Source organism: Gobius niger, assembly GCF_951799975.1.
Source record: "Gobius niger genome assembly, chromosome: 9".
NCBI classification, from domain to species: domain Eukaryota; kingdom Metazoa; phylum Chordata; class Actinopteri; order Gobiiformes; family Gobiidae; genus Gobius; species Gobius niger.
This window is the reverse complement of record NC_136860.1, coordinates 6,558,959-6,679,772: the sequence shown is the minus strand read 5'-3', so window position 1 is coordinate 6,679,772 and position 120,814 is coordinate 6,558,959. Positions and strand designations below refer to the sequence as shown.

General features: G+C 43.3%; 5 protein-coding genes across 7 annotated transcripts; 2 read left to right on the top strand and 3 right to left on the bottom strand.

Annotated features, from left to right (window-relative positions):
• Positions 1 to 5,092: 5,092 nt before the first annotated feature.
• On the bottom strand, positions 5,093 to 28,835 carry LOC306967534 (putative ribonuclease ZC3H12C). Its single transcript, XM_079562618.1, has 7 exons — positions 28,740 to 28,835; positions 13,087 to 13,282; positions 11,057 to 11,490; positions 9,749 to 9,888; positions 9,415 to 9,649; positions 9,118 to 9,224; positions 5,093 to 7,012 (listed from the first exon to the last, which is right to left on the bottom strand). Exons 2-7 carry the CDS (start codon positions 13,216 to 13,218, stop codon positions 5,217 to 5,219), a joined length of 2,844 nt encoding a protein of 947 aa, XP_079418744.1. The 5' UTR covers positions 13,219 to 13,282; positions 28,740 to 28,835; the 3' UTR covers positions 5,093 to 5,216.
• A 16,952-nt stretch (positions 28,836 to 45,787) lies between these two features.
• LOC306967752 (radixin-like) lies at positions 45,788 to 69,011 on the bottom strand. The gene is made up of 14 exons (XM_079562926.1): positions 68,946 to 69,011; positions 63,115 to 63,198; positions 60,685 to 60,780; positions 58,177 to 58,299; positions 55,745 to 55,896; positions 55,314 to 55,397; positions 55,099 to 55,245; positions 54,878 to 54,974; positions 53,743 to 53,906; positions 52,976 to 53,106; positions 50,822 to 50,982; positions 49,145 to 49,237; positions 48,321 to 48,482; positions 45,788 to 45,997 (listed from the first exon to the last, which is right to left on the bottom strand). The coding sequence occupies exons 1-14, from the start codon at positions 68,955 to 68,957 to the stop codon at positions 45,833 to 45,835; spliced, it is 1,671 nt and encodes a 556-aa protein (XP_079419052.1). The 5' UTR covers positions 68,958 to 69,011; the 3' UTR covers positions 45,788 to 45,832.
• A 4,841-nt stretch (positions 69,012 to 73,852) lies between these two features.
• ccdc135 (coiled-coil domain containing 135) lies at positions 73,853 to 95,319 on the top strand (the record flags this gene model as incomplete). Its single annotated transcript, XM_079563754.1, has 19 exons — positions 73,853 to 73,888; positions 74,060 to 74,213; positions 74,937 to 75,062; positions 75,418 to 75,612; positions 77,487 to 77,606; positions 79,573 to 79,698; positions 80,985 to 81,206; positions 82,652 to 82,771; positions 83,176 to 83,245; positions 84,796 to 84,924; positions 85,518 to 85,640; positions 87,791 to 88,059; positions 89,311 to 89,526; positions 89,598 to 89,708; positions 90,919 to 91,026; positions 91,492 to 91,746; positions 92,624 to 92,686; positions 93,351 to 93,445; positions 95,229 to 95,319. The coding sequence occupies exons 1-19, from the start codon at positions 73,866 to 73,868 to the stop codon at positions 95,317 to 95,319; spliced, it is 2,616 nt and encodes an 871-aa protein (XP_079419880.1). The 5' UTR covers positions 73,853 to 73,865.
• A 1,148-nt stretch (positions 95,320 to 96,467) lies between these two features.
• Positions 96,468 to 106,819, bottom strand: LOC306967758 (uncharacterized protein). 3 transcript variants are annotated; one of them, XM_079562934.1, is made up of 8 exons: positions 106,433 to 106,819; positions 106,185 to 106,229; positions 102,072 to 102,168; positions 100,815 to 101,749; positions 100,553 to 100,757; positions 99,601 to 99,661; positions 99,332 to 99,456; positions 96,468 to 96,683 (listed from the first exon to the last, which is right to left on the bottom strand). In XM_079562934.1, exons 2-8 carry the CDS (start codon positions 106,224 to 106,226, stop codon positions 96,667 to 96,669), a joined length of 1,482 nt encoding a protein of 493 aa, XP_079419060.1. In that variant the 5' UTR covers positions 106,227 to 106,229; positions 106,433 to 106,819; the 3' UTR covers positions 96,468 to 96,666. The 3 variants fall into 3 exon arrangements, with proteins under 3 accessions (XP_079419060.1, XP_079419061.1, XP_079419059.1); XM_079562935.1 differs by having other exon boundaries at positions 100,553 to 100,715; XM_079562933.1 differs by having other exon boundaries at positions 100,553 to 101,749; positions 106,433 to 106,816.
• A 744-nt stretch (positions 106,820 to 107,563) lies between these two features.
• On the top strand, positions 107,564 to 120,475 carry wdr4 (WD repeat domain 4). The gene is made up of 11 exons (XM_079563259.1): positions 107,564 to 107,688; positions 109,436 to 109,498; positions 111,748 to 111,894; positions 112,238 to 112,394; positions 113,101 to 113,213; positions 113,295 to 113,355; positions 113,444 to 113,542; positions 113,602 to 113,666; positions 116,033 to 116,225; positions 120,043 to 120,112; positions 120,193 to 120,475. The coding sequence occupies exons 1-11, from the start codon at positions 107,606 to 107,608 to the stop codon at positions 120,381 to 120,383; spliced, it is 1,242 nt and encodes a 413-aa protein (XP_079419385.1). The 5' UTR covers positions 107,564 to 107,605; the 3' UTR covers positions 120,384 to 120,475.
• Positions 120,476 to 120,814: the final 339 nt, after the last annotated feature.

Sequence of the window (120,814 nt, the reverse complement as noted above, 5' to 3'; positions counted from 1 at the left end):
CTTGAATCATTCCTCTTTACAAAACTGCTGCAGTTCAGTGAGATTCAGGGGGTGTACTTACTTATTGCACGCTATCCTGTGAATGTTTACATGTTATGGCCCAAAAAAATATGATAAATGTAAATGTTTGGGTGGTTTTAGTTTAACCTCTTAACTCCCGCCCGAACCGAAAGGATCTTTTTCCTCACGTCATCAGATTTTTTTTCCATCATTTTTTTTTTTGGGTAGTTAACTCATTTTTGTAACTTTTTTGTCATTTTTTTGTCACATTTTTGTCATTTTTTCGTAAATTTTTTGTAATTTTTTGGTCAAATTTTTATCATATTTTTTTTGTAACTTTTGTCACATTTTTGTCATTTTTTCGTCAATTTTTTATCAAATTGTTGTGACATTTTTGCTACTTTTTCATCAGTTTTTCGTCACTTTTTTGTCAATGTTTTCTCACTTTTTTGTCACATTTCCATCATTGTTTTCGTCTCAGTCTTGTTGCTATTTTCACAGCTTTTTTCCAGAAGCTTTTGGACTGGGGTGAAGCCAAACTGGAGAAAATGTGCTCGGTTCAGGTGGGAGTTAAGGGGTTAAGCAGACACTGTTTAATCATTCTTCCATTTTGATGAAGATCAGACCACATTTAGTGAACAATTTAGGCAGAAATGTAAGAAATTCCAAAGCGTTCACATACTTTTTCCTCCCGCTGTATATGGACAAATGCATGAGAATTCCCCACCTTGGAGAGGGAGCATGAACACGTTCTCCGTTATACCCGGGGATCCATCTGTCTGAGGTACTGAGTTCATCTTGGGATTAATGTGAGGCTAATGAGTTTGGAAAATTTTCGCAATGGTAAAGATAAACACAAAAGACAATTTATTTAGCATTTTTGTAAATATATAGTTTAATATATGGAAAACGCCCCCTCCTTGAAATGGATTCGATTTGACCTGCATGCACCCATGAAGGGGAGGTTTTCAGTAAAAGCAGAAAAAAAAGTAATCCCAAACAAGATGCTTCTTATTTTTTCCCAAGTTTATTAATAAAAATGTGCAGCTTTTTTGCTTTCGTTTTCATTTGGAACATGTGGGCATCGGAGGACACAATAAACAGACACTAATAATCCAAACGTCCAATTTATAAACATCTGCTTCTCGAACATTTGGCACTTGGCAGAAAAATGCCCATATTTTTATTCCGTTTGGTCGCAAATTAAAGCAAATACGATACAATTAGAATATACCCGGCTCGTTATGCAAATCTGAACACTAGCAAAAGCAGGTTTGGTCATTGAAACAGTTCAAGCTTTTTAAAACGTCATACAGCGATCATTGCGTGGCTCATAGAAAAATACATTTAGTCCAAAAATACACTCTTGGCAAGTATGTGGGTATGTATGTGTTGTATTCACGATGGAGGGCAGGGGCCTTCGAACACGATGGAAAATTTAGTTCACACTAAATTCATCTTTACATACAGAAAAGATTGACTGGATTTAGTTTGAATCCTGTGTTATGTAAATGTTTTCCCTGATCATTATTTGACGGCGATTGGATTCACAAACCTGACACTTTATTCTTCTGGCTGAAAGTCCTTTCGACTGACCGACGTCACACGCGTTTTTCAATCTTGTCTCCACTTTTGGACGCCTTCATGAGGAAATAATTAGACCGTAGTTTATATGAGCTGGAGGAGAGGACTTAGAACTTTGGGACAGTTTTTGTGTCACGTGGATTGGCCCAGGAATCACAGAGAAATTAGCGATAAACCAAGACTAGAAATCTGGATAAAGACGGTTGCCATAGTTACACCATAACATTTACAGCTGCCCCGCCTCAATTTTAAACCATAGAGTTCATGATTTATATTGTAAAGCATCATGGGATTTGAAGCAATAATACACTAATGGGGATTTTAAAAGGTAAAATACTGCAGTTATTGTTCACATTGGACCCACCAAAATGAGTTGGATGTATTAACCAGTAGTGGCAACAGCTAATGGAGCTGTTCCATGGCCTTTTCCCTTTGTATAGAGTTCGGGAATGTGACGTCATATCGCTAAGCATTATGGGATTAGCAGCAATCGTAAACTAATGGAGATTTTAGAAGTTAAACTACTGGAGTTATTGTTCACATTAAAACACTTGGACACCAGAGTGAGTTAGATGGATTTACCAGCACTAACTCAGCAGCTAACGGAGCTGTTCCACAGCTATTTTCTCCACTTTATAAACTGTTTTTAGCTAATGTTAGTCAATGGAAATGTATGCTAACAGCTGCAAAGATGGCCGATCTCCATGGTAACTGTAGACTTTCCCGAACTCTATTCCCTTATTAGCTTATGTTAGTTAGTCTATGGAAAATGTATGCTAACAGCCACAAACATGGCGGCTCTCCAGTGGATTTTCTCGAACTCTATACGTACATGTATCTAATGGGGGTGGGGGTGGGGTTGGGCGAGGAGGGGGGAGCGTGCGTTAGTGACTTTTGGAGAAGAAAAAGCGTGCTGTGTTTCACTATTTCTGATGTCAGGAGATCCAGAGAATGACAGATAGCAACGGTTGCAATGAGGTATGATTGGACAATAGCTGTTTTGGGGCGGGGTTTTTTGCTAAAAGTCAACGATGTGATGTCAAAACCAGAAAAAACACTGATGAATTTAGGAAGCATTGATGAAATCCTCTGTAATCAAAATGAACAAAGTCTGAAATTGCAGTTGAGAGGCCCACTCCCAAGTACGGTCAGAGGTCCACTTCTAGTCTGCCCTCCAAAGGCGCATTACTGACCATGAACACAACCGATAAGCCACCTGAGAAAATGCACTGTATATATAGGCACGTGTACAAATGCAAAATTCATCACAATTTCAAATAAGTGGACTAGTTAACAAAAGTTTCTCCTAAAAAAAGGAATGTACCAGACATGACTAATTTCAAACATACAAAATAAACGTCACATTAAACATTCTCATAAAAAATTACTTCATACATATGTTATTAAGATACAATTTGTATCAACGTGGACAAAAATATCATGTGGGCACTACAGCCGCACAAATCACCAGAACCAAAGGACTCCAGCTCCTCAATACCAGCGAAGGGGAGACACTGCAGGCAAAACAAAAAGAAAATTCTCTAACTTTGAGGTTTTGGGTCTTATAAGCGTAAATGTTATAAACTCGCATTACATTTTCCCCCTATATTCGTGTCAGTAAGATACGGGAAAAGTTTCACATTTATATTTCCAATGGTTATTTTTCTATTCACCTGCAGTGTATCACCTTAAATGGCTTCAAGTGCCTTATGTTTAAATATGAAGTTATAATTTAGAATTTTGCCAGAAAAAGTCTTTCACATGTGCTACGAAAGAGCATTAAACACACATTTAGAACCACATTCACATAAGTTACATTTCTCACCGTCTATAAAAACATTTTTCAGAAGTCATATACCCCTTGTGCCTGAAATACTTTGAAATAACACCGGCCCTAAGGCGCAACACTGTGGCACACCAAAACGTGCGCTCTTGTGTTGGCAGTCTATGCAACAATCCACAATAATCGTAACCAAAACAAAAACCCTGTCTCGCTCACAACATGCATTCACTTCATAATAAAAATAAATTATTAAATAATATAAAAATAATCCTTTATCTGGATTGGTAGTTTAATACCTCATTGAACGCTATTCATTTTTGTATCGGACCAACAGTGGTGGCACTGCCTGATTGAGTATTTAAAAACAAAACAAAAGAGAAACAAAAAGTGCAAAAACAGAAAATTAATACTACACATGAAATACACATGAAATAACTTAAAGAATAAATAAGTCAAACATTTCATACCTGAAAACCACCCTAAGCACATATAGGTCTCTTCATTTAAGAGATACTTTCAATATATCTTTATATTTTCCTGATACGAAGTGCTCAAGCAGGCAACATTAGGCATACAATTACTACAGCCGTCTCCCTTTTACAAAATATCTTTAGTACATCAGTTTTGGAACGCCACACTTCCCTTTCATTTGTGCTTGTCATTTACATTGAGGGCTGGGCACCTTTCAGTTTTTTGGGAGGTAGGCCCTCCAGTACTGGAACAGAACCTGGTGTGAACTACCATTTTTGGTACCTAATGCTGCTTTATTCATCATCTAGATTGAATAAAGCATGTTATGAATAACAGTTCATAAAAAAAACTATAACCAACAATAACCAAATGGCTTATTTAATAAAGTTTCCAAAAATGTATAGTTTTGATCATCTCAACAAAAATCCAGTGAAATGACACTAGCTTTTCTAAGTTCAGTACCTTGTTTTCATTTCTGCTTAATTCATATGGGGAACTAGCCAAATCTCTCTAAAAAAGTGAATATCTAAAAGTTACAAGGTAGTCGGCGAGCACTGACTGATGATCACCAGTGACATACAAATACTTCACCAGAGGGGAGGTGTTTTTGTCCTGAAGCTGAGGGCGAACGTTAAAGTGATGCATAATAGATCTTAACATTTTTAGACCACAATATACTTTTTTTAATGAAATTTTAGGAGAACAAAGTCAAAAATCTAAGAATTTTATGAGAATAAGTGTATTATTTTGAGATTAAAATGTTAACATTATAAGAAACAAAGTAATAAAGCTAATGTAATAAGAATACATTCGAAGCATTACTGGGAATTAATATGTATTAATATTATTATGTTAATATGTGTTCAAATCATTTTAGCTGCCTTTATAAATTATTTAGCTAGGGTTTATGTACTACAAAATTCTAAGCCTTAGACAAATTAAAACTGGTTTACAACAAATTTGACGTCTACGTTTTGTGAGCTGATTTAAGACCAATTTGATGTGCCGATAATCACATTGGTTTTGCCAAATCAGGTAAGGGGTATTGTCTTTATAATGTTTTCCGTCCTGGTGCCCGTTTTTTTGTAACCCAGTGATATCATTATGAGCCTACGTCTATCTCACTGGATGAGAAGTCGCGACCCTGCTCTCCTCCTGGACCAGGTATTCTGACGGTGCTGCGTCCCAAAGAGTGGAGAGACATTCAGCTTGCACTCACTGATCGCACCACACGCCTTCCTTAACGGACCCTGGAGTATCCTCTGGTGAAGTATTTACATTCAACCTAACGCATGTTATTAGTGATCATCCACCAGCTGCTTATCGCCCCGCCTGGTACCCAGCCCAGTCACTACAGAGGTAGAGCAAACTGCCTTTCTCATGCAAGACACTGTGATTTGGCCAACAAGATGGCAGCAGCGAGCTCCTGAGCGTCCATCATGTGGGGGTTTCTGGCCATGACGAGCCGCACCAAATCCGGAGGGAAGATCCCGCACAGGTTAAAAAACAACTTCTCCCTCAATTCTCGATACTGGCCCAAAGCCGGGGCCTCTGGGCGCTTTGGAGGACCCTTCGGTGAGGACATTCCACCCCACGGCGAACTCCACGTCTCTTCTCGCGCGTCTCGCTCCTTCGCGAAAAGATGATACGGCTTGTAAGACTGTTGGCCGTGGAAATTCCAGCTGGCTTGCGGCTGCTCGCACCGTGCACTGTTCGACAATGCCGAGTTGTAGGTGTTACGGTCCTGCGCGACCACCTTCTCCCAGGGTTGCTGCATCCTGCCATAGCCCTGGTGGGAGCTCACCAGATGGGGGTGCGGTGAGGACATTGGAGACGTCTTTGGTGGAAGGTTGTGGTAGTCCCCTGAAAAGCCTTTTGGCGAGAGGTAAGGATTAGGCATGAAGGTGTGTTGAGTAGATGGAGGGCCTGAAAAGACGTGGCTACTTTCAAAGTCGTCATGATACCCTGGTGGACTTGGCTTTTGGAGTTTCGGACGGCTAAAATGCGTAAAGTTGGTTGCGTGACAATCAAGGGAAGGCGGGAGGTCTTCAAAGCACTGGAAACCTTGTTGCCCTGTCAACCCCACTGGGAAAGCCTGAGGAGCACGTTGGGCAAGTTCCATACCATTCGTGAAAGCCATGGCAGCGGAGGTAGATTCTCCCAAAGCACACCTCACTTGTTGGCTTCGTTGTTTCGGCAAGCCTTGGGGACTTCGCCGGCTGGAGGCGGGACTAGTCGTAGGATCGAGGAGATTTGGCAGAGAAGTCAGTGAAGAGGGAATTTCTTCAAACCGGTTGAATGAAAAGCTGTGTTTGGCGATAGACAGGAGAGACCTGTGGGACTCAACAGAAGACTGGTCTATGAAGCTATTGCCGTACTCAAGTTTAGGCAAGTCCTGAGATCTTCCCTGAGGGCTGACACCGCATGCTCGGAAGGAGGTAGATTCATCAAAAGTAACGTTTGCTTCCGAGCTGTATTGTTTTGGTATATCTTGAGAAAACACTTGCGGACTGTGCTGTTTAAATCCATGTCTAGCTGTGTAAGCGCCATGACAAGGATAGCGCCTGTGCAAAGGAGGAGCTCTCGGGCCACTATCCAGAGTCAGATCTGGAGAGAAGATGTTTGAGCTACCTTCACTGCTGTAGTCTGAGAGGAGGGACTCAGTTTTGAGGTCGGGGACAGTGGGGAATCGTTCTGGGCTTTGTGGAAACTCTAGGCTTAGTCCGGAGTACGCCTTGACCATAGAGCTGTAGCCTGCCTCGGGAGATTCACATTTGGGATCCCTCACGGCTTTCAAAACGTCACTGCTGATGCTGAGACTTCCAGGAGAAGGAGGAGCGTTATACCCCAGGAAACTACTGCAGCCACTGCTACTGCTGCTGCTGCTGCTGCTGCCTCTACGTGACTGGATGTTCCTCCTGTCCTCACACAGGTCTGTGAGCGAGCCTCGCAGGCTGGAGCTGGACTGCTTCTTTGGGGTGCTCCGCCAGTGCTCTGCACTCTCCTCCTCTCCGAGACTCTGACTGGGTCCGATCAGGGCGTCTTCCATGTGGCTTCTGGAGACGGAGGAGATTTTGGCGCTGGCCCGGAGCTCGTCGGCTACAGAGCGCTGCGGCTGGCTGCCCCTCTCTGGGTGGTAGAACTTACACTTATGGCCATATGTGCACTTCTTGCCTGAGGACACAATCAACAGCAGATTAGATTTTCAAATCTTGAAATACTTTTGTAAAGTAAGGCTTATTTGTCTCTACACTGCGTTCCAAATTATTATGCAAATGACATTTTTCTAAGATTTTCTAAATTGTCAACTCAAATGAGAGTCAGCATAATTTTCAAGTCTTTAACTGATAGAGGGTCATTTAAATGTGGTGGAAAAAATTTCCTAGTGATAACAGTATTTTTTTCAAAAATAAATATAGTAAAAACCTCAAAATCTACTGTTCCAAATTATTATGCAACTCATCGTTTCAATACATTTTAAATCTTGTAATTAACTGAAAATGGTCATTTGTTGTATTTGTAGCATTAGGAGGTCATATTTACTGAAATCAAAAGCTATTTCAATCAAAAACATATTAACAGGTCAAGTTATATTTTACCATAGGAGCCCTTGTGTGATAGCAGCTTCAAAATTCTTAAATCCATTAAAATTGTAAGTTTTTGGACAGTTTCTGCTTGGATTTGTTTGCAGGATGTCAGAATAACCTCCCAGAGCTGCTGTTTGGAGGAAAACTGCCTCCCACCCTAATAGAAGTTTTTTTTGCTGAGGCTCCAAATGTTCTCAACAGGGTTTAGGTCAGGGAAAGAGGGGGTCCACATCATGAGTTTCTCTCCTTTTTTGCCCATAGCAGCCAGTGATGCAGAGGTATTCTTTGCAGGATGACATGGTGCATTGTCATGCATGAAGAGGATTTTGTTAGGGAAAGCACGGCTCTTCTTTTTGTAGCATAGAAGACAGCTGTCAGTCAGAAACTCCACATATTTTTCAAAGGTCATTTTCACACCTTCAGGGAGCCTAAAAGGGCCTAATGGGGCCGACCAGCTCTCTCACCATGATTCTGGCCCAAAACATGACTCCGCCACCTCCTTACTGACGTCACAGCCTTGTTGGGACATTGTGGTCATTCACCAACTATCCACTACTCCATTGATTTGACCATCCAGGGTTACACGGCACTTATCAGTGAACAAGACTGTTTGAAAATGAGTCTTCATGTATTTCTCAGCCACTGCAGCCGTTTCTGTTCATCAGCATTCAATTAACCGTTTAGGGGAGGCCCGGATCGAAGGTTTATGCACAACTGCAGCCTCTGGAGGGTCCTACACCTTGATGTTCGGGAGACTCCAGAGGCACCAGCAGCTTCAAATACCTGTATGCTGCTTTGTGGCATCTGTTCTCCTAATCTGATGTGTTTGTCTGGCAGAAACCGTCCATATTGTGCCTGTATCGGCACAAACCGGAGTGTGCTCTGAATCATCCACAAATCTCTTATCAGTATGATGATTACACTTAATCTTTCATGAAATATCGAAGGTTTTCATGCCTAGACCAAGGCATTCAACTATTTCACGCTTTTAATCAGCAGAAAGTCCCTTTTTCTTTCCCATATTGCTTAAAAATGATGATCTGCATAATAAAGTGGAACACCCTTTTTCAGTAGTTTTTCCCTTAACTGGGCTTAACCTGAAAACTAATTATCCCAGGTCTCTGAGATTCATGTCAGTGATTCATACAGCCCCAAGACACGATACCATCCATGAGTTTCATTATTATTGTTTTTTTTTTTACCTTTTTGACACAAAAATCCAATTTGCATAATAATTTGGAACGCAGTGTATACAGAGATTGATGAGGTAACAGCAGCACTTTTTACACAAGGCATTTTGATTCACTCTCTTGTGATGTTAAAGTGTACTTTATTGTCTCCGTGAGGAAGGTTGACCTCATCTGACCTATCCTTTAATGGCACACACATGCTCAGGAGCATCTAGCTGTAGGTTTTTGTCTACTGTATTGTGAATGTTTTGGGTTGAGAGAGAACCCAGGTCCTTCTTGCTCTCACAGACTGCGTGGTCCCTGATTTTTTTGTGTGACCATGTCTGTGAAAGGCACTATATAAATAAAAGGTATATAAATAAAGATCTTCTTTTTCTTCTTCTTCTATTATTGCAACAACAAATGTCATCAACAGAGTTCTAATGTTGTGGATAATGTTTGATTAGCGACATAAAAGATTTCATATTTCCTGGAAATGCATGTCTGAGTGTTCATGTGTTACCATAAGGACATGGCTGCCTCCTGTGCTCTGGAATCACAGGCCTTTTCCTGAGGAAGTTGTCCAGACTGGGTCCATGGCGTCCAAGAGGGTCATCTGGAGGCATGAACCTGCACACAGCACTCACATTAGGGCTTTGGCTCACCCCAAACCTACAGCGTGGTTACAGGCAGAGTGTGATGAGATTTGAATAAAAAGACTAGATCTGCTGTGTTGTTGAACCTACTGGCTGACACTAAATTCAAATGAAAAGTAATCAGCCTGATGGGACCGCTGTGCCTGGACGGGGGTGGCTCTTACTTGTCGTTGACGAAGGAGTACATGAGGAGGCGCTGGTCGATGAACCTCTTCCACTCGGGCTTCTCGTTGGCCAGGTCGCGGTAGTTGTCGTTGGAGACGATGATGCCGTCCGACTCGAAGGCCAGCTTGACGATGAAGCGGTCGTCGTAGCAGACCACGCGCCGGCCCTGTACACGGCGGGACGGGGTGAACACCAGGATCTTCTGCTTCTCCAGGCGACGCAGGGTCTCTTGTTCTGTCAGAGCAGACGAGGAAACAACTCAAATCTCTCTTCTGAAATCATCTCACTTGTTTGTCTAAGTTCTGGTTTAAAGTTCTGATCATTGAATGTTACCGGTTATGAGTGCGTCGGGCCGGGACTGCTCTTTCCTCCAGGCAGGCACAAAAACTGTGATGTCACGATGACCACGCTCCAGGAACCAATCAACAGCCAGCTGGATGCCCTGGCACGAGAACACTTCCTTGTTTCCATGACTGAAAAAACAAAACAAATGGAGGCGGTTACGTAGGCTCTGGTTTGACTAAAGGTGAGTTATTTGGTTGGGTGTATCTTGCAGTTTAAAAAAATTGGCTTCGATTTAAATGTCCTTTTTACTGAGGACAACATTAAGTTTATCAGAAATACACACATACACAGAATCCATCAGTCCAGTGTGGTACATTGTATTAGCTCATCGTGCTAAAGCCTCACTGATGATTAGAGAAGCTACAAAACTGTACTTTCTTTAAGGTGTTTGAGCATCTGGAGCATCTGGAGCATCCGCATTTGTGAGTTAAATTAAACTCTCAAAAGGAACTTTCTTCTGAAACGGCACAGTTTATTCTTGGTTCTGTCAGTCTACTCCGGAGGAAACTGAAGCTACATTCCCATGTGGGGAGTGAATGAAGAACAAATCTCCAACACTGTGTGAAGCACTTTGGAGCGGCCTGTGTCATGTGAAAAGAGATAGAAATAAAACTTCCATTCCATTCCAAATACATATAACAAACTTGGCAGAAGATGGTAATTTTCCATGCAATATTTCTTTGACAGATCATGTGTTCCTTTGGATTGGTTAATCCGCCTGACGGACGTCATTTTGAGCTGAGAGCGTTTGGATTTGGATAAACACATGAAGGACCAGGAGAGGAAAAAGAGAAGAGGCGTGTAGAGGTAGAGCATGCAGATCAGACACTGCTTCAAAACATACGGCATACTGCTAAAACTGCTAAATACTGTCTCGTTCACACACCGCTTCTTAAAGATCATGTTAAAATTGAGAGAATCCAAATAATAAGCTCCAATTTGCATTTGTACTAGTGTAATATGAGCCTTGACATTGATGAGCAGATGATTCAGGGGTCCTCCTTTTATGCACACGATTGAACACATTTCTGTTGCAAAATTTGTATTCCATGACTGTTCAGATCATGTTGAGTTTAGCTCCATTTATCCTGCAATCTCAGTTTTCCTAAAAGAAACATATGCAGCGTAGGGTGTATAAATGTCTTTAGGAGGAGAGAAATGCTGTGGAGCGAACCCACTGTCTCAGAGTACCTGTCTTTGTAAAGGACGGACTGGCCCGGCTAACTCTCGCCTGTGATCATGAACCAAAGGTCGAGGTCAGTGAATGAACTCTACGCACTGAAGACCAAGCCTCACCTCATGGCCACGTTACTGCCGTCCACCACCACGGGCCGCAGGTTGTCCTTGTCCTCTGTCCACTGGTCGGGACACAGGGGGCGGCATGGCTCCAGGGAGGAGAGGGGCACGGGGGCCGGAGCCGCTGACAAAGACCCCCCTCCGTCCTGGACCTGGGGGTCGGGCCTGGTCCCGAACTTCACCAGCTCTCCCAGGATGTCGTTGGTGAGAGCCTCCGGCCCGAGCTTCCTGAGCACCAGCAGCACCTGGTCCTCCGTGTAGCCCAGTTTGAGCGCGAAGTCCACCTTAGAGCGCTGGTCATTAGGGGGGTCAGGGGACTGGCGGGCCGAGGGAGAGGCCACCGGGTCGTTCCCGGTGTCAGAGAGGTCCTCACAGAAGGCACTGCCGCTGGATGAGGGGTCAGATATGCTGCACCGGACCACAACAACTGGATCCTGGAAGAAAACACCAACAGGTCAGGCTTCAAAACCATGCCATCCCTCAGTCCAGGTGCGTTCCAAATCATTCAGTGGACGTAGACCTCAATGCTCGAGCCGTTTTTCAAAATGCAGAGTTTCAAAAACTTCGGGGTGCGATTTACGGACACCACTGTTCTTCCTCTCTCTATTTTTTAGGATTAGCAAAGTCTTAGCACATACTGCTAAGTTTTTGCGTGCATGCATAGAGTTTTTTTTCTCCAGCAGGCACTTAAACTAGCATGCATATGTGCAGACTGCAGGCTGAAACAACACAATTCCGATTTTCTTTGGCCCCCATGCGTCCTGTATCTGATCTTTTGCAATGCGACATCAGTCTGAAGGGCCAGGTGGCCTTTATCTGACCTCCATGTCATCGATGCAACAGGAGCGGGAGGAAAAGAATACGTGCACTTGTTTTGAATGAAGTCAGCGTGTGTGAAGCCGCTCACTTCTCTCTCCACGGCTGAAATCCACAAGTCAGATCTTTTCTGTTCACATCCTCAAACAGCAGCGCCATGCCTTCTACTGCACATGAGTGACACATTCGAGCCGCATCCCATTCAGACAGAGATCACAGGCATTTGAGAGTAATAAATTTTTTTTTTTTTTTTTTTCTTTTTTTTCAAAAATTGTAATTGAGCATTAAGCCCTGCAGTCTGAACCCAGTTTATTAACAGTACAATCCCAGCAAAGTTTTTAGGGTTACTAGTCCTACAGAAGATCAGTGCCCGTTTCTGACAGGAGGGGGCGTGGCATCACGATGGGGCTCTACATCGCAATCCAATATGTACCACGATACAATACGTCTGTGATACAATATATTCCAATGCAAGAAATATTACATTTATAATTTTTCATCATCACAAACTGCAATAACAAAGCGCAAGTTGTGTTTCCAAAATGTATAAATCCAATATATTTCGGTCTGATATTGACCAAAATATTTGGAAAAGCGCAAATGACAGAAGCATTATATTAAAAAAAAAACTAAATACATTAAAATAAAACTGCCTGGTCAGTGCAATTTGAATAAAGCGGATTATGACACTACATGGTTCAGTTATTTAGACTTTTTAGAGTTCCAGACAATGTCTCATCGTTCAAGTCCAACTCTCTAAATATTTAGAGTTTTACAGACTTTTCTTTGTGTATTTTATATACAGTATTTACAATATACAAATACAGAACCATATGTTCATTATGGACATTATTCGTGTCCAAGTCTTATTTTCATTCTTCTACAAGTTTGTAGCTTTAATGTGTTTCTTGAATGTCAGGTGACTTCTTTCTAAAGTTTATTCTATAAACTAAGTCCTGTCACTGTGCCGGTTTAGAGTTAAAAGTCTGTCTCTTTTGTTTAAACCAATCAGCACCAAATCTGGAGTGAACAAAACTCAAAGTCAAAAACATCTGTGTATTTGTTTTCTATAAATGATTTGAGTATTAAAGATATTGTGATACATGGTTTCCCATACGATACACATACAACAACAGTAGAAAGTATATTGCAGAACAACATTTAGTCCCAGCCCGAGTAAAAAGCTGCAGGAGTAAGGAGGAGATGGGACTGACCTCCGCAGCCCCTGCACTGGCCCCTGCGCTGGCCCCGGCTGCCCGCTCTGCTCCGGGCACGTGCAGGTACTCCAGCCCCAGCTCCAAACCCAGGATGTGGCCGGTCCCATCCTCCTGGTCTTTCAGGCCCATCAGCCCCCTCACTCATCCAGGCTCCAACCACCACTCACACCTGGGCCCCGGAGGTGCTGCTGCGCTGGGGCCGACTCGCCGAGGGAGGGGGACACTGTGGACAGAGAGGGAAATCTTTACCAACACTAGTGTAGATGTTTTTTTTTTTTAAATCATTTTGGATTTTTTCTGATCAATGCCAAAATCTACTGAACTCTGTGTTTTTCTGTTTCCTACACGACAAAAATTGACAAACAGCAAAACATTTTCAGTAAAAGTAGAAATTAATGACTTTTAACAACTTTTCAGGAAACGTTGAAGGTAGGTCCTGTTGAGAACCACTGCTTTAGTCGACACCAGCATCGATCCGGGTCGTTTCAAATGGGTGAATGCATTTGTACGAGCATTAGTCAGATACAGATGTAATCCTTAAAAAAAAGCCAACAAAGAAGTCGCCTATTTTATGTCATGTGTTTATGTCAGTCTTCACAGCATTGTAAAACGTAGTAGAGTCAGGCAGAAGGACGTGAGCGCCCTCTAGAGGAAGCAAGTGATCATTCAAGCAGCTAATCTACTAGCCGCTATTTGCTAACATTAATGAGCGTTTTGAGTCCAGAGAATCATTCATTAGGACCAATGCTGTAATTTAGCGATTACAGAGGGGGTATTATGCTTTTTTCAATCACATAGCACCAGTCTATATCACACTACAATGATGACCAAACCTTCTGTTGGTCTGTAAATGCAGTAAATTAGAATAACTGCCTTGTATAAAATTGCTCTCTCAAAATGGCTGAAGCGAATGTCTTGAAATAGGCCTCTGTCTTTTTAAGAACCTCTGACCCTTTCCGACACGCCCCCTCCACACGCTGGGAGGACTCAGGCAAACCTACCCCCTAAAATGGCCGCCATCAGAGTTTTTACAGATTACTCAAAAATACGTGAATGTGCCAAGGCAACACTTCAGGCATGTTTTTAATGAGGGAGTGACATAATAACATGATGTAAAGCTTGAAAAAGTCGATTTTGCATATTACCCCCCCTTTAAAGAAGTCACAAAATGTATGATAAACGGCCACCAGGTGGAGCCGTTTCCCCAATTATTGACCCGGAGTAGCCCCCATGAACTAGTTATAGCTCCCAATCGTCTGCTGACAGTGAACTGCGTCTGTGGTCAGACTGGACATTTTCCTGTGGTTCTGACACTGAATGAAAAATTCTTTAAGATTTATTTTTGCAACATTTTTTTTCCTTTAAATGTACCAAAAAACATAGCGACCCATACAACCGCCTTTTCCCCATCTCATGCGTTTATGTGGTTGTGAGCGAGCGGTCGGCGGCCTGTCGCAGTTGAAGTCTCGTTTCCGTCTGCGCCGGAGTTGCTGGGGCAGCAGATGTTGAGATTTGTCCCAATTGTGGATCATACTGTGGCAGTGTTAGCTTAGCGCGCGGCCGTTTCTTTTGTCGAGGTGGATTACTGGACACAAAGGGCCAGTGTGTGACGCCCCTTTAAAACAATACTCATCAGCCATTAGTAAATGACACTAATGAATGGGCTGTCATTGAGGCCACAGCTTAGGTCTGGTGTTGTATTGTTGTACATTGGGCCCCAAGTTACATTTGGGGCCAACTTGAGTTATCTTGAGTTATCTTTTCGACATGTAAATTCACTGCCAATCATTCGCAATCTTCCACAATAAGTGATAATTATTCTCAAAAGATTGTTCAGAGCCAAATGTGTAATAAGCTCGGGATGGTCTGCAGTTTTTGAGCTGCGGTGAGAACTATGTGGACAAATACTGCCTTTTGATGGAGTTTATGGAATTACTCAGAAGTGTCAAGGCAAACACTAGAGGAAAGAAGCAGCTAAAAGACGAACTATGAAGGTAAGCTAAGTGCTAATGTTGTGCAGGTAAAATTGTGATAACACCGGCAAAATCACTTTTTCGCGGTATGATGTGTATTTGTGTATGTTTTTAGTGGGGGCGGCCCTCCGTCCTCCAGCCAATCAGAGGCCAGCAGTCAGTTCACATCATGTTAGTTCACATCATGTTAGTATCAGTTCAGCGCTTTGGCCCAGGTTTGAGCTCGGCCCCAAACCTTGTAACCGTCTGACGAGTTGAGACACTCAACTACACGGGGACTGCCAGTGGAAAAGGCTTATAAATAAATTCACTTAAATGGTGCATTATGGAACTTTTTATGTGCACAAAAATTACAACTTTTTAGTTTATTAGTTTATTTGAGCAGTTAAAATTCTCCTCAAAAGGAGTGGGCTGAAGCGAAAGCTCATAAGCGCCCACCCACGATAACTTTTTAAGGCCTTTTAGTGACCCAGCAGTATGGGTGGTTACTGGTTAGCTCGGTGCTTTTACTGTCATCACTCTATGACGTTCCAGGTTGTTTTCAAAGTTTCTGGTAGGTTTTCACTGCTAACTCTCTCCTTGGTTACGCATACGTTCCATTGATTCTGGATCATTGTAGAGGCTACTGCGATGGGAAGTAAGGGCACCAAGCGAACCACTTGCCTGCCCAGCCAGACACTCCTCCATCCTGTTCAAAAGAAGAACCATCTGGGCAGCTGCTGGCAGCCAATCATTTCCCAATTTTACCCATGTCGGTCCAATCCCGCAACGAGAGGCGGAAGTTCAGCACATCAAGAGCGCAGTGACTGATTTGGAAAATATGAAATCCCTAAAACCGGAGCAAGAAACAGCGTTGGAAACGTTCCTCGTGAAAAAGAACCTTTTTGAAAAGGCTTCCTGCCGCTTACTCCTGCCACATATCCAGCGTTGATCCCATCTGTCAATCACGCTCACTGGGAAATCTCTGAGCTCACGCTCACTCCCAGACTACATGTAGTTGAAAATCTTTGAAAAAGCAGGTAGTTTGGCAGGCCAGGCAAGCAAACCACCCATACAGCCGTCGAGTCACAAAAAGATAAATTATGTACAAATATCAAGTTGTTGTTTTTTTTTTGTATAAAAAGTTCCATAATGCACCTTTAAGGTGTCGTTTTTGAGGATCTCTACATTACTTCAGTCGTCTTTTGTTGAAAATCCTTACACTATAAACTCCAAAGTAAAAAGTCAAAGTTGGCCACATATTGCATGCCCACTTCAGAACAGCAGGTGGCGCTGTGTAGATGTACTTTCAACGTCAAAGAATCAAGAAGATTTGTCCCTGCTCTGTTGCCGTACAGGACAGTGGTCAACTTGGGCACGATTTCATGTTTTTTAAGCCGCAAGGTGATTACATACACTTCAAGTCATTTGTGCTTTTCACTTACAAAAGCTGCATTATGGAACACCTTTGTAGCAACTGATCCTGGAGCGTCGTAGAGGCGTCTGTGATGGAAAGTAAAGTATCTAAAATGAAAAGTGCAAATGACGAAGTGTTGCATGTTCAAAATGCTGTGGGATACGGTCTCTGTAACGTGTGAATTGTGTTCTCAGTCCAATCTCCTTTTTATTTCTTTTTCTGTTACAATTTAGTTCATTCATTCAACCCCACTGGCACTGGTGCAAGGATGGGTCCAGGAGGACACATTTCCTGACAGGCAGGGGTGGGTCAAGCAGGTTACTATTGAATAAATGTAGAAGAAGTTTAAAGTACACACCCAAATCACCGATCAAAAAAGTTTCAAAAGCACTTAGATGAATACTGATTTGAGTGTAAAAGTCTGTTTTATATTTTAGTTTTGATGCAATGGACAAACACAATACGCTTGAAAATTCTGAAGAAAAGAAGGAAAATAAAGACAATTCCGAACTAAAATGTTCATATTCATTTGTTCAGATTTACTCACAGTGGAAAGAGTAAAGTAAAAGCACTTTTACTTCCAAATAACAGCAATCGAGAAGTGAAAGTAAAACATTCTGTGTGATGAATGTAACTAAGTACAAAACAGTTATACATGAATGTACTCAGCACCAGCCTCTGCCTGAGCAGACAAATGGATGGACAGACCATCTTCAACTCTGCCATAAACATCCTCTAATGCCTGGCTGTGGATGCCACAGGAGTAAGTCTGCCCTAACAAAAGGCCCCAGAGGAGGAGGAGGGCGGGGGCACGTCTGTGTGTGTGTGTGTGTGGTGCTTTGAAGGGGGTGTCCCGGGGGGGTCAGGGGTCAGGGGGGGTAGAAGTGTGTCTGGCGTGCTGCCCCCAACAATGCAGCTGCCTCCCAATCTGTCCCACACTGACGGGGCTATTGTTCCGCCGCGGAGCAGCCGTGCAGACCGGAGGCCCCCTGGGAGACCCCTCCACCACCACCTCACACCCTGGGACACCCCCTCACACCACCCAGACTGAGGGAGAGTCAGCACAAATGACACAGCCGTCTGAAGTCAGCAGCAGTTGTCAGATGGCGAAGTGTTGCCCTTGTGAAGCCAGTATTCTGCTCATAATGAAGCTGCTCGGGGGGTTATTCACGTGACGTCACCACATTCTCAAGAGAATATTGTTTCACATTGGGGTGTCGGGCAGCTAAGAATTCTCCGGTAATAACTAGGGTACCTGAGATTTGATTAATGCTTGATGGTTAATATCCTGGTTATGCTGCGTTCGTGTGCACTGTGGAGCTCCAGATGTGATGTCATTGTCCCCAGCTGTTTGTGTCCATGAGCTTGTTATGTGGGAAAGTGGGGATTTTGACGTCATCAAATAAAAACTGTCTTTTATCACTGATCAGTGCTTCAGCGTATTTAAATGTATGGTGTAAAACTGTAGTCGTTGATGTGGGGCATTTCACTTTTGTTACTCTGAGGATGACGACAGCTCACACTAAAGTCAAAAAAGCAGCAGTGTTTAACTAAAAAGCTCAGATTAGACGATAAAGGAACAAATGAGCTGATTTCCTCAGTTGTTTTCCTCCATTGAGCGAGCATTCATGTGTGTTTCGTTTCGGGACCACATGAACACAGCATTATCCACGAGAAACGAGTTCTCTTTCGGAACATAAAACAAAGGCTCAAGGATTTGTTCATAAGGTGTTCAAAAAAGGTGACGATATTAAAAATCGAGCTTCATATGAGTATTGAAGACTTAAAGCCGAAATATATGACAAGTCTTAGAACACAAACACTTTTAAGGCTCACTTATACTTCATAATTAAAGCAGTACTAAGTAACTCTTCCCCTAGAGGCCATGAGCGCAACTGCAGGTGTAGTAGCAAGTTATGATTTTTTAACTTATTAATTGTCTTGGAGAGTAAATACTACGCTGACAGGAAAGGCGAAGGGAGAGAGGGTTACTGTGCATCCAATTATACAATGGAAATATTTTTTTTCACTCAAACTTTGCTGTAAATACTGTTTAAAGTGACGTTAGCCCGCAGTTAGCTTTGCCCGTTAGTATGTTAGCTTCTTCTTCGTGATTTCATTAATAGAATAGAACAAAATTCTTGTGTCTTATGGAGTATGAATGAAACAAAACTATAACATAAAAAAAAAAATCATTTGTGTTTGGAGAAGAATATAATATCCTACCCACGGTCTATCTTGCAAAAAGTGACATTTTTTAAATAAATAGGAGAGGCCGATACGCAAAATGACAAAAATGACAGAACCCACAGTAAAAGGAACATAGGCCTTATAGAGTATATGCAGCTCCACTATGACCATTACAAAACATGTACATCATCACCACACATCCATAGAAAATATAATACACATTATACAAGTTGGATGCAGTATACATGGGAAATAATAAATATCCCAAACAGGTGAATGTACTCAGACAGCAACGCATCATACCAGGGGGCGTGGCCTTGTCATGGTGGAAGAAAACCTCTCAATGCAATCACCATTTTAGCCATTTTATGTCCAAAAACTACAAGCATATTTATCACACCTCAATAAAGTCGAGCCAAAATCTGGTCCATGTGAATGTTTTTTCACAGCAAATGCAAAAAAACGGCACTCGTTGCTAGCATTGTTAGCATTGTTAGTTTTTTGCATTGCTAGCATTGTTAGCATTGTTAGTTTTTTGCATTGCTAGCATTGTTAGCATTGTTAGTTTTTGAAGTATTTCTGGGTTGTTGAACCACATTGCCCCTTTCCATGTCTCTGTATCATAATTCAGCATTAGGTAAAGTCATGGTGGGGGCAATTCCAAAGATGCCGCCGTGGCAGCACGCTAGCACAGTGGTTAGCACTTGTGCTTCACAGCTAGAAGGTCGGGTTTGATTCCCACACCTTTCTGTGTGGAGTTTGCATGTTCTCCCCGTGTCTGTGTAGGTTTCCCCTACCACTAAAAACATGTGCAATAGGTCAATCCTCCAGCCAAGTGATTCTGACCATCAGCCTGGCGGGCGTGGCACTGCTCCTTACGGGTCGCCCCAGTGGCATCGAAGGATGGGTCAAATGCGGAGGATAAGTTTCGTTGTGCAGTTGCCGCATAATGACAAATGAAGCACCTTAACTTCTCACCACCCGCCTGAACCAAATGCATTCTGTCCTCTTCTTTTGTAACACCTCATTTGAAAGCTAAGACCCACAAAACTGATCTTCTTCCTCGCGTTGTTGCTGTGTTGTGTAACCATTTTTATGTTTGTTTGTTTTTTTGGTCACATTTTTGTTGAGTTTTTGTAATTTTTTTTGTTGAGTTTTTGTCACATTTTTGTTGAATTTCTGTCATTTTTTTGTTGCGTTTACATCTTTGTTTTCTTCTAATTTTTTGTGGCTGTTTTGGTGCTTTTTTCCCCCAAGTAGCTTTTTGATTAGGGTAAAGCCAAACTGGAGAAAATGGGATCCGCTCAGGTGGGAGTTAAGAGGTTCAGGGCAAAAATCCAGGAGGGGCACCCGCGACACCAGAGAACCAGAGCGCACTCACTTCATGGTTAACGTCATAGAAGCCACTGCGGGAGCCACCCGGTCAGTGCAACGTGTAGTATTTTACGTTCACTGATCCTCAGTTTCAATTATCCCATCGTGTCAAAATTTAAAAATTTGCAATCTTTACTTTGGTCATTCTCAAAAATCATCATAGGAACAGGGTTACAGCCTAGCTTTGAACCGAGCTCTGGAGTTTGGATGAGACAATGGGAGATTCTTGTGCGTTAAATAAAACATTTATTACTGTCTGACATAAATGTCTGTGTTCATGAATCAGCTGCATGTATTCATTTTTATTATAAGAAAATCAAATCAAATTGAAAGATCGATCAGGAAAAAAAATCGTGTTGTTGTTTTTTTTCCATATCGTCCAGTCCTAGGTTCTTGTGTTTGTAAGACGACGGTCACTTAAGACGCGCCAAACTAATGCTTTCCACACATTTTTTTTTTATAACAGTTGTGCAACGTGCGACAGCAGGAGCAGAGGGTGGGAATTGAAGAGGCGTGAAAATCAGGAAGGGAAACCACTGAATATTTGGTTTCAGCTCCGCTTTTGATCAATATTGCATTTTCTAACCAACATAGTAAAATAGTGATAAAGAAGTGTTTGAAGAAAAAGCAACACACGCTCTTTGTGGGAAAGATAAAGTTGGTAACGTAAAGCGATAATGGATTTTTATCATATTTCCAAATACTGTGAATTTTAAAGTGCCTTTTCTTAATTATTAATTTACAAAAATAACTAACATGCACAATCAACTGGGCTTCATCCTTCAAGAGGTCAGGAAGATGTCCTGCCGCAGGTTCCAAGAGGCTTCAGCGATAGTTGACTGGACGTTGGTACCGCAGTCTTCAGCCCTATCTGCAGACCGACTCCAATCAGCCTTGGGTCTATCTATATTCTGTCTTCAGCCCTATCTGCAGATCAGCCCTGGGTCTATCTATATTCTGTCTTCAGCCCTATCTGCAGACGGACCCCCATCAGCCCCGGGTCTATCTATAGTCTGTCGTCAGCCCTATCTGCAGACGGACTCCCATCAGCCCCGGGTCTATTTATATTCTGTCTTCAGCCCTATCTGCAGACGGACTCCCATCAGCCCCGGGTCTATCTATATTCTGTCTTCAGCCCTATCTGCAGACGGACTCCCATCAGCCCTGGGTCTATCTATAGTCTGTCATCAGCCCTATCTTAAGACAGACTCCCATCAGCCCCGGGTCTATCTATAGTCTGTCGTCAGCCCTATCTGCAGACGGACCCCCATCAGCCCTGGGTCTATCTATAGTCTGTCATCAGCCCTATCTTAAGACAGACTCCCATCAGCCCTGGGTCTATCTATAGTCTGTCGTCAGCCCTAAGACAGACTCCCATCAGCCCTGGGTCTATCTATAGTCTGTCGTCAGCCCTAAGACAGACTCCCATCAGCCCTGGGTCTATCTATAGTCTGTCGGCAGCCCTAAGACAGACTCCCATCAGCCCTGGGTCTATCTATAGTCTGTCTTCAGCCCTATCTTAAGACAGACTCCCATCAGCCCTGGGTCTATCTATAGTCTGTCTGTCCCTGGGAGTGGATCTCTCCTCCCTGTGGTTCTCCCCGAGGTTTCCCTTTTCTCCCACTGGGTTTTTGAATTTTTCCTTATAGAGCTAAACAAAATAACTTGATTTCTTTGAGACTCTCTGCCCTTCGTCCCTCTGCTTCCACCTGCAGTCGCAAACTGTGTCCACTCCATCCTTTTAAACGACTCTGACCTCCAAACGCTTTTGTAAACGTCAACTGCAAATCTAATCACAGCCACAATGCCTATCACAGAGTTGCCTATCAATTATGCATTCTCCCCACAATGAATGCAGCCCGAAAAAAACAAGTCAAACTTTTGAGTCAGCCGATGTCATAATCTTCCAAGAAATGCTAAATGTAAATGTCTGGATTAAAGATGAGCGGACGGTGAGACAGTCTTGTGCCGCCGACCGTTTGGTGGAATCTCCCTCAGCCCCGCGGTCGCTGGGGAAGTTGCTTTTCGTCTCTCAGGGAAGTGCCACTACAAACGGGGAAGAGAAATCACATGACCCAAAGCCGCACTGACATTTCACCATTTCACACCGCTGACGTATCGATAAAGCGAAGTCAGCAAATAAGACACAAACGCTCTCCTCCTGGGCGAAACTGGTCAAAGAGCGCGTGATTTACTCAAGAACTTAACACTTCTTACTCTATAGGCTCCAAATTAAAACATATACAATTAGCTATGGTTTTGTCCCATTTGAGGCGAGATAGGTGAATAGGAAAACTTTTTTAAATTCAGAGATATCAACTTATGCTGTAGATTACTGGCGTAAATGAGGAAAAAATGTATTGCAAGTTTGAAGTATGAAAATGCCCCAAATTTCCTTTTCGCCGACGAAACCTGAATTATGTATCGAGCCAGGTTCAAATTTATGGTTTAATTTTGACTTATTAGTTCAAAAACTTTTTTTCAGAGGGGATTTTGGATCTTTAAAAAAAAAAAAGGAACACAATATGAAATTAATCAAAAATAATGCTGCCGTGTTTTTTTTAAAATGTGAAACTCATTAATCTGGCTAGGCATTAGATATTGAAAAATGATGAAGACAAGACTGGAAAGATTGGAGCCTGTAGGAGTTACTGATGTCCAGTCAATACCACTGACTCATGACACGGGAGAAGGTTTGTCCCAGCCGTGTTGCCGTCCAAGTGCTTCAAACTTATCGTTCATAACTGTTGTTCAAACTGACTTGAACTTACGGTATTTTCGACAGCAAATACTTTCACAATGCTGTATATTGACAAATTGCCGTTATCGCAATCTGAACAAGCTCACAATCAACAAGTTTCAAGTTGGGTTTGTGATTTGGGCGTTTTCACACACTAGTAAGGTCGACCTAGAGAGGTTCTCCACCCGAGAGCAGTTTCAGTCTATTAGGCAGCACTCCACATAAGATGGGCTTAGATTTGGAAATACATTACATCTACATCTCAGGAAGGATCACTGCAGACGCGGCTTGAAATGGCAGTTATTTCAAATAGCGTAGCATAGTTTAAACTACACGGTTAACCGGTTTGAACCGGCTAATGAGGCTCAGTGGTCTGTTGTTGTTGTCTGTTTTAGTTTTCGCCATCCCTAGCTCCAACATGTGTGAAAACACTCTCAGTTTCAGCTTTGTTTTGGTACCGATGTGGTATTTTTCTGTATTGTTTTGACAAAAATGTATGTTTGTTATCTTTTTTTATTAATTTTTACGACCAGGCTCTCCCGATTACCCAGCATGCCACTAGGGCTGCTACAATAAATATCGACTTATCTTAGCATTATCCCCCTAGGTTTTCTTTGTAAAACTTTTTTAACTGAAGCAAATTGGGTTGTATTATACTTCACGTTCCTTGCTGCTCGTGTGGTATTTTAGGATACGATTATGCACTTTTAGAATGACGGTATTTTCATGCTTTAGAGTTGACAGTATCCAGTACTGTCAATGAGATCATTTATCGTAATATTTCCTGCCTCAATCAAACTCCAAAAAGCCTACATGCCACTGTGTCACAACACTCTAATCTACGTTAGTGAAGAATGTTCATGATCTTTAGCAGAAGCAAAATCTATCGTGTGCGGCGTCAAGACCAGTTTCCGTCGGCCCACATGACTTGGCATCGCAATGGCAGGTGTTTCTGTTTGACCAATTCACCTGAAGTAGATATAAAGCAGTGTTTGCACTTCTGGGTAGCAAGGCAGGGATGGGCCGGGTTAGTGCCTGGCAGGGAGACGGCCAATGCTTTGACCTACTTGCCTTCAAAATACATTTTGTAAAGGATTTTATTCAGTCGGAGTACTGTGTTCTGATTTATTGGACCAAATCTAGACTAAATTCAGATAAGTTGTCAAACTCTCTCTCTTCTATACTCTTCTAAACTCACTGCTGGGTCAGAGCAAAAATTGTACTATTCACTTTTGCCCACACATTTGTCAACAGTCACCAGTGTAGGCAAATACTGGGTGTAAGGTGGGTGAAGTGTCTTGCCCAAGGACACAACAACAGTAACAACAACAGCATCAGCATGAGGCTGCTCCTCATATAGGGTTTCAGCTGTTCATCTGCAAAGGCCCCAAGCCCTTCGGATACGAATATAAAGACTTTATTGTCCACCAAGGTGGAAATGTGTCTTTGGTTTCAACTTTAAGACATAAAAACACATCGACGTCCAGAACATCGTCAGGTGGCACCACATTTCTAAGTCATAACTTAACTTAAAGAACAGCTTCTCTTACACCAATAAAGAGTTTGCCACTTTCACTGCTCTCGGCACAAAACTGTTATAAATGTTATAAATGTTTTTCTTTGCAGATATGACTCTGTGTCTCTGTCCAGCTCATTGTTTAGCATCATCATATTTATGATGCGTACTGCCCAAGCACTCCTCATATAGACGACCCTCTGTGGCTTTTTCCCAATGATCTTTGAGCTCATGTTCACGATCCTCTGGAGTTTGTTCTGATTCTTCATGCTAAGGTAACCATACCACATCAGCATGTTAAAGGGGAGGATACTGCACAAGGCTCTTATACACTGTTTCAAGAAAACACTGGCACTCTCCAAAATGATTCAGTTTGTGAAGCAGATACAGACGTTCTTAAAAATAAAGTATATGTGTATGTATGTTGATGTGCCGAGATGTTTGAAGCTGTCAACCGTTTCGACCTTTTGACCATGAATCTGTACAGGTGTCAGTGCCTCATTGTCATTATGCACAATAAGCTGCCTTGTTTTAAAGGAATAGGCCACCGTTTTTACATACTGAGATATGTTCTTACCTTATCTTTGACGAGTTCTTTAGGACCTGTCTGGTCTTCCCCCGTGCCTTCTATCACATAAACACAGCGCAGACGGCGTTAGCATTTAGCCTCTCCCTCTCTCCTCTATAGCTCCAAAACAGGTCAAGATAGAAGCTACCAAGCTCTTCCACGTTTTCCCTATTTAAATATGGTTTAGAGCTTGGTAGCTTCTATCTTGACCAGTTTTGGAGCTATAGAGGAGAGAGGGAGAGGCTAAATGCTAACGCCGTCTGCGCTGTGTTTACGTGATTGAAGGCACGGGTGAAGATCAGACAGGTCCTAAAGAACTCGTCAAAGCTAAGGTAAGAACATATCTCAGTATGTAAAAACGGTGGCCTATTCCTTTAAGAGCGTTTATCTGTAATAAGCTGCCCACACTACACTGTTGTAACATGGACAAGTAATTTAAATACTGACTCTCCATCACAGTGTTCCCTTTCTGTATTAAAGCACCAGCGCCATATCATTAGCGTATTTAAATAGTTATAAAGACTCATGTTCAATTTGAAAAGCATTTGTGTAAATAGAAAAAAGCAAAGGAGATAAAAGTGTGCCTTGAGGTGCACCTGTATTTAGCACAGTTTCTTCTGAGATGTCAGAACCAAGCATAACTCTTGGCTACGTATGCCTCCATTAACACCGAGGTCCACAAGTCTGGGCAGTAAAATATGTGCCTGAATAGAACTGAAGGCTGACGTAGAATCCACAAAGAGAATTGTTCCTTTGGCTTAGTGATCAGAGGCGTGGAGATGTTTGGCTAAGGTGTTGAATAGAGTGATAGCTGCATCCTCTGTTCTTCTCTGACTTTTATACACAAACTGTAAGTTGTCCAAACAGTTTGATACTGAGGACATTGTGTTTACTTACAGTTCTCTCCGTGGTTTCACACAAGATGGAAGTGACGCTATAGGGTGAAAACCAGTCAATTCAGATGCTCCAGGTTTTTTAGGGATGGGCACAATATTTGAGCGTTTCCATGACTTAGGACAGGTGTGTGTTTTGAGAAGAAGATAAAGAAGCAGGGGGAAAAAAAACTTAAATTGATGCACACGGCTTTTCAAGAGTCTCCCTGTAAGGCCATGAGGCCCGGGGGCTTTACAAGCTGAACTAGGAGCCACTTCCTGCTCAGTAAGTACAATAGAATCATATTCTGAAATCAAACTGCAAACATCATCACACGCTTTACTGATCGATCTTATCATACCTACAGTAAAATACATTCAAATCATTAACCATTGTAGGAGAAGCACAGTACGTTTGCTCTTTGTCTCCGTGCCCATTATCTGGTTTAAGCCCTCCCATGCACACCTGATGTTTCCTGAACCAAAATCCCCTCCCCACTTTCTGTCCGGATTCTACTTTGACTTTGTTTAGTTTACTTCTGTCTTCTCACTAAAACAGACCATTAATAGACTTGTTATCAAAGTTTGGTTGTTAGGATAAAGCTTCACAGTTTTTGTGTGCATGACATTACATTCACAAACATCAGATAAGATGGAATCGTTTCTGTGAGAACATTCAAATAAATTTTCACATAATGGTCAGACTTTCCCAAAGCGGCGACAGAATGATTTAGAAGCATCATGTACGTTCCTGTAGCATCTGTCCAGGGTGCGCGTTTTTGTTGTAGCGTGGGCAGATGAGAAGAAAAATCACACGCATTTACATTGTAACTTTCTGCCACACGAGTAGCCGCCCCTCCAAGTCGGGTCCAGGTACTGTATAGAAATTAAGATTATTAGGAAATTAGAAATTAGCTTATTATTAGGCTGCCCTGTGTCAGTATTCTCTCTTGTACTCCACCTCTCGATCCCCGCTTTTTGGCTCTAGATTTGCCTATTTTAGTCCGTTTCACCCAAGATCCCCCCTTAGCAAATGTTAGCTAGCTCCGTCAAGAAGTGGAGTTCAGCACATGTCATGATCAGAGAAAACAACAAAACTCCCCCTACGTCAAATGCCACCGACACAATCACGTAGAGCAGCCATGCTCTTACCAGGTATGTTCTCTGCTTATATTTGCCTTGTATTGATCAAATATGAGCGTTTTATTGACCTAGCTAGATTGCTAAATGTACAGGAGCAAAGCGGCTCAAAGACTGAGCTACTGACTGCAGTGGCTCTGTCTCCCCCGCGGCTGTGGTTCTTATTCAGCAAGGTAACATGTTAGTCATGATTCTCCAGCCGTGATGTTCCACGTGACATCAAAACAAATACACCCATGTCTAAATATCCAGGCTCTGCATGTCCAGCAACAACAGCTCCTGAATCTCTTCACAAACGACAGGACGGATGGTAAACGAGTCTTACCTCGGCTCACACTTTATTTCGGCTTTGAAAGGGGAAAACGCGGTGCGCTCCACTATTTCATATCCTACCTTTACAAATGAAATACCTCGTCTTCATGTTGTGTTCCTACAGAGAAACCCATCTAACTCTGTAGCTAAAGCTAGTCATTTTTAGTTTTCAGACACAGCCTAAAGTATAAACGCACGGGAACCTAAAAATGTGCCGACGGTCTGTTTCAGTCAGGATGTTTGGTAAAGTATCAGCTCTGTGTATCACGTTATTGCCATATTCACTTTCAACACAAGTGTAGAGGATGAGCACATGTGCTCCAACACTGGAAACAACACAATCTGGGTAATTGAGGTGATTTGGGTCGTCCTCACACCAGTTGAGAACTACTGGATTAGTCCTGCTGGGTTAGTGTTCTGTGAGTGTGGGGGGGGGGGGACTGTGGGGGGGGGGGGATATTCCTACAGGCGACAGATGCTCTGGTCGAAGCCCCAGGGGAGCCTTCCCCCCTCAGTGATCAGCCCCTGTGCAACAACTGGTGCACTCCCCCACTGCCCCATTCAGCCACATATCTGCACTGTCATGAGGCCAGCGTTGACCTCTGACCTCTGGGGTGCTCCGTCTGGCCCCGTGTCCCCGTTCACCTCCTGCTTTCATAATCGTCATGTGCAATTGAAATGTCACTTTTTACTTCTGTGTCATTTCAACAAGAGCGGGGTCGGTGTGGTCTGCACAGAAGTACTTCTGTACTTCTCTAAATACAAAGTGTGTCAAGTTTTCCTCAAAGTCCAGTGTGATGAACTTTAACTGTACAACTGTGCAGGTTTCTCTGTACCAGGGATTCCACTAATTCATCCTTTATTCTACAGTGTCACTTTGCCTTTTCAACAAATCAATCTTAGAACAAAATACTTTCCATGTGCTGTTGCAGATATTTTCTGTAGATAAATCTAAATCATCTTTTTGTGTTGTGAATGATTTCATTATACAAATGGAAAAAAATAGCATTTATCTTAGATAAAAGTACATTTCAAGCCATTTAAGACGAGTAATGCTGGTTTTAAACTGATTTGGACTGTCTTGAAATAACAGCCAGGATTATTTTTGTCTTCTGTGGTTTGGTCTTAATTTAGGTTCAAGAACATTTGGCATTAAAATAGACAAAAATAAGATCATCCAATACGACTCAAAATCAATTCAAGCACTTTCAAGTCATTTTTGTTAAAGATAAGTTGGCATTTTCCCAGTGTTGGGGACAGATCTGTCAAAATTTTAACTGTGCCTTGTTTTATGGGTTTAAAGCTCAATAAATCAGGCTATGGAAAAGATATTTTCACTGAAGCCTTCACAATGTTTCTAAGGACAGTCTGTAGGAGCTCCTCACTCTTGTGTCACTGGTGTTTTCGGTCCTCAGACTTTCCTCACCGAACAAACACCGCCTCAAAACATTTCATCTTCTAATAAAGCACCAAAGTGTCCCTAAGTGCACTCATATTCATCCCTCCTCTTCTCCCTCCACGCTCTGACCGTGACTTGTCCGGGACCGGTGCGGGGAAAGCGTCACTCACCACGGGACTCTGACCGAAGCGTAGCCGCTGTTCGCTCCACTCCGCCCGGGGTCTGTTTTACTCCATCCGCGCCTCCTCCTGGTCCTGGGTCCCGGGTGACTCGTGCAAACTGCGCCAACAACAAAAAAATCTGAAATCTTTTTTAAAAAATCCCAAACAATTACAGTTCCAGTTTCCGCGGAGCCGAGTTCCAGAGAGAGGGGGTAAAGTGTCGGAAGAGCTCGGTGTCGTGACGTCCCCCCCGCGCGTCTGCAGTAAACTAATGTGGATAAACTCACGCATCGAAGTCCACCACCCCCAGAGCCCGCCTCCTGGCCAATCACAGGGCAGGACCGGCCCCTCTGACCAATAGGCTCGTAGCTGAGGCACAGGAACAGACAGGGCAGGTGAATAGAACCGGTCCTAGTAAACAGACGATGCTATAGGGGAGATGGACCTATATTGGACCCCAGTGAATGAGTTACAATAAGTGCTCTATGCCTACAAGATATGAGCTTGTCAAATATTATATTATTGCAGTAAAATCCAAAAATCCTTTTTTTGAAAGTGGTCCAATTTGGGGACACAGTGACCTATATTGGACCAGGTCGATCCCAATATTGGACCACATGTAAAACTGTATAATTTGGCCTAAACAAACAAGAATTGGATTAAATACTTCTGTACTTACTCACAGCACACACAGTCACAATCCTGACCTGTAACCAACTGTTTATGCCTTTTGTCTCCCTGAGTGTATGTGTTGTTTGTTTCAAATGGCAAGTACAATGAGTATAGATCTAATTTTATTATTTATTTATTAATTAATCTAGTTATGTATTCATTTATGCCATTATAGCCCTGGAATGCGTGCAGATGTTTTAATCATGTTAATGCGTGGAGAGAGTCCATTGCACTACATTGGACCGAACTGGTCCAATATGAGGACACATGGGGTGGTCCAATATTGGGCCGGCACCCACTTGAGTTCTCGGATGTATATGTTAGCAACCATGTACATATGAGTCATCATTCCTCATTGTATTCATTAATTATATGTCAAACAACCCGCACAGGCTGTCCTAGCTAGTTCGCCTAAAGTTTGCGGTCCCACCACACTCCCAAAGATGATCTAAAATCACCATTTACTCATTTTGATAATTCTCGCCGTCAATCATCTCAGGCAGACGTAATATCACGTCGCACGTCATTTTGATCGCAAATTGACTATTTATGGAAAGGAGAACGGGTGATGGTCCAATTTAGGGACCGGTCCAACCTCCCCTAATATTGTGGATATAGTAATTCGACTATTGTACATGTTTGTTAGGCCCTATGGCTGACTTCCTCCTCCCCCATTACATTTCCTCCTCCCCCATTACAATCCAAAAACAGGAAGAGGAAGCCACTGCGGTAAATGTTAGTTGTGGTCCAAACTCATGTCTAACTTTAATTGTAGCTTCCCTGTTCTTCATAGCTAGGAGTTTTTAGGCACAACTTTCTCGGTCACTTGGGGTCAGCCTCACAGAAATGCTACAAAACTCACCTGCAAGTTCAGGTTATACACATTATGTTTAACCTCTGTCTTCATGTCCTTTAGCTCTTCATTTGTGTGGGATCCTGCTAGTGGTGATGGTAATGGAAAGGGGAGAAGAAGGACAACACAGCTGGAAATCACGTGAGTATACAGCCCATAGACCAAAGGAGTACAAAATGTTTCATCAACAGAAAATACAATCAGGTAATCAGCCTTTTGTTAGACAGACCTGCTGTGAAATAGTGTATCATTAATATTTATTTGGACCATAAACAAAACATAAAAACACAAACTTATATGATCTCAAAATACAACGTGCCATGCAGTGTTTAATTCGTCGACTAAAATATTTAGTCATAATTTTAGTCAAAGTGTTTATTTCGTCGACTAAAATATTTTAGTCAAAGTGATATTTTTGTCGACTAAAATAGGACTAAAACTAAATTAAAACTTTCTCATGAGACTAAAACTATGACTAAAATGTCCAGATATTTTAGTCGACTAAAATAAGACTAAATAAAAATGAAAAGAAGAGACTAAAATCATCCAAACTTCTATTGACCGTCTGAAAGAGCCTCAGATCATGTAAATTCTCTGCCAAATGAACAGCTCTGAGCTTTGTTCATGTTGGAGAAGCTCCATGAAGTCGAGGAACACGATTAAATATGATTAAAATGAATATTATAAATATAAGTCGACTAAATTAGTCTTCATTCATGTAATTTTAGTCGACTAAAACTAGACTAAAATTGAAAAGTTTTTTCTGACTAAATCTTGACTTAAATTAAATTACATTTTAGTCTAAAGACTAAGACTAAAACTAAAATAAAATATGTTGTCAAAGTTAACACAGGTGCCATGACTGAGGCCGTCGTGAGCTCAATATCCAATGTGCAGCTCAATACATTTACATCTTGGGACAAACTATTTTGTTTGACCTTTTGCACATTTTAGATCACTGTCCGAAAAGGAGAGGGGGAAGTAAACACTTATTCAGTCCCGCCCCTTTTAAGCACTCTCAGTATCTTGTTCTATTTACTTGATAGCTTCCTTATATCATGTGAGCTCTGAGATCTAAATCCCAGTGGTCATGGATACAGTGTTGATACTTAAACTGTCTGATATTTGGACATGGTTTGAGGTCTATATGTAGTTTATTCCATATTTTAGGACCACAAACGGACACACACAAACCTTTTCTGGATGTCCAGGCGTGGCCAATTTTGATCCAAGCCCCTTTAATTGTATTTTCCCTCTTTCAGAAATCAACTGTTGAATTTTTAGAGGTAGTTGCTTATTTTTAACTTTATACATTAATTGAGCAGTTTTAAAAGTGATCATGTCATGAGGTTTTAGAATTTTGGCTTTAGTAAACAGTGGATTGGTCTCGGTAACCAGCGTTGTAAATTGTTCTGATCGCTCTTTAGTGAAGGATGAATAATGGCTGTAAAATAGTTTTATTGTCCCCCTTTTATTGTCCCCATAGGGAACCTTGTCCTCCGCATTTGACTCATCCTTCGATGCCGCTGGGGCGTCCCGTAAGAAGCAGTGGGCGACGGCAGTGCTGTGCCCGGGGACCCATCTCCAGATGAGGAGCCAGGCTCAGAATCACCTGGCTGGAGGATTCACCTATTGTACATGTTTTTGGTGGTAGGGGAAACCGCAGTTCCTGGAGGAAACCTACACAGATACAGCTGAGCCACTGTGACAAACAAATTATAATATAATATAATTAACAAAAGAAAAGGTCTGGCAACAATCAAGGTCCTGCGATGTTTTGATGCGTCACTCTCTGTGGGTCATGGATGATCTGGAAAACATTGGCTCTGGAGGTTTTGACCTTTCAGATGAGGTCGGCCATGTTTGCGTCCTAAATGTGCGGAGGGCAGTCCAATCTTTTAGTTACGCTCTCAGTGCGTCACATGTTTCCACTCTGAAGCAGAATAATGTCACTTGTTAGCGGTTTAGGAAGCCCCCCACCCCACCCCTCCACACACACACACACTCTCACACACACTCTCACACACACTCCCGGCTCCTCTCCCTTTTAGGCACTGTCCCGGGACAACAATAGACTACAATAACTGGAGGGAGGGGGTGTTTGGGGGGAGGCAGCTGCTCTCGGTTTGTACACACAACACAAGAGCAGCGAAACACCTGTCTGCTGACGCTAACGGGACGGAGGGGGGGGAGGGAGGAGGAGGAGGAGGGGCGCACCGGGCCAGATCGGGCTCGCTTTAGGGGGTTGCCAGGTTGACCACGGCCGACACCTCTGCGGTTTTAGAGCCCCATCATTTCTGGCCTGTTGTGGTTTTAACTTTTTTAACAAAGGAAACACAATTTAGAACAAATGATAATTTACAATGACAGTACAAAGAATATAAACTCATTGTACAAATAGAGCTTACTTTAGCCCTGGTCCAGTCTGGACTCAGCCTTCATTTGGTCTTGGTTAAGTCCACATTCAGATCAATGATAATTCCAATTGGCTGCTGCTCTTCATAATAATATGGTCTATTCTTTAAAGATTCATCTCAAACATTCAGGAAACACATACTGAGTCCACTAAAGCGTATCAACATGACATGAAGACTGCTGGTCTCTGATTGGCCAGAGGAAAGAGGACAGCCCTCATTGAAACAGGAAGATCGTGCAAGATTTAATATTTCACAACATCATAGCGCCTTTGAAAAAGGTGACTTTGCCCATGATGGCATTTAGCCGCTGTTAGCACAACTTTAGCATGTAGAGTGGAGTTAGCATAACATTAGCATGTAGCTTACAATCATAGCTCATCTTTTAGCTGCTTCTTTTGTCTAGTCTTTGCTTTGGCTCCTCTGGATAATAAACGCACCAAAAAGCAGTATTTGTGCATATTGTTCTCACTGCTGCGCACAAAGCTTTTCATCACCGTTCTTTTTTCCTTCAGTAATGTGTATTCTGTGGAAGGACCAAAGATATTGGCCAGGATCCCTCCTCCGTTGTCCACTTGGTTGACATCCTCAGAGGCGTAGCTTGCCATAAGGCAGGCAGCTGCCTGGGGCCCCCAACAGTCAAGGGCCCCATGAACCAACCCGTTATTCAGAATCCTGCAGTAAACACTTGCAATTCACAGTCTTCCTAATGATTTGGGTGATGCAGTTACATTATCTCTCCACCAATGCTCCGTGGCGCTGCTTTAGTGAGTCATGGTTCCCTAATGTTAACTTATAGTGAGCAGTGGACAGACTTTTTACTCACGGCTCCACCAGATTATATTTCTAACAGTGAAACCAGTTTATTTTAACACTCTTCATGACCTGAAGAACCTCAGCCTTTTGGTCTGAGGGAAACTAATGCAGAGAACTGCATTATGGGAGTTGTCAGGTGACCCACTCCTGCCCAGATGACGTCCTCTCTCCCAGTGCGCAGTATACTAAGCAGCCACCCGAGGGCCCCCTACCGACATTCTTGCTTGGGGCCCCTTGGTACCCTTGCTACGCCACTGGACGTCCTCGGTGGTGGGCACGGCCAAAACGGAGCAATAGGAACACCTTTACTTACAAAACAAAGATGTCTTTTATTATTTTACTGAGTACAAACTACAAACAAAAGGATCATATTTAGGTGGTTCATTGCTAAATAAAGTTCGGTCCAAAAAGATAATTAAAAAAAACATGGTTGGAGTGCATTAGGGGTAATATTCAGCTCTCTGATCCACAGGTGTATCCTGGGTGAAAGAGCCAAACTGAGGGGGGAGCTGCGGGGGGGCGTGTGGTCCGAGTGAACTGGAAACCTCTTGGCGGTGTGTGATGATGTGGATTCCGTCTGAAGTGGTCGAGACGCCGAGGATCCTTGCAAAACAGCCACCGTAAAATCCAGTGTTGGGAAAGTTCATTTTCTACATGAACTAGTTCAAAGTTCAGTTCACAAATTTCCAAATGAACTAGTTCGTTCATAGTTCATAATTGTTTATAGTAAATAGTTCGTTCATAGTTCCAAAAATGAACTAGTTCATAGTTCTTTTTTTTGTTTTGTTTTTTTGCTGCGAACTATTCTTCAGACATGAAAACGGATCAGGGTGAAATAGGTGAGAAGTATATTTCCCCTCTCAGGGAAATATTTTTAAAATCCATATCTTAAAGCAACAATCTGAAGTATTTTGAGATGCATTTTTGCCAACCTTGGGAGAGCTAGAGAAAGTTGACTTCAGCCATGAGTTAAAAATATTATGGCCTCCTCACTTAGTTTCATGTTTTATGACTGGACACAGTCGGGCCGTTGGTGCGGGGGCGGAGCAGGGCGAGCGCGAGCTCCACCGTGGACCCGCCAGAGTTTGGAACCGCTGGTTCAGGTACATCACTGGTAAAATCCCATCGGGCTGACCTTTTTTCTCCCACATACCTCTTGAGGCATTCATTTATACTAATGTGTTTACTAATATTATCATTAATAACATTTTCTTGCTCTCAATAGTATTATAATTTTGATACTAATATTTTGCTAGTTAATATGTCTAGTCTTTGTGGCTTATTTCCCACAGTTTTTGGCTGCAGACACCTGTTAGCAGTCGTGGGCACAGGTAAAAGGTGATATACAGTATACGAAGTTTGTTTGCTCAGATGGAATCAATTATTATTATTTTTTTGCTAAGTTTGTTTGACACTGCACCTTACATTGTTCACACATCATGTCAGGTAGAGGAACAGCTTACCTGGTGAGACAGTGGTGTGTGCTTTGCTTGTGCTTGCCCTTTTCTGCCCCCTTGTACTCTTGGCTAAACAATACTGGCCTCTCACTGTCAGCCCCTGTAGCGTCCTCGTCCTCTGTCTCTCCACCCATTTTCACGTTGTTTATTTCACTCACTCCAAAGACGATCTGTCTATCCTTCTCTATCTCCGTCTGAAATACTGCCTGTCGACATCCCGCCACACTGGCCAGACGAGCCTCAGCCAATGAGTACGAGCTACGTCATTTATATTGCAGAAAAAGCGGAATATTCAGTGTCCTAGGAGAATATTCTTTTTCCCCGGGACAGACCATTAAAAAGAAGGACAATCAGGTAAAACCGGGACAGGTGGCAACACTAACTGCCTAAAAGGAACTATTTTGTTTCGTTAAACCATTATCATTTCTTGAAAGATTCATTAAATTCTGCCGCCAAACCGCACACGCTCTGAAGGAGGACCCAGTGTGCGTGTGGTTAGGAGGTCTTCCACACTCTCCGGAATCAACCAGCGGGGCCACGGAGCAGCGACGGTGGACCCCTCTCACCGCTCTGACCCCACCCCCCTCCACTGTCTGTGTAAACGGGCTCAGCTGATGGACCCCCCCCAGGGACATGTGCACCATCTGCCAGGGCCGCTGAGCAAACAGGTGTCCACAGCCCGGCATCGCACCAGCAGCTCTCCACCTCTGCATGGGGAGAGTCGTCAAAGTACTCATACTACTGAGAGTAATGATACTTTACTCACTACATTTACAATTAGGAAATAGAACAGTGTGGACAGTTTTGAATGTGACGGTCTGAGTTCTGAATTTTTGCGTGTCTACAGGGGGTTTGCCGCAGGGTTCCATATTAGGGCCCCTGCTGTTCATTATGTACTTTCATGAATTAAAAACTGGCCCTCAATGCTGACCAGACAAACTAATGTTACAGTGGGGTAGTTGGTGGAGCAGGTCGTCTCATGATCGGAAGGTCGGGGTTCGAATCCCAGCTCCTGATGGTGCGCACTGTTGTTGTGTCCTTGGGCAACTTGGACACTTCACCCACCTTTCACACGCACAAATAACTTGGTGTCTTGCTTGATGACTCCCTCACTTTCAAGCCCCATGTAGACAATCTCGTGAACAAACTCAAACTGAGGTTCATTACTAAGTGTAGAGCCTCGGCCCTCGACCCATTATCATGAACTGTATTGTAGAGTGGGACGGCCGGGCTTCTTTGTCCTCCAGGAGGCTGGGTCATCAGTACACTTTTGTTTAAACATTTATTGATCATTTGTTGCTCACAATCAGCTGGCGTAAAAAAAAAAAAAAAAAAGAGATAAACCTATTACCAGAACAGGTCGTGTTCATGTTCTAGAATTCTGTTTCTGTCAGAGCAGGTGCCAATACAACTCTACGGGACAGAAGCAGTTTTTGACAGAAATGTCCAAAAAGAAAATGTCCAAATGTTTTCCCTGATCATTATTTGACAGTGATTGGATTCCCAAACCTGACATGTTACTCTCATTCTGCTGACTAACTGACTTCACCTGCCCTCACCTCAAACTATAGGCTCTTTAGAATGTTGTGATGTCACATGAACGCAACCTAGTCCTTGGAACTTTACCCAATAATAGTAACAATAATAAAGCCTTACACTTGTATTGCGCTTTACAAGCCTGTATTATCAACTTTCTTAAAGCGCAACACTGTCGACATTATTCAATCACTCCACACTCAGTGGTGGTCAGATACTGTTGTGGCCACAGCTGCCCTGGGGTAGACTGACGGAAGCGAAGCAACCAGTCTGTGTCATCGACCCCTCCGACCACCACTCACTCACTCACTCACTCACTCACTCACTCACTCACTCACTCACTCACTCACTCACTCACTCACTCACACACTCACTCACTCACTCACTCACTCACTCACTCACACACTCACTCACTCACTCACTCACTCACTCACTCACTCACACACTCACTCACTCACTCACTCACTCACTCACTCACTCACTCACTCACACACTCACTCACTCACTCACACACTCACTCACTCACTCACTCACTCACTCACTCACTCACTCACTCACTCACTCACTCACTCACTCACACACACACTCACTCACCACTCACTCACTCACTCACACACTCACTCACTCACTCACTCACTCACTCACACACTCACTCACCACTCACTCACTCACTCACACACTCACTCACTCACTCACTCACTCACTCACTCACTCACACACTCACTCACTCACTCACTCACACACTCACTCACTCACTCACTCACTCACTCACTCACTCACTCACTCACTCACACACTCACTCACTCACTCACTCACACACACACTCACTCACACACACACTCACTCACCACTCACTCACTCACTCACACACTCACTCACTCACTCACTCACTCACTCACTCACTCACACACTCACTCACCACTCACTCACTCACTCACACACTCACTCACTCACACACTCACTCACTCACTCACTCACTCACCACTCACTCACTCACTCACACACTCACTCACTCACTCACTCACTCACTCACTCACTCACACACTCACTCACCACTCACTCACTCACTCACACACTCACTCACTCACACACTCACACACTCACTCACTCACTCACTCACTCACTCACTCACTCACTCACTCACTCACTCACTCACTCACTCATTCACTCAACAGGCTTCCTGGTCTCCCATCCAAGTACCGACCAGGCCCTTCCCTGCTTAGCTTTCAGATCTGACGGGACTGGGCAGAGCAAAGGCGGTGTGGCCTTTGACCTCTATGTATAGCTACATTCATGTGGTCCTCTGGAACTGGAACACTCGGGTCAAAATGAGCTTCCCGACTGACATGTTGTTTTTTAGTTAAACACTGCTACTTTCTTGAGCAGTCAGTGAAGTAACACATTTGCAAGAGAAATGCCCGACATTAATTCGAGCAAAAAGAACATTTACATGATATTTTATAACATGAACAAACCAAAGTTTAGCTTTTTAGAAGCTAACACCAATGGTTAGCTAAGCTAAGCGCTAATCAGTGATAAAATAGCTGTGTTTGTTGTCATCCAAATCCACACTTTCCCACATAAAAAGTACATGAACATAAACCAACTGGGACAATGATGTCACAACTCGGAAAAACAAGCTCCACAGTCCACATGAATGCAGCATATCATTAGCTTAAAAATATCACATATAAATCATTTTCTTCCCAAAATTTCGTCATTAATTTGCTGCTTCACTGAAATAAAATGATTATGACTTACTACAGATGTTTTCCATCTACATAAGCCCGATTTTAACTCAGTGGTTCTCGGGGTCAGTGCGCCCATTAGATTCCACCACATGAAACAGTTAGTAATAGTTTATTTATTTAAAACGGAGCAGTGCTTATTAATTAACATGAGTCCTCGAAGTCGAGGTTTAGCCTCTCCTCGTCTCCTCATGGGGCCAAACGGGGGTGAAGTTAGAAGCGACCAAGCTCTTCCACGATTTCACTATTTAAATACAGTTACGTGAGTAGCTACACGATCAACTTCACCCCCGTTTGGGTCCACAGAGGAGGAGAGGAGGAGAGGCTAAATGCTAAAAACATCTTTGGTCTTATTGTGTGACTGAGCACATGCGTAAAGACCAGACAGGTACACATCAACTCGTCTAAGCTCAGGGAAGAACATGTGTCAGTATGAGAAAGAAATCAGGTGTCCACTACCTCTATTTACTTTTACTTGTGTGGTCATTATCCTGCTCTTCTCTTTCTGAACTATTGTAAGTGAATTTCTCCATTGTGAGATCATGAAAGTCGTATCTTTCTGATGAGTCACTCTCTTGTTCTTTGCGGAAAACGGTCCTCTGTAAGAACAAATCTTCAGCAATTCAGCTTTGACCAACCTCAGAACACAAGTGCCAATGATTTACCTCCACTTCAGAACGTGTGGTGAATTTTTTTTTGCAGTGTCTTTGGAGGATCAGATTTGAAGATGTTTTTCAGATGTTCATGAGTGTCTTTACAACAAAGCCCCACGAGAGCACTGCATCTTATCAATGAGAAACACTGTGTGTCCAGTTAAACAGCCACACTTCCTCCCCTGCCCGGCCCAGGACGTCTCCTCACAGGATTATCCAGAGAGAGAGAGGGGGGGGGGCTCTCTCTCTCCAGCTGCCCCATCCACACATCACACACCACCACATGTCCCGCTGCTGTCCTGCTGCCGCATGGAGGGAGGGCTGGGGAGGGTCAGGGGTCACCTCAGGCCTCGTGCCCCGGGTCACTGAGGGCCAGCCCCACCTGCTGAGACGGAGCGTGTCCGCTGTGACCGGTGTCCGCTCGCCCCGCACAGGGAGGACCCACACCTTTCTGCAGATATAACACCAAAGTCGTCCAGGCAGCGAGCCTGATGGGACATGAGCAGGGCTGGGTACCGTTAAACCAGGGCTCCTCAAACCTTTCCCTCTGGGGGCCACATTATCGTTCCTGACTGTGATGGGGGCCGGGTTGGCTACAACATAGACTTTTTTTGCTTTGTTTATTTGAATAGGGACAAGTATGTCACATAAACTCATGTTACATTCTACAAGATTTTAGCCAAGGCTAATTCTCAATGTCCGTCCCTTGCTATGTGACGAAAAGTCATAACACTTGTATTGCACTTTACAAGCCTGTGTCACAAGTCTCTCAAAGTTCACTGTCGTCATTATTCATTCCCTCCACACTCTTCATTCACCACGTGGCTATAATGTGTTGTTTATGTCCTGATCTCTTATGTCAGTGCCCTCTGCTGGACACGTGTGGAATTCTTTTTTATTTATTCAAGTTGCCCCCTAGTGGCTAGTGACAAGTTGGTCATTTCATACTCACCACTGCCACCTCAGGTCTTACGCGTAACTGCACCTTTTATATTAAGCTCGTGCATGACGGCACTTCGGACCGAATTAACAACTTTCTGAGTGACAGTGCAGGATTTCAGAGGCAGTTGTGGTGAACAGGTCTGGGCTCATTCTACACAGTAGGACATGGAGGAACATGTAGAGGGAGGAAAATACTGAATTTTAACATTTTGATGTAGGAATGGGCTAGAGGCTAGAGACTTATTTTTACATACTCAGGGATTTGTGCTCTACAAGTCAGGGGCCGGCTTAAATCATCTCACGGGCCAAATCCGGCCCGCGGGCCGTAGTTTGAGGACCCCTGCGTTAAAACATACCAGTATGGCATTGGGGGGGGAAAAGGTAGCTGTGAGTGTTTGCCAGTTTTCCCCATTTTTTTTTGCTAATTTTTACTACTAATATAAAAAAATAAATAAATAAATAAATAAACACATTTTCCTGACTTTTTGCCCCAAAAAATGTAACACAATTTTTTCTTATTTTTCTGCCACAGTTTCTCCCAAAGGATTCCCCATGGTGCACACATTTCTGGACATTGGTGATGTCAGATGAACCTGATATTGTGAGTTTGAATATATTCCAAACATTATTGTTCTTTTTCTGGTTCTATAGACGACAGATATCTTCGTCTAGGTATCGGGAAAAAAGTATCGTTCAGGTACCTGAATCGAAATCGTCACCACTTTCTGACCTTTTTATGAAAAAATACTTGCACCTAATTGTTGTGCTTTATTTGTCATTGAACAAGAGAGTACAGTGTGCAGGTGTTAGTCCTGAGCCGCTTCCCTGGGCCGACCTGACCCGCATGTTTTTGGAGGAAGGAACTGTAGCACCCGGAACAAACCTGGCATCCTTCAGTCTCCTCAGAGCGTGGTGTCCTGCACTGATCCGCTTCTCCACCTCCTTCTCCCTGCGCAGCTCCCTCCGCTCCACAACACCTCTGTGCTGCAGCTGTGGGGGCTCTCGTGCCTCTTCAGTGTTTCAGAAGAAGAAATGTGTAGGTCTCAAATGTCTTTAGCTCATAAGCTGCTTCTTCAGGACCGTGATGGACTCTCTGCGGTCCAAAATCCACCGATCCTCCACAAAAGCACGGCAGAGACGTACAGAAGCATCCAGTAAAACCATGTGGACCACAGAAACACACTGCATCAGAGCCGTGGTCCTGCACTGTGAGAGCTGAGCCGCTGCACCCCTTGTGGATGACGTAGGTATTGTGGGTCGGTGTGGTGGAAGCGGGGGCCGGATTTCACATCTGGTCTGACCGATCCAAAAGTCCGTCGGTCCACAGAGGAAAGCGCTCATGCTCCAGACGGCCCGCCCGGCCCGGGCTCTGGCCCCATGATGCCCTGGTCCCTCGGGGCGCTGGTCATGTGCACGTTCGTGGGGGGTGGGTCACAGTCCCGGTCAGAGTATGCTCTTTATAAAAGTGAAGATCCACTGGCAAAACACAAGCTAGCGGCTCCAAAAACAAGAACAACACGACAGGGGATTGAACAGCAGGCTTTAAAGGGGAATTTTTTTTTTTTTTTTTTTTTACACCTTTATAAAAATGCATTGGAGATTTATTCCTCAAATGTAGTGCAGAACGAGTAAAGAACAAACTCTCTACTGAAGCACGGGGCTTAGGTCAGGGATCTCCAGCCAGTAGCCCTTTCTTGGTCGCTCGCCAAAGGCTTTCTACATTTCTTTATGCGCTTGTCAAGTCACATTTTAGAGGAATTTTCTTTATTCTTTATTCTGAGGATTTGAACAGAATCTGCAAACATTTATGTAAATAAAGTTGAAGGATAAAACCCAAGTCATTTTCTTTCATTTTGGTGAAATATGTAGGCTACAAACCGTCCCGGGGAACTGCTCCTAAGTCGCAAAGTTAGTCGTTTCGCTGTCTTGGAAGCGAAAGTATCTCTGATGGTTTTAACTCACCAGGTAAAAAAGCCTGGAGACCCCTGGCTTAAGTAAACCTCTGTGTGTATAAGCGTGTGTGTGTGTGTGTGTGTGTGTGTGTGTGTGTGTGTGTGTGTGCGTGTGTGTGTGTGCGTGTGTGTGTGTGCGTGTGTGTGTGTGCGTGTGCGTGTGTGTGTGTGTGTGTGTGTGTGTGTGTGTGTGTGTGTGTGTGTGTGTGTGTGTGTGTGTGCGTGCATGTGTGCGTGCATGTGTGCGCCTGTGCAGGTGTGAGAGAGAGTGTGCCAGGTCAGAGGTCAGAGCTCCACAAAGGCTCACTGCGGTCCCAGCTGCCGGGCCAAACGTCACACACACACACACACACACACACACACACCCTCTCCCCCGTGGACCCTCCCCCAATGCCTCTGTCCCGGGTCGCTCGTGTCCCTCGTGTCCCTCCTCCGTCGTCCCTGTGGGGCTGAGTCTGGGAGCAGAAGTTTAGGAGCACATGACGTCCCGATGCAAAGGCAAAGCAAAACGGTCTTTGGGTTGTTGAGCCTCTCACAGTGGGACACAGGAACACAGTCATTCTGAATTCCTTATCCTGTTACCTGCCATCATAGGGATGAGTGCAAAGCGTATTGGCTTGAGCCCTTATACCCACAGTGAGGAACATAAGTCTTTGAACACCCTGCAATTTCTGTCTGACAGTCTGAAATTTACATCGTAGGTGCATTTCCAGTGTGAGAGACAGAATAACAAAAAGGATTTTGTGATTTTTAAATAATTTGTATTTTCTTGCATTTGAACACCTGCCAATCAGCAAGAATTCTGCCTCTCACAGACCTGTTACTCTGCGACAGAAAGACCTCTACTACTACTAAATTGCAAAATTGTTTCCAGTGTATACCTCATTTGAAAGCCAAGACTTTCTAGTTCCTACAACTATGTGTAAGATCTGTATGAGTGAAAGAAGGCAAGGCAACTTTACATACTTTACATTTACTTTACATTTCACACACAAGGCAAGTCAATGCGCCTAAACACAACTTTACATCCCATTTGCTGTTCCTAACCCTAATCATAACCCTAAACCAAACCCCCTGATCGGGGGGGGGGGGGGGGGGGTCCCAGCACTGAGCCGGAGGATCCGATTGGCTGGACGATCCTAGACCCAAATGAAGCCCAACAACCATCAGAGGTTTTCATCTGCGACTGAAGGGCTTCAGACACAAAGGCCTGGTCTCCTTGGTTATGGTTATGCTTATGGTTAAGTTATACTTTATTCATCCCTATAGGGAAATATTCTCTGCATTTGACCCATCCTCAGTGTCGCTGGGCGACCTGTAGGAGCAATGAGCTGCCAGCGTGGGCCGGCACTCGGGGACCCATCTCCATGATGTGGAGCCGGGCTAATGGTCAGAAACACCTGGCCAAAGGCCAAAGGCCTATTGTACATGTTTTTAGTGGTAGGGGAAACCGGAGAACCTGGAGGAAACCTACGCAGACACGGGGAAAACAATGCAAACTTAAGACAGAAAGGCCCCGTCCAGGTGGGAATGGAACCTGAACCTTCTAGCTGTGAAGCACTGTGCTAACCACTGCACTACTGTGCCTTGAGCCACAGAACTGCCCGTTTGGGACATCATTCAATGTCCCAAACACAGGACATTGAGCTCATGTTTGGAACTTTGATTTCTGTTTAAGAGAGTTTAGTTTTTTTGGTCCTAAACCTTGGATCAGCTGCACAACAGCCTGTCATGCAAAATGGTCTGTCAGCTGTTCTGAAACGTTAGATCTGTTTTCCACTAAACGGAAAAGAAGGAAAGCAGTACAAAGTTCAGACTTTATTGGAGCAGGTTTAAACACATACAAAATACAGCGAGTTTGCATTCATGTCTGCAGCTCATGCAAACCAACAAAGAGACGTGAAACAAAATGATACAAAATGAAGTAGGTGCTACAAAGCCCGACTGAAGCTCCTCCCTCTGCAAGGCCAGACTCAAAGTAGAGATGTCAATTTGAAACTTTTAAAGAACATTACTGACTACATGTTTTCTGTCATTTTCTGTTTTCATATAAAAATAAGGAAGTGGATATTGAGCCAGAACCTGCTTTCAGTTTGTAACTTGCTCCTAAGTCCTGTTTTCATTATGGTCTATGTAGATAGTAAAGGTTAGGAACAGGGGCGGGGCTGACGGTGGCGTATGTCGAGCAGTCAAGTCAATGTTACCACGTGATACGAAGTGACAGTAGGAACAAGTAAGGACAAAAAGTCTAAATAATCGAAAAAACAGACATTTTATGGCTGAAAAATGCCCAAAGTTTCTAATATTTTCATCGACAAAATCTACATAATGGATAGAGCCAGAATTTAATTGACAATTGTGACATATTAGCTACAAAAATCTGCTCAGAGGGATTTGGGATCTTGTTTGTTGTTATTTGGATCAGAAAAATCAGATAACTGGAGAAATCAGAAAACCCAATAATCAGATTTAACGTGTTTATATTCACTTCAGAATTCGGATTATCCAAAACCCTGGGTTTTACCTGGTTCAGTCAGACCCACCTTCAGAGTCAGGGGGACCCGGAGCCTGAGCCCAGAGAGACGGCACAGGTTTACAAAAGGTCCAGGTCCACAGGGCCGACTTAATCCACCCATAGGCCCCTGGGCTAACCATGAAATATAGGCCCCCCAACCCTACTTAAGGTTACTTAAGTTCCGACAGGCCTTTTGTCATTAGCTCGGCCCTCGAGAGTGGGGTTGGTGAACTTATGCTGCAATTAAAGGAACAGGCCACCATTTTTCCATACTGAGATATGTTCTTACCTGAGCTTAGACGAGTTGATGCGTACCTGTCTGGTCTTTGTGCGTGCGCTCAGTCATGCAAAACGACCAAAGATGTAGTTAGCATTTGGCCTCTCCCAATGGATTCCTACAGCTCCAAATGGGGGTGAAGTTGGAAGCGACCACGCTCTTCCACGGGCACAAAGACCAGACAGGTACGCATCAACTCGTCTAAGCTCTGGTAAGAACAGATCTCAGTGTGGAAAAACTGTGGCCTGTTCCTTTAAGTGATTGACAGAAAATTCAACAAGTGGTAGAATAATATCAAACTATTATGACTTCTGAAAGGCAGAGGCCCTCTCCTGGCCCGCCTATAGCACCTGCACACGCCTGCGTGTTGGTCAACTCATGCTGCAAATGTAAAGTGATTGACAGAAAAATCAGCAAATTGTCTTTTGTTTTTGTTTTATATTGAATTTTTTTGAAAGGCCCTTGACTACTGTAGGCCCCTGGGCTCCAGCCCAGACAAGCCCAGAGGATAAGGCGGCCCTGCAGGTCCAAACCACTATTTTCAACCTTTAAGCTAAAGCCATTAAGTTAAATACAGACTGCACAAACACACTTTAACTGTAAAGGAAAAGCTGCAATGACAATTTAATCAATATTTTCAGCTGGAACTCTAACCCACAACTCTGAGGATGTAGCGATATTCTGCATACGTGCTATAGCTCTAACCACTGGACCATCGGCGGCACACTGCGCTTTCACTTTAAACGTTTGGGATTTATTTATTATAGATTATAGATAACCTGTGATTGTTTTCCATTTTAATTCATTTTTTACTTGAAAACATGTTTTGTGTTTTTTTACTTTATATTTGAATCTTTGTCACATTAGTTTGTCCTTTTTGCTTTTTTTTCCTGGTTAGTTTATACACAAGATCAGAAAGGAATCAGATTATAATTTATGAACATCAGAGAATGTTTACACGTCTCTTCAATAATCTGAAAATCCAGAAATCAGATGATGATCAGATTTTTGGGTCTCCATGGAAACATAGCCACTGCTTTTCACAATGAACTGATTACAAGAGCACAGGAGTGAGAAGAAGCTTCTGAAGAGAGAGGAGAAAGAATATTTCAAAGTCACTCCTATGATGGACGGTCCCTGGATGAAGCATGTCTGTGATGGAGCAGAGAACAGAAGCTCCTGCTCGTGCTGCCCACAGCTCCAGGGGGAGTGTCCAGTGCGGGGGGCCCTGAGGTTGGTGTGTCATGGGGTCCGTACTCCGCGGGCCTCACATGGACTCGAACTCGTCGATCCTCTGCTTGGTGTTGCCCTGGCGGATCTGCCGGAGCGTCTTGTACTTGTCCCGTCCGGCGCGCACGTTCTCGGCGTGCAGCAGGTCGTTGTGGGTCCGCTTTGAGTGGTCCCGGGCCGCCTCCAGGTCTGAGCTCAGCGTCTGGACACAGGACGGGAAGAGAAAGATATTATCACAATATTTCATTGACCTCTTAACTCCCGCCTTAACCCAGCTCATTTTCTCCAGTTCAGCTTGACCCAAATCTAAAAACTTCTTCGAAAAAAGCAACAAGCTCCAAACAAAGTTCCAGTCCACAAGCTTTTTGGATTTGGGTAAAGCCAAACTGGAGGAAAGGCGGGTGATACCATTTCAGCACTGTACATTCTAAAAAAAAAAACAGGAAATACAACCTCATTAACAACAAAAAACTTCAATAAAAACTGAATTAGGAAAATGATGCATAAAAGTGACTGAACTGTCTATAAAAGGATTAGACAGAGACACAAAGAGTTGGGACTTGTTTGAACATTAAAGTCCAGATGCACCGATACGTTTAGTCTCATGAATGTAACTTAGCTGATAAATATACCAACATGTGAAACATGTATCTGGAGGCAGGTGTGTGTCAATGTAAATGTATCTGAATTAGCCAAAAGGCTATAAATACATGTCCGTGGACAGTACGTGAATTCAAGTACGTCAGGTGCATGGTCTAGTGAGGCGGCTAAAGCTAGCTTAATGATACAACGGCTCCACAAGCGATTAACTATCAATAAACACATGACTTTTCATCATCCTCTGTTTGATCAGCACATCATTATCCTCACCATGTGTAAAACATGTCACAGTGTTTTAGCTGCTGAGCATTTCTTGCTCCTATTAATTAACACGATTTAGTCTTTAGCGCAAAACACTGGAAATAAATCAGAATAACAAGTTTCTCCTGTTAGTTTAGTAGAATACATGTATGTTAAGAGATGATGTCATTACTCTACATCCGGGTCCAGAGCTTTCGCCCTATTCACTCTGATGGGATTGATCTGATATTAACCTGCTGTCGAGCCGACTGCAGGCTCTTTTTAAACACCTGATCACACAGAAATATCACATTTACTAAGTCTTTTCTGACATGAATTGTTGTTATTGTTATTGTTGTTATTTCAGCAGGATATCCAGATAAATGTGTGTTTTTTGCTGTGTTTATCTCCGGAGCTCTCAACACTTTGGACCCAGAAGGAGCTTATTATTGTGTGTGACGCCACACTTAACAAACGTATTGAGGTGGTAACTATGGTAATTGTCAAAATGCATATTTCATGTCTTAGTTTGTTTCTCTGTAATTCATGAGGCCAATTCACATGAAACAAAAACTGTCACAAAGTTCAGTGTCCTCTCTTCCAGATCATATGAACGACGGTCTAATTATTTCCTCATAAAGGCGTCCAAAAGTGGAGACAAGATTCAAAAACATGTGTGTGATGTTGGTCAGTAGAAAGGACTTTCATCTGTAAGAATAATAATGGGGCAGGTTTGATTCAGATTCAGAAAACTATTTATTAATACTTTATAAATGTATTATTTATTAATACTTGATAAATAGGCCTAAAACATACAAATAAAATAAGTCAGCAGCATATCACCACCTGGAGTCATAATGGATCTAAAGACGACACATTAATGATTACAAATGAGATTCATCCTTGTTTTGCAGCTTAATAGCTGAAGGCATGAAAGACCCTGTTGCTGGCGGCACATTATAGCGCCTCCTAGAGGACATCGACAGAAACCTGAGGACAGAGTGTGCTCTGTTGGCTCACGATATGTTTGGCCTTATCAACTACTCGCTTCCCCCAGAGTGAACTTCAGTCATTTTAGAGCAGCTTTTTACAGTGAAGACCGTTCAGCCCATCGAACCAACAAATGAAAGAAAATGTCAAAAGACTTTCAACAAAATCATTGTAAAAGTAACATACAATTGTGTCAGACGTTGAAAGAAGCTCTGTTCTTTTAACGTCTGCATGATTGTGAATCCAATCACTGTCAAATAATGATCAGGGTAAACATTTGAGGACATTTTCTTTTTGTTTTTTAACCCTCACCCTGAGTTGTATTGGCACCCGCTCCGACTGAAATATAATTCTACAACGTGAACGCAACCTTTCAGTTTAGTAGAATATTGGACATTCACAATATGGCAAAGTTCCAATGGATTACCATGGCAACATCCTAGAGTTTACCATTAGAGCTGTGGCTGCCATTGACTACTGTATGACGCCATCTGCTGGAGAAAGTGCCCTATTGCAGTCACTTTAGTTGAGTGTGGTGAAGTGTTGTTTGAAGGGCTCCCCAACATCGGGACAACTTTAGAGTATCTTTTAAAAGTACCTACAAAGAGGTCACTGCAGAAACGTGTGCGTCTGAACCAAAATTCAAAACACTTTCAATCCAGTTCCAAACGTAGCGCAGTAGAAAGTACAGTTACCTGTAGATCCCTCTTGCGGCGCCGGCTCTTGTGTGTGTCTGTGTGCCTGTCACTGTCCTCACTCGGGGCCTCACTGGGGGCCTCCTCGGGCGGCTCCGGGGGGGCCAGGGCCGTCTTCAGCTCCTCCCGGGTCTTCTCTAGGTCCTCCTGCGCCGACAGGGCCTGAGGACACAAGCACCAGAGTCATGGACATGATCCAACACAGGACCCAGGACTCCGGGACGATAGAAATACTACTGTAACATGATGAATCTATTTAGTATTGTTTTATATATTAGTAAACCAGTCTGAGCCTATTCTCAGGTATTAAATCTGCTTCATTTGGGCTTTTTAAACTACTTTAGGACCTTAGCCTTAGTATTTTAGTCAAACTTGCTGACTGACTGATGTTGTTGAAAGATTAGTGGTTCTCAAACTTCAGTCTGAATACGTAGAAGTACCATCAATGTCAGGCTACAGTGGGAACCAGATGTTTACATAAACTTTATAAAAAGACACCTTTTCTCACCGTCTGGCATGAAACCAGAATTTACTTTTGCTTTTGTAGGTCAATCAGAATTAAAAAATATATTTCTATTTCTAAATTCCAGAAGAATGAGAGATAATTTCTACATGGTGTTATATTACTTTTTACTAAACCTTTGAACTGAATCAGTAAATCAAGACTGCCCTCTAGTGGTCACACACCCAAACTATGGTAGTTTGGACAAGACTATTCCCATAGCAGTCGGCAGCTGTAACTAATAAAGTTACATGAAGTAATCAGTAAAGTAACTAAGTGTGTGAGAGGTGATCGAGCCCGAGCTGCTGTGGTGGACACTCACTTTGTGCTGCCACTCCGACGCCTCGTCCTCCTTCTTCCGCTTGGCGTCCTCCAGAAGAGCGATTTTGGCAGTGAACTCGGCCAGCTCTGCAGCCTGCAGGCGCACACATCATACATTTTTACTTTTAACAATCATAATAATAATGCACGGTTTGATATAAAACATCTCCAGACTCTAGAACTCGAGTCCGAGCAACGTCACTTTAAAAGTAGGGATGCAGATAAAAGTAAACAGAAAGACTTCAGCACTGACTAAGTGTGACAGAGCTTTCTCTTTTCTACCACTTCCCCTCAGCCCAGGGTAATGGGACAGCCCTCGATTTGTCTTCACTTAAACAAGCACAGATATTTTGCATTTACATTAGGGGTGTGCTGAAAATACTGATGCATAGATGCATATTGATATTGAAAAAAAAAAGTACAGTATCCATACTCTAGCTCTAAGTATCAATAGCGTTAGGGGGCACTGTGGTGCCTGTGAGTTTCAAAAGAGGAATGGATGCAAGAAGAAACATGCATCTGCAAAGTGGAACAGTAGCTCCTTTCGTCTTCTTCTCCTGTTCCTTAACCCTCGAGGCGACGTCATGAGGTCGACCTTCAGGAACCTTTAGCAGTGAGGAACAGGAGCTTCAGTCAGGACAATCTGAACCTTCCTAACCCAGCGGAGGAACAACCACGAAGTTATGTCGCCAACGGCTGATTCATGAAAACAGAGCTGGTGCTGGCCCTTCAGGGGCCCTAAGCAAAAATCCAGAGTGAATCCATTTACGGTCAAAAACTGGTCAGTAGTGCAGGGCAGGAGGGGAACATAATGACCTCAATTCAGGCGCTGCCCCATGTGTGAGAACCACTAACCACTAAGCCACTGTGAGACTGGGATTTAGGACGACTACTAGTCTATTTCCCCCACTTCTTAAAATGGTAAATGGCAAATGGTCCCATTCTGTCACCTCTGGTCCCTGACCCACAGTTTGGGAACCACTGATTTAAAACTAACTGAAACCTGCACCTGACGTTTTTTTTCTGCCTGACCACTGGGGATTAGCCTGTGAGTAGCTCAATTTGTTATAGACTGTGCACATTCAGAGAACCAGAGTTACTGTAAGTAACGCATGAGAACCGTGTGGATTCAACTCCTCATCTATTCACCAAACTACTGTCCTGATTCTCCACTAGAGACAATAACAAGAGTTTAAATGAGTTTGTGGCCGATGCCCCGAGTCTGAGCAGAGAAAACATGAGAGCAGCGCCCGGGACCCGGGAGACAGACGGCCGAGCGGGGACACGAGCGGAGACCTCGCGCCTTGGGAGTGACCGGGGGAAAGCGGTCAGTCTCTCCTGCTCATCCACTTCAGCACACTGCTCCGTTTGGGTGTTATATGTGACAAAGTAGGCGGAGACTGAGCCTGTCCCCGACCTCCAACCCCCACCTGGACCGAGCATTTTTTCTCCAGTTTGGCTGTACCCAAATCTAAAGCCTTACTGGAAAAAATAGCGACAAAAACGAGACAAAAATGTGACAAAAAAAGTGTGAAATAGCGATGAAAAGAGACAAAAGAGCGACAAAAAAAGGGATGACAAAAGTGACAAAAAAGTGATTAAAAAAAAAGCCCAGCTGAGAGGGCAGAGCTAGAGCTAATCCTCCGCAGTGGAATGATCCGACTGCGCAGACGTTTACCAGCTGCTCGTGGGTCTTCTTCTGGTCCGCCGCCTGCTGAGCCAGCGCTGCCTTGGCCTCCTCCGCCGCCTGCCTCTCTCGGTCCAGCCTCTGGGCCTCGTCGGAAGCCCTCCTCCTCTCCTGCTCCAGCTCCAGGGCCCGGCGGGTCTGCTCCTCCAGCTCTGTTCACACACACCAGGACATCGAAAGAATGAAGAGACTCAGACTGAATGTTTTGATTCTGTTCTGACAATGACTGTGTGCAGAGGGGAGTTTGTTTCGTTTTTATGAGTGAAAAATATCGACACAAATTTCTCCTTGTTTCTTTCTGCAATTTAGCCTCTTAACCCCCCTGCCTTAATCGAGTGCATTTTTTACCCAAATCTAAAAGCTTCTCGACTGGAGCTTACCGCCTATAGGCCAGTGTAATGCCTCATTTGAAAGCTAAGACCTACAAAACTCATCAAAACTGATCGATTTCCTCGCATTATTGCTGTGTTGTTGTCACTTTTTACGTACATGCTCTTTTTTTGTCGCATTTTTGACAGCCTTTTGATCCTCATTTACTCCTCATTTTTGTCACTATTTTGACGCTTTTGTCAAGAAGCTTTTAGATTTGGGTAAAGCTGAACCGGAGAAAATGGTTAAGATGGGGTTAAGAGACTAAAACTAAACTAAAAGTTGTTTAATTATGAGACTAAAACTATGGCAGAAGTTTCCGGTGACAAAAACAGTGGTTCCCAACCTGCGGTACACGGACCCCTTGGGGGATTCTATTATTTCTGACATTTCAGATTATAAAAGAAAGGGAAAGGTTGTATTTTTGCAGTAAAATGTATAGTTTTGGGAATATTTTAGGTTTATTTTGAACGCAACATTGTCTTTTAACACATTGAGGCTGCACTGTTTTTGGGATTTAGCTGTAGAGTGCCGACAATCCAGACCATTTTTCAGGATATTTGTAGCACCACAGTGTATTCTATGTTATAGCCATGGACACATGCTATGGCTCATTTGAAAGCTGAGACTCTTCTGTTCAAAACAATTCTACGTGCCTCGGTTCCTGAGAAATTCAAAGCTAAACAGAGGCTTTTTTTTCTTCTAGAAATGGAGTTAATGCGTCTTTTATGCAACACTCTCCTTTCTGTCTAACTCCTCTCTCCTCCGCTCTCCTCTACAGGCACTAACGTTATGGAAAGAGGCAAATGCCGGAATATCTCAGTTTGAAGTAAATTTACAACGACACCATTGTTGACACGTTTTGAAACACGCGTATTATCGATCACTTTGTATCGCGTGTGCATTTAAACAGCCTGGTTCTGGATTGAAGACTTTAACAGGATGTTTCTCAGCCGTCCTTGGATCAATTTTAACAATTTAAAAACTCAGAGAAATGCTAAAATCTGTTTCGATCTTTCCATGTGAAGCTGCTCTGCTTTGTCAAATGTGCTCCAGAGAGCTACGCAACACCACGCCCCCTCGGACTGAAAAAAGAAAATAAAAGAAATGCAAAAACACATATGAAATGTCTAGATGTGACTTTTCATAAGTTTTTGATCGTCATTTATTTCACTTCTGTTCATCACAGAGCTACCAAAACCACACGTAAGGTGTATTAGAGTGTCTAGTTTTGTATTAAAAATAATCTTATATAAACCTTCATCTAAAAGATTTAAAAAAAACAACAACAAAAAAACACACAATAGCGACAAAAAAGTGACAAAAATATGGCGAAAACCCAACTAAAAAGTTATGATCGCTTTTGTAAGTCTTAGCTTTCAAATGAGCCGTTACACTGTAAGTCTCCAGTTGAGAAGATTTGGGTGAAGCCGAACTGGAGAAAATGTGGAGAAGTCATTGCTTTCTAAATAAACTGCTCCAACTCTTGAAGGAGGGGGTACACAGCACCACTAAAGGGTGCAAGAGCAAGACAAAAAAAAGGTTGGGAACCACTGGACAAAAATCTGACTAAATCAAAATTAAAGGCAAGACTAAAATTATCCAAGCTTCACTGACGGTTTGAAAGAGCCTCAGATCATTTACATTCTCAGCTCTGTGCTTTGTTTTTACTTGGAGAACAAACATGAAGCAGAGGACCTTCATTAGATCTTACTATAATGAACATTATAAATGCAAAGTTGACTAAATGAATGTTGTGAGCGAGGCGTTCGGGACCTTTCTGGGCCTTGTGCGTCTGCTCTTCAATCTGCCTGAGCCGCTCCATCAGCTCCCTCTTCTCCCTCTCCGTCCTCTCGCGGTCCCTCTCGGCCTGCTCCCGCCTCCTCTTCTCGCTCTCCAGCAGCGCTCTGCAGAAGCACACAGACAGGACAAATTGTACAGTTGAGCAGCTTCATATCGGTCTCCTCAGGGCTGTGTACTTTCCCCCTGGCTCTTCTCCCCGTCCACAAACTGCTGCGCCTCCAGTCACCAGTCCGTAAAGCTGATCAAGTTTGCGGACGACGCCACCCTCATCTCGGACGGTGATGAGTCCGCCTACAGGAGAGAGGTGGACCGGCTGGCGTCCTGGTGCAGCCACAACAACCAGGAGCTGAATGCCCAGAAGACAGTGGAGATGATTGTGGACTTCAGGAAAGACACAGCCCCACCTTCCCCCTTCGCCCTGACGGACTCTCCCAAACCCATCTCCATCGTGGACTTGTTCCATTTCCTGGACACCACCATCACCCAGGACCTCAAGTGGGAGCCAACCATCTGCTCCCTCATCAAGAAAGCCCAGCAGAGGATGTTCCTCCTGCGGCAGCTGAGGAAACTGAAGCTTTGTGTGTGCTGCTGAGAAGGTGATTGTTCGTGAGCTCCCATCTCTCAAGGACGTGTTCTCCTCCAGGACCCGGAGGCGCGTCGGTCTGATCACAGCTGACCCTTCTCACCCTGATTCTGTAGTGGTGACGTGTAACTGTGCTGTTCTACACTGTGGTCCTGACCTCTCCATCTGCTTGTGGTGCCGCTCCTCTCTGGCCTGGGCCTTCATCTGCTGGACCTCGATGGTGTCCGGCTTCCTCCGCCTCATGTACAGCTCGTGGTTGCCCATACACAGCAGCAGGATGCGCTTGTTTATCCTCAGCCGTGGCGCGTAGAACTCGAAATTCTGTCAGGGAAGCACATAGATCAGCATCATGGTTTGTCAGCATTTGTTTCACACATAGCAGGCGTTTTGGTGATAGTTTCAGTCCAGTTTCATGTATAGAAGCATTAGATGTTGAAAATATTATTAAGTGTTACCAAAATATCAACAAGAAAATACATCATAATGTGAACGCAGAGGAGAAGCGCAGAAGTTCAAATGATTTTGCGACAGGACGGTGAGCAGGACTGGCCGCTCAACTAAAAAAAAACCTTCAGAAGGTCCTTTCCTTCTGTAGAAACTTGGAGCTGTGACTTTCAGATGGACTTGGGCCCTTCCAAAACCATGTTCTCCTTTCTTTTTTGAGGATCCAGCCAACAGTTGAACCTTGGATCCAGGAGGAACAATGCGGTTTTCTTCCTGGTTGTGGCACACTGGACCAGCTCTATACTCGTATTGGTCTCCTCAGGGCTGCCCTTTGTCACCGGTTCTGTTCATCACCTTTATGGACAGAATTTCTAGGTGCAGCCAGGGGCCGGAGGGTGTCCGGTTTGGGAGCCTCAGGATCTCATCTCTGCTGTTTGCGGACGATGTTGTTCTGTTGGCTTCAACAAACCAGGACCTTCAGCTGCTCTGGGGCGGTTTGCAGCCGAGTGTGAAGCGGCCGGGATGAGGATCAGCACCTCCAAATCCGAGGTCATGGTTCTCCACCGGAAAAAGGTGCTTCCCCTCTTCAGGTCCTTGCCTCAAGTGGAGGAGCTCAAGTGTCTCAGGTTCACGAGTGAGGGACGGATGGAGCGTGAGATCGACAGACGGATCGGTGCGGCGTCAGCAGTGATGGATAGTAGTAGTAAGTGTACTACCAGCACACTTACTACCAGAAGTGTGCTGGTAGTAATACACATGTATTACTACCAGCACACTTCTGGTACACACACATCAGAGTAGTTTCACTGATATTACAGGTACAACTCAAATAAATGGACCTCACTCACCGGAGCCCTCTTGTCGATGGGTTTGATGACGAACTTCTTGTCTGTGAATGAGATGTTTCTGATCTCGCTCCAGGGGAAACCGATTTTAGGAGATAACCTGCGGGAAACACAAAGTTTGTGTCGGTTTAGCTTTGGGTCAAATGCTGAAATCACTTGAATGCAGAGTTGTACCTGTCCGTAGTAGTAGTAGTAATGGTAGTAGCAGTAGTAGTAGTACTCACTTGTCTGCGTGCTCATATATGTTGAGCCCCAGGGCGTCTACTCCTAACCACAGCTGGGTGCTTTTCTTGTTCTTGATCTGGAAGTAGTTGACTCCGTACATCTCCAGGTCCTGGGCTATCTTCAGGTACTCCATCATGGCATCCTCCCTGAGAGTACACACATACTCTCAACACTGCAGTACACGGTATACTCACGCGGGGGAAGGGGAGAGTACCTCAGCAGGCCGGTGTGCTCCATGTGCCACTTCTGGATCCTCTCCTCCCACTGCTCCTTGGTCAGTTTGTGCTGCTCCAGGACTCTGCACACAAAAGAGCAGTGAGTGCCTCAGTGGGAGTACCCAATCTGATAGCTTTAGAATGTCTCAGGGAATGAATACAGCCCAGTCAGCTCTTTCCAACCCCTCAAATCAGCTGATGTTTGAGTCTGAGGGAGTAGCTGGTCTGACCCCTGGTAGCCCGGGCGGGGCGAGTGAGTGAGTCCCTCTGAGGGAGTAGCCGCTCTGACCCCAGGTAGCCCGGGCGGAGTGAGCGAGTACCTCTGAGGGAGTAGCCGCTCTGACCCCAAGTAGCCCGGGCGGAGTGAGTGAGTACCTCTGAGGGAGTAGCCGCTCTGACCCCAGATAGCCCGGGCGGAGTGAGTGAGTACCTCTGAGGGAGTAGCCGCTCTGACCCCAGGTAGCCTGGGCGGTGGGAGTCCTGGCTGTAGTCGGCGTACTTGGCCTGCACGGCGTAGGAGGCCAGCAGCACGGCCGTCTCTGGGGGGCAGTAGTTGTCGTCGTTCAGGATGGCCTCCTTCACCTGCAGGAGCACCACAGAACATCACTCACATACCTCATTTCAGCATCGTTCATCCCACTCTGAGAGGAAGGACACATGTATTACTGCCACAAATCTTTAGTCTTTAATAAAAAGAGCCAGTCTTTGGAACGGCTCTTTGATATGAACGGATCCCAAAGACTCGGTTCCCAGGAAAGAGCCGTAAATCTCATCACTAATTAGATTAGAACTACTTTTTCACACAAATACATATTTAACCAAAGGAAAATAAGAGGTAAGCAATATAACTAGTAGATATCATTGCTCATGCAGAGGAATAGGGACATTTTTTTTAAAAAGAGATATCAATTGAAATCTTAAATGTATGGTTTTATTTTGTTAAAGGGACTAGATTGAGTTTAAAAATGTTTAAAATTGTGTTAATTATATGTTTTAAGGCTGTAAAATCCCACACACTTTATACACTTTCCTCACTAGTTCACAGGTTCTCCCTGATGCCTGGTGTCACTGTGTAATGTTTTTTTTAGATTCACGTCACAGACGTGGGGAGACAATCGTCGCTACGACCAAAGTTTTATCGTATCAGCTTCAGCTTCAGAAGGTGAGTGTTTAGCTGAGGTGAGCACCACATGCTAGCCGGTGTTTAATTTTGTGGAAAAGTGCAGAGAAAGTCCTGTAAAAGGCGGAGTCAGACCCGCTCATGCTGTGACTCTGGTGATGTGTGGTGTGTGCTGATGTGTTGACGGGACACTGACAGAGATCCTCTCTGCAGCGAGAGGATGACGCACTCTACGACTAGCCAATCAGGACGCAGAACACACTGGCGTTCATACGCTTTAGAAAAGCATACAAAATTGCACCAAAAAAATCTGCAAAACAGCAAGGCCGCGAAAGGTGAAACGTGTTGCAGCTCTATACCTTCTTTATTGAAACCTCTGCTACAAATAATAAATGTTTCATTTGAGAGATTAAAAAAAAATTAAAATCAAATTACTTAGCATATCAGCCATGCCAACCCCCTTCATATCGGTCGGTATCGGTATAGACAGTATGTCCCACACTATGCCACTCCTCTTCGACTGTAAAAAACTAGGCGCATTGAGTTGCCTTGTGTACGAAATGCACGGTATAAATAAAGTTGCCTTGCCTAGTGCACAGGGTGCAGTGTATGTAGACAATGAGTTTAGCTTCAGACGGTTCATCCTCCCAACTCCCCACTTCTCAAACTTAAAGAGACAATGGCAGAGGTGCATATGTTTCTGTGGGCTGGCGTTTACACTCCGCTGAGAGAGAAGCCAGGTAGGGTTGGGCGATGTTCCCTTAATTGGTCGTTGACGATGTTTACAGTGAACCATCGTGATGGACGATGATATTGTCCATCTCTCATTATAAGCATTTTTAAAGACATTTACATACATATACATTTACATAGCCCATATAGAAGCTGCATATTATTTATGTTAGGAAAAATGTGAGATTGCAGGATAAATGGATCTAAACTAAACATGATCTGAACAGAGTCACGGAACACGACTTTTGCAACAGAAATGTGTTAAAACTCATGCGTAAAGTCTGAGAGGAAAACGACTTATTCATAGCGTCAACTCCTCAATACCAAGGCTCTTATCACACTAATACAAATGTAAATCGGAGCTTATTATTTGCATTTGCTCAGTTTTAACGTTTAAAAAACAGTGGGTGAACGGGACAATATTTAGAAGTTTGCGTCGTAGCTTACGTTTTTGAAGCCGCTCCACGCACCGCCCGGTCCGTGTGCTCGCAACCTCGTACCTCCTGCACCGCGCCTCATTCTCTTCTCTCTCCCGGTCCTACATGAGGATATCTAAACCCATGCACGCTCAGCTAGGTCCGATGTGGGAGCATTTCGTCATTTGTAAAACTGTTTAGTTTTCGTACGAAGCAAAGCGAGACCACGCGGTGTTAAAGTGAAGCTTATTAGAGAGAGAAAGAGAGACCCGCAGCGCAGCGTCTTTACTTTGATATTACGGCTAACACATCATGTCTTCTGGCTTCTGGCAGGCTACTTAAACTAGCGTGTATATTAGTTATATTTGTGATTTAATTTACAGTGAAATCCCTGCAAAGTTTGAAGGTTTACAAGGCCTACAGAAGACCAGTGCGTGTTTCTGACAGGAGGGGGCGCGGCATCACGATGGTTGCTCTCCATCGTGATGTTGCCCATTCATCACGATGGACGATGACATCGTACATCGGAACAACCCTAAAGCCAGGGACAAACTTTTAATGCGACAGCCGTCTTGGAAAGTCCTTCTGTTTGACCTGTAAGAAGAACAGCTTCTGCGTGATCTCCTGGATCAGCTCCTCCGACACATCCTCTGGGAAGAACTTGACTCTGAACTTAAACTGCAGCGGGTTCTCCTTCTTCACGTCCTGCTGCGTCACCTGCACACACACACCACCAGGGGGAGCCAAAACACCACGCGGCATTACTTAGGAGCAGCAAATGGGCCATTGAAATAAATGGGCACAATTGATTGAATGTACAAAGGTTTCTTTTTCTGGCAGTGCTATGGCAGTGCTGGCATTGAAACTGTCTGCAAGGAGGCTATAGATTCAAGATTCAAGATTCAAGAATGATTATACAGGCTTTGAAAATGCAGTGGACACTTCTTCTATTTATGGTGCAATGCAATCCATTAAACACTGATCAGAGCGCTTCTGCAGTAGAAGAAGAAATGACCAAAGCAACAAAATGTTTTGCATGGGATGATTATTTTTGTATGCAGGTTGTTCAAATATTGGTGTAATTTAAAGGCCCTGACACAACAGTATTGAAATTCGTTTTATCCTCCTTTCATGTATTAAAGTGATAGTCTGTAACCAATTTGCACCTGGGGACCTCATATGTCGTATTGTTCAATGGTTTTGGGGCCGGGCTGTCCTACAACCTGTGTGTGAAATGTGTGTGAAATGCACGGTATAAATAAAGTTGCCTTGCCTTGCCTTAAACATCACTCTATAAGCAAACACACAGGGCCAGATCTTGTGGTTCATAGCTCAGGCTGTATAAGGACGAGGACACAGACGGGTGGCGCTCCTTGCAATCTTCAGTGTCATACCTGGCGCAAAAAGTGGGCAGGACAGGAGGGGGGGGCAGACTGGCATTGCGATGTTGTGGTGCCGCCCCCTCCCCATGCTTTCCCCAGACCTGCGGAAGGCGGTGGGTTGCGAGGGGGGGGGGTCCTCGTGTACACGCGTAACATGCGTGATGCAACGCGCAATGTTTAAAAAAGATTAAAGAAATAAAACTGTCCCTCCACTGCTGCAGCCACTCGCTGCAGATCCAAGATGAGCGGGCGGGACAGAGAGGCAGCAGCCTCGCGTTGGACACCGCTCGAATGCGCAACGTTACGTAATGTAAAGGATTTAATTGATCAGAAACTGTTATATCGGCTGTGGAGGAGTTGCAGAGTTATGTATAGTTGCAAGAAAACTGTAGCGTATTGGAACATTTGCGCAACAGCTGCAAGATTCTTGGAGCGGCTGAATTGAAAAAAAGTTGCTATGTAAAATGCGCTTCTTTCTTTTGGACTGAGCTTTGGCTACACAAGGAGCGTCATCAGGAGGAACACGATGGAAATGTCTCCTTAAAAAGCAGTTTAGACATGATGTTGTGGCACTTGAGGGCGTGTGTGGTTTATTTATGGAAAACTGTTGTTGTTTTGGTGTTAGGGGTGTGCGTGTTGATCTACTGTATCAAAGTAAGCCCGTGCGTAACCTACGCTCAAACAGACTTTTCAAGGCAATTTCCCTTTTGTTTTCAATTTGACGTCGATTCTAAGGAAGAAGATGAGGCAGCGCGATGTAAAGAGGAACATAATGTGAAGGTTGCCACAGAAGAGTAACTCGAGTGCTGCTTATAATGAACCACGCCTCAGTCGGCCTCTTTTTCTTAAATAACGCCCTCTCCCTAGTGCCGCAGCCTTCAGCGCAAAACCTGCGCCACATGCAAGATCGCGCGTGCACCACGTTGCGTTTAGAGTTGCGCCAGTCACAAGATCTGTCCCAAAAAGTGTTTGATCAAAAGACAATGAAGGGGCATCGCTGCACTATCATTGAAAAATGTAAAATGATCACATTCGATAAGTTTGTCTTTAAAAAAAATATCTTGCTCCATCTGTAATGTGTCAGTAAGTATAAAAATACACTAATGGAGGAGTGAGCACCACAGCAGAGAGGGTCAGTCTGCTCTCAGTGAAAGGGACACAGTTATGGAGCTAAAGTCCCAGACGGACCAAAATAATCGTGACCCTAAATGTTATTATCGTCCCCTCCCTAGTGCGAATAGGGCTCTAGTTCACATAATGAGGAGAGGAGGAACAAAATTTCAAAAGAAAAACGATCAAGCTCCGGCCCCTCACTCCTGATTGGACCTGACAGGCCGGCTCCCAGGAAAGCTCGTCTCATTGGTCAAAGGGATAGCCCGGAGATTCTGGTTAGTTGCTGGAATAGGCAAAGGGAGGGACTTTAGACCAAATATCATTATTTAATATTTAGCTACGTCAAATTTCAGACCCAATTATACACAACCAACTGTTAAACTTACAGACTATCACTTTAAATATGCAGTGGTGTGTGTAAAAAGATTGTCCATGTCATTATATTGCATTTTCAAAGTCTAGTTACTGTGGCTGTGACCCTGAAAGTTGTGAAACGTGTTCATAAACTCATCCCCGTGAAGACATGTGGATGTTAGAGAAATGAGTTTGCTTTCATGCTGTGACAAACGTGCAGAAATATGCAGTGTATGTACGAAAATGCTCCGACCCTTTTGTTGTGCTTGAGCCAGGTGACGTAGCCTTTCCGGTCAGAGTACTGCAGGCCAAAGAACCACACCTCCCGCAGGCCCACCGTCTTCACCACCTGCACAACGCACACCCATCAGGGAGGTTTGACTTGTCCAAGGCACATGCATTCAGCACACACGGACAAGCAAAACACAATAGTTCAAATACAACACAATCAACAACAACAATCCATCATCATTAATGTCATGAAAATCAGTTCCCATGGGCCACTCTAATGCCAACAGAGAAAAAAGCAACAGCGCTTGGAAATCTCTCTCAGCCCTCGAAACAACCAAGTCACTTCCTTTTCGTGCTGTCCCTGGACCAACAGCATCAAAACTCGATCTCTAAGGATAGAAAGATATAGGATTTGTTTCTGTTCCTGCTTTTGGTACTTTTAGTTTTGCTATACCAGTAGTTCCTAAACTTTTTGTTCCCGATACAATACTGGTATTGTTAAACGGTGGCCGGACCTGTCCCTGATGCCCTTAGAGTAGTGAAGTCTATCCTCTGGGCGACAGGAAGCCAATGCAGAGCCCTGAGCACTGGACTAATGTGGTCCTATTTCCTGGCTCTAGTCAGGACTGGAGCGGCGGCATCTCGCAGCCCGTTTCGAGTAGGGATGTCACAATTAAAACATTTTGAGTCACGATTATTGTGAGGGAAAAAATGCAATTTTACGATTATTCACGATGATCAAAATTAAGGAAGACAATACTGAATATTTCTGAGAGAATGTTAAGTTATCTTTTATCTTATACCCTGACAAAAATAAATACATACATTTATTACTATACCTACAAGTACCTAAGTATCTAAATAAATGATCCTTTCAGCTGATTTCCGTGCGCTGCCTCACATGGTTTCACATTTGTTTCTACCGCGACACAGACACAGCTGTACATGGTTCTTTTGGGACTCTTCCTTTGGATCAGATTTGCTCTCTGCACCAGTGTTAATTTCGTCGACTAAAATATTTAGTCTTAATTTTAGTCAAAGTGATATTTTTGCCGACTAAAATTGGACTAAAACTAAATTAAAAGTTTCTCATGAGACTAAAACTATGACTAAAATGTCCAGATATTTTAGTCGACTAAAATAAGACTAAATAAAAATGAAAAGGAGCGACTAAAATCATCCAAACTTCTATTGACCGTCTGAGAAAGCCTCATATAATTTAAATTCACTGCCAAATGAACAGGTCTGTGCTTTATTCATGTAGAAGCAGCTCCATGAAGTCGAGGACCACGATTAAATATGATTATAATGAATATTATAAATATAAGTCGACTAAATTAGTCTTCATTTTAGTCGACTAAATTGACATGCAATTTTAGTCGACTAAAACTAGACTAAAATTGAAACGTTTTTTTTTACTAAATCTTGACTAAAAAGACTAAGACTTAAAGGAATAGGCCACCGTTTTTACATACTAAGATATGTTCTTACCTCACTTTAGACGTGTTAATATATCCCCGTCTGGTCTTTGTCCGTGTGCTCTGTCAGGCAAACGGAGCACATACGCAGCCTCTCCCACATGTCACATAGCTCCAAAAAAGCTCACGATAGAAGCTACCAAGCTCTTCCACGTGTTCCCTATTTAAATAAAGTTACGTGAAGTGTTTTCATGCGAAGTATATTTACCCAGAAATGTAGCATGTCGATTTTATAAGCAGATAAAAAGGGGGACTATATTGTGAGGCGTAATGATACGAGGAGTAAAACGTTTAAATAGTACGTATTTAAATAGGGAACACGTGGAAGAGCTTGGTAACTTCTATCGTGAGCTTTTTCGGAGCTATGTGACATGTGGGAGAGGCTGCGTATGTGCTCCGTTTGCGTGACAGAGCGCACGGACAAAGACCAGACGGGGATATATTAACTCGACTAAAGTGAGCTAAGAACATATCTTAGTATGTAAAAACAGTGGCCTATTACTTTAAACTAAAATAAAATACGTTATCAAAATTAACACTGCTCTGCACATTGGATTATTAATCCTGGCGCTGACTTCTTGTTTTTCAGGGTTGATTTATCACTGGACACTGTTTCTTCAGGCTTTACCGGTGAGTGTGCACCGTTTGGCCAAAGATACACGGCTCAGGAGGCGTGACCGCGGTTTAGAGAGGCCTTGAGCAGCCGTATACAGGAGGAGGTAAAGCACGTCATGGTGTGTACAGATCCCCTCACACGCTCTCCCATTCACTCTCTCATTCAGCCACCAGTGTACACAGGCACTGGAGGCAAGGTGGGTGAAGTGTCTTGCCCAAGAACACAACGGCAGTGTGCCTCTTCAGGAGCTGAGATGCAAACCTCTGACCTTCCGATCATGAGACGTCCCGTTGATCGCCGGCTCAGGACGAGGATTCAAACCACTGCAAAGGTGTGTGTGCCTGTGGACTTGCCTCACCTGGTCGAAGAGCTGCTTGCCCGTGGTGTTGGGCTGGATGGCAAACTCCAGCTCCGCGTCCATGGTGGTGACGCGCACATTGATCTGCAAAGGCAAAAAAACTTCAGGACGTGACGCGACAGGTTAGAATAAATCTGAAATACATTTTTCAACTAGCTTTTGGATTTGGGTAAAGGCACTAACTTCTTAACCCCTTAACCCCCGCCTTAACCAAGCACATTTCCTCCAGTTCGTCTTTTCCCAAATCTAAAAAACAACTTGAAAAAACACTAAAAGAGCGACAAAAACCTAACAAAACGGCAGAAAAAGGGATGAAAAAGCAACAAAACAGTTACAAAAACGCGGTTTATAGGTCTTAGCTTTCAAATGTGCCGTTACGCTGGCCTATAGTCTCTAAACTCCAGTTGAGAAGCTTCTTTATTTGGGTAAAGCCGAACTGGAGAAAATGTCCTCGGTTCAGGTGGGGGTTAACCTGGAGGGCCACCAACAATGACCAAAACTGGTTTTATTCATACTGATTATTTTTAAACTGCTCGACTAAACTAAACTGAACCAAACAAAACGATTTTCAATCTCCCGGGGTCGACATCACGACTCATCCAAACACCAATGAGAAGATGGCGTTGGCTTTTACGACTCCTGTCTCACAGCCGTGTGTTTGTTCCTGGACTCCTGCTGACCCTCACACCCTCTCTCTAATTACCTCTATTGACTTGGATAATTTTCATTACACAAATGAAAACTGACTGTTGAAATATTAATAGGCTCTGAGCTGACAGCGTGTACCCCCCACCCCTCCCTCCACTGGCCCCTGGGGGACGTCCTCCTACAGGGCGACATGTGCAAAACGCTGCAGGCTTTAATAATTCAAGCCTTCCCCTGCACAGTACCACATTTACTATACACATTCACATCATGTGGTCAGAGGGAATGCTTAACGTCCTTATTTCACCACACTGTACAAACTCTAATGTCTGACATACAGTGTTTCTACACATATTTCAATTTGAAACTTTCAGTGGAACCTCGTCTCTGTTTCTGACCCTCACCAGTGGACTCTCCTCTCACCTGTAACACCCTGTGGACCCCCTCTCACCTGTCCCGCCCTGTGGACCCCCTCTCCCCTGTCCCGCCCTGTGGACTCCCCTCTCACCTGTCCTGCCCTGTGGACACCTGTCCCGCCCTGTGGACTCCCCTCTCACCTGTAACGCCCTGTGGACTCCCTCTCACCTGTCCCGCCCTATGGACTCCCCTCTCACCTGTCCCGCCCTGTGGTTCCCTCTCACCTGTCCCGCCCTGTGGACTCCCCTCTCACCTGTCCCGCCCTGTGGTTCCCTCTCACCTGTCCCGCCTTGTGGACTCCCCTCTCACCTGTCCCGCCCAGTGGACTCTCCTCTCACCTGTCCCGCCCTGTGGTTCCCTCTCACCTGTCCAGCCCTGTGGACACCTGTCCCGCCTTGTGGACTCCCCTCTCACCTGTCCCGCCTTGTGGACTCCCCTCTCACCTGTCCCGCCCAGTGGACTCTCCTCTCACCTGTCCCGCCCTGTGGTTCCCTCTCACCTGTCCCATCCTGTGGACTCCCCTCTCACCTGTCCTGCCCTGTGGACTCCCCTCTCACCTGTCCCATCCTGTGGACTCCCCTCTCACCTGTCCCATCCTGTGGACTCCCCTCTCACCTGTCCCATCCTGTGGACTCCCCTCTCACCTGTCCCGCCTTGTGGACTCCCCTCTCACCTGTCCCGCCCAGTGGACTCTCCTCTCACCTGACCCGTCCTGTGGACTCTCCTCTCACCTGTCCTGCCCTGTGGACACCTGTCCCGCTCTGTCGACCCCTGGACTCTCTCATCACCTGTCCCTCAGGTGTACCGCCTGTGGACCCTTGGACCATCCCCTCGCATGTCCCAGCCCATGGACCCCTTGACCTTCCTCTCACCTGACCCGCCCTGTCGACCCCTGGACTCTCTCCTCACCTGTCCCTAAGGTGTACCACCTGTGGACCTGTTGACCTCCCCCTCACACTTCCCTCACAAGTACTGCCATGTGAACTCTCCTCCCCCCTGTCCCAGCCTCATCTGTTCTGTACTTGTCCCTCTCTTGTCTGAACGGTCCTCTCCTCTTTAGATCATCTACGTCCAGGTGGTGGGATGCAGGGGGTAGGGGCTGTTCCCTGCAGGTCTGGTGTTGTGTTACCACGGCCACAAAAGCCTGTCAGTCACATTCTCCCAAAGAGGGAGAGCAAGCTAACGCTAGCAAAAATACATTGAGCAGCTAAGTCTAACGGCTATAGGAAAGACGAGCTAACTGCACACATACGACAGTTGTTGCACCGTCCTATTTCTATCTTCTCGCCAGTTAAACTCCTGTCTCCCAGGCCCTGCTCTCTCAGATGGAGTTCAGAAGTTGAATGTGCAGGTGCTGAGTGCTGGAGGCATAAACCTGATCACAGACACAGCTTTAGCATCACTACAGCAGTTCTCTGCCGGCATTAACCACGGCGCATAACATTTCATCCAACACATACAATAAAACACTAGCATTGATTTTATTACAGACATTGTTATGGTTGAAAATAGCTCAATAAATTAACACTTAAATAGATTGTGTTCGGGTGTCTCAAATCACCCTTTTCCTATATGCACCCGCTAAACTGCCGGTGTTTTTCCATTTGGTGTAGCATAGCGCATACATACACCCGTCTGACCTTTTTTTTTTTTTATAAAGATGTCTGTCATTTTCTCTGCTGTGTCCAGCACTTTGGTTTACAAACAAATAAAGTTGAATTGGATTCTTGAATTATCACCACTGCATGCCCTTCATGTATTTTTTAAACATTAGAAGGACCGCGTTTTAATGAGAAACTTCCATTTTGAGTATTGACCTGCATTTGATCTGCACGGCAACAGGGTGAAGACATATCTACGTCCTCCACAGAACCACTGGCCACCTCAGCCTCTCATCTTCTGAAATCCAAACAGAACTGTACCTATTTGTAAATGACACTGAGTTAATGTGATGGTATACGGTATACAAATGTATACAAATGTAATTTTAATGTTGTGTAAATTGCTTTTATTGATAAGTGTCATGCATATAGTACCCACAGGATATACTGGTGACACTCGGAAAATTAGAATGTCGTAAAAAAGTTTATTTATTTCTGTCATTCAACTTAAAATCCATCCATCCATCCATCCATCCATCCATCCATCCATCCATCCATCCATCCATCCATCCATCCATCCATCCATCCATCCATCCATCCATCCATCCATCCATCCAACCATCTATCCATCCATCCATCCACCCACCCACCCATATCCATCCACCCATCCATCCATCCATTTATCCATGCATTTATCCATCCATTTTCTTCCACGTCCGTTGCCGGGTCGTGGGGGCTGTTGGAGCTGCCCAAAATCACATTGCACCAGCCCCTTATAGCTCCTCCTGCAGGTGGAGGGTCCATGGGAGGACGGCCTCACGAGCCTGTTGGTCTCTCATAAGGGGCTCAACTTAAAATGTGAAACTAATATATGATAAAGACTCATGACATGCAAAATGACATATGTCAAGATTTTGTTTTCATTCAGATGATTTTGGTTTACAGCTTGTAAAAACTCCAAATTTAAAATCTCAGAAGATTAGAATACTACATGAAATCGATAAAAAAGGTTTTTAAACAGAGAAATGTGGGTCCTCTGAAAACTATAATCCTGCAAATGTACTAAGTACAAGACTGCCTTAATGCGGTTGCGTGGCATGGACGCTCTGTTATGGAAGACCAGGATTCTTCAACATTAGCTCATGTCCAGGATCCGTCTGTGTGTGGAGGCTCTTAATGCACTGACCCCAGCCTCAGCCCACTCCTTGTGAAGGTCCCCCACACTTTTGAATGGCCTTTTCCTGACAGTCCTCTCCAGACTGTGCTCATCCCTGAGGCTTGTGCAGATTTATCTTCCACTGAACTGCTTTGATCCAGCACTTTGAGAACATCCAGGTTCTTTCGCAGTTACCTTCTGAGCCTGGTTTTCTGTATAACTGTCAGGTCAGCGGTCTTCCTCATGATGGTGAATTCTACTGAATCACTGAGAGATCATTTAAAGTCTCAGGGACCCTCTGCAGGTGTTTTGGATTCATTAGCTGATGACAATATACAACAGCTACAATATAGTCCCTTTTCACAATATTCTAATCTTCTGAGGTTTTCAATTGGGTTTTTTAGTAGTAGTAGTGGTAGTAGAAGTAGTAGTTTATTTGGTCATTTCAATCCTTTAAACATTCAACAAACACTTCCATTATTTGATCTATCAAGCCAAGGCGCATTGAGTTGCCTTGTGTACGAAATGCGCGGTATAAATAATAAATAAATTGCCTTGCCTTACCTTCATTTGTTATCATTTAGATAATTATGGCTCACCGCTCCCAAATAAAACATCTGAGTAAATTAGAATATTTTGAAAATGGACTGTAAGCCATAATCATCCAAATTTATTTATTTATTTATGGTTTATTTGGTAGGGACAGTGCAAGTTAATGAACAAGCCACACCGGATTGTAGCCTTAGGCTAATTTTCATCCGTCGTCCCCCATGCGCACTCTCAAACACACTCTCATACATCCTGGCCTATTGTACATGTTTTTAGTGGTAGGGGAAACCGGAGTACCCGGAGGAAACCTACGCAGACACGGGGAGAATATGCAAACTCCACACAGAAAGGCCCCGTCCTTGGTGGGAATCGAACCCGGACCTTCTAGCTGTGAAGCACAAGCACTAACCGCTGTGCTACCGTGCCAAATGAATTGACATGTGTCACTTTGTATCTTTATCATATATTAGTTTCACATTTTAAGTTGTATTATAGAAATAAATGAACTTTTGAACGATATTCTAATGTTCCGAGTTTCACCTGTAGATGTGTAGAAACCAAACCAAGATACGGAAGTGGTCATCGCGCTCTTCCAAAACATTAAAGATGACGTGTGCGGCTCCTGATGCACTGTTTTCTCTTGCTCTTTTGTCTGTTTTAAATATGAAACAGTGTTTTATTGGCCGACATTAACGTTGACTTGAAAAGGCTTCCTGCAGCTGTTCCTGCGCCATATCTGGTGTTGCTCTCATTGGTTGATGCCGCTGTCAATCACACCCAACGGGAAATCACTGAGATCGCGCTCACTCTCACATACTTTCTTTGAATAAGCATGTAGTTTGGCAGGACAGGCAAGTTCTGTGCTATGTTGAATTGAAATGTCTCAAAGATTTCCCTCCACAAATCCGCCATACTGCCCTTTAATCGCATCACTAAAGTTCACTAGCCTGGCATCCAGACTAATCTCCGATGTTTATTAATTAATAAACAGGAGACTAGCCTGGCGACCCTGTCGTAGAAAAGCTACTGCTGGAGGCGGGACTAATGTGGGACAACCGAAGCGCAGCCAGTGAGAACATAGCAGATGTGACGACAGAAACAGCGACAAGAAAGTTGTATCATTCGGACATTAACAATGGCGCTCCTGCCACACGGAGTTCAGTAAATGACTTCTGTCGTTTATGTCAGAGAAACTTAAGAATACAAGCATACCGGAGCGTTACGTGAAGTGGTTGCTTGTGTTGAAAAACTAAAAACAAAGGCGCAACAACGTGACGCCCGTTCAGGGAGCTGCTCTGATTGGTCGGTAGGCTCCATATCGCTGCGTCACTTCCTTTGAAAGCGCGCAATGGAGTGTTGCCAGACCCTCTTCTGTAAAGAAGCGGAGTCTGGTTGGCGAGACTAAAACTTCACCACCTCTCTCGCTGTTGACAAGGGCTGTTCTGTAGCCTGAATGGACTCACCGGATTGGGCATCTCGCCCACTTGTGGTCCTCCCTTCTCCAGACAGGTCCAGCTCCAAAGCTCCACTCACCCTGAGGAACACAAGGTCAATGTTCAGACCAATGCTATATGTTGATCACCTGAAATATGTTAAATAAAATTTTAAAAAACGAATTAAACTTTGTTCACTTGACATGTTTGTGTGTCTGTCTGGAGATTCTTCTGGTTTTCCCCATCAGCCTAAAACATGCTCAACAACAGACGCATTCCTCATTTTTCATCCATGTTCCCCAGGCGCACGCTGAAGATGATTGGCTGAAAAATCCTGTCTGACGCCTAAGCTCCGCCCACCCCGGGAGCAAATTACACCTGACGCACGGTTGACACAGGATCCTCTGGCGGAGCAGTTCTCATGACGGCAGATTTGTCAGAGCTCCAGGCTGTGGCGCTGGGAGTCCAGTACATAACATATCCACTCAGACCCAGAGATGACGGGGCTGACCACACGTCAGTGCTCTCCTTAACGGGTCTTAGGAGTCCCGTGACCAAAACGCCACCCACCGCCATGTTAGTTTTAGCCCATACATTTCCGTAATATTCCACAATATTTCAAAAAGCACTCCTCTGCTTCTCCAAACTGAACTCTGTCACTGGCCTCGCGAGAGCCACCACTCGCAGAAGTTGGAGTGGCAGTTGTCGTTAGCTTGCATAGCAGTCAAGTGTCCCGTTTTGGCCGGGGAAACTACCATATCACGACCCGTCCTGGAGCTCGGTTGGGCTGGTGGGACGGCTCGCAGCAGGCGCCCAAAAATGTCCCGTATTTTCAAATCCAAAACTTGACAGGTATACTCGGAGTAGAGCCACTGCTCCTTCACATTGAGAGGAGCAGCTGAGGTGGCTTTTTCGGATGCCCCCTGGTCACCTCTCTGGGGAGGTGCTCCAAGCACAGCCCAACAACGGAGCAGGCCACACAAGTGAAAGGTTCTCGCGCTTAAGTCAAAGCCAAATGCACTAATGATCAGTCAGAGAGTCTTTTTATTAGTTGTGGTCAGTGTTAATTTTGACAATTAAAATATTTGGTCTTAATTTTAGTCAAAGTGTTATTCCCCCCCAAAAACTAAATTAAAAGTTTCTCATGAGACTAAAACTAGGACTAAAATGTCCAGATATTTTAGTCGACTAAAATACGACTAAATAAAAATGAAAAGGAGAGACTAAAATCATCCAAACTTCTATTGACCGTCTGAAAGAGCCTCAGATCATGTAAATTCACTACCAAAGGATCAGCTCTGAGCTTTGTTCATGTGGAGCAGCTCCATGAAGCAGAGGAACACGATTAAATATGATTATAATGAATATTATCAATGCAAAGTCGACTAAATTCGTCTTAAATTTAGTCGACTAAATTTACTTGTAATTTTAGTCGACTAAAACTAACTAAGACTAAGACTAAAATTGAAGATTTTTTTGACTAAAACTAAACTAAAATTGAACTACATTTTCGTCAAAAGACTAAAACTAAATTAAAACATGTTGTCAAAATTAACACTGGTTGTGGTGCAAGATTTTATTCACAAACATGTTTTTCAAAGTCCCATAATACATCGTCCCATTGCAATTTGTATTACAACCCTGCCCTGGATTAAGCGGGAGAAAAGGGGAAGCTGGATTTTCTTGTCAAGTGAATTCTTTCAGACAGACCCATAATTCCTATAGCCTACATGGACCCTTGAATGTATCCGGCGCACCTGGGACCACCATGTTTGAGTTCTTGATGGGGAGACAGACTGAATATGCAGAATTAGACAACAAAGAACTGAAACAAACCATTTCCAGTCTGTCGCTCACGAGAGTGCAACATTAAGGATTACAAACCTAGATCAAACTCGTCACAGTATTGCGTCCACACCAAACATGAGCTCACGCTGTTTCTTAGCAACGACGCAGAGACGAGCTGCCGCGGCAGGTGCGGATAAAAGTTGCAAAAGGTGCGCTCAGGTTGTTTTTCACGGAGGTCCGTGCGCCAGGACTTCTGTCTGTGGCAGTTTCAGCACATGTTCTCACGGTCCTACAGATGACATAAAGTTTGTTTTTGGCAAAGCACAGGCTTGTTCATTCTAGAGGCGCCTGGGAATGAAAACTCGAGCCCCTATCCCGTTGCGTAACGCGACGACAGTGCCAGTGATAGCTTACCACTCGCCTTTAACCCCACATCAGCTAAAACACTGGCCATGTGGCTAAATGCGCACTCTATCCACGCGTATAGGCCGTGCTTGTCAATGGGCTTTCATGTTATATTGTGCAGGCCTGGGGTTCCTGTTTGAAAAGTTGGTGTAAGAGGATAAACTCACCGCTCAGCACACTGCTCCTCTCCCCCTGCGCGCTGCTGCCGCCGCTAGTGTCCACTCGGAAGTGTGTAGGTTCACAGACTGGAGGGAAAGTTGAATATACCGGAGCACACAGCGGTCAGAGGTGGCCCTCGCCCCGGGCTGCAGCGCTCCAGCGGCGCAGGGGAAACTCATACACGGCAATATGGCCGAGACGCACCGGAGAGAGAGGGGCGTGGAGGAGAGGGCTGCACGGAGACCGAGAGGAGAGGCGCGTGCACTCACAATAATATCAAGTATATCAAAGCATGAAAAAGAAGAACAAAACAAAAACAACAAAACACAATGCAGACTTGAAGGATCTGTTTCGAGCCTACTGCTTGAATAATTAGCCTATTTGGATAAGTAGAACAGTAAAGGTTGGCATGTAGGATAAGATAAGATACTTCTAATATGTGAAAATGACTGGTTTAAAAATACTCACAGCAGCCTACTGAAAAGTGTAGCTTCTTCGAAAGTGACCAATGCATTTAAAAAAGAGTGTTCATGAGAGCCACGTTCACTCTTTCAGATGAGTGATGTGGAGATGGAGATAAAGAGATAATAGTGCCCCCCCTGCTGTCGTCATTGAAACCATAGAAATATATATCATTTCTATGATTGAAACCGATTTTACTCACTTTTGTAGTGGAATAATTAATTGTGTGTATAATAATATAATAATAATATAATAATGATATCTATCTATCTATCTATCTATCTATCTATCTATCTATCTATCTATCTATCTATCTATCTATCTATCTATCTATCTATCTATCTATCTATCTATCTATCTATCTATCTATCTATCTATCTATCTATATATCTATCTATCTATATATATATATATATATATATATAAGTAATTAATCTGTTGAATTATTTATTTTACATTCATGTCGTTGTTTTATTTCAGTGTATTTTTGTCATATCATTAGCCACATAGCATAATTGCCTAAGTCATTTTGTATTGTTAAAATGGCAATAAGATAAAACGTCTTTTTACATGTTTTCCAAAATCAAAACAAAAATGAGTTGGGCAATTATGCTATGTGGCTAACGATATCATATCCTATTTATTTTTATTTTTATTCATTCTTTTATTTAGCGTGTCGTCATCCGTACGTACCGCGTGCGTGGTTTCCTTGACGACGCACGCGGAGCAAACCAAGCTTTGCTACAGAGAAGGGGGAAAAGTTGCAGTTAACTCTTTTTTCTTTTCTTTTCAGGGGGGCGTGAACATACACCGCGGTAAGTCTAACAACAGCGTTATTTTACAACAATGACACCGCAATTTAAGCTCATTTTAGTTTCACGAACGTTAACGCGAGCTAATAACAAATACGGTAACGGAAACAAAGCTATCGTGACGGTTATGGCGTGTTAATTACAAGCCACGATTTGACTATCTTATACATTTCGTAACTTCTGGATTAGATATTTATATAACGTTAACTTTTTATTACAATACTGACATCCATTTCGATGACTGACCTTGCTAAGCTCTTTAACTTAAGCTTCATTTTAAGTACGCTAATAAGTGCAGGTTTTCATGGGTTTCTATCATCCACTGCTCTTACACTGTTAAGTTATGGGCCTGGGTTGTGGGACTTTGACCTCTTTTTCTGTCACATTCTGGGAGATACTTGAAACATTCCCTTTAGTGTAAGCCTTTAAGTCTAGTATAAATAAAACTGTATCCGTCCCAGATTACTACCCCTGGTTTAATCTTGGTTTAGTCCTGGTTTGACATAAAAAAAACATACTTGCACTTTTTACTGATAAAGTCATATAATGAATAGGTGGAAATGTGTCATTGGCATCACCTTTAAGACGCATAAAACACATCAACATCCAGAACATCATCATGTGGCTCTGCATGTATTACACGCGGCAAAGTCATTTTTGATTTAAAGGGGGGGTATGATGCCACAGACAGCGTGTGGAGGGGGCGTGTCTGAAAGGGTCAGAGGTTCTTAAAGAGACAGAGGCCTATTTCAAGACGTTCACTACAGCCATTTTGAGAGAGCAATTTTATACAAGGCAGTTATTCTAATTTACTGCATTTACAGACCAACAGAAGGTTTGGTCATCACTGTAGTGTGATATAGGCTGGTGCTATGTGACTGAAAAAAGCATAATACCCCCTCTTTAACAAAAACATTGAAAAAAGACAAAATAATGCAGGCTAATGCCGTATCAGGCTTCAAGAAAGAACAGCTTCTCTTACAACTTTAAAGAGTTTGCCGCTTTCACTGCTCTCGGCACAAAAGAGTTGTTATACATGTTTTTCTTTGCAGACCTGACTCTGTGACTCTCTGTGGCAGTATTTCGAACTCCTTGTTTAGCGGGCGGGATTGGGAAGGGTCATTTTATTTATGATGCGTAAATAGAAAAAAAGCAAAGGAGATAAAATTGTCCCTTGAGGACTTTATACTTTTGGAATTTTAACCAACTTCTACAAGATTGTGTCAGTGAAACCTTTTTCATGTATTTTGTGTGAACATGTCCTGCTTTTGTGCGTGTGTGCGTGTGTGTGTGTGTGTGTGTATAGATGGCGACGGGGAAACACATGGAGGACCCAGAGGACTTCATGTGAGTTTGGAGACAAAAAATAACACACTCAGACTGCACAATATATCACAATCATATATTATTCATATCATGATTTTTCCAAAAATGTATTCCCATGAGAGGTTTTGTGAAAGTTCCCTCTGTTTTAGGCTGCATACATGATTTAGCAATATCTTGTGCTGGTCTCCTCAGGACCTGTGCGCCCTTCCCCAAGTCCTACACTGAGAACCGTCCAGACGAGGAGCACTTCCTGTTCATCGCCCGGAGCTTCCAGAAACAGTTCACCCTGCTGTACCCCGACAGGAGGCCTCTGCTGCTCTACGCCGACAACGAGTGCGGCGTCAAGGTAAAACCATCCTGGTCCAGTCTTCAGTTTTCAGAGTTTAGTCCTGGGTTAAAGAGCTAAGACAGAAGAGTCCAGTCCCGGTTCTGTCCTGGTTTGGTCGATTAAGGTGAGACACAGTGAAAGTATTGATTCTTTCACAATTTTTTTATCTAGTTTTCTCCCTCAACAAGGGCAAAATTTGAGGATTCGCTGAAAATAACGGCAATTTTAGCCATTTTTATGCACAAAATGCCTAATTTTATAGGAAAACATGAAATGACAGAATTTTTTTCTTCTGCTCATATATCAGTAATGTTCTGCAAAAGTTTCAAATTGATCTATCTAAATGTATTTTTCCTGTTCACCTGCAGCCTTAAAGCTACTCTGAGCAAAATGTCCATTTGTTTAATAATCTAATATCTGCAGGAGCTGTCAGGACTTTTTCCTCCTCATGATCAAAAAGCAGCACCGGAGGCTGAGGCAAAAAAAAGTACTGCACTATAAACTTAGTTCTAAATGGAAATATGATGTTTAAATGGCTTTCATGAAAGTTGCAGTTTAGCAAATAGATGTTAAGTCTCAAAATATTTACTTTGAACATATCTTTTGCGGATGAATGTGTCAGAGCAGCGTGTGGTTCACTGCTCCACCTACTGATGAAAAAAAAAGAGAAAAAGACATCTCTTAAGGCAGCTTTAAGCCCCTGGTCTGTGCTTTCAGTCTTTGTTGAATCCTCCCCTGTAGAAGCTGGTGAGCTCCACGCTGCGCCCCACCCTGCCAACACATCCTGACCTCTACACGTGGGAGGAATGCGCTCGCTTTGTGTCCAACTACCTCAGCCTGCAGCCCCTGGACCCCCCCACTGAGCTGGTAACATGCGCTTCACATGCCCTCCCATTGTCTTAAAAGCATTGGGACACTACAGTATATTAGGCTATTCAGCGCACTACGGGGGTATTATGCTTCTGCAGACTCACAACTTCATCTCTATAATGCACTTAGTTGGTTAGAAAATGTTATAATGTTATAAAATGGCTAAAACAGAAGGGAGGGTCTTGTGTAGCTGAGTGAGAAATAGCCTAAGTGGTTTTGGAATAGGGCCGGGTACTGTTTAACGATACCAGTGTGCAGGGGAAGGCAAGTTTGTGGCGTGGAGATTGGTTTGATTTATTCCGCTGTAGCTCTGTTGGCTGTGTCTGATGTGCCTCTCTTTTGTGTTGTCCAGCCCAGGACCCTGCGCTCTCCCCAGGTGGTGCTCCAGAGCCAGAGGGGGTCCAGTCTGGAGTATGCTAACCTCCTGTGCAGTATGCTGCTGGGGCTCAACTACAACGCCTACTGTGTGAGCGGCTATGCCTCAAAACACCTGTGTGAGCTGGATCGCAGTCAGGAGAGCTGCCCCCTGCAGGAGCAGGCTGAAGCGGTAAGGGCCATATACGAGCGAGCGCGGGGACGTCAAGCCTCCTCGGGGAGTAAAAAGAAACTATGGCACTATAGATGCATTCAATGTAACTGGGATGTTTCCCTTTCAACATTTTAAGATCTGACCTCAGAGCGTTCTACCTGAATAAGCTCGCATGTAAACAACATGGCTAATGCTACAACAGCTAAGATGCTAACCTCAGTTTTCACAGAAATGCCTTTAGCTTAGAGCCTGTTCTTACACATGCGCACATACGTTAGGATCGAACACCGTTTCTCATTTTTTTATATGAAAGTTTCCTCACACCAGATATAACTCAAAACATGCTAAAATATAAACAACATTATGCTGAAGGCCTGGATCCTGAAGGTTCCTGAGGCGACAGTAGCTCAGGTGGAAGAGCGGGTTGTCCTCCATGTTGCAGTGTGAGTCCTCCCGGCTCCCACGTGCACACTGTCGTTGTGTTCTTGGGCAAGACACTTCGCCCACCCTGCCTCCTGTGTCTGCATTTCACTGGAGTGTGAAATAGAGTGTGAATGTGTGAGTGGTTCCTTGATATAAAGCAGGGGTGTCAAACATACGGCCCGCGGCCCCTGCCCCGTAGAGCATAAATTCCAGAGTATGTCAAAAAAAAAAGTAAGTCTCTAGCCCATTCCTGTGCGGAGTTAGGATTTTTTAAAGAATAACCAGAATGCTCATTCTAGCCACTAGGGGGCATTAAATTAAAAAAAAGGATAGAGTTCCACATGTGTCCAGCAGAGGGCACTGACATAATAAGAGCTCAGGATATGAACAACACATTATATAGCCATGTGGTAAATGGACAGTCTGCCCCAGGGCGGCTGTGGCTTCAATAAAAGTTTACCACCACCAAGTGAATGAATAATGAATAATGACTACTGCACTTTCAGGAACTTGTGACACAGGCTTGTAAAGTGCAATACAAGTCTAAGCCGTTGTCATTGATGAAGCTACAGTCAAGTTGGGGCTTTGATCAAATCACAGCTTATTATTATTCATTTATTGGAAACATTTTCTCTATTATATGTGGCCCGCGACCAGCCGTGGGAGCTGAATTTCGGCCCGCGACCCAAAATGAGTTTGATATAAAGGATAAAGTGATACAGGCACTTGGTTTGTACTAAAATATTTGTATTTGTTAAATATGACCCCTGTGGCAAACTCCAATGATGTTCTCATTCTCCTGAACCCAATCTTGGGTCTCGCTTGGCCTTGGCCCGCCCCTGAACGCAGAATACACACTGGAGGCAAGGAGGGTCATGTGTCTTGCCCAAGGACACATTGGGCAGAGCTGGGATGGAACTCTGCTGCCCATTAGGTTACTGGGTTGCAAATACAAGGCCTATGTTTTTTTGCAGAAGAGCTTGAAGCCTCAACAGAGGAAGGAGCTGCAACAAGACAATGACCTAAAACACAAAAGCAGATCCATTTCAGAATGGGTTCAGAAGAATAAAATGCACATTCTGGAATGGCCCAGTCAAAGTCCTGACCTAAACCCAATTGAGTTTTGTAAAGAGGAATGGTCCAAGATTCACCCTGAAAGGATGCCAAAGGGTCAACCAGCTATTGAATCTAACGGTGTACTTATTTCACGCCATCTTGTGAATGTTTACATGTTATGGCCAATAATAACATGATAAAATGTAAATGTAATGTCAATTCAGGCAGACACTGTTTAATCATCCCTGTGATTTTGATGAAGATCAGACCACATTTAGTGACCCATTGAATTAGAAATGTGAGAAATTCCAGACGGTGTGCTTCCTCTTTCTTGCCATTGTACATGTGTCCAAATATGGTCCCAGCTCCCCAATGCCTGTACTAAGTGTTATGTCTTGGATGTCTGTCCCCAGGACATGCTGTGTGACCCTAAGGACCGGACATACTGGGAGCCCCCGGTCTATGGCACCACGTCTGAGGAGCAGCTACTGGCCAAGGTTCTCAAGAGACTGGAGAACATCAGCCTAGACAAGGTCAGGGCTGCCTACATTCACTGCACTTCATTTCTGCCCTATTCACACGGGGTTAGAATTACTGACGGACCTCACGGACATTCTAGTTATTTTTACAATTTAAACAAGGTCTTTTGTCTAAAATTAAAACGTATAGCCCCACTAAGCGCTAGACACGAGAGGGGTTTTGAATGAATGAAATGAGCTGCGCAGCTGGTGTTTTCTGCACAGTATCCTATCTACTTCAGGTTCACAGAGCCGGTGCTGGCCCTTCTGGGGCCCTAAGCAAAAATCCTCATGGGGGCCCTGCACGGTTATTCGACGAAGAGCGTATCCATTTACGGTCAAAACGGTTCCACTGTGCAGAAGTGCAGGGCAAAAGTGGGAAATAATGACCCCAATTCAGGCCCCGCCCCTCTGTGTGAAACCACTAACCACTAAGCCACTGTGAGACTGGGATTTAGGACTACTACTAGTCTATTGCCCAACTTTTTAAAATGGCAAATCACATTCTCTGACCCACAGTTTTGGAACCGCTGATTTAGAACAAAAACAGGACATATATAAAATAGGACAACGCCTTGATCAATCAGTGTAACAACACCGTAGATTGACTGAGATGCAGGGCCCTTGCGGCTGCGGGGGCCCTACGCAAACTTGCATAGTTTGCCTATAGGAAAAACCGGCTCTGCATGTTCAATGCAAACATAAATCTGTCACAGGCACTGTCTGTCACTTCTCTCTCAGGACAGCGGCAGCCAAGACCTGCTCAGATGATTAGTTAAAGGTGGAGACCCAAACCCAAAGTATGAGTATGTAAGAAGTGGTTGTAATAGGTTTGGTGTGTATATGTGTGTGTGACATTTGAGTGTGTGTAATCAAAAGTGTGCATGTGTAATGTGAGATCTGCATCCATAGTAAGATTCAATTGTGTGTAAAATGATCATGTTTAAAAAAAAATATCACCAAAGTTGTGCTGACATGTCCTTTTTTTTTTTTTTTTTACATCATGATCATTTGACACACAGGCGAATCTAATAACGCTGCAGATCTCATATTACACACGCAGACGCTCTGTTACACACACATCTGATCACAGACACACAAAACACACTCTCGTTACAGACTCATTGATTTTCTTTTTGAAGCAATAATACAGTAGTTCCACAAAGAATGTCTCTTTTTTTTACCATAAGCTCTTCAAATGGCCTGTTTTTCGATTGCAGTTGGAGCCGAGTAAATAGACATATAAGATAAGTAGGGCTGGGTATGATCTGAAATAAACCATTATGAGTTATTGAGATGATCTTATGCATGAAAATGGAATGGATGATGGAAATTAGCCAAGGCTACAATCCCGGTGTGTTCATGTGTTCATTAACATGCACTGTCCCGACCAAATAAACCAATAAATAAATCAAAAATAGCAATTAATGATACTAAACCTAAATGACTGAGAAAGTATGAAAAAGGAAAAGTCCATAGTGGGCTCCTTGATGGCCCCCCCTGGTCCTGAGGCCCAGATGACGTACCCCGGTCACCTGCTCCGTAACCACAGATTGAGCACAGCCCTCATAATAAGTCAGTCCAGGATGTTTCCAGAATTGTGCGGCAGGTTGTCACTTTAACCTCTTCACCAAGTGCATTTTCTCCAGTTCTGCTTTACCCAAATCTAAATGTTTACAACCTATAGGCCAGTGTAATGCCTCATCTGAGAGCTAAGACCTACAGAACTCATCTTAACAAATCTTTTTGCTCGCATTGTTTCCGCCTTGTCATCACATTTTTGTCACTTGTTGTTTTTTGTTCCATTTTCATCCTTGTTTTCGTCTCATTTTTTTGTTGCTATTTTGACACTTTTTTTTCAAGAAGCTTTTAGATTTGGGTAAAGCCAAACTGGGGAAAATGTGCTGGGTTCAGGTGGGGGTTAAGGGGTTAAACATTTTTGGACGGTAGTCATTGTCATTTGTTTGTGTTTGCTCCGCAGAGCCCCCCGCCGGAACCTCAGGACGAGACCAGCAAATACAACATGAGGCTCGAGAGGAAGCTTCACAGCAACTTTATCCTCAATCAGGAGAAGCTGACCGAGCAGCAGGACAGTCAGCCTCCGAGCGTACGGCCCTTTGTCTGTCCTCAAATGTCTTAGATACACTTTTAGAGATTATGCTTCACGACTTTGCAGTATTGTGTATAGCATTCAGAATCTCCTGAAGTCACTCACTGTCCACATGTATGTTTTACAACCGCATAATATCAGTGTCCTCTCTATACCAGTACTTTTACAATTATTGTTTTTTTGATAATAATACCTGAACAATATTTTTCCGCATACCAATACGAAAATATTTGTCGTCTAGAACCAGAAAACAGACCAATCATGTGCGGAAGATCTGCACATTTACAATATCAGGTTAATTCCCAATATAGATACAGTCGGCATCTCGTCATAGAAGGGGGCGGGGCTTCGCCGAGGGGGAAAATAGAATCTTTTGGAGAAACACAATTTTCCACTCTTTTTTTGCCATTTTCTGGTGGAATATCAACTTATTTATCACATACAAATAAAGTCAAGTGTAAATCGGGCCCATATGGATATTTTCTCACAGCAGATTGTGCAGTAGAAGTGAAAAAACGGCAGTTGTAGCAAGCGCTAGCTAACAATTAGCATTAGCCAGATGCTAACATGGAGCACATCAAGTTAGCATTCTCCGTTATTCATGTATTTATGGGATGTTGAACCACTTTGCTCCTCCCCATGTCTTTGTATCATTATTTAGTAGAAACTATATTCATATTTCAGCATTTGTTAAAGTAGTTTTTGAATAATTAGAGAAAATTTTCATTTTTTCAAAATTGTTTTCCCCCTTAACTGTTTTCAAAAATGACCATATATGGGCGATTCCAGAGATGCAGTCTGTATCTATCACAAAATGTGTGAAAAAGGGGGAATAAATGGGGGGAAATTGGGAGAAATTGTCGCTACACAGAGTTTAAAAATGTTAAAATTATGTAATTTCCTCCCCCTACATGTTCCAGCCATGTCCTAATGTGTAGAATGAGCTCAGACCTGTTCACCACAACTGCCTCTAAAATCCTGCACTGTCAAAAAGTTGTTACTTCGTGTCCGAAGTGCCGTCATGCACGAGCTTAATATAGAAGGTGCAGTTACATGTATGACCTGAGGTGGCAGTATTGAGCATAAAATGGCCAACTTGCATCTAGCCCCTTTAAGGAAAGAAATAGTTTTTAATTCATCAGGAATCTGCCAATTTAAAATAGGAACCAGTTGTGTATGTTGAATGCATTTACTGCAAACTCATTTCCTTATAAGGCCAACCATCAACTACTACTACTTTTGAGACCACCTCAGTCCACCTCAGATACTCACATGCCTTTCAGGAGCCCGACCCCGCCCCCAGCCCTGACCCGCTGTGGGGGCTGCGCGTGCACTTCTGGGTGCTGGTGCTGGCGGGCAGTGAAGGTGTGGAGCAGGACTTCCTCATCGATCCCCTCACCGGTAACCGTTACCCCCCGGGGCACCCGTACTTCCTGGGAGTGGAGAGCGTGTGGAACGAGCTCAACGTGCACGTCAATATGCAGGAGTGCAACAATGGCTGTCAGGTACTCCCACCTCGCTACATCCATCTGTTATGGACCGGGTCAGGTGATGATAATGGGGGGTCTGGCTCTTTTATTTAGGGGATGTATTAGACATGTTGTGACTTGGTGATGGTAAACACTATTGATGATCAAGAATGTTCAAAATAAAAATACAAATGTTTAAATGCCTTTAAGCATATGTCTATTTAGCTCTTAACCCCCACCTGAACTGAGCACATTTTCTCCAGTTTGGCTTTACCCAAATCTAAAAGCTTCTTGAAAAACCCTTTCTTTCAAGAAGCTTTTAGAATCCTGTGGAAATTGTGGCAGAAAATACAGAAATGCAAAATCATTCTAAAAAATAGGAGCATGAGATGATCTACATCTATTGTATAGACCAGTGGTTCTCAACCTTTTAGGGTCAGACCATGGGAAAAACAGGGACATTAACCCCTTAACTCCCACCTGAACCGAGCACATTTTCTCCAGTTTGGCTTTATCCCCAGTCCAAAAGCTTCTGGAAAAAAGCTGTGAAAATAGCGACAGAACTGAGACGAAAACAATGATGGAAATGTGACAAAAAAGTGAGAAGACATTGACAAAAAAGTGACGAAAAATGGATGAAAATGTGGCAAAAATGTCACAAGGAATTGACAAGAAATTGACAAGAAAATGACCCAAAAATGACCAAAATGTGACAAAAATGTGACAAAAAATTTGAGAAAAAATGGAGAAAAAATGAAGAAAAAAAAGTGACAAAAAAATAACAAAAATGTGACAAAATGTGACACAAAAATTACAAAAAAAATGGACAAAAATGTGACAAAAAATGACCAAAAAATGATCAAAAAGCTACAAAAATGAGTTGAATACCCAACAAAAAAATGATGAAAAAAAAATCTGATGACGTGAGGAAAAAGATCCTCTCGGTTCAGGCGGGAGTTAAGAGGTTAAGCTATATAACTCTTAAAAAACAAAGAAAAAACAATGGCTAAAACAAAAATGAATTAAATTTAGAACAAATAATGACACCCTGGTAAAATAGCTTGTATGCTACGACACCATAATAATAATATTAAAATATATATTTTATCTATATGCTCTGGCGACTCCCCAAATTTGTCTCGCGACCCCCTAGTGGGTCCCGACCCCCAGGTTGAGAAACCCTGGTATAGACCAAAATGAAACATTTGCCGCTGAAATATTTACTCACAGTGGAAAAAGTAACAATCATTTTTACTCAAGTAAGAAACAGATACTTCATTATAATTTGACTCACGTAGAAGTAAATAGTACCGTATGATAAAATTACTCTAAGAAGTACAATTTCCTCAAACAGTTACTCAAGTACATGGACGTGAGTAACTGTAACTGAGTACTATGCCTGATGGTTGTACATGGGTCCAAATATGATCCCAGCTCCTCAATGCCTGTACTGAGTGTATGTTTTGGATGTCTGTCCCCAGGACATGCTGTGGGACCCTGAGGACCAGACCCACTGGGAGCCCTTGGTCTATGGCACCCTGTCCCGGAAGCAGCTGCAGGATGAGGCCCTCAGGAGAGTGGACAACATCAGCCAGGAGCAGGTCAGGACTGTCCACTTTCACTGCACTTCAGTGGAGACACTATTACTGTCCTACAGCCCTATTCACACCAGTGTTCATTTTGACAACATATTTTAATTTAGTTTTAGTCTTAGTCTTTTGACAAAAATGTGTAATTAAATTTTAGTCGAGATTTAGTAAAAAAAAATAATCTTATCTTAATTTTAGTCTAGTTTTAGTCGACTAAAATTAATCTAATCTCGGCCCACTCCTACGAATTCACTTATTTCTAGACTACTTTTTGCCATGTCGGTAGTTGTGCTCCTGTGCGAACAGGGCTGAAGATACACAAGAGTCTGAGTAAAGCCTGATGTAGGACCAGTTCAAACACTAGTGCTCTGACATGTGATCATGTGTGACAGCTGATGAACTGTGTGTTTTTCCAGAAGACTGCTCTTTCCTACGTCACCCTCATGCCACGGTCCTGGTGCAGCATGATCGACATCACTGAGAACGGTACTGCTCTACACTGTCCATGCTTTTCATCTGGTTTCATTCTTACCAAACTGTCCTCCGTGCATCTGGTGAGGCTGGTTTCTTGGATGTTCATGATTTCTTCTATACTGTATAGGCTGGGGGGCATCCAGACTAGAGGTCGACCGATATGGGTTTCTCTAAGGCCGCTGATTTTTATTGGCCGACACCGATAGGCTCGGCTGATATTTTTGACCGATATTTTTGTCCGATTTTTCCAGATGTCTGGTCTATAATCTTGTAAAAACAGGAGGACTCGTTTTAAAACCGTGACTCTGCTCTTCCCAAAACAAAAACGCCTTTTATCGGTGCTAGATGGGCCCATAGCCGATATTGTAAAATCCCCAAATATCGGCCCGATATATCGGTATATTGGCCGGCCGATATATATACCCGCCAACATATCAACCAATATAGCAGCCAAAACCAGCAAAGATTACACATGTAATTGTCCTTTCTATGCAGTGAAGACAAGGCTAATATTTATAGGTTTAGTGTTAGGATACAGTTGAAGTATGAAGGCGTGAGGTAGATAACAGAACTAGTCTGCTCATGTAGTACTTTCATGAAGGGAAATATTGATCAACTCCAGAAGGAACAAAGCAAATAGCACAGACTACAACCAAAAAGAGTTTGTGTACATTACTCACTTTATTGTGTAATGTGTTTAAGTACATGTTTGTAGTTATTGCAACTTCATAACCTGATCATACGGCTAGTAATTTGAATTTGTACTCAAGTCTGTGTTAACATTCATTGTTGATTTGACCAAACCTTTGCACAAAGAACTTATAACACTTAAACACTGATAATGACACATACATTGAAAATAGAATAAAAATGTGTGATTATCAGTGTTAAACTATTACAGAACGTCCACAGAAGCAACTTTGGGTGATAGTTATGCTAGTTTTATTTGCTGCTTTTATCAGTATACAAACGTATTTAAAAAAAAAACATTGACAATGAAAACTTAAGGTAATCTGGTCAAATTTCACAATAAGTGGTAAGCCTTAATGTGATTCTTCCAGGCTAACTAGGCCGAGTTCCAACACACATCTTTCCTCACCTGTTTAATTTCATGTATTTTCTTTATTTAGAGATTTCTGATTTTAAGGTAAATTATTATACTAGTGCAATATACATAGTGAGTTCATTATATTATGTTTAATGAGTTTTTTGTTTTTTTTAATGACTTACCGATTATGGTATTTATTTTTATTGCACAGACTTTAAATATTTCCTTTTATATTGTAATTATTTGCTATTTTTTTGTAGCTATAAAAATTACAAAAAATGTATACAAATATTTTTGTTATTGTTGTTGTTGTAAGTGCCTTCCCTGCTTTTTTTGTTTGCATACCAATATATATATACTGTAGGAAACTTAAAGCTGGGGTACCTGACTTGTTTGTTTTCACCACCACAGAGTATATTGTAAACACTGCAAAAACAGACCTTGTTGCATTGTCTAGTCTTTGTTTGAGATTGTGAACACAGCCCCTCTCACCTCTTTCTTCTGTGCGCTTTAGACATGGAGATGCGCTACCCTGGAGGATTCAAAGTCACCCACTTCAAACAGGCCCTGCAGGAGAATTTCACCCGCTGCTTCTGCCCCGACGGAGTGGTGACCCGCGTCACGCTCTACGACGACCCGCACAGTCAGTCCCGCCTGTTCGCACCATGATACTGTCCCATGAGAGAATCCACAGCGATGTGGAGAACTTTGACACTTTCTGACCCTCAAAACTAGGGCTTCGTGCCGTAAAATGATACCAGTCTGGTATCGTAAAAAATAAACATATCGAAAGCAGGTACCAAAAATGAAGTCTTATATCTTTAGATCCAAGTTTTGCTGTTGTTGGTCCAGGGACAGCATTAAAGGAAGTAACTTTTAGCCCCTAATATTTTCCATTGTCCCTCACTTTTGGTTCATTGTTTATTACTAATATTTTAACTATTTCCTTGCTTTTTTCTCATTTGGCCCCATTTTTTTAAACCCAGTTTAGTGCTTTTGAAATCTCTGGTATTTGTGAAGTGGGAAACATGTTGGAACAATCTCAGACAAAATCCCAGGTAGGGAGAGTTTGGCCTTTTTTTTTTACTTTGGCATTAAAACGAGCCAAAAAATCCTCAAATTGACAACTGCATGAAAAACGTACGTTATTTATTACCTGCAGCGTCTCACCTTAACAGATCAGCATCAGTGTGAGCTCAGTTCCGTACACTGTGTTTGTTTGTTTTCTGTTCCCAGAGACTAAAGTGAAGAAGGTGAAGGAGTGGTTTGACAACAGAGTGGACTTTCTGACGGAGAGAGAGAGCAGTGGAGGCTTCACCACAGAGCGCTTCAAACCATTCAGAAGCGATCAACTCATCTGTATGTTATGTTATACTCGATCTAATCTATCTATCTATCTATCTATCTATCTATCTATCTATCTATCTATCTATCTATCTATCTATCTATCTATCTATCTATCTATCTATCTATCTATCTATCTATCTATCTATCTATCTATCTATCTATCTATCATCTATCTATCTATCTATCTATCTATCTATCATCTATCTATCTCTATCTCTCTCTCTCTCTCTCTCTCTATCTATCTATCTATCTATCTATCTATCTATCTATCTATCTATCTATCTATCTATCTATCTATCTATCATCTATATATCTCTATCTATCTACCTCTATCTAGCTCTATCTCTCTCTATCTATCTATCTCTATCTATCTATCTATCTATCTATCTATCATCTATCTATCTATCTATCTATCTATCTATCTATCTATCTCTCTCTCTCTCTATCTATCTATCTATCTATCTATCTATCTCTCTCTCTCTCTCTATCTATCTATCTATCTATCTATCTATCTATCTATCTATCATCTATCTCTCTCTATCTATCTGTCTAGCTCTATCTATCTCTCTATCTATCTATCTCTATCTATATATATATATATATCATCTATCTATCTCTATTTATCTATCCCTCTCTATCAATCTATCTAGCTCTGTCTATCTCTCTCTCTATCTATCATCTATCTATCATCTATCTATCTATCTATCTATCTATCTATCTATCTATCTATCTATCTATCTATCTATCTATCTATCTATCATCTATATATCTCTATCTATCTACCTCTATCTAGCTCTATCTATCTCTCTCTCTCTCTATCTATCTATCTATCTATCTATCTCTATCTATCTATCATCTATCTATCTCTCTCTCTCTATCTATCTATCTATCTATCTATCTATCTATCTATCTATCTATCTATCTATCTATCATCTATCTATCTCTCTCTCTCTCTCTATCTATCTATCTATCTATCTATCTATCTATCTATCTATCTATCTATCTATCTATCATCTATATATCTCTATCTATCTACCTCTATCTAGCTCTATCTATCTCTCTCTATCTATCTATCTATCTATCTATCTCTATCTATCTATCATCTATCTATCTCTATCTCTCTCGCTCTCTCTCTCTATCTATCTATCTATCTATCTATCTATCTATCTATCTATCTATCTATCTATCTATCTATCTATCTATCTATCTATCTATCTATCTATCTATCTATCTATCTATCTTTCTATCTATCTATCTATCTATCTATCTATCTATCAGTTAACTGTGTTCCAGTGCTGCACTGGTGTCTCTGTTTTCTGAGTCATGAGAAAAGTAAAAGAATTGCGTGGCACTTGATGAAACGTGGGCTGCATGGCCAAGTCACCAGAAGAAAGCCATTACTTCACAAATGTCACAAAGTATCCACTTACAATATGCCAAACAGCACAGAGACAAGCCTCCACATTTCTGAAACAATGCCATTTGGAATGATGAAACTAAAATGGGACTTTTTGGCCATAACCATAAACGTTACATATGGAGGAGTCAACAAAGCCTGTGATGAATGGTGACCATTCCTACAGTGAAACACGGAGGTGTTGTTAACTGATGTTTTGGGGATGTGTGAGCTTCAGGGAACTTGGCCAAGACTGATTTCAGGATGAATGCAGCCTGTTTTTAAAGAATACAGGAAAATTGTCACTCATCAGCCTGGAAGCTGCACATGGGGGGCAATACACAGTATTAACAACTGGGGTATGTAAACTTTTGATCAGGGTCATTTTGGTAGAAACAAACTATGAGTGAAAAAAAACGTTTTGTGTTATCATTCATATTCTCCGAAAAATGTCCAAAACATCAGCCACTGTATGTAAACTTTTGAGCACAACTGTATCTGTCTGTGCAATTCACAAGAAACGACTCTTAGTGCCCATTGTCCCTTATTGCTAAAAACAAACGGTCATTGTCCAATCATGCCTCATAGCAATCTCAATCTCCAGATCTACGGATATTTAATGCTGAAAACAAACCTGGGGCTGGTGTCTGCTTACTTGTGTTTACCATCTGCTCTGTGCTGGTTTAATTAAGGAAATCCAATTTTTTCGTTTTCATAATGGCTAAAATGTTAATGGAATTAGGATTTTCTTTTGCCTGCTCTTCAGTCCACAGGTTCAACACGTCTGCTCCAGAGGTCTGTCCCGCCCCTCTCCCCTCTCAGCCCGGCGTGACCCTGGAGAGGGAGATGTGTTTCTGGCCGTTCCGGGTGGACAGGCTGGTGCGCAGAGTGGAGTGCGGATACGAGTTGATCGAGAGCTTTGAGAAACGCCACGACTTCCTTTTCCAACGCCTCACGCTGTTTGGCGAGCCGCCCTTGACAGACACCAAAGTCCCCAGGAAGGACACGGGCCTGCCGGAGAGGCAGCCCATACTGGTATCTGACACACTGCAGTTACTCGTTTTGGGGTTTTGTTTGGGCCTGAAAATGTGATCTGAAGGTGACATATTATGCTAAATGTACTTTTTTTTTTTATATAACAATGGTCCTCCTTCATGAACATGTTATTGACATTTTTAGCAGTAATATTAGTACTTTTCTTGCAATTAATAAAAGTACAAGTAATATTACCAACTTATTTCTGAATAAACAGCTGAATAATAAATCTGTAATTCATTATAATTATATTTACATTTTCTGGAATTAATCGATACATGAACTTTGAGTAGCTGCTCCTCTGCACCAAAGGTGGTATTTATAGAAAACAATGCATTTGATGATATCATGCATATTAATGACTGACCCCATGCATATTAATGATTAGTGCTCCACTGCTCAGTCAATAGAGGCCGATAATGATCAAGAATTCAGTCAGACCAGTAGAGGGCAGCGCTATCATTTTATGCACTTGGACCAAACACTGTCACATAATTATATTACTTTTTATGATAGTTTTTATAATTATAAATAAGATTAATGTGGGGTGGATTCATTCCTTTTGAAATAGGACGGTGGTTTCTTGTTCATTTAAGTCACTGACAGATCAATAGACCCATTTTCAAGGCGTAACTCAGGGATCATTAATTCACTTATTTATTTAAAGCCACACCGCGTAGAATTTCATCCAATAAATAAAACTGAAATACAACTATTTATTTTATGACAGATGTTTTTATCATTGAAAAATACCCCATAAAAGTACAAACAAACATGTGCATTTGCTATGACTGTAACTTTACCGGGAGAGGGTGCGTCTCCAGAATTTGAGATTTGAATAGGTTAGGTCCTCATTCAAAGCCTTCTTTGATAACCCACTGCTGTATTGAGCTGGTCATTAGGAGCATGTGTTGTATTGATGGCAACAGCATAGTCCAAAATGTTACGCAGTGTGCCTTTAAGAACAAGGGGTAAAAGTCAAATAAAAGAAATGTAACTCATGATTAATATGTAGTATGTTAAAAAAGGTTGACAATCACACATATTTCTTTAACATCGTTCTCGTGAGCCATGTATCGAGTATTGTATTGAATTGTGAAGTTCTCAGAGGTTCCCACGCCTAGTCATCATTGATACACATAGACGTGCACGCTCGTGAACCTGCATGTGTGTTCACGGGCGCTCGCATGTAGATGGTAAAACATGCTCCAGTCCTTAAAAGTATTTGAATGGGCACATCTGTCTCCACAGAAGGTGGTGGAGCAGTTCCACAGAGACCCGTCCAAAGCAGCGGGCGAGGACGTGGCTAAGCGAGTGTTCCTATTGGCTGAGAGGCGCATCGAGGTGACCTACCATCTGGAGAAGAACCACGTCATCGGCGCCATGAGGAGCTTCAAGAAACCCGCTGAGTCCACCAGCACAACGGAGCCTGGGGCCTTCACCGCGGACATGGTGTCCACTTTTCAGGTACTCTGCGGTGGCCTTGTTATGTATGTGTCTGCAACTTCAGGCCCAACACTCTCCTCTATGTGCTGCAGGTGGAACCCACAGCAAAGCCACTCGGACAGCACCTGCTGAACCAGCTCCTGCTGAACCTCCTGAAGGAGGAGAAGAAGAGCATCAAAGAGATCAGGGACTCTGAGGGATCGGTAAGCTCTCCTTCAGCCAGCTCCTTCGCTTTCTGTTTCAACCACATCATGAGTTTTATTTTTTGGTATATCTCCTGGAGCCTAGAAGAATCCCGCTTGGTTCTCCTCCGGACAACGATCCTGGGACACACCTAAAGTTACAGAAGGATCTATTCAACTTATTCTTATGTTTTGTTTTGACGACATTAGCTGCAGATCTTACACACTAACTTCCAACTTGATTTGGTTCTGCGAGAGTTTGCCTTTTTTCATTGGTGCATTTAAATGCACTTGTAACTCAAGTTACTTCAATTGTAATGACTAATATAAGTAGTAAGTAATATATTATATTCCTCCGTTACTGAAAAAAGTAGTATATTTTGCAATGTGTTGCTTAACCTCAACACTGAACAATCTTATATTTGATATAAATAGAAGTGAATGATTTGAATGATTTAGGCAACTGTGGCGCAGAGTACGAATCCCGCCTCGTGCAGGTGCCCACTGTCGTTGTGTCCTTGGGCAAGACACTTCACCCTCCTTGCCTCCAGTGAAGTGATTGACTGAGGAAAATCCACGAACAAATGGAGCTAAAGTCTGTGCCTCCTATAAAACTGCAATAACGTTTGAAAAACCGGAAAAAAAATTTTTTTTAGAAACAAGAAAAATCTTTGGACAGCTTTTAAGCTGGTTTTGGGAGGTGTAAAGTTCTTTGTTATCCGGGTTTTGAACTCTGTTCAAAACCCGAAGCACTCATGAATGAAGCACTCATGAATTCCTATGCAAACATGTTGACCGTTAAAGGGACTATACAGAGTTTAAAAATGTAAAATTAAGTATTTTCCTCCCCCTTCATGTTCCAGCCATGTCCTAATGTGTAGAATGAGCCCAGACCTGTTCACCACAACTGCCTCTAAAATCCTGCACTGTCACTCAGAGAGTTGTTAATTCTTGTCCGAAGTGCCGTCATGCACGAGCTTATTATACAAGGTGCAGTTACGCGTAAGACCTGAGATGGCAGTAGTGAGCATAAAATGACCAACTTGCATCTAGTCCCTTTAATCAAACCAAGAGTCGTTTGAAAAGGTCCAAGCATACTTTTGTAAATGTCGATAAAGAACGCTCATTAGTACAGATTTGCGATGTACTAATTACAACCATTGAAAGAGTGATTGGATTCGATTGGGATTAGCTGGCGTGTCCTCTCATGGGAGTGTGTTGGTGTGGGCAGGTGCAGTTCCTGGTGCAGGACAGAGCTGCGGAGCAGCAGAACCTGAGGCTGTCGCCATGTCCCTGGAGCACCGGCGGATCGGATCGTGTCCGCGAGCACAGACAGAGGGTAACCACTGACCAGCGGTCACCACTGAACCTCTCAGAGAGCTGGAGAGCAGCAAGCAAACATGTCCATTTCCATGGATTTCATTTGAGATCGTCAGACTTACCTTTACTTATGTTGAGATCAAACGCCTGCTGTTTAGCGCTTGAATATTTGGGGGTCACTCGCTTCTATTGCTTCAATTGGTCTCCATCGCCAGCGATCTACTGTGGCTTCCAGTTCAGTGACCAACCCCCCCCCCCCCCCCCCCCCTCCGCGAGAGTAATTAATACTCATCAATCTAGCACTAGAAAAGTTTACTTTTTTCAACATGTCCTTCCTTTCTGATTCAGAAATAAACTGAAATGTAAACAATACACAGTATTGCCCTGAACCAAATGCCCAATATTTAGTGAGTCCCTGAAAAACATCTCACCAATCCAACATGACCAGTGCAGAGCGTAAAGCAGGCTGTTGTCCGTTGTGCAGGTGATGTTGCTGGGAGAGGAACTGTGCTGGCTGGAGGAGCAGCAGAAGGATCTGTTAGCCCCGGTGCTGATGCGCCTGAACGGGACCACAGAACTGAATGCGGACCAGGCCCAGACTGTGTACCAGTCCTGCCTCAGCGACTTCAGGAGCCACATGATCCAGCAGGCCCGGCTCATCCAGCAGCGCATAGAGGAGGTCAGACCAACAGGACCAACAGGTCCACAGGACGGAGTTTTAGTCATAGCAATACACTCTTAAACTACGCTTTTTATCATTTTAATTTGAAATTATCCAACCCTTGTTTCTTGATTCTGGACTCCACTGATATATACTTATCCATGTAAATGCAAAAGAGCACCAAATATATTTGTTTGAGTAAACTCTCAGGAGTTTTTGATCATAGAAAAAAGTTGTACTTTAAATACAATAAAAGACAGAACTACATAAAAGTTGCAGTTTTGCAAAGACATATTGTCTCCAAAATGTTTATTTCACCATCTTTATGCTGATAAATGTGTGTTGCACACACGACGAATGATTTCCCTTCCCTTCTTTTAAAGTAAAAAAAACAATAAATGTGGTCTTTACTGGACTAGCAGCAAACAGATGCTGCTCAGCAGCAAAAACAAGCTCCACACTTCTAGCCTGACAGTAAAACATCCCCTCACCTGCCCACGCAACACACACACATCTGTAAAGGAGACGCAAAAAAGTGGAACGTCTGAAGAATGTCAGGAGCAGACAGCCAGAGTTAGCACATGGTTTGGTGTTCAGTGCAGAGCATCACGAAGCCACGACTTATGGAGTGAAGCTCTAACAACTTACCATGTACATAAAGAAATACTAGTAAACAGCGCATTTAGAAGTATAAAAGACGATCAACCTTACGATTCACTGTTAGAAGTCCAGCTAATCCACGGCGCAGCAGCATTGTCCATTTTTTTCGACATCGATCGACATTTATTAAAATTGTGATTAGATTAAAATTAAATAAATTTCCAGTACTAGTCGAAAATTGCTCAACTCTAACAAAAACCCTGTACAGATGACAGCGTGAAGACCTGATCATGGACGGCTCTTTAGCCAAGAGCATATAAATACACACTAAACTTGACACGATGATGTTTTGTAGGACACCCAGGAACTGGAGCAGAGGCAGCTGGACTTCAAGAAAAAACATCGAACATGGCACCGGGTAAGGTCGCCTTGGTACTCTCTCTGTTCTGTCTCTTTTTGTGCAAACGTCGCAGGAGAGGGAAGCGAGCTCGCGCCCTGGTGCGTCTCCACAGGCGTGGGGCACGCACCCCTTACCTGACATCTTCCTCCAAATGTCTCCTCACTTACCAACAAGATGAGGAGGAACAAAGACTTTTCCTCTTGTGTTTTGTGCTTCATGGAGACATGGCTCAGCACAAGGTCCCAGACGGGGCGGTACACCTGGAGGGTTTTAGCTTCAGCCCACTCCTTTTGAGCAAATTGTTAAAAAAAAAAAATATTTAAAAAACAACAAGACCCAATAACTCTGTATCAGACTTCTGAACATAATGAACAGTAATCTGCACTGCTCTGTTGCACTATGTGGTATGTCCGCACTTAGATCTGCTGCTCGCACTTAATGCACCTGTACATCCATACACTCATGCAGTTGTTCTATGTCAAATTGTTGTCTTTATCATAGTTTAAATGTAATCTTCTTATGCATGCCCATATAGTCGTATAGTTTTGATCGTTTATTTTTAATCTAAGTTATGTGTTATATGTTTTATGTTGCACGATTGAGACAAAAAAAAAAATCCTAGTTGTGGAACCTGTTCACTAACAATGGCAATTAAACAATTGTGATGTCTGATTCTGAAAAGGGGAAGGAACAAAAGGAGGTGGACGACTCGGACCACTTGGAGTTCTGCAACAAAATGAGCCGCCAGATCCAGGTGTCCCAGAAACGCCTCCAAATGTAAGTGCTCAGGGTGTCACCTGGAATTATTAGGGTGCTGACAGCAATGCACGTTTTCCATCTACTGCGTTGGCTTAAACCAACTCACCGATCCTATATTTTACCGTAGTTTTCTTAAAGCTACTCTAAGCGGCCCAGTTTTGCCGGTCCAGCATCGTTGCATTCCCATATTGCGTCGCTAGAAGCACCGCACTCGCAAACAGCAGCCACACCTCCCTCACCCCGCAGCACCCCCCCAACACACCCCTCAGCCCCCACATGCCCCCCGCACCATGTAAACACAAACACATGAAGAAGAGATAGCAAATGTTTGAAGCAGAAGACGCAGCACCAGTTAGCGGCTAACAGTTTAGCATTATGATAGAAGTTCACAGAAAGATCGTGAACTGAGAAACATCTGACCGACTTTGCTTTTTTGGGTTCAAAGCTGAATAAATCAGGCATCTCAGGGAGCCTTCAGGATGTAAAATATGTCAATATTTGTGAATGAATGTGTGAGGGAAAGTCAGCTTTGCGTAGCGATGTTGTAGCTACTTCCGGGATAACTCCGTCTCGCAGCAAAACACCATAAAATAAGCATCGTACAGGGTCAGTTTTGTCTTTTTTATACTCTGAAAACTGAGATGCTAAGGTGAAAACTAGCTAAAAATCGTTGCATTAACCACTGCATAAAAAAATCGATACTTTCACCTGCCGTGTCTTGCCTTAAAATCTCTGTAAAAGTCTAATGGTCACAGAAAGCATAGAATGAATCTTTGATACCTTCACCATGTCTTTAGAGTGGAAGAATTTGAGCAAAAAGCAAATTTGGATGGAATTTGGAAGATAGTTAGTTACCTGTTGACGCAAGGTGATACATGCAAAAGCATTTCCTGTTTCCAGAGTTTTCCTTTTGTTTACTTTTTGTTTTTGTCACTCTGAACAATGTACATCACAGGAAGTGTTTAGACCAGGGGTGCCTAAACTTTTTGTCTCCGAGGGCCAAAATGAATAAGTGCTTGTGAGTCGCGGGCCAAACACGGTGATGTCAAGAACGAAAAAAAAAAACATATAACTGCAAATTATAAAGTTACTTTATTTTATTTACTTAGATTTTTTCGATGGCCAACATTTGCATTTGATTCTATCTATGCAAATAACATGCTATATTAAAACAAATGGTAGCTATGACAAAAGCCTAATTTTAGTAGAACAAAATCAACAACTGTAGCAATTTAGTGCAAAAAAAACCCCAAACACCGGCATCTACAGCACCTACAGTAACTTTACCTCATTCGTTCACTCAAAGAAAATGCCACGTTAGATTATTTTGAAAGTGTCAGTTCAGCATCAATTCTTTTATAAGTCACTTTTTAACATATACTGTTGTTAATGTCAACAACCTTTGCAATAAAAGTTAGAAAACTGTGAAAGTTGCTGCTACAACGCTCTGTAATTGATAAACACCAAGACACCACAACAGTGTTTCCTTAACTTTGCGAAAGGAGTGAAACAGCGCCCCCAATTTGACACTCGTGGTCAAAAAGTGTACTGCATCCATATTTACCATTGAGAGTGAATGGAAGAGAGTTAGTATTTACCACAGGCAGCGCAAAAGTAGGTCACTCTCTGGCGGGCCAAAAGAATTGCGTCGGCGGGCCAAATTTGGCCCGCCCAACACCTTTGTGAATTGTAACTTATATATATATATATACAATATCAACATTCCAGGCGTTATCAGTGACCTGTTGACTGAATGACCAGGAGAGGTCATTTTTCTGACAGTGTTTCCCGTGTGTTGCAGGCATAAGGAGTGTGCTCCTCAGAAGTACAAAGCTCTGGAGCAGCAGCTGCGAGCAGACCCTCGCCTTGGACCCCACCTCCAGACCGCATAACTGGAGAGTTCAGCCAGGGCATTTATTCACATGTTTGGGAACCAGAATCTAATCTATGATCAATCAATTACCAGTATGTTGTAAATGTGATATTTGCTTGTTTTTGTCAACTAAAGCTGTATCTATACATTTGGCACTGTTAACCTCTTACCCCCGCCTTAACCGAGCGCCAGTTCGGCTTTACCCTCATGAAGATTCTTGTCCGGAGAGCAACAGTGTAATGCCACCATTTTATCATCGCTGTTTTGACGTGTTCTTTTTTTCAATAGACATTTAAATTTGGGTAAAGCCAAATTTAAAGGGTAAAACTGGAGAAAATGTGCTCGGTTAAGTGCCCTGTAAAAACCTGGTGTGAGAATAACATTGTGGTCACTGTTCTATTTTCTTTATCTCATGAAATGTATTTTAATGTATCAGAAGTCAAATAAAACTCTATATATATTTTTACACTTCACACTTCACTTCTGCAATACAGAAAGTCCAATTCTGGTAATGACTGTTGAATTTAATCTGTTATTCAGAGCTTAAAGGAATAGTTCACCGTTTTTACACACTGAGATATGTTCTTACCTGAGCTTAGACGAGTTGATCCGTACCTGTCTGGTCTTTGTGCCCGTGGAAGAGCTTGGTCGCTTCCAACTTCACCCCGTTTGGAGCTATAGGAATACATTGGTAGAGGCCAAATGCTAACAACATCTTTCGTCTTTTTGCGTGACTGAGGGCACGCACAAAGACCAGACAGGTACGCATCAACTCGCCTAAACTCAGGTAAGAACATATCTCAGTATGGAAAAACGGTGAACTATTCCTTTAAAAATAAATCTAAGAAATGTTTCACCATTGACTTGTTTTGTGTCCAAGTCTATTATCTAGAAATTTTGATTATGGTTAAGGGTAGCAGCACTTTTTTTTTTTTTTACAAATTGTGCCAAACCAAACCAAGACTTGAAAAATACTAAGCTGGACTAAAACACATGTTATCAGAAACTACAAGGTCTTAGCTTTCAAATGAGGTACTGCACTGGCCCATAGGCTGTAAACAAAAGCGGAACAAAAACAGCCATGAAAACACGGCACAAAAGCTCTCAGTCTAGCACCTCCCTTTAAAGTGAACCTGGATGTAAAGAAAACAAAAACACTGCACACCGGTCCACTCAGCCAGACTTTATTTCAGCATTATTCACAGACGTCAGCCACTCGGAGACGTCAAAGCAGCGCGCTCATGTTCCATTTCTCCACACACAGCAGACAGACGCTGTACAGTACAAGGCAGGAGGAGGAGGAGGAGGCCTCAGGAGGAAGAGGATGAGGAGGAGGAGGGAGGTGGTCCCGGAGTGCTGCAGACCCTCAGTCAAACTTAGGCTCTGGAACACACACACCAAGGAAAAGCAAATTCACCGACAGAGGAAGATAGAGTGCACAGACTCTTAAAATACTCTTTTCAAAGTTAGTCATGCTGTGTTTTGAATTGTAATTTAACTAAGGGTAAACGAGTGGAACTGTGCAGTGACATAATATACATAACATGTTCTGGGTGAGGGTACAATATCCAAAGTCCCCTAGACTGTAGAGGAACTGGCCGTACAAAAAAACATGCTACCAGCACACACATGTCATTCCAAAGCCTCGAGTTTGAAGTTGAGATGGTAGTTAATGATTCTATGACGGTAACTATGGTCTTGATTTATGACTAATATCTTATTACTGAGATACCGTAGACTGTACCGTCATCCCTTAACAAACGTATATGACTTATGTTAAGCTCTACTTCTTTAGCCCTATTCCCTATAATGGGATTTAGCCGATTTGAACCTGCTGAAAGACACATCTGATTACACAAAATCACATTTAGGGATGGGCGGATCGATACCAAAGTATATTGATACCAAACGGCTACTTTTTAAGCATCGATATTGGGCAAAAAGTATCGATACTAATTTGCATATGTAAAAAGAAGGTGCGGCAGCAATTATCAACACAAAAGGACAATTTATTTCTTTGTTCAGAGCCAAAACAGTCCACGACAGCAAACGATTGAACTGAGCCAGCCATATCATTCTGTTAAGATTCTGTTTGTCATTTAAGTATTAGAACTATAAACTATAAAGTATAGTTACACAAAATTAAACAATGTGGATTTCCTAAGCCGATAAAAAGGGGAACTATATTGTAAGGCGTAATAATACCAGGACTAGTTCGACATCCGCGCAGTAATATCTTCACTTTACTGTGCGGATGTCGAAGTACTCCGAAGTACTTTATAGTGTAACACTTCACGTAACCATATTTAAATAGGAAAAACGTGGAAGAGCTTGGTAGCTTCTATCTTGACCTGGTTTGGAGCTACAGAGGAGAGGAGGAGAGGCTAAATGCTAACGCCGTCTGTGCTGTGCAGGTAAGAACATATCTCAGTATGTACAAACCGTGGCCAATTCCTTTAAATAAAGTTGCATTTTTTGCTTTTTTTTTGCTGTGCTTGTCTACGGAACTGTCAACAGTTTGGACCCGGAAGGTGCTGATTATTGTGTGTGACGTCACTCTAAACAAACCGTTTAGTAGTCAGGGCTAGCAGAAGCTCATTCATGCTAGCAATTGGGCTGGGTTTTTGGAGCCTGCGCCATCATTTAGAATTTGCCCGGCTCTGCCATACTCTTCCCTGTCCACTCCACACAGGGAAGTTATGCTGCGTCCGAAACGAGCAGATTGGTAAGAGCTCTTACGCCCAACCGGATGTGCGTCAGCGTCCTCCATAACAAGACGCTTCCGAATTGGTCTGTCAGTTAGGAAGAAGTTAGGAAAAGGAGCCTCGATGCTAACTATCATAGCCACTTTAGCATAGGGATCTCTGATGCTAACTAACCGGTGATTAGGAGCTATGTGCCATCCCACAAGCCACTGCGCCAAACCCCCCTCCCCCCTCGCCCCCACCATGGAGTGATTCATGCGCAACCACTGTTGACTGCAGGAGCACATTTAATAATAAAAATAATAATAATTAAAAATTAAGATTCTGCAAAGGCCAAACTTTATACAAGTGACAAATCCATGTAGTCGTCCCCACAGCTCAGTCACATGTCAGTGTTAAAGAGTAAACTCAGTATTAAAATTAAGGACGGATTAAATGCTTTTGTTTTCATTTAGTAGAAACTTAAGCCACATGGATCATTTGCATAATGTAGCTTTATGAAACAGCTGTTGAAATAAAATAACACTAAAGGGAAATGTGATGGCTCATTTGGATTTTTTTTTTCTCCTTAAATGTCTTTGTTTGGACACTATGGTGTTGTTGGACACTGTACACTAGGGGGCGACATGCACTTTTGTTTGGACTGCACTCCACCAATAACTTTAAAGAAGAAGAAAAACAGCTGTTGGTGATGTCACTTCCCTTTCCCCTGTTTAAGGACGAACGGATTGTTCAAAATGTTGCTGAAGCTCTAGTTCACCAACTGCACAGATCTAACAGTCGACCCCATGAAAGGTTAAGGAGTTAGTTGCTAGTGTTAGTGCTTAGAGGCTACAATTTGATGGTTTCAGACGCAGTCTTAAGTCTGATCACGGAGCAATTGGAGCAGTTTGAAGGGGCGGGTCTAACGCGCACAGGTCGTCAGTGAAATAAACCAATCAGCAATTAGCGGACGTGACGGCAGCTGTAGTTCAATTCACAAAATATGAAGTGAATATAAACTGAGGAGAACACGGAGGCAAAATCCTTGACTACTTCATCCATGATTAGTTTAGGCTTATAACTTCTGCGCGTGTCACTGTTGATAGAACTACAACATGGCGGTGCAGCGAGTGACATAACATTTACCTCCAGACCCACCTTCTTTCGGCAAATTTAGAATAGGGCAAAAATACAGATTTCATTTCAAAAACAGTTTCGTCCAGGGTTGTATTGGCACCTGGTCCAACTGAAATAGAATTCTAGAACATGAACACAACCTCTTGTACCGTGCACTCCGGCTGTGATTACCACATCATCACATTCTGCGCCCCCTGGTGGACCCACCTGAGAACTTGAAGGTGGGGAAAGCGTTGAGGTCTCCTCCTCCGTAGAGCCTCTGCAGTTTGGCCACTTCTTCGGACAAGGCCTTCTCATACTCCGGCCCTGCGTCCACCAGACTCCCGCCTGTCCTGGGGAGCACATTAGGGACGTTAGCATCCCAATCTGGCTCTTATGTACAGTATTCTATTTGACTTCAAAGCGATTCATCATGAAAAACACTAGTCTGCTGTCCAGTACCTCTCCCAGCATAATAAAAAGGAGCTCCTACTTACTGGCTTTGGGAGTAGCCTCGGATTGCGTCCAGGAAGAGCTGCTGAACAGGGTCGATTGGAGCTGAGGAGACGGACACAAAAAAGATCAGTCAAAGTGTCAAAGTGCGTTTTATTCAGTCATTTTCTAGATGTCTGTGTTATCTGATGATCTGTGACTGAGGCAGAACTAGTTTTTGTGTTTCCAAACCGCGACAGAAGGACTAGGACTGGGTCATGTTACATTTTTTTTCGATACAGGTACTCGCTACATAACGATGCTTGGGTTTCGATACCTGAACGATACTTTTTCCGATACCTATACAACAATATTTGTCACACAGAACCAGAAAACTGAACAAGAATGTACGAAAGATCTGCAAATGTCAAGAAATGTGTGAAAAATTAGGAAAGAATTGGAGAAAACTGGGGGGAATTGTGGCAAAATTAATGAAAAATTGTGAAAAATATGAGGCAAAAAAAAGGAAAAAAGTGGGAGGAAAAATAGGGGAGAAAGAGAAAATAATAGTAATAAAAAAATGTGCAGAAAAAATTGGGCAAACATTGGGAAAATGAATAAATAAAACATTCTCAATACCAATAGTACCCAAACCTTTTTTTCCTTTGGTCCAATGTGGGCCTAGCTTGGTGAATATGCACGTTTCACAATAAGCTTTGAAAGCTTTCGATCAGGAGTAAGAAGTGCAGGTCTCAACAGAAATGTATGGTAAGCATCAAATTTCCTGTTTGTTCAGAGTTCTTTATGCCTTATATATTATATCACTATCTGAAGTGACCTGTAGAGGTTAAATAGCAGCTAAAAACCGAATCAACTTTTTTCTGCTGATAAAACGGAACTAAAACTAAACTAAACTAAACTAAAATCATCTGGTCCCCACTGAATGTTTTGTCATTTTAGTGGCTACTTGGCCACGGCGCAGTGGGGTCCCAGTAGAAAGAAGAATGTAGCTTTTACCTTCAATGGGTTCCACAGGGAGCTCTTCTGCTGCAGCTTCAGTCACCTCTGGTGCTGTGTCTGCAAGTTCTTCAGTGACGTCTACGGCTGGAGCCACATCCACCATGGGCTCAGCAACATCTGCGGGAGCAGCTTCTGCTTCAATGGGGGCCGCGTGGATGGCCTCTGGTTCAGGAGCGGGGGCCTCTGGTTCTGCGACAACTGGCTCTGGTTCTGCAGCCGCAACCACGGGTTCAGCAGCCTCTGGTTCTGCAGCCGCAACCACGGGTTCAGCAGCGGGGGCCTCTGGTTCTGCAGCTACTGCCTCAGGTTCTGCAGCGACTGCCTCTGGTTCTGCAGCGACTGCCTCTGGTTCTGCAGCGACTGCCTCTGGTTCCGCTGCGGCAGCTTCCACAGGGGCTGCCTCTGCTGCTGCTTCAGCCGGTGCAGCCTCTGGGACAGCCTCTGTTTTAGATTCTATTACTGATTCGGCGACGGTCTCCACCACCGAGTCCACCACGGGAGCAGCTTTAGCAGCAGCCTGAGCTACTGCCTGCACTCCGGGGACGGCAGCAGCAGCGGCAACCTCCAAGACTGGAGCGGCCTCTATCATCGCCTCGGCCACAGCCGCCACGATGGGAGCCGCTTCTGTCACCACCTCAGAGACGGCCTCCACTACAGTTTCAGCTGCCTGTTCAACCACTTCTGCAGCTTCCACCACCACCGCTGGCTCAGCGCTGGGCTCTGCTACCTGAGGAGGTTCCACCACCACTTCTTCCACCACAGCTGCCTCTGCTTCCACCACAGCTGCCTCTGCTTCCGCCACCGCGGGCTCTGCTTCCACCACCGCGGGCTCTGCCGCCACCGGCTCTGCCGCCGCCACCGGCTCTGCCGCCGCCGGCTCTGCTGCCGCCGCCGCCGGCTCTGCCGCCGCCGCCGGCTCTGCTGCCGCCGCCACCGGCTCTGCTGCCGCCACTGCGGGCTCTGCTGCTGCTGCTGGAACAGTCTCTGGGGCGGCCTCCACCACACTCTCTGTAACTACTTCAGGTGCTGCCTCAGGTGGAGGAGCTGTGGAGGCTGGTTCTAAGAGCGGTTTAGTGGCAGCTTCCACTGCAGCTGCTGCCGCTGCCGCATGAGCCACTGGGGTCTTAGGAGCTTCGAAGGTCTTGTGCTGGACAAGCTTCTCAATGTCGAAGTATGTTTTAGCATCATTTTTGCCTGCAGGAGACATTCAGCTGTTACATATTGATAAACTTTGAGAGACCCTGCATTAGAAGGGAAAGTCAAAACTGAAGGACAACACTAATCATCTTTAATGAAGTCCTATAGTTGCTCACAAACCTGCTATAATAAACTCCTGTGCGTGTGATTGAATAATTCCACTCCTTTTTGATACTTATTATTTCACATTCTGAGTTGACCAAAATAAAAACATGCGACATATTGAAAAACCCACAGACATTAACCAAGGCTAAAGTAAACGTTTGTTATGTCAGGTGAACGTAACCAAGCGGAGGTTGGTGTATGTGGAGAAACCTACTGTTGGTCTTCTTGATCTTCTTGGAGCCTCCGGACTTGGAGCTGTAGGCAGCAGCTGCAGGAGTCCTCAGGGCCGCCCAGCACTCTGTCTGCAAAGGCTGAGCACAGGACATTCACATTTACATCATCTCTTTTAAAGCTTCTGAGTGTTTCAAATGTGCACTGGGAACTGGATCGTTCCATCCAGAGAGCCTCTTCAGGGCGAATGAATGGTGACCTCACCATGCACCACATATAGACGAGGGCGGGGATGGGAAAATACCAGTGACCATGACGATCACCAAAAACAGGTCACAGGAGCAGGTCACATGTAATTCTTTCATTGTCATTGTAATGCCCATGTGCTCTATTTTTCCAACAGCATCAAAACTTGGATCTAAACATTTTTTTTAGAACCTAAACTTTTATTCTGGTACCGAACTGGTATTGTTTACCCAGACGTCATGAAGCATATATTGTAGAATAGAAATGGATAGCGTTTCAGCACGAGCTAACCACAGCTCGCTCATGCTAGCAATTTGGCTGGGTCTTTGGAGCCAGTTCCTGGATTTAGAATGGGGAAAAACAAAAAATAGCGAAAGGAAAAAAAGAGGAGCGGCGCGTGTTGGGATGAACACGCAAAGGTAAGAATAACTGTGCTCAATAATAACTTAAAGGGATATTTCATAGGGCCTCATTTCCTAGTTATCCAGAGTGTTGTTGATTTCTGGAGATATTTTTATATTTATATTTATTAACAAATAATCTGGAGATATTTTGTAAATATCTCCAAATATCTCTGCATTAGCGCTAGCCTTGCGCTAGGCTAGTGCAAGGCTAGTGCATTAGCCTGCATTAAAAACAGTCTGACCCGCTTCTGACCCGCTCCACAGTGCACCTGATCACTTATAACGCCAGACTAACCAATTACTCTGTGTTGATAGAATCATTTTTGGAATATAACTGACCTTGCATCACATGAATGATCACATTTTCTTGCAGATCACTCCGCCGCTGCGTAGCTTATACAACCACGAAGGTGATACTGCTCAAATATAAGTTATTTTAAATGCAAAATGGTTAAAATGATTCGATTTCTCGATTTATATGGTTAGTCTGGTGTTATTAAGTGATTTAAGCCTAGCACTGCGTAACTCTTCAAATATAAGAACTGCATGAATTACAAATAAAAAATCTCCAGAAATCAGCAACACTCTGGATAACAAGGAAATGAAGCCCTGTGTCAAAAATCCTGAAATATCCCTTTAACAAATAAAAATAAATTAAAGAGGAGCAAAAGTGTTTCATCAGAAGTCCATCGGAGCCGGTACTTTCGGAGCCAGACGCCATTTCCTGTTAGGCTTCAGCAGCTAAGATCGATGCAATATTTTTTACTGCTGATCTATGGCAGGGGCAGGGGGCCCGCGACCCGAAATGAGTTTGACACCCCTGATCTATGGTGTCGGCCAGATGTGGGCAGAGTAGCCAAAAATATTTACTCAAGTAAGAGTAAAGTTACTTTGAAATATTTTTACTCAAGAACAAGGAAAGAGTAGAGACACAAATAAATAATTTGAAAGAAAAAAAATGAAAGAAGGTGACAAAAATTGGAAAAAAAAGTGGTTGTGTTGCCTCAAATAAATGACCCAAATGTAAATGAACATTATTGATCTGTTTTCTGGTTCTAAATGACAAATATCTTGAAGAGAAAGGTGAACGAAACATAAACTACATACATTTTATGTCAATGTGAAGCTCTTGTAACTTTAACATTTACTCAGTGGCACAAGTAACTTTTTTTTTACTCAAGTAAGAGTACAAATACTTCATTACAATATTACTCACGTAGAAGTAAAAAGTACTGATTGATTTAACTACTGTACTCCAATAAGTCCACTTTCTCCAAAAAGTAACCATGTAACTGTGTACTATCCAACGACAGTGGCGAAGGTGGTAGAGCGGGTCGTCTCATGATCAGAAGGTCGGGGGTTCGAATCCAGGCTTCTGCAGGTGCAGACTGTCATTGTGTCCTTGGGCAGGACACTTCACCCAATGCCTATGTGTGAGTGGTTGGTGGTGGTCAGAGGGACCGTTGGCGCAGATGTGAGCAGCCTCGCTCCCGTCAGTCTGCCTCAGGGGAAACTGTGGCTACAAATGTAGCTTACTACATTGGAGAGAATGAACCCCCTCCCTTTCATGTGTGACTTGTGTCATATGAAAAGCGCTATACAAATAAGATTCCCTTCCCTACTGTCCGCCTCTGGCGTCGACACAAATATTGTGCCAGCTCTAATCTTTCCCACGGTGAAACCACATTCACCCCAGGTTGTAGAGTCCTGTGAGGAAGCTGCATGGCTGGCCTGGCCACTAAAGTGTCATATTCACTCCTCACACTACAGGCCCACTGAGCCGGAAAGTACCAGAGAAGAGGAGCTCACAAGCACAGCAGCTGAAAGTACTGCCACATTTGAATACGCATACTCCCCAGCAGACCACATCACCACCCTTACAAGGCCAGAAAAAGTATGACTGCATTTTTTTCAGCCAAGGCCAGAAAAGATTTAAAGGTGCATTATGCAACTTCTTATGCGAAAAAAAGAGAAAGAGAGAGAAGAAACAAAATAAAATAATTGTGCATAATTTTTGAGGAACAATGACTACATGAGTGGTCAGCATGGTGCCTTTAAAGGAACTATACAGATTTAAAAAATGTTAAAATTATGTATTCTCCTCCCCCTACATGTTCCAGCCATGTCCTAATGTGTAGAATGAGCTCAGACCTGTTCACCACAACTGCCTCTAAAATCCTGCACTGTCACTCAGAGAGCTGTTACTTCAGGTCTGAAGTGCCGTCATGCACAAACTTAGTATAAAAGCTGCAGTTACACAAAAGACCTGAGGTGGCAGTAGTGAGTATAAAAATGACAAACTTGCATCTAGCCCCTTTAATTTCCATCACAGTGGCCACTACAACTCTCCAGGATCAAGTGGAAACCTACCAGAAACTCCAAAATCAATTGATCGTAAAGCATAATAGAAGCCATGCACCAATACCACTTTATCAAAAACCAACACGAGTACAAGTACTTTGATTTGAGCACTTGCCGATTCCGAATATACAGCTGGGACAAAACATCGGATCGGAATAACAATATCGCAATACTTTATGCTGCAATACCAAATATCGCTTCTTCATCAGGTATCACAATACTTTCAATACTTGTGTTTGGAGGCATTATTATACTGCACTTGTTTTCCAGGAAGTTACACAGTACTTTGTTACATTTTGTGTTAATGCAATTTTCAATCTTAACACCAATAGATGACACATTACTTCATACACATTTTAAGGTAAATATATTACTCATCATAATTACTGACTGTATCGCAATACGTATCGGATAGGGCCCCGCATATCGTGATACATATCGGATCGTGACAAAAGTGTATCGTCCCAGCCGTACCGAATACCGATACGAGTACAAGGCATTTTCCATGCTTTTGTGTACTTTTGTGTTTATAGACAGACATTTGCACGGCAGATTGGTTATTAGTAACTTTACTCATTTACATTTCCTTGAGTAAAGTAGGCTACACATAACATGTTTATTATTATTTTATAAAAACAAATTATAGATGATTGATTGGATTCTACTGAACTTAAACAAGTTATAATGTATTACTTGCTTATTACAATGAAATAAATTGGAATGAAATGAATAAAAAAAGTTTAAGTTACAAAGTTTTTCAACTTTTACACAGCTTTGGCAAGTCGTTATACGCCTATTTAGCACGTGAAAGTGACCACTGAAGTCGAGAGTCCAACTTTTGCTGAACAATTTTGCTGAACAGTTTTTAAAAATACTGTGTAAAGTGTACACAGGGCCTCCAACTCAAGGGCATGCTCTTGACTGGAAGCTATAGGCCACCAGTGCCTATAGAAAAACGTGTTGACACATTCCAAGCAGCACAGGCCTGGTGGTTGACAGGCCAGCCTTGCACCATAAAACAACCCCTGTGTGTCCCTTGAGTGTAGAGCTTCAACACTACAAACTGGGATTTTGAAAATGCAAAAGATACAAATTGTGAAGGTTTTTTGGGGGTGTCATTTTTTTTATTATTATTATTTTTTTACCTTGATAGCGGCCAGCCGTCCAATCCTCAGCAGGGCAGCCATAATCTGTCCAAAAGTGGGGGGAAATAAGAGAAAGTCAACTATTGCACACACAATAATGCAAAAACAACATATTCAAGCATGCATGGATCCTCCCCACTCTGCCCTAGCGGGGGAATGCAACAGCGAGGCGGCCGGGATTCCCCACTACTCATCTGAAATCGGAGAAATCTCTACGGAATAAAAGAAAGCGCGTGGAGTAAACTCACCGGTGCTGTCCCGTGCGCGTGTCGTTTCCGTGGGACTCCTTCTGCTGTGGCTGTATTGTTCTGCGGATCAGCACGGCGCCATGGACATAGCCGTGCACCGTTCTCCCCGTCACCTTTTATGTAACATACGTACACGCCCCCTTCATGACAAAGACAGAGCGGCCCATGTGGCACGTATGTTGCCCATATAACCGTGTTTCTACACGTTGCCGCTCGGTTCGTGCACTTATGTATGCTTTAGGACGGCTAAACTACGGGGCAAGCCTGTTGGAAGTGGTTTTGGTGAGTTTACAAAGATGCGGCTGTGTCCAGCTGTCTACGCTGTGTACATTTTGTACTTTTCGAAGGGGGCGTGTACCATAACATCCGAAGATGGCCGAGGCGCTGCGTCACGTGACTTACGGAAGCAGCCGATTTCTTTAGATTATGATGATTATAATAATACTAATACTAATAATACTAATAATACTAATAATAATAATAATAATAATAATAATAATAATAATACTGGTAATAGTAATAATAATAATAATAACAATAATAATAATAATAATAATAATAATAATAATAATAATAATAATAATAATACATTAATTATAACAATAAAACAACAACAAAAAAAACTATTAGATTATGTCATTCAATACATATATATACACTTATATAATATATACATTCAATAAAAATAAAACCTGTTTAGTAAGAGTCAATTGATTTGTGCGAAAAATAAATAAAACTACCAGGGTTTGGCTCGCCAGATCTGTTGTTATGGTTACTGGTTAAAATAACATAAAATTAAATGTATGTAATGTAATGTATGTGTAATCTAGCATTGTTACCTTGTGGATCAATAAAGTACTGTGTATAGCTGAGGCTGAGTAACTTTTTGAAGTAACTGTACTTTTACAAGTTGTTTATCCATACAGTACACAGCGCTTTGAGTGCCTAAGGCGCCTTAAAAATGTGACCATTTATTTATCATTTATGTTAAAATAACGCCACTATTACTTGACTAAATATTGTGGCAACTCAATCCACCTCTGAATAGTTTCACAAAAACGCAAATGAAGCGGTTGCCAGAATAAACCAACATGTAACAGTAGATGGCAGCACTTCCTCACACAAAATGAGGATCTCGCGAGAGTTGGACTCCCCCACGTGCTGTAAACAAACATGGCGGCGGTGCACTTCTGCGGAGACTGGCTCGTGTGTGTCTGCGACAGGAGGCTGCTGGCGGTCCACAGTTCACAGGACAGGTGAGCATTCCACCCCGGACCGTACGGGGGGACATTACTCACACCGGCCCGGGACCAGCGGGGCTGCAGCCGGCGACCCGCGTGGTCCGTCCGTCTGTCAGCACCGCTCCAGCTCCAGCTCCAGCTCCTGCTCCAACAACTCTTTAGTTGTTCCTTTTACTGCACTGACCTTTGTGTATGAGCTCAGTGCGAGTTATCATCATACAATTACACTTTAAATCAAAGCATGGGGTGTCACGAAGATCATCCTCCGTGTGACCCCACTTTATCCTGCTGATACAATTAAAAAGGCGAGACACTGCAGGTGAATAGGGAAAAATGTATATTTACAGATATCAATTTGAAACTGTTGCTGTCGATCACTGGCATAAATGTGAGAAAAAAATACATTGCAAGTTTTTTGTCATTTTATCTTTTCATATAAGAACAAGGTGTTTTATGCCTAAAAATGCCCCAAATGTCCCATCTTTTCGGCAACGAAATCTGAATAATGGATAGAGCTGCATTCAAATTTATGGCTTCATTTTATTGATGAATGAGTTGCCAAGACTTTTTCAGAGGGGATTTTGGATATCTTGTTTAGTTTTAAAATAAGCTGTTTTTTAGTGTAAAAATGAAATTTTCGCCTTATTTTTTGACATTCAAAACTCAATAAATGGGGCTAGGGATTAAATAGTAAAAAATCCCTCTGAAGAAATCTTCCAAATATTGTTCAGTCCAAGGCTGGAAAATCTGAAGTCTTTAGGTCCTACTGTCGTGGACATTGTGTCGCCACAATGACAGAAAAATGTGTTTTGAGAAAAAGGCCCTTGAAATTGCATTGTCCCATATAAGTCTATGGGCAAACATTGAATCAGCCCAATATTTAAACATGTTTTTGTGAAGATTAGGTATATTTTCTGTTTCCAGTTGAAAGCTTATATGTTTAGAGACCAATTTGGCCCAAAACCTGAAAACTGAAAAAATTGAGTTTTGTCTGTAGTGTCTCCCCTTAAAGCCACAGTGTGTAACATTTATTTCTGTTGCCCAAACACCTAAAACTAAACAAAACCAAGCTGTTTAACTCTTGGATGCTCCACTGCGCTACTGGAAAAATATTCAGTGGACTGATGGGCCCAAAGTTGAATAGTTTGGGAGGAACACACAATGTCATGTGTGGAGGACAAATGGAACAGCACATCAACATCAAAACTCCATCCTCACTGTGAAGTTTGGAGCAGGAGAATCATGCACATTAGAGCCAGGACTATAGACTTTTGTTGCGATACAATACGTTTCCTGATACAGATGCCCTGACACGGTACGTATTGCGATACGTGTCAACAAACTGTAATACTTTAACCCTGAATGAATTGAAAAAGAAAGCACACATGGAGTTTTTATTTGATATAAATCAATCAGATGTTGATTTTGAAAACTGCAAATGGCTGACACATTTTGAAAGTGTCCTTGCCTTTTGTTTAAACCAAACTGCACCGCTATATATGGCTTCTGATACAACACAGACATCACAACAATGACGTATTGCCTAAGGATGATTTGTCCGTGTTCTAATGTCCATGTGTTAAATGTCCTCCATCGATGAATTGATCTCTTTACTAAACAATTGTCGATGAACTGATGAAATGAAAGCTTTATGTTATTGTTTTACGTTTACACCTTTTGTAGAATAGATTGAGAAGAGTAAACAACCTTCCATAATGATAATATCCTGAAGTTTGACCTGAGGCTTGCTTTTGCTCCACAGAGCTCCTTTTGAGTTGGACTGTGCTTCGTTAGAGAAGAGGCTGAAGAAAGTGGAGGGGGAGAGGTTTGTATTACACTGAGCTTTCCCTTCTTCTAACAGTGTGATCGATGGCAGCAACATCCGGGCCCTTTTGCAGAGCTAGTACAGCGGCAGAAAGGAAATCTGCGATCGTTTCTCATTCTGCGGATACGATACCCCGCCCTCAGTTACGGAAACATGAGGCACATCAGTTAGAAGCTTGGCTGGGCACCGTTACACTTTTTTCAATACTGGTGCTTTAACGACCCTTGGGTTTTGATAACGATACCTTTTCCAATACAATACTAAAATATTTGTTTTCTTGAACCAGAAACAGAATAAGGTTTGGAGTATATGCACATTTAAAATATCGGGTTCATCTCTGATGTAAAGAAATGTGTGAGAAATGGGGAATAATTTTTAGGAAAGATGGGCGCCCCTCCTGGAACCGCCACTTACCGTGGTGGAGGGGTTTGAGCACCTGAATGATCCTGGAGCTCTGTTGTCGGGGGCCTCCCGCTCCTGGTAGAGTCTCCCATGGCAAACAGGTCCTAAATGACGGGTCAGACAAAGAGCGGTTCAGAAGCCCCTCATGAGAGACCAACAGGCCCGGTTAGAACCGTGGGGCCGTCCTTCTGTGGACTCACCACCTGCAGGAGGAGCCATAAGGGGCTGATGCCATGTGATTTGGGCAGCTCCAACAGCTGCCCCCACGACCCGGAAACGGAAAAGTGGAAGAAAATGGATGGGCGAAATTTGGGACAAATTGTAAGGAAAAAAGGAAAATTAGTGCTTGAAAATGAATGTAAATTGGGGAAAAAATAGGGAAAAATCATTTATTTGAGCTGAAACAACCAAGTCACTCCCTTTAATTCAGTGTCTGGCAAAAAAGATTTTTTTTCTGTACCGCTTTCGAACTGATTCCTGTAGTACCTAAACATTGATTCCGATACAGTATCGGTCAGTACCCAGCCCTAGTCAGAGGACGATCGGGACCCATTTCATTTTGAATGGAAACATATGAGGGCTAGTTTTTGGATCGTTACTCTCTGTCAGTGGTCATCATTAGGAAACGGCTCCCCCTGGTGGCTGTGTATTATTCCTTTTTGTGACGTCTTTAATGAGTAAATATTCAGACTTATTAAAGGTGCTCAGTGTTAGGCCTCATTAATGATTCGCATTTAGCTTTCACATTGTACATCGTAGGCTGCAGACAGTTCCCTTCATAACAGATCACCTCCTTTACCTTGTTTGACCAATCAAACAGACGTAAATTCAAAGTTCTCAGACAATCTGTTTTGACATCAGTCTGGTGTTGGGGAAAAAAGGTTTAGGTTCTACTGGTATCGAAAAAAATGAAAGTATCAGAAGCAGGTACACAAAGAGAATCTTCTCTCTTTAGATCCAAGTGTTGATGCACCTAACTTATTCCCAAATCTTTGCCCAATTTTCTACAGATTTTTTCTTATTTTGGCCACAATTTTCTTCCAAATAATTTTTCACACTTTGGAGATGAACCCAATATTGTAAATTAGCAGATCTTCCAAACTTTGTTCTGTTTTCTGGTTCTAGACGACAAATATTCCAGTATAGGTATTGGAAAAAGTATCGTTCAGGTATCGGTATCAAAAACCAAGTATCGTTAAAGTACTGATACCAGGAATACAATGTAGCAGTACCCAGCCCTACAGACAGGGGGCGCTAACCCTCTCAATGACGTAGACGTTGCTCCCATCTCTTAACCTCTTAACTCCCGCCTGAACCGAGAAGATCTTTTTCCTCACGTCATCAGATTTTTTTCTCAATTTGTTTGTTGGGTATTCAACTCATTTTTGTAACTTTTTGGTAATTTTTTTGTCATTTTTTGTCACGTTTGTCACATTTTTGTCACATTTTAATCACATTTTTGTCAATTTTTTTGTAAAATTTTTGTAATTTTTGTGTAATTTTTTGTCACATTTTTGTATCAAATTTTTGTCATTTTTTGTCACATTTTTGTCATTTTTTTATCAATTTTTTTTTTCAATTTCTTGTGACATTTCTGTGACATTTTTGCCACTTTTTCATCAATTTTTCGTCACTTTTTTGTCAGTGTTTTCTCACTTTTTTGTCACATTTCCATCATTGTTTTCGTCTCAGTTTCGTTGCTATTTTCACAGCTTTTTTCCAGCAGCTTTTGGACTGGGGTAAAGCCCAACTGGAGAAAATGTGCTCGGTTCAGGTGGGAGTTAAGGGGTTAAAGAGATCGAACGCTAAATGTGACAGTGTTTTTTGATTGGTTCCCGTGTCCGCAGTGAAAACCCCTCAGAGAGCGAGTGTGGCAGTGACCAGATCCTGGCCGTAGCGCCGTCGGCCTCGGGGACACTGCTGGCTCTGAGCGACGACAGCAAACGGCTGGTCCTGCTGCAGAGGGACCCCACGTGGACCGTCCTGAGTGTGCGGTCAGTGAGTTCGCTTTTATCAGCCCCTCCAGGATTTCACAGACGTTTTTTTGTGATTGTTGCGAAAATGTCTGATTTTGTGGGCCAATTTTCCAAAAGTTGCGATGAAAAGTTGCACATTTTTTCCTTCTTAACTTTTTCAAGCTTTACATCATGTTATTATGTCATTCCCTTATTAAAAACATGCCTTAAGTTTTGCCTTGGCACATTCACTTATTTTTGAGTAATCTTCCCCTCGACACTGAATCTCTCTGTTCCCTTGAGCCAGGTCAGTCCCGGTCACATGCGTTCCTCATGGACACTGAAGTGTGTTTTAACGTGTTGGATGGCCTGTTCCCTGCAGGTGGCTGCCGCGCCGCTGCACTGCCCTGGTGTTCGCCCGGGCTGAGGACAGGCTGCTGGCGGCGGATAAGTCCGGAGACGTCTACAGCCTGTCAGTGAAGGAGCCCACGCAGGAGCCAGTGCTGCAGCTGGGACACCTCTCCATGGTGCTGGACGTGGTGAGGACGCTCCCTGTGACTCTGCAGGAGGGCACGCTCCGACATTTAAACAAACGCGTTTTCTCCAGTTCGGCTTTAGCCAAATCTAAAAACTTCTTGACTGGAGAGTGCACAGCCTGTAGGCCAGGACGATGAAACAATTGGAAAATGGGGAAAGTATTTTTCTGCCCCTTTTATGTTAAAGGAAGTTTCTTGGTTGGTTTACCTCAAATAAATGGTACAAATGGAAGGAAAATAAATAAATGAACTCCGGTTTCCCCTACCACTAAAAACATGTACAAGAGGGGAATCCTCCAGCCAGGTGATTCTGACCATCAGCCTGGCTCCACATCTGGAGACGGGTCCCCAGGGGCTCCTTACAGGTCGTCCAGAGGCGTTGAGGGATGGGTCAAATACAGAGGACAAATGTCGTTGTGCAGTTGTCGTATAATGACAAATAAAGCAAAGCTGGTTCTAGATGACAAATGGTTTGGTACAGTTATTGGAAAAAAGTTCAGGTATTGGCATCAAACACCAAGAATCGTTAAAGTACTGGTAAAAACAAATGTAACGGTGCCCCAGCCATCACACACAGTATGGCAGTGTTTTCTTGTGTCTAAACCGGTATAAACTGGTCTGAATGGACTACACCCAGGCTAACAGGTGTGTTTGTGTGTGTTTGTTTGTATGTTTCTGTGTGTGTGTACTTGTGTGTGCATATGTGCAGACGGTTTCCAGAGACGACCGCTTCATTGTGACCTGTGACCGAGACGAGAAGATCCGTGTGAGCCTCTCCCGCTCGCCTTACAACATCCAGTCCTTCTGCCTGGGACACCAGCAGTGAGTCCGCGGGTCTGTCCTCCCCCTGGACCACACAGACAGGACAGTTTTGACCCGTGTTGTTGTGTACATGTTTGTCAGGTTTGTGAGTGCCCTGCTGTCCCCGTGTGGAAGCCCTCACACCCTGCTCTCCGGCTCCGGGGTCAGTAGTACTCTTTACACACACGTGACTCTGCCTTGTCTCAGTGGGACTGTGAGACATGGATCTGTGTCTTCTGTGTCGCCTCCAGGATGGGACAGTGTGTGCGTGGGACATGGAGACGGGCCGTAGACGACAGACTGTGGACCTGAGAGAACATGGAACACCGAGAGAGGAGGCAGAGGAGCAGGTAGGAGCTTCAGTCAGAGGAACTCTGCTCAGACCTGTGATGTTCACTGTGTGTTCCAGAGGCTGACGGTGAGCAGGCTGTGCAGCTCTCCTGACGGGGCTCATGTGGCAGTTCTCTGTGAGAGGTACGTTTGGTCTGCTCTTTTACAGTAGCTCCCAGTTAGCTGACGACCTGGCAAGAGCTAAGAACATATGCATTGATGTGTCTCTGGGTTTGTGTTGGTTTAATTGGACAAACATTTGGCGCAGCATTTGATGATGATTGGATCAAGAGTCACTTCGTTTTGTCATTCACAGCCAAATGTCAAAAGAACAAACAGCAATGCAATATTTAGGAACTTCCACCAGGTGCAACAACCTGAGTCATGTGGCTGGAGGATTCACCTATTGTGCATGTTTTTAGTGATAGGGGAAACTGGAGTACCTGGAGGAAACCTATCATGGGGAGAACGTGCAAACTCCACACAGAAAGGCCCCGTCCAGGTGGGAATCGAACCTGGGACCTTCTAGCTGTGTAGCACTAGCCCTAACCACTGTGCCACAGTGCGGCCTTTGTTTTGGTCCCACTCTGCTGGGATTCCACATAGCGCCCCCTGTCAGTGCCCAAGTCTAGTCATTTCGAAACATGGATCCCTTTGTTTTTACACTGGTATGGCCCGCCCACCTACAGCAATACTGCCACGTGATTGGCCAGAGCCATTGGAGATTTGTTTTCAAACATAGAGCAGCACAATATAGGATTCTTATTTGTTTGTGAAGATTCAGCTTCCAGGCCTCATTTATAAAGCTTGCGTACAAACAAAAGGTACGAGCTTTTCTGCACCAAAGGTGGCATTTATAGAAATCAAAGTGGACGTGAAACATTATGCGGCGTCACACTAGGTCTGTACCTGCCGTCCACAGTCCGCCCTTTCAGAGACACTGCACAGACGCGAGGGGAGGCGAGGGGAAGTCGGTTTGAGGAAATCAAATTTGCTGCACATTTTAAACTGCTCATTTCTTTTTTATTTTCCTCTGAAATGATTAAGATCATAAAAAATCAAAAAGATTACTGACCTCTCCTCATTCATAACACCCAAATCGAACCACTGCCTCATCCTACAAACAAAACCATACACAGTTGTGCACAGTGCTTTAAAGCCCAACAAGCTTATGCTGCAGTTCCAGGAAGTCTGAGCAGCACTGGGAAATATCACAATCAGAGTCTAAAAGGCTCTTTTTTATGCTCTAAATGTGGATTTCCAAATGTTTCATTGATGAGTCACTGGAGAAGCAGCCGCGGGCCTGAGGCTCCTCCCTCTCTGGAAAACCCTCTCATGTTCAGGTAAATCCAATACGAGCGATCGCTGTTGTTGTTTACTTCCACAATTTTCGCCGGATGTTTTGGTGAATGGTCGGCAACAGCTGATGCAGACAGGCCTCTAACTCGGTTTTATAAAATGATAGATCTGTTACAGCGCAAGAGAAGCAATGCCCTGTTTATGGACATTGTTTTTGCTGATTATAGGATTTTAATAAAATGTTTTTCAAATATGAAAATGTAAAATGCCTACCACGGCCAACGGATGTGACGACATCGCGATCGCTCATATGGGCGCTGGCTGCTCTGCTTTATGCCCACGACACTAGAGGCTGCCATTGCTCCGCCATTGCTGTAGTACCTCCATATCGCTGCTAGTGCCCAATTGAAAAGCATTGGACACGTTAAAAACAACTTTAACGCCTGGTTTCAATTTGTTCAACACTAGACTAGGCTAGATATTCCTCCTGAGATAACGCTGGGTTAGTCACAATTTAAGAAACTAGGCTGGTTTTCGTAATAGGAATTTTTGAAATCTCGTACTTAATGAGGGTGGGACTGTTAGCATTGGAGCAGCGCGAGCTACACGTCACGCAAGGGCCGAGTCTACGGTGAAAATCCCGCCCTTATGCCCTTTTAGGAACATGCTTCGTCAGAGCTGGGGAGGGGGAGCCTGTAAATCCGCCATGAATTTCCCCACGGCCGTGGTCATTCTGGTAAACGGGGAGGACGGGCAGAAGACGTCCATTATTTGTTACAGTCTATGGGTAAATCTCATTCATAAGTTACTTTGTATGTCCTTATATGGTGAAATGGAGGCGTTCAGAGGGCGGGACGTGAGGAGCGGTCATGTATGCACATTTCTGCCCCGTATGGGATCAGTGAAGGAGAGATTTCATGTTGCTGCACATACGGAGGGTTTCATAAATCGCTCGTATGTATTCTTATGGTCTTATAGCAGAGTTTCACCAACAGTTTTATGAATGAGACCCCGGCCCACATTAGTTAATCACACACTGAAATGGCTCTGTGAACTGTCCTGTGATTGGCTCAGGTGTTTAATAATAGACTCTGTAAACTGTCCTGTGATTGGCTCAGGTGTTTAATAATAGACTCTGTAAACTGTCCTGTGATTGGCTCAGGTGTTTATTAACAGACTCTGTGATTGGCTCTGGCGTCTCTGTGTTTCAGGCATATGGAAATCCAGCTGTTGTCTCTGGAGCAGGCAGAAGGGGGCGCTCTGCTCAGCCCTCACAGCCGCCTGCCCCTCAGTCACTACCCTCTGGACCTGACCTTTGACCCCTCAGGCCGGCTCTGGGTGCTGATGAACTGCACGGAGAGCCCCCTGCTGGTGTTCAGCCACACACAGGGCTCCTGGGAGCAGGTGTGTACCGTTTGGGCTGGGTTTAGGACGCTGCATTACACACAGGGAAATAGTATTCAGATAACTGATAAATACTCCTGATACTTATGTATATTTGCATCTGCCCAAAATGTATAAACTTTATCAAAACATATACAAGTGTAGATATACCTGCAGATCAAATCATGAGATCTGACTGTGGGTCTCCACCTTTGGGAGAGCTCAAGGCTTTTACAGTTCCATCGTCTGTGCAGCTCTGTCTGGATATATTTCATTAGACTAGATTAGATTTCACTTTATTGTCCACCTCAGTGGAAATTTGTGTTTGGTTCACCATCACGGTCACAGAAACACAGAGTCACAATAGACCGCAATCAAGTAACGTCACTTTCAAATTATTTGACTCAAGTACAAGTAAAAAGTACAAGAACAATTACCCAAGTAAAAGAGAAAATGTTACTCGAATACTCAGCGTATAAGTGATCTATTTTCAGTGACACCATGAATTGTGTGAGACAAAACATAAGATCCAGTGGAAATTGTGATATTTAACAACAACAACATAAAGACCATCTAGTACGTCTGCTTTATGGATCAATATGAAACTTATTATAACTTAATTATATACTCACAGTGGAAAAAGTAACAAATATTTTTACTCAAGTAAGAAACAGATACTTGTGTGGCTCTTTTGACAAATTCAATTTACTATTGTGCCTGTAATAATGAATATTGAAACAGAATTTGAAGCTTCAAAGTTGATTTCAGGAGGAGCAGGAAACACAGACTTCGATTTAACCGGAGCAGGTGTCAAAGCATCTCTATGGGAAAGAAACCGTTTTTGAAAGAAATTTCCAAAAAGAAACCTGACCATTATTTACCAGTGATTGGATTGACAAACCTGACACATTATTCTTATTCTACTGACCAAAGTCACGCTCATGTTTTTGAATATTGTCTCCACTTAAGGACCCCTTTATGTGGAAATAAATTAACAATAGTTAAGTAGTTCAAACTAAAGCTCTGTTGGCACGGGATTAGAACAACCTCGGGACCTCAGGTGAAAAGTAAATATTACTGACCTTTTTAAACAGTGTAATAAAGCCTAATAAAGTATAAATAAGGGCAATATCGATTTAAAACAGACTTTTTAAATAGATAAAAACCGCATGTGTGTCGGAGTGATGCTTTGACTATAGTACTATAGCTTAAATATATTGATAAAAGTATACACAGAGAAAAACTACAACATTACAGAGGTGAGCCGGAAGTACAGCTCTGTTGTCATGGCAACGTCAGACAGACCAACATGGAGACTGAGAAAGTTTGGTGCTTTTGGTGCAAAGTTATGATGGAGGAGGCGGTTTCAGAGCGAATGGATTAAAGAGAAAGAAGAGAAAGGAAACGTCCGTGAGGCTGATGAGTGAAATATCCTTTCTCACATAAACAAACACATCATGAATGAATTAAAGCCGTATTATTCAGTGTTCATTATCGGCCCGTCATTTCCGGAAAAATGGTGAATTACTGACATTGCTGATCCCGTGTTAATGCACATAAAAATGACCTGACGTCCCGGGGTCATTTCAGTTTTACCGATGTGCCCAGGTCTTTCTAATCCCGTCTGAATTGGGTTTAGGAATGCAAATCAGCATTTTGATAGTTACCATGGTTACCACTGTGGAATTTCCAGATAGATACAGACGGCATCTCGTCATAGAAGGGGGCGTGGCCTCGCCAAGGGGGAAAATAGAATCATTTGGGAAACTCAAATTTTCCCTCTTTTTAGCCATTTTCTGGTGGAATATGAACTTATTTATCACAGACACAGGGCTGCCAACTCTCACGGTTTCACCGTGAGACACACGCATTTGAGTGCCTTCACACGCTCTCACGCCACACTCCTCATATCACACGCTCAACTAAAAATCATCCCTGACTTTTTGCAGTGAGCGGCTGCAGACGCTTTATTTTGTCTGTGTGCCTGTCCACGGCTCCTCTGGCGTGTGTTTGTGTGTCTGTCGGCGGCTCTACTGATGTGATATGAACGGGTTCGCGGAGAACAGCTCATTTTTTGTACAGTGCACAGTGTACAGTACTGTACAATGCACGACGCGCGGGACGTGAGCGCGGCCTGCGGAGAAAGGGTTTTAGAGCGCGGCTCCGGGGAAACAGCGAGAGAGCGCCCGAACGCTCCCAGCGCCAGCTCTCCCGGGCCATGGGAGAGAAAAAGGCGCGTGGTTTCCGTGGTTTCATTCCACTCCTGGCCGCCTCCGAAGCGACATCACCGCGCCTACTGCCTCCTCCGCCCCGGTCACCTCCGCCGCTGCTGCTGCCCCACGAGGAGCTCAAAGTGAGCAGCATAAGGCAACGAGTTTGAGAAATAAAAGTCCTAATGAAATAATAAACAACGGTCACAGCGGAGATCACGTTGAACCTAGACCTCTTTTACTTAAGTTACTTTTTCCCCTCTTGCGCGAGGGAGAGAGAGGCAGAGAAAAAGCAGTTATTACATTGAATAATCATATTCAAAGTTTAATCATCAAACATGCTCTAACATCCTGCAAAATACAGGGATCAAATGTTCATATTTTCTAAAGCTTGTGCTACTTGATTTTTGTTGGTAATAATTGGAATGACTGATGCAGAGAAACAGAGACATTGTGTCATTGTACCTTTTGGCAGGGCTGTAACGATGAAGGGGCCTCTGGGCATTTGCTGAGAGGCCCCAATTTGAAAGGGGCCCAGAAATATAATTCTTTAACAGCAGTAAATAGACCAGCTAAAATTATTATTTATGATCTAAAATGCACCAGATTTCAGGAAATCATATCTGAATTATAAAAAAATTCTTGGGGGAGGACCCCCAAACCCCCCCTTCAGAGTGCCCTCCCACACTTTCAATAGGTTCTGATGGTCACCCATCAGAACCAATCAAACCCCCTCTGATCCATTATGCAGCTCCTGATGTGCTCAGTCATGTAAAACGTAGACTTGTTTTTGGGTTAGAGCTTAATACAATTACGAGACACTATCGCCATGAAAAAGGCCCCCCAGCTCGGGACCGACCAAAGTCTCACTCCAAAGTTTGGTGAAAAGTTGGCAGCCCTGCAGACAAATAAAGTCAAGTCTAAATCGGGCCCATATGGATATTTTCTCACAGCAGATTGTTCAGTAGAAGCGAAAAAACGGCAGTTGTAGCTGGCGCTAGCTAACCGTTAGCATTAGCCCGATGCTTACATGTAGCATCGTGTTAGCATCGCCGTTATTTATGTATTTATGGGCTGTTGAACCACTTTGCTCCTCCCCATGTCTTTGTATCTTTATCTAGTAGAAAACTATATTCATTATTCAGTATTTGTTAAAGTAGTTTTTGAATACTTAGAGAAAGTTTAGATTTCTTCGAATTGTTTTCCCCCTTAACTGTTTTCAAACATGACCAAATATGGGCGATTCCAGAGATGCCATCTGTATCTATGGTCACACGAACCAACCATTTCCCAGCGTCGTGTGGCAACAAACATGACCTGTGCGGCACGGTGGCACAGTAGATGGCGCTCGTGCTTCACAGCTCGAGGGTCCCAGGTTCGATTCCCAACTGAACAGAGCCTTTCTGTGTGGAGTTTGCTTGTGTGTTTTTAGTGGTAGGTTTCCATGAGATTCCTGCTGAACTAAAGGCTTGTTTCTCAGATATAAATAGACAGTACATCAGTTTAGGAGCCGCTCTGTTCCTGTGTTTAAGGTGTGTTATGCAACTTTTTATGTGGAAAGAAGGTTGAGACTTGTGTGACCCGACCTTCAGTGTGTCACACTAATGTCCCTGGGTTTGTGGTTCCAGCTGGACGCGCTGAGCCCAGACCTGTCCCGAGTCAGCCCCGCCTTCAAGACGTTCTGGGACGCCGCGGACGGTCAGACCACGTTCCCTCCCGCTTTTACGTCCCGCTTTAAGTCCGTGCGAGTGGTGAAAGGTTCTGTTTGTTTTGCACAGAGAGCCAGCGCAGCAGCAGTCGGCTGGAGCACCTGTACGTGGAGACCTACGACAACGTCTCCGAGTACATGAAGAAGAAGCAGCAGCGGCTCGAGCAGCAGAGCCACAAGAGGAGCCGGGAGCACAGCCGCGAGCCCAAGCAGCCCAAAAAGACCAAAGCGCAAAGTAAAGCCGAGGCCAACGGCTCCTGATCGCTCCGGAACTCACTAATCACTTTAATCACTCATCATTTTACGTTTTTTTTAAGTTTGGTTTTGAAATAAATTATGTACAAACTAAGTGATCACTGTTTTGGATTTGTTGTGTAGTGTTCAGAAGAATGACGTGAAGCTGAGAGTGTTTGCAATGAGGCGTGATTATATGAGCGGGTCAAATCAGTCGATACAGAAGAACCTGATTCAAGGCAGTGCACTCCAGAGGTCTTTTCTCAAACTGGGGGGCAATTTACCCACGTATAACTGTTCAAATTGGATAAGAAAGGGCAAACAAAGTGAAAGTGATAGTCGGCAACTCAAAGTATTACAGCTTAAAGCTAACCTGGCTAACACCATGCTGCTGTGTGCGCTCGAATTATTTCGAACTGCACAACAGCCTGGGGACCATGGCCGAAATCTCCGGAGGA

Bases quoted from the DNA above. Each gene is read 5' to 3' on its own strand.
- LOC306967758 (XM_079562933.1), bottom strand. From the start codon at position 106,226: ATGGCTGCCCTGCTGAGGATTGGACGGCTGGCCGCTATCAAG. The intron at 102,169-106,184 runs GTAAAAAAATAA...TCCTGTGCTCAG, and splicing joins GACGGCTGGCCGCTATCAAG to CCTTTGCAGACAGAGTGCTG. The intron at 101,750-102,071 runs GTAGGTTTCTCC...TGTCTCCTGCAG, and splicing joins GAAGATCAAGAAGACCAACA to GCAAAAATGATGCTAAAACA.
- LOC306967534 (XM_079562618.1), bottom strand. From the start codon at position 13,218: ATGGGCCTGAAAGACCAGGAGGATGGGACCGGCCACATCCTGGGTTTG. The intron at 11,491-13,086 runs GTCAGTCCCATC...GTTTTCTTCCAG, and splicing joins CCAGTGCAGGGGCTGCGGAG to GATCCAGTTGTTGTGGTCCG. The intron at 7,013-9,117 runs GTAACACATGAA...TTGTGTCCTCAG, and splicing joins GAGGCAGCCATGTCCTTATG to GCAAGAAGTGCACATATGGC.
- LOC306967752 (XM_079562926.1), bottom strand. The intron at 58,300-60,684 runs GTCGGAGCATTT...GTGTGTGTGCAG, and splicing joins GGCTCAAGCACAACAAAAGG to GTGACGCAGCAGGACGTGAA. The intron at 48,483-49,144 runs GTGAGTGTCCAC...TTGTGTCCTCAG, and splicing joins CGTCGGAGTGGCAGCACAAA to GCCCTGTCGGCGCAGGAGGA.
- wdr4 (XM_079563259.1), top strand. From the start codon at position 107,606: ATGGCGGCGGTGCACTTCTGCGGAGACTGGCTCGTGTGTGTCTGCGAC. The intron at 111,895-112,237 runs GTCAGTGAGTTC...TGTTCCCTGCAG, and splicing joins TGGACCGTCCTGAGTGTGCG to GTGGCTGCCGCGCCGCTGCA. The intron at 116,226-120,042 runs GTGTGTACCGTT...TTGTGGTTCCAG, and splicing joins CACAGGGCTCCTGGGAGCAG to CTGGACGCGCTGAGCCCAGA.